This window comes from Delphinapterus leucas, chromosome 20 (genome assembly GCF_059928025.1).
Source record: "Delphinapterus leucas isolate spDelLeu-1000000601 "Yukka" chromosome 20, BTC_Dleu_Yukka2, whole genome shotgun sequence".
In the NCBI taxonomy this organism is placed as follows: Eukaryota; Metazoa; Chordata; class Mammalia; order Artiodactyla; family Monodontidae; genus Delphinapterus; species Delphinapterus leucas.
In genome coordinates, this window is record NC_143148.1 from 26,053,300 (window position 1) to 26,197,478 (window position 144,179).

Sequence of the window (144,179 nt, forward strand, 5' to 3'; positions counted from 1 at the left end):
ATAGGGGGGAAGGATGTTTCTGATTAACCTGCAGGGTCCTCTGCTGTGTTGAGCCCACCTTTGCCTGCCTGCCCTGGGTGATTTCTGATTTTGTTGAAAAATTAGTCAAAAACAAGAACCACAGTATTAGTGGATAAAAAGTAGTTAAAATTAGAATTGCGATAAAGTGAACTTTCCTCTCCCTCCCCACCCATTTCCTCCCCTAGTTTTAGTTGGACTTTAGGGGGTTTACTATTTGTGCGTGAGGATGGGAGCAAGAGAGCTATTTGCTTCTGCCTCACTTTTACAAAAGGGCCTCAAAATTAGACTTTTGATGTGGTCTACTGATAAATGGAGTCTGCGGTAAATTCGTATAATAGCGTGAATTGCAGAAAGGCCTCTCTTTCACAAGACACTTTACTGCCAGCTGCCAAAAGGTGGTCAAGAAAACCGTGCAAATCTATTGTACAATAATGTTGACTTAAAAAAATCTATATGCACAACGTGAGAGTTACAAGTTAAGTTTTATTTGGGGCAAAATGAGGACTGCAGCCCAGGAGACAGCGTTGCAGAAGATAACTCTGCGAAACTGCTCCCAGGAGGCAAGGGGAGGAGCCAGGATATATAGGAGTTTTGCAATAAACAGCAGGTTATTGGGAACGTCAAAAGATTATTGTTAAATAAAGAAAACCAGGTATGTCAAGTTAAGGAATTTAACGCTTTTCTCTGTATGGGAAGGTGCGGGAGTCTGGGCTCACTGAACTCATTCCTTTGATATATATGCACCTCAGCTATCCGGGCCCTGCGTTTTCACACCCTGAGTTTCCTCAGGGCTCACCACAGGGAGTGGCTGCAGTCTGATGGCTGCTAGATGGCAGGTATTCTTTTCAGCCCTGAGGATACTCAGGGCTGACCAGCTCGTGGTGGAGGGCTGCAATCACTGGTGACTGTAACATCCTTTGTTCATTGATAAGGCAGGAAATATTCCATTTATCAATATTCCATTTATCAATAACTTTGAGGAGAACCGTGCCCTTGGAGGCCTTGCTTACAGTCAGAGAGCACGTCCCTTTCTTTAGTGGCAACGCATGTGCCATTAACGGAGCACACAGCTTGCAGTGCTCTATGAATTAATGTTTTCAGTGAACTGCATTTATTTTGTGATTAGCACCACTACACTGTATTAATCTCTTCGTGTGAAAACACTTGCTTGTTAAAAGTATACATTAAGAATATCTCATCATTTTTATAACCGTCTTTTGGCATTTATTCATTTAGTTCAATTATACCAGCATTCTCATAAAATAGGTTTAACGTCTTCTGACTCTCAGGGGCCCTTGGGAGCCATTCCTGATTTTTGGGAAGCCCAGCATCCATCTCCCTTCAGTATTTCCTTTGGAGATCACCTTTTCCCAACTGTCAGCTCAGGAAGTTCTAGTTGGAGTGCGTCTGGACCTAGTTGGCCAATCAGAACACTGGATTTCCCTTGAGATGGGCATGTGACCACATTTCCCATTGAGTTTGAATTTCAGAACTTTGTTTTAGACTGCTGTGGAAGACTCTGCTGTGTGCTTTTCTGCTGGGGCTGCCAAGGCCTTGGGTTCCTGGCAGCCATTTTGCCACCATGAGGTGAAGACAGGCTGAAAGTGGATCCAACATAGAAGACTGAGAGAAGGAGAGGGAGAAGTATCAGTCATTCACACCCTGCTGTTGATTTAAACCAGGGGGAATTGTCCTTCTAGCCTGAATGAGAGTGCTGGGAGGGGTTTTAGAGGTCAAAGTCTAATAGTCTCATTTCACAGGAGGGGAAACCAAGGCCTAGAGACCTGGAAGACCGAAAGAGCCAGAGCCAGCCTGAGTATACAGTACTCCCTGTTCTCTTGTCTGCAGGAAGTCTGATGGCCATGGTGGAGAAAAAGGGACCTATGAAAAGCAGGTCCTGCGATAAAACAACCGAAATCCAGACTTTTAATTAAATTAAACTCATTAGACATTCTTTGGAGCAGCTCCTATTTTCATACAGATATATGATAAATATCTGTCAAAGGCCAGCTATGTGTACTGTGTCAGGCACTGTGCGGGCACCGTGGGTACAGTGGTATGCCAAAGCAGACTTGGGGTAAGAGCTCACGGGCTGCTGAAAAGGGGCTGTGTGCCTCATATACTGCCCAACCCAAGGAGGATCAATGGCCGTACTCTCTCACTGTGCAGTGCACAGCAATATGGCAGCTCTCGGGGCTCAGGAAACAGTTATTCCTGGATGTTGTCAGCCCCGTGGATGGGAATGCAGAAGCAAATGACACGGTGCCCCCGCCCTGTAGGAGTTTTGCTCTGTCACATGGGACATCCCTTCATAAGGTCTAATTCCCTGACTTTAAAAACAATGAGAAGAGTGCCAGGGGCACACGAGGAGAAGCTACCTCATGCCCTGCTGAATGCCAAGCTTTCTTAATAAGTTTCAGTGATTGGGAAGAGGGGGATGGTGAGTGGGGAAGCCAGAGGGGAACTGATGGAAGAGAAATGCTGTGGCCAATTAGCTGAAATGTTACAGTCAGTGCATTCCAGCCTGACGGGCTCATTAAGCCACAGAGCTCCTTGACAGTTTTTGGTTGTAGCTAAGAGCTGACGTGGACCCTCCACTTTGCATATGTGTGCCGTCGCGTGCTTCTGCGTGTGCCCTGCTGCCTGTGCCTCTCAGCTCCCCTGGTGCTCTCCCCTGCTGCCCACCTCCAGGGTCTGTGCTGGCCGTTCCACCCTGAAGTCTTTCCCAAATACCAAATGAATTCCCTACATGTGCAGATTATGTTTTCCCCTTGAAAGTTTAATCTGAATGCTCAATGTTAGGTTGCCAAAGGCTGTGAACTAATTTCTCCTGTCATTGCCACTTGGTGAAAATGTCATCATTAGTGAGGCAGGAGATGCTAAAGAAAGGCTGGAAGGGGAGAAGAGGATGGGGAAGAGGGTCCCAGACCCTCCTGGAGACTCCTAAATGCCATAGCAATTAGAGACCCAGGGCCAGGTGAGGGAACCGCGCAGGTGGGTGTCCAGGTGCATTCAGGGGGCTGACCGCTTGGCCGTGTTCCCTGGGAGGAGGGGAGCTCACTTGACCAGTGTGCCCTGGGGACAGGCAGCCGTAGTCCCTGGTGGCCTCTTAATGAGAAACATTCCTAGACGAGAGATCTGCCTTTTGCAAAATCACTGTTCCCTCTGTGACCTGGTGTGGCTTATGTAAGGGTCCTTGCAAGAGTGACTCCTTGCAACTGGGCTGGGGAGCCTTTATGAGCAAATTTGCCTGCTGCCTGTGACTGGTCTCTGAGAACTCAGCCAGCTGCCAGGGTCAACGCAAAGCTAAGTTCCACCCTCAGAAATGCTTCCTGTCCTGCCACGTCTGGTTATCTTCATTTTCCTGGTCCCTGTCAATTGTTTTCGCATCCTTGTCTTACATTTTATGTGATTTTCTTTTGCTTAAAAATGTATTTTTGAAATTAGCAAATAATTTCATTAAAAAGCACTGAAAACATAACCGATACCCATTGACTCTTCCTACCTCCATCCCTGATCACACACAGTTGTGATTTCTTTGTGCTAAATTTCATAGGTCACCTCATATTCAGTTTGGGAGTGAACAATTTACAAACCGAACAGGAACAAATATTGATTGGGTACCTACAGTGTGCAGCAAGAAATGTGCCACATTCTTTCATCATTATTCTTCCCATTTCATCCTCACAAACAGCCCGATGAGATAAGCACTATGGTCCCATTTTCCCGACGAGGGTCAGAAATGGCCAATGATTTGCCCCAGAGTTTGCAGCGCAGTAAATGGCTGAGCTGGGATTTGATTCTGAGACTAACTGACTTCTAGCACTTCTTAAATTATTTATATCACATTCCTGTTAGTGGGTTGTAATCAAAGCTGGATTAATTACAACTCTTGGGGCATGGATTGTTGCAGTTAACTCCTTCTGTCTCTAGGCCTCAGTCCCCTCATCTGTGCAATGGGTATAATGTTCTGGGCCCTGGCTCCCTCACCAGGGTATTGTGGGGACTAAATTGGTTAACACATGGGCAAAGTGGTAGCAAAGCAGTGTTAGTCAGTGTGAGGAACATGAATGAGTCATATAGAGTCTTCCCAACATCTTCCTAGTAGCCTCGGGCCTGCAGCTTATCATAACAATCGTGACCTAGAATAAGCCTCTGCTGGGATCTGGAAGTCCAAGTCCAGGGCTGAGGAAGGGAAGGTGGGTGGTTGGAAGCTTCCTCATCTAGAACCTGTATCCTCTCACCCACTGCTTAAAAATTGGTGATCTCATTTTCAAAACTTGACTCGTTTCCCTCCTGCTCCCAGGAAAGCAATTACATTTCCACAGCAAAGTCTGCTTTCAGACCCTCCTGTTGCCACCCTTCCAAGCAGATGGGCTTGTGTCCCATCTCGGACCCATCATGGAGGATGGGCGTGAGACCGTTGGTACTTGGTTGGCAAGCACTGCTCAGACGTTCCCCGACACCTGGGTCTTATCATGGGCCGGTGGACAGGTGGGCTTCTCAGGGGCTGGCTCAACTGACCAGGGTGGCGGTCAACTCTGGTTGGACAAGTAGAGGGGACTGGGATCCTGGGACCAGGGGCTGGTTTCAAGGCTGGCCTGGAAAGACATCAGGAATGTATTTTGAACAATTACTTTGGCCTTTGTATGCATCTGCTGCTCTGAGCAGCTTCCGAGATGCCCAGCCAAGGGCCCCATCAGGCTGGGATTTTTTCATCAGGCAATGAAGTCCCTTTCCCTCCTGGCCTGCATCCAGAAGCCTAGGGAACCATCTTCCCATGCTGAATGCAGAGTTCAGGGCTGCCAAGCTTATCTCTAAGCCCAGGGGCCCACACTGCCTTCCTCCAGCACCTTTAGTGTTTCTTTGGTTCTAGAGCACTTACCCCAAATACTCACCCTCCAAAAATAGAGCAAAAGGAAGCAAATGGAAATGGCCATTCATTGGAAATTCTGTAAAATGTCAGTATCTTTTAACTAGACACAGACCAGACCCTGAGATGCCCGAGGGCTTTGGGGTCAAGGCCTAAATCACAGCCCTGGGGGCCCTGGGTTACAACAAGCCCCACTGAGCACCTTCTGTGCGGGGAGGCCTCGGCTTGTTGCTGGGAGACAAGAATCCTTGCCTTTAAGGAACCCCCAGTTTCATAGCTTCCTGGGGGTGAGGGCAGGCAGGAGTGAGGGCCTGCTCTCAGGAGCTGACTCTGTAAAGGAGGAAAGGTTGAGAGTCAGGAAGGTAAGATGGCATCCTCTTTCTTTTTCTTTCAGGTCAACTTTACAAAGGATTTTTTCCCCCCTCATTACCTTATTTATCCCTCTCAATAACTCTGAGAGTAATCAGGGAAGGAATTTATCCCCACTTGGGGGCACTGAGGGTCAGAGGGGCCAAGAGATCTTTCCAAGGTCACTCACCCACTGTGAGAATTGAAGCCAAGACTCATATGTATTTGTCTAACTCCAAGTTCAACCAGTGCCTGCCTCCAAGGATCAGTGCTTCACCTGGGTACTTTGTGAATGATGCAAGTTGTTGGAGGTGTTTGGGGGGCAGAGAGAGAGCCTTAGGACAGGGATAGCCCAGGAAGGCTTCTTGAAGGAGGTGGGTCTGGACTGGCCAAGGAGAGAATCTGGACAGGTAGAGGGTGAACGACCTCTCAAGGTTGCTCTCTGCCCAAAATCTCTCTGATTTTGCAGGATCCAGATGCCATCCTTGCCTCTCTCTCCACCTGTCTCATCAGGGACCAAAAGGCTCGAAATTAAAAAGTTGTCATTTGCTGGAACAAGGCAGCTTCGGGCCCTGGGGCCTGTCCGATGAGGGCCATGCTTGACGGTGCCTGTTCACAGCCTGCCTGGGCTAAGGGGATCGGAAAGTCATTACCATCTGGCTGCTGAGCCACACTGGTCAAAGAAAGGACACAATGGCTTGGTTGGGGTCACCGTCACCCAAGCTCAGGTTGGAAGCTACATCTGGGACTGTGTTGTACCTTGACCTCCCTTCCTGCCACTTCCCTCCAGCTGCTCCCTGACCCATATCCCAGTCTTGACCTGGGCCTCGGGAGAGTTACTGAGAAAGTCTGTAAACTTAGATACTTTCATTTCTATGAGAGAAATTTCCATAGCTTTTGCTTTGACCTTCACGTGGTGATGGTTCCTGGAGTGTCTGCTCCGGGCCAGGTGCACTGTCTGTGTTGGGGGTGCAGAGAGAGGTCAGGCACTCTTTTCCTTTGTCAGAAACTGTGTCTGGTGTGGGATTATATGACAGGGACTTGACTTCACTTGTTTCTTGCTTGTGGCTCATATGCTCCACAACAAAAGAAGGGCCTGGGTTTCAGATCTGGGAAGCAGAAGAGCAACTGTGGGCAGGGCAAGAGGCAACAACTCCAATGCTTAGAGATCCAGGCAGTGAGGTGGGCCAGGTGGGGAATGTGGGGACCCGGTGACTGCAAATCTCATCCAAAAGGGGTGTCACTCAGCTCTGGTCACCTGCCTCTGGACGAAAGTGGGCCCAGGTTGCCACATTTCTGGACTTTCCAAGAGAAGCTGGAGATCTGGAATTTTAAGCATATGAATCTCTGAAATAGTTGACAAAAATTCACATAATTCTTTAAAAACATGTACACATGTGTGCGTGTCAGTTTTGGGCCACGAGTCATGACCACGTCTCTGTATTAGAAAGAGAATGTCAGCGGGAGGTCCCTGGTGGCCTAGTGGTTAGGATTCTGGGCTTTCACTGCCGTGGCCCAGGTCCAGTCCCTGGCTGGGGGACTGAGATCCCACAAGCTGCGTGGCACGGCCCCCCACCTCCATAAAAAAAAGTCTGGAGAGTAAAGGAGGAAAGAGTTGGGAGGATATAATCAGAGATGCTAAGTTGATCTATAAAATAAAGGGCTAGGAATGAGAAAGTAAGAGAAAGAAACACCCTGCATGTTGGGGTGTGGGGGAAGATTTGGGGTTTTGCCTGAGAGACATTTGAGGGAAGTAGTCAGGTGTGAGAGATATTTGAAGTGGAGGAAAGGATTTTGATCAAGATTGTTTTGGGGTTATGAATTAGATCACTTTTAATGTACTCCAGTCAAAATTGATATTACTTTACAGAATTTTCACTTGGCTGTTGGCTGAGGTTTTTTTTTTTTTTTTTTTTTTTAACATAAACTCTTACAAGCCTGGATTACATGGAACCACAGCTTATATTTAGGTTATAAGTATTATGTAGGAGATTCAATTTCTTGACTTATCTGGAGTAATTTTGATGAATTCATTATAATGTGCTTGGTGGGACAGAGAAGAAAAGAGTTAGTGAAGGTGATTCTGCCAGGCTTTCCATCCTGTAGTCCCAAAGGAAGCAGGAATTGAATCTCCATGCCCCCCGTCAGTCTCAGCTCTCACACACTTCTCATGGTGTGAGCTTTCTGTACTGAATATGGTTTGAGTTAGGATGTGTATGTGTGTGTGTGTGTGTGTGTGTGTGTGTATTTTTTGTTCAACATGGATCCTAACCATAAGCCAACCATTTCAGTTACTACCTAAATCAAGAAACAAAGATTTGTTCCAAATCTGGAGAAGACAGGATTATTGACTGGTTGATAAATATTCTATGACTGCATCCTTCTGAAGGATTTTCAAGGGTGATTTTGAACCTGTGTGATTTTTGTCTTGTGTGCTGCCTTTATAACCTACTCTTCACGTGAATGTAATGTGTTGGTTATAAAATCATAAAGAAAGTACTGTGACTGTTCAGGGAAAGTGCTGACTATCTTTAAAGATGTGGCGGGGTATGATGGATAAAGGGAAGGAAGGGTTGAGGAAGGCTTTACCGAGGATGGATAGGGCCTAAATCGATGTTTGTCAGACTTGAAGATGTAGGAGTGATAATACAGGAGAGAGACATCTGAGGCAGAGGGAATGGTGTGTGCAAAGCAATGAGAGGAAAAAATATTGACCGATCTGGGAAATGGCATGGCATTTGCTGTGGTTGGTGGTGATAATTATGGTGGACAACTCAGGCCATGGCTAGATTATTCAGTTTAGTACGCCATGACAAGAAGCTTGGTGTGTTAGCCCAAAGATCATATTTTGAAGCAGTGGGGGTGGTGGGTAATACCATTTTCCAAACTGACCTTCCAAGTCCAGTTCAAGAAGGTAGGAATGTGGACAAGATGACTTTGAAGGTTCCATCCACCTCTGTGATTCTGAGTTTATTTCCTATGTCTTCTCTCTTCCAAGGAGGCTTCTCAATTGTCCATCCCAGCAGGCAGTTTCCTTGTTTATGTGATTATAGCATTTCCTGTATGACCCTCTCAACATAGTACCTATCATATACTTTGTTTATTTAATCATTCATTCCTTCAGCACATATTTGTCTGTGCTTTCTCCATTATAGGTATAATGTTAGATTTTGTGTATAAAAATAGATGAACAAGATGGACATAACCCCTACTTCCATGGAGCTTATGGTACAGCAGGGAGGCAACATTACACAAATAACGATGTAAATTCCAGAGATTTATAGGCATTTTAAGATGTCATGAGATGACTTGATTGCTTCTGAGGGGTAGAAGACCAAAGATGACTTCCCCAAGAAGTGTGTTTTTTTTCAACTGAAAATAAAAGAGAGGTAGAAATTAGGAGTAGAGGGTAGCAAGAGTACTTCAAGTGGAAACAGCAGTGTGGACCAAGGCCTTGGGGTGGGAAGGGCTTGTATGTGAGGAACTGAAGAAAGAGCAGCATGGCTGAGGTGTGGAGGGGGATGAGGGAGAGGCTGAGACTGTAGAAGCAGTTCCGGCGGACTACTGGAAGTGTTGTAAAGTCTTCCTTTGGGGTAACAGGAAGTCACTGAAAAATTTTGACATGATACTATTTGCATTTTACAAAGATTACTCTGCAGTGGGGAGACTGGCTAGGAGGGCCAGACAAGATAGAGTTTAGGGGGCCTTTACAAGGATGAAGGCTGGATTAGGTGTGGTAGTGGAGACAGAAGTGGACGGATTTTACTAATACTTGTTTGATTAGCTACAGGAGATGAGGGAGATGGGGTTTGTTGAGGGCTTTGGGCTTTTGTGTATATACCACAGCCCACCAAGTGGTCAATAACTTCAGTGGTTCCTCCACCTGTAGAATAATTGATTTTTTATATTATAGGTACTTAATAGATTTTAAAAAACATAACAGCTTTACTGAGATATAATTTGTATACCATACAATTCACTTATTTAAAGTGTACAATTCAGTGTTTTTTTACTACACTCACAGGGTTGTGCACCCATCCCCACAATCAATTTTAGAACATTTTCAACATCTTCCCAAAGAAATCCCACACCCATTAACAGTCACTCCCCATTTCCCCCTACTTCCCACAGCCCTAGGCAACTGCTAATCTATTTTCTATCTCTATGGATTTGCCTAATCTAGATATTTCATAGAAATGGAATCATAAAATATAAGGCCTTTTCTGTCTGGCTTCTTTTACTTAGCATATTGTTTTCAAATTTTATTCACATTGTAACATGTGCTAATATTTCATTCCTTTTAATTGCCAAAGGATTTCCCATTGTATGGATAGACCACATTTTATTTATCCACTCATTAATGGATGGACATTTGGGTTGTTTTTACTTTTTGGCTATTAAAAATAATGCTGCTCTGCGTTATTTACAATAGCCAAGACATGGAAGCAACCCAAGTGTCCATCAACAGATGAATGGATAAAGAAGATGTGGTACATATATACGATAGAATATTACTCAGCCATTACAAAGAGTGAAATAATGCCATTTGCAGCAACATGGATGGACATGGGGATTATCATACTAAGTGAAGTAAGTCAGAGAAGGACAAATATAATGTGATATCACTTATATATAGAATCTAAAAAATGATACAAATGAACTTACAAAACAGAAACAGACTCCCAGATATAGAAAACAAACTTATGGTTACTAAAGGGGAAGGGCTCGGCGCAGGGAGGGATAAATTAGCAGTTTGAGAGTAACATATACACACTACTATATATAAAATAGATAATCAACAGGGACCTATTGTATAGCACGGGAACTATACTCAATATTTTGTGACAAACTATTTGGGAAAAGAATCTGAAAAAGAATATATATATATATATATATATATATATCACTTCGCTGTACACCAGAAACAAACACAACATTGTAAATCAACTATACTTCAATAAAAAAATTATCCTTCAAAAAAAAATAATGCTGCTATGTGTAAGGCCGGATCTTAACAAACGGCACCGCGAAACAGAGGAAAGCTTCAAGTGAGCTTTATTAGGGAGTGCTCCCGGGCGAGGTTCACTGGTCCGAGAGAAAGGGGCCAGAGAAGTGGCACCCGGGCGAGGGTTGGGCAAGATGTTATAGGGGAAGAAGGGAAAGGGGTGTGGTGAATCTGGGAGGGCGCAGGGTATTCCTTATTTGGTGGTCTTTTCGGGTATCCTGGGGGACCGTTGGGGCGGGAAGGCTGGGCTGGGTTCAAAGTCCCCAGGTCAGTTCCTGGAACTGGGTGGTCCGGAATGTCTCCAGGGAAGTTTCTGGAACTGGGTGGTCCGGAGAATTTCGGTCTGATGCAACCTGTGAATCTGATTGTGTTCCCCTGCCTCGGGCCAGTCGGCCTTACATCCCGACATCTTTGGTGTAATGGGGCGGCGTTCTGATCTCTGGCTACTTCATGCTGAATGGGGGCGTCGAAAGGGGAGTCGGGCGACCAGAGGTCCGAGGCTTAGGGGAGACCAGTGGGGGGTTCTGTAGGAAGCAAGGTGTAAGGACCGAGGAGCATTTGGTTTGTGGCCACCTGAGAGACTTCCTCCATGCGCCTGCGAAGGAACCTCCTTTGTCGGCCATCAGGAGATCCAGGGCTCGTTGATTTTGGAGGGCAACTCGGGCTACTGAGGTGATCTGGCGCTAGAGAGAGGTGATGGAGGCGGCAGAAGCCTCGATGGCTAGCTGGAGTTTCTGTTCTAGGTCACGGGATGTTGAGACACTGTGTGTTAGGGCTCCTTCCCCGATGCCCGCAGCAACGAGAGAGGAGGCGAGGGACATGCCTGCGACCATAGGGAGAAAGATGGCCCTTTGGCCCTTAGAGAGGTCGAGGGCCCGCGTGAGTGCTATCAGTTCAGCCCTTTGAGAGGTTGTCCCTTCTGGGAGGCTGTTAGCCTCGATAATAGTTGAGATAGTTACCACCACATAGGCTGCCTGTCGGCGTCCGTCAGGACCGAGTATTGAGCTGCCATCTACGAAGAGAGTGCGGTCCGGGTTTGAAAGAGGGGTGTCAAAGAGTTCCTCTCTCGGCGGGCTGAGGGCCTCTACGACTTGGAGGCAGGAGTGGGAAGGGGAGGTCCCGGTATCGGAGATAGGCAAGAGGGAGGCCGGGTTCAGGCGAGGGGAGAGATCAAGAGAAATAGCTGGGTTTTCAATGAATAGTAGGTGGAACTCCTGGATGCGGGAGGGGCCCAGGAGGGAGAGAGACTTGTGGCCTAGGAGGTCGACCAGCCGGTGGGAGGAAAACACGGTTAGTGGGTAGGCCACAGTCAGTTTGAGTGTTTGTTTGGTCAGTTTGGCTGCCACTGCTAGGGCCCGAAGGCATGGTTGCCATCCCCGAGAATGGTTGGGTCTAGCTGTTTGGAGAGGTAAGCCACGGGGCGGTAGGAAGGCCCTACAGGCTGGGCAAGGAGTCCAGTGGCTATTCCGGCCCGTTCATCCACAAAAAGGTGAAAAGGTCGGTTTGGGTTGGGCAGAGAAAGGGGAGGAGAAGATATCAGAGCGTTACGGAGGGTGAGAAAGGCCTGTCGAGCGGCGGAAGGAGAGGTGAGGGGTGCTTGAGGGGTTTCTTTAGCGGCTAGATATAAGGGTTTAGCGAGGAGAGCAAAGTTAGGGATCCAGTGTCGGAAAAATCCTATAAGGCCCAAAAAGGAGAGAATTTGTTCCACTGTTTCCGGAGGCTGGAGTTCACGGATAATCCGGGTGCGGTCGGCTGTTAGACCTTTTGTGGTAGGGGTAAGGTGGAGCCCCAGGTAGGTTACAGAAGATACAGATAACTGAGCCTTGGCTGGGGAGACCCGATAACCTCGAGAGCCAAGGTAATTGAGGAGATCTGCAGTATGTTGTCTTGAGAGGCTGAGAGACGGGCTACAAAGGAGGAGGTCATCTACATATTGAAGGAGTGTGCTGGGGGTAAGGGAGCAGGAAGTGAGGTCCCGTGCCAGCGCCTGACCAAAGAGGTGAGGACTGTCACGGAAGCCCTGGGGAAGAACTGTCCAGGTGAGCTGACTGGAAGTATGAGTATCCGGGTCCGTCCAGGTAAAGGTGAAGAGGAAATAGGAGTCGGGATGTAGGGGGATAGTGAAAAAGGCATCTTTGAGATCCAGAACCGTAAAGTGGGCTGTGGATGGGGGGATATGGGAGAGCAAGGTGTATGGGTTTGGTACTACTGGGTGGAGAGGAATTATGGCCTCATTGATTATTCGGAGGTCCTGGACCAGGCGATAATCCCCAGAGGCCTTGCGGACAGGCAGGATGGGGGTGTTGCAGGGAGAGTCAGTGGCGATAAGGAGTCCCTGGTTTAGGATTCTGGTGATAATAGGTTGTAGGCCCCTAAGGTGAGTCTCAGAGATGGGAAATTGGGCCTTGATGGAAATTTGGAGGGGTCCTTTAGGCGGATGAGAACGGGGGAATGGTGTGTTGCTATTATGGGCTTAGAAGTATCCCAGACTTGGGGATTGATTGGGTTCAGTGTGATTGGAAGAGGGGGATAGGAGGGGGAGGGTTCTAGAGACAGGCCGAGAAGAGGAAGCAGGAGTTGGGAGGAGGGGACCTTAGGGTCAAGTCTAACCAGCTGGAGGGAGGCCCCTAAGTGGAAAAGGACGTCTTGGCCTAGCAAGGGAACTGGGCAGGATGGTATGACTAAGAAGGACTGAGTAAAAGGGAGTCCTTCGATATGACATGGGAGTGGACCGGTCTGGAGTGGGAAGGATGGTTTGCCATCAATACCCATGACCGAGATCTGGGAAGGAGAAACTGGCCCGGAATAAGTAGGCAGGACCGAATAGGTAGCCCCCGTGTCCACCAGAAATGAGATGGACTTACCCGCTACCTGTAGCGTTACCCTGGGCTCGGCGAGAGTGATGGGGGTCTTCGAGCCCGGGCGCCGTCAGTCGTCAGCCAATCCCAGCAGTTCGAGTGGTAATGCCGTTGTGTCGGCCTGCCCCCCCGCGTGGAGACGCTGAGGGCGGGCCAGTCGTAGGGCAGTCACTCTTCCAGTGGCCCGTTAGCCCGTGCTGGGACAGGGCTTAGAAGGAGGTCGGGGATTGGGACATTGGCGAGCCCAGTGGCCTTCTTTTCCGCATTTGAAGCAGGCCCCCGTTGGGGTTGCCTTTTGCGGACCCCGTGGATGCTGTGATCTGGGAGATGGTCGGCCTTAGGGCGGCTACAAGAGCTTGGGTTTGGAGGGCCACCTTCTGGTGCATCCGAGCCTGTCGGATGGATTCTGCCAAATCCTCACAGCCATTGTAGACTTTAAAGGCCACCTTTACCAGATCTCGAATAAGGGTTTGAGGGCCGTCTTCTGCCCGTCTTAATTTTTTCGGATGTCCGGGGCTGATTGGGTGATAAAATGGGTGGCTAGGACCGCTGCCCCTGCTGGGGTGTCGGGGTCCAGCCGGGTGTAGAGAGGTAAGGCCTCTGTAAGGCGATTGAGAAAGATAGGTGGATTTTCGTTAGGTTCTTGGGTTATCTCTTTTAGTTTTTCAAAATTGACCACCTTATGAGCGGCGGCCTGCATGCCAGCCAGGAGGCATTGGATCATGAGGTCGCGTTTACGGCGGCCATCTTGGCCATCCTGATAAGTCCAGCCTGGGTCGGTGCCAGGTACGGCAGTCGCTCCGACAGGCGTGGAGTTGTCAGTAAGGTGAACCTGATCTGCATGGTTTCGGGCAGCAGTTTGAATTCTTTCCCGCTCGTCAGGGGTCAGAGTAGAAGATAGGATCACAAAGATATCGTGCCAGGTTAGATCGTAAGCTTGAGAGAGAGAGCGAAATTCTTTGATGTAGTGGGAAGAGTCGGCAGAAAAGGAGCCTAATCGCTTTTCTATTTGAGAGAGATCTTGGAGGGAAAAGGGAACATGAACTCTAACTAATCCTTCCGCTCCTGCTACCTCCCTCAGAGGGCAGAGGAGATTAGGATCTTGGGAGTCGTGAGAGCGTGTAAGCAAGGGGCGTGGGAGGAGAAACCGTTGGTTGGAGGGGCCAGAGCGGGTTCGGGAGGAGGAGGGACCGCTTCAGGGTAGGGTGGAGGTTGGAGAGGAGTTCTGAAGGGGGGAGTGGTAAGAGATTCGGGAAGGTTGGTTAGTGGGGAGGAATCCAAGGGGATTGAGGTTTTGGATGGAGGAGATGTTTGTTTGGCAAGGAGGATTTGAGAGGTAGAACAATTGACACAAAGGGAGGGGCGGGAGCGCAAAAACCAAAAAACCTGGACATAGGGGACCTCAGACCATTTGCCCGTCCTGCGGCAGTAATTATCTAGATCACGGAGGATGTTAAAATCGAAAGTCCCTTCAGGATTGATTGTCTAGAGGATATTGTGGCCAGGCCACAGTGGAATAGAAAATAAGCCGTCGGCGACGGAGATCTTGGGAGAAACCGAGGGCTGTAAAATTGGCTAGGAGACACCCCAGGGGCGTCTTAGGATCTGGTTTCGATTGTGAGGTTCCCATGACCCCCAGTCTGTCCCTGAGTGAATGGAGAGGGAGAGAGGCGTCCCTGGTCTCAGTCTCCAATTCACGGCAGGTTGGAGGGCGGTCCGGCGATTGGGACGTCTCCACAATCACCCGAGGCCCGGCGGGTCGGAGAGCGGTCAGGCAATTGGGACGTCTCCACAGTTGCCCGAGGCCCGGAGAGAGGACGGAAGGATCCCTGACGTGGCCGCGATTAAGGACAGGGAGTCCGGTGGGCAGGGACTCTGAGGGTCGGAGGGAACGAGGGGGACTTACCCCGTTTTCTGCCGGATCGGGTGGATGAGTAGAGGTTCCCTGGTTGTCTCCTGGGGGAGGGGAGGAGCGGCCCGCGCGGTAACCCGTGGGGCTTGGTACCCCTCCCGGGTTTCGGCACCAAATGTAAGGTCGGATCTTAACAAACGGCACCGCGAAACAGAGGAAAGCTTCAAGTGAGCTTTATTAGGGAGCGCTCCTGGGCGAGGTTCACTGGTCCGAGAGAAAGGGGCCAGAGAAGTCGCACCCGGGCGTGGGTTGGGCAAAATTTTATAGGGGAAGAAGGGAAAGGGGTGTGGTGAATCTGGGAGGGCGCAGGGTATTCCTTATTTAGTGGTCTTTTCGGGTATCCTGGGGGACCGTTGGTCCCGCCCCTCGAAAGGCGGGAAGGCTGGGCTGGGTTCAAAGTCCCCAGGTCAGTTCCTGGAACTGGGTGGTCCGGAATGTCTCCAGGGAAGTTTCTGGAACTGGGTGGTCCGGAGAATTTCGGTCTGATGCAACCTGTGCCTCTGATTGTGTTCCCCTGCCTCGGGCCAGTTGGCCTTACACTATGAACACTTGTGTACAAGTTTTTTTTGTGTGGACATATGTTTCCACTTCTCTTGGGTATATATCAAGGAGTGGAATTGCTGGATCATATGGTAACTCTGTTTAAACTTTTGAGGAATTGCAAAACTACTTTCCAAAGTGGCTGCACCATTTTACATTCCTACCAGCGGTGTATGAGGGTTCCGGTTTCTCTGCATCTTCACCAACACTTGTTATTTTCTGTCTTTTTTATTATAGCCATTCTTGTGGGTGTGAAGTAGTATCTCGCATTAGTTTTGACTTGGAGTTCTCTGATGGCTAATGATGTTAAGCAGCTTTTCATGTGCTTATTGGCCATTTACACATTTTCTTTGGAAAGATGTCTATTCAGATTCTTTGTCCATTTTGAATTCAGTTCTTCATTTTTTTATTATTAAGTTGTAGCTGTACTTTATATAGTCTAGATACAAGTTCCTTAACAGATATATGATTTTTGCACATTTTTTCTCATTCTTTGTGTTCTTTCCACTTTCTTCATTGTGTCCTTTTAATTTTGAAGAAGTCCATTTAATCTAGTTTTTCTTTTGTTGCTTATGCAATGGCCTAATCCAAGGTCACTAATTTTTACACCTATGCTTTCTTTTAAGAGTTTTATAGTTTTAGCTCTTACACTTAGGCCTTGATTCATTTTGAGTTAATTTTTGGATGTGGTGATGTAGGGGTATAACCTCATTCTTTTGCATGTGAATAACTGGTTGTTCCAGTACCATCTGTTGGAGAGACTATTGTTTCCTCATTGAATGGTCTTGGCACCCCTGTGAAAAATCAAATGGCCATAGGTGTATGAGCTTATATCTGGACTCTCAATTCTTTTCCATTGTTCTATATGTCGATTCTTATGTTAGTACTACACTGTTTTAAGTACTGTAACTTTGTAGTAAGTGTTGAAATCAGGAAGTGTGAGTCCTTCAATTTTGTTCTTCTTTTTCAGGATTATTTTGGCTTATTTTTTCAAGATTATATTGGTCCCTTGTAATTTCATATGAATTTGAGAATCAGCTTTCCTTTTCTACAAAAAAGGCCCTTGGAATTTTGATAGGGATTGTATTGGATCTATAGATTGCTTTAGGTAGTATTGATATCTTAATATTGTCTTCAGGTTCATGAGCATAGGATGTTTTTATGTTTATTAAGGTCTTTTAAAATTTCTTTCAACAATGTTTTGTAATTTTTAGAGTATAATTTTTACACATCGATTAAATTTATTGAGAGGTATTTTACTTTTTAATGCTACTGTAAGTGAAATTGTTTTCTTAATTTCATTTTCAGATTGTTCATTGCAAGGGTAGAGAAATACAATTGACTTTATATATTGATCTTGTATCCTGCAATCTTGCTGAACTCATCAATTCTAATAGCTTTTTAGTGGATGTCTTTTTCTTTTTTGCGGTATGTGGGCCTCTCACTGCTGTGGCCTCTTCCGGATGCGCAGGCTCAGCGACCATGGCTCACGAGCATAGCCGGTCCGCGGCATGTGGGATCTTCCCAGACCGGGGCACGAACCCGTGTTCCCTGCATCGGCAGGCAGACTCTCAACCACTGCGCCACCAGGGAAGCCCTAGTGGATTTCTTAAGATTTTCTGTACACAAGATCATGTCATCTGGAAGTAGAGATAGTCTTACTTCCTTTCCAGTTGGATGCATTTTATCCCATTTTCTAGTCTAATTTCCCTGGCTAGAATCTTCAGCATGATGTTGAATAGAAGTGCTAAGAGTGGGCATCTTTACCTTGTTCCTGGTAATAAATTTTATTTTAATGAAATTGAATTTAGATGACAAGTTTCTTGAAAACCTCTTAAATGAAAAACAAACAAATAAACAAAAACTCTCGGTAAAACAAAAAACCAAACATGATACTTTGTAGCTATGCACATTCTACTCTGGAAGGCTTATCTGTCCTGAGATCTCTCCATTATGGTGCCTCAGCGTTCAGTGATGGCAGAGAGTGTATTCTTCTGAAACAATGGAAACTGTGATGCATGACTTGGCCCAGAAGCCCCCCTCAAGGAAGAACTTGTTGCCTAGCTGCTGGGGATGCGGGTCAGCAGATGGCCTCCAGCTATCAGCCCATTCAGGGATTATCTGAGCTGTCTTGCCCAAGGTCACACCTCTTCCTGGATGGTTTAAAGGCATGATCATCTTGCCCCAACTCAGGACAATTGTGAAGATGATTCTAACTCTAGAGCTCCCAGTGGGCTTGGCTAAGGCTATTGCCAGGGCTACACTGCACCTCAACTTCTCCGTTCCTTCCTCTTCTGCTTCCTTCTTCTCCTTCCATTATTGTCAATCCCAAGGGCCTTCCTTCATAAACATCTAGCATGCTAAACTACATATCAGAGTCTACTTCCTGAGGAATCCCACCTACAGCACTCATGCCTGCCTGTTTCCATGTTGATGGGACCCAGAACGCAAGTACCTAAATAGGGAGATGTGTCATAAGGATAACATCTTTTGGGGAGATATTTTTTTTTTGGCTGTGCCACGTGGCATGTGGGATCCTAGCTCCCCAACCAGGGATTGAATGCGTGCCCCATGCAGTGGAAGTGAAGAGTCTTAACCACTGCACAGCCAGGGAAGTCCCTGGGGAGATTAAAATGACGGTTTTTCCCCATGTGTGGGCCCTGAGTCATTTCTTTTTTGGGAACCAGTAATAATATTTTATGCATTCCTGGAGCGAGTTTTTACATTTTGTATATTCCTGTGGTGATTTTCCAACCAGCTGTTGGGAGCTGGATGTATGATCTTTCCCAGTATGCTAACTAAGGAGTGATTATCCTAGGATCGTTGATCCTAGCCCATGTTGAGTTTCATTGATTTAATTTTGTGCAGGTCAACATTTTTTTTTAATTGACCCTGGGTATAGTAGGCTGAAAAACGGCCACCCAGAGATATCAGGACCCAGTCCTGGAACCTACAAACATTATCCTCTAAGAAACAAGTCTTTGCAGATGTGATTAAATTAAGGGTCTTGGCCTGGGGAGATTATCCAGGATTATCTAGGAGGATCCCAAATCCAATCACAAGTATTATATAAGAGAAAGGAAGAGGGAGATTTGACACAGAAGAGAAGGCAATGTGACTATGGAGGCAGAGATTAGAGTGATGTGGTCACAAGTCAGGGAATGCTAGCAGCCACCAGAAGCTGGAAGATGTAAGGAACAGATTCTTCCCTAGAGACTCGGGATGGGGTGTGGGCCTGCCATCACTTTAATTGTGTCCCAGTGAGAGTGATTTTCCACTTCTGACCTCCAGAACTATGAAAGAATAAATTGTTGCTGTTTTAAGCCATCAAGTTTGTGGCAATTTTTTACAGCGGCTTCAGGAAATGAATATACTGGACTTTACCTGTGCTTTCCCCCCCCCGAAATGTCTCTATACTCCTGAGCCAGTATTGAAGACAGGGAGAGCTCTATAAGTAACATCTCCACAAGCTTACAGAGAGGAGACGGCCCCCACCTTTTCCTGGTACAAGGTCCTGCTAGGCAACTATGCTGAAGGGCAGAAGATGTGGAGAGACAACTTCTAGATATTGGTACAGGTTGCAGCTAAAACCAAGGACAAAACAACGGGTCTGGGGGCTCTGCAGGATCCAGGCTCATTTTGGATCTTTTACAAATAACTTATATGTTTCTCCTTATGACTAGGAGTTGAATTCACCAAGACCAAGCGAACTAGACCATGTACAGAGTCATCCTAATTCTTTCCTTTATTTGCATGCAGTTTGTCTCATTGTTACAGCATTATCATAAACTGGGGACCCTGTTTCCAGGAAAATTGAGTGAAGTAAGAATGACTTAGATTTATATACTCTTAACTTTCCTTGGTGAAATCCAACGGTGATCTTTGCTCCCCTCATTATGGGCGCACAAATGCAAATGTTAGGCATTTCCTCTTCTTTTCTGTTTATCTTTTCACCCAAGGTTTTGGTGTTCTGTACACTTTTCCCTCAGTTTACTATCTTAACTAATTTCATTTCTATTAGTCCTGATAACTTCCTTCGCTCTGATACAAAAGATTCCCCATGAATCAGTACTGTTAATGCTTTTCATTGAAGAGAGTGAAGGTTTGCTTAACAAATCCACAGATGATACAAACCTGCAAGGCAGAGAGAGCTTTCCAATTCAAGCATGGGGTGACAGAATCAGGATTTAGAAAGATTTTTCATTGTTTGGAAAGAGATATCCAAACCACCATATTGAAACAAAACAGAAAGAACTATAATAAAATCATATGTTTAGTTTCAGAATGATCAATTGTACATGTGCAGGAAGGGTGAGATTTTTTATTTTCCAAATGAGAGCCATTTATATGAAAAAGATCTGGATGACTTAGCTGAGCCCAGGCTCAATATAAGCCAACTGTGTGATGTGCCTGCTAAAAAGTTTGCACAATTGTAGGCTGCATCAATAGGAGTATAGCGACTAGATTGAGGGAGGCGATTGTGTTCTGGACTGGCCAGGTTGCGCATGCTCTTTTCTGGTGTAGGGTGGGTGGGTTATTTAAGGGGAAAGTTCAGAGGAGGAAGATGATAGAGGGTTTGAAACACAAAGAGTGACTGAGGGATCTGAGATGGCTGTTCTGGAGAAGAACAGACCAAGCGCAGGCAAATCACTATTTCAAATTCTTGTGGGACCAGCTGTGTGAAGGAGACGCAGCTCAGGGCAGTCCTGCCCTGTGACCAGGGCTGGGCAGATCTCAGCTCACATTAAGAAGCAAAATCGGAGCCGTCCAGCAAAAGGAGGAGCATTTCTGAGCTCTCTGGAGTCTTCGTCTTTGTGCGGAGGGAGAATGAACATCTGTCAGAAAAGTTCTGGAAGGGTTTCCTGTATTTGGAAGGAAATTGGACCAGATGAGCTCTTTCCAGCTCTGACAGTCCTTGGTTCTTTGACGTTCATTCAGGCCTCACGTGGGCCGTGTAAGGGAAGCAGAGTGGTGATATGATGTCTGTTCCGGAGATGAGACTTGAAGTAACTTGTCTAAGAATTGCAGAGGTGTGACTGAGCTAGGATCGAAACTCAGGCTGAGGGACTCCCAGCCCACAGCTATTTCCACAACGCTGGGGTTTGCCCTGGAAGAACCATATGGAAAACTGATTGTTATTTCCGCCTGGTTTCCTGAAAGTCTCAGGAACCCGGACCCTCTGCTGGGCCGGGCCTGGGGAAAGGAGGAAGGGGAGGGAGGAAGCTGCCACTTGCTCCGACTTTCTGAAATTCGGGTTTGCTCCGCCCACCGTCCGCCTCCACTTTCCTGGCTGTACACACCTGGATGAACAGTAAGAACAGTGATCAATTTCATGCCATCCCTCTGAGGAATGTGACACCCCAGAGGAGCCAGACCAAATGGATCAGACACTTCCTTTCTGCCCAAATCGAGGGGCGTCTCCCAGGCTTCTGTATGCTTTTCTGGCCTGGTGGGGCAGCGGATCTGACTCAGGTGCACTTTTTTGTTTTTTCACCTGGTGGGCTCCCGGCAGGAATCATCTGGTTGCCTGGTTGCAGATATCTTGGCAACCTGGGAATGATAGGTTGCAGACCGGAGACACTAGAGGTAGGGAGACGGTTAGGAGGACTTGGGGATGGCTGCTGGGGGGTAGGGTGAGGAGAAAGAAGTGGATCTGAGAAATATTAAAGGTGTGTTGCCTGGCTGCTTGCAGGTAAACTTCCTAGTAACTGGAAGGACTGAGTATTTAAGCGTTTCCAAGGGAGGGATGTTGGACCCCGCTGGTCCACCTGATGGTGGCTGCATCCCTGACTCGGCAGCCCTTGGTGTCTCTGCCTCTGTGTCCCTTCGGTTTCTCTTGCAGGTGGGTGTCCTTCATGGGACAGGGCCTCTGTGGCCTTTGCTGCCCAACAATCAGCTGGCTGAGAGCTGACCTTCCTGTTGAGAGCATGCGCATTAACCCAGGTCTTAGCCCTAAGCTCCGCAACACGCAGAGGCCATGAGGGCGTGTCCTCGGCACCCATTCTCCTCCTCTGCTCCTTTATCCCCAAGCGTGTATTTCGCATTTGACTCCCAGCCCAGGCAGAGCCCATACACCTCTTCCACAAGACGGCTACGGCTTGTCAGTAGGCTGCAGACGAGCAGCTTCGACTGCTCAGTAAAAGATATTACAATTTTATCTCCTTGTACTGTTCAATAAAACATTAGTATCTCAGCATTTTTATTTAACAATAGGCAACCTTAGGCCAGTAATCATGCAACAATTATAATCATAAAAACTGTCCCCTGCTGCTCACCTAGAAACACGAATACATTAAACCAAGACTAACCATCTAAAAGGCAAGCAGCAAAGCCCCCTCATTTTTAATGTCCCTGCAGTGCACCATGGGAAGCTAATAATTCACCCTCTAATTAGTATCCCTTCTGCTGCTGCTGGCGCAAGGACAGACAAAGAGGCAGCGGCTTCGTTACAAACCCGCCTGGGTAATCTTTAAACGTCGGGACGCTCTGCGGGTTGGCTGAGCAGAGCGGGCCCAAATGGGGTGTGTGGTTAGAGGCGGGCAGCAGCGCACCTCGTCCTGACAGGGTGTTCCTGCCCTAACGAGCTCCAGGCAAGCACCCCGCCGGCCCATCCCCAGACCCCTTCGCTTTTGAGCCATGCCGCATTTCTTCTTACTTGTCCTTTATTAAATGTGACTGTAGGAAGGGACTGGGGTGGCAGTGCTTGTAGAGAGAGTGGACTGTGAAGGCGTGACAGCCCCTCTCAGTGTTCCCAGGCCGGGGCTATTGACGGCGAGGGCTGCCCTAAATGAAGGGTGAGGGAGCCGGTGGGCAGTGATGGGGGACTCTGAGGATGCCATCTGCCCCGGAGAGGAGGGCATGTGTGTCTCCCTAAGTACCTGGTTTACTTCACTGGCCCTGATCCCCTGACCCCAGCCCACAGCCCTTCCTGCATGCAGCCCTCTGAGGGGTCATGGGATCAGGTAGGGTTCCTTGGGGACCACAGAGTCCCTCCTGGCTAACCCTGTCATTGTGCAGGTGAAAACAACCAAAGCCTAGGTCAGGAAACAGTCACCAGGAGTGACAAACACAAATGTTTTCAAGGCCCCCAGTGTCAAGGGTAGCAGGGAGTGGTGGGGACTGCGGTGAATTGAAGCTTACACACTCCAGTCACAGAGGCAGCTCCTACTTAATTCTAGCTGGTTAGCAACATGCTTAGAACTTGGGCCTAGTGTGGTTAGATCTTTGGATTTTGTCAGAGAAACCAGAAATCTATAGAATTTTTTAGGTGAAATCTTCTGAAGTAAATATTTTTTAACACTTCAGAATTACACAATTGTGCAATTGTTTCTTGTTTTGGTTTGGTTTTTTATGCAGCGTGCTTCGCCAAGCCAGACCTAGCCTGCATGCTTTCAGTGTGGGACTTCTGGGTCGTGGACCAGCATCTGTGGGCCACCTAGCCAAATGACATGGATTTCTCTGTGTTTAGTTTTGGATCCAATTTGACCAGTAATTGGCCTTCTCTGCACCTTGCCTGTGTGGCCAGCCAGTTAGGCTCTCTCACTGGACAGTTGCAACCAGGGTGAGAGAGAGTCGTGGAATAGTTGGATACAATTAGGCAGCCAGAATTAAGCCTAGGTTTAAGAAAATGAGGCATTTTTCTCTCCATCACCAGCTCATTAAGTTTCCCACTTTGACAGCTGAAGCATTCCCAAGGCTGGCTGAAGCCAGATTTCTTTCCTCCAGAGCCAATTGAGAGCGAGAGTACTGAAGATTTGGTAGCGAGGTTCTCTGTGATCTGAGATGAGAGGGCAGCAGAGGGCTGTCATGAACTCCTGGGGTATTTGGGCTGATTCTCTCAGAGCACCACCCTCCATCCAGAGACCGGGTCTTGCCAGGGGAGATGGATGGCAGAGAACTGAGCCGAGAGGTCAGGACTGCTTAGCTTGAAAAGGGGAAAAGTCCCCAGGTTTTCATTGGAGCAGCCATTGCTGCCAAGGTCTTCTTGGTATGAGCCTTTACCACATCACTGCTTTTGACGGCTGCCCCAGCCGTTACCAACAGGAGTGTCTGGATTATCATCGAGGGTGGGACAATCCAGCAAGAGTGTCAGCAGGAACCTCAGTAAGTTAGGTCAAAGTTGAGGAGACATCAGAGGGCCTTTCTTGAGCCCCAGGGGACCAGAGATTTGGAATATCTTTTTTTTTCTTTTTGCGATACGCGGGCCCCTCACTGCCGTGGCCTCTCCTGTTGCGGAGCACAGGCTCCGGACGCGCAGGCTCAGCGGCCATGGCTCACGGGCCCAGCCGCTCCGCGGCACGTGGGATCCTCCCGGACCGGGGCACGAACCCACGCCCCCTGCATCGGCAGGTGGACTCCCATCCACTGCGCCACCAGGGAAGCCCTGGAATATCTTTAATGCAATGATCTCAGCTACAACGGACTCACTGAGTGTCTTTTCCTGGGGACTCCCTACCAGAAGGAGAATGCATTTTATTTGACCCTTTTGTTTTTCTCAAATAGGAAAAATGAAAACAGGATTGGAGCTCTCCTCCTGGCCTGGGGAGGAGACCGTGTCCTGAAAGATGGTTGGAGCAGCAGGCGAAGCTGCTGCAGTAATTGGGAGAACCTCCCGGGCACTCTGTGGCTGATCTTTTGGCAGGAAAAGCTGAGGGCTCTGTTCTTGGGGAGGAGGTTGTTTTATGTAGGTTGTATTCCTTTTTGAGCAGTAAATTTTAAAAAATTTACAATAGGTTTTGATCCAGGAGAACAACATCTATTGGTAACACAATAGATAGATATTTCTATCACATCCTTGAGTTCTTGTTTCAAATATCTACTATCCAAGGAAATGGAGGAACACTAACATTTTTTTACTCTGTTATTAGGGTTTAAGTCAAATTTTCTCATGTAGTTTCTCAGTTACATTTTCTCACTCAGTTTCTTATTTCTTACATTTTCTCATGATGTAGATATTATTTTCCCCATTTGCAGATGAGGAAACTCAGGCTCAGAGAGGTTAAGTAATTTGACCCAGGTCACACAGCTGGTAAGAGGATGGAATAAGTTTCAAATATACATAGAGACGACTGTAACCCATGTCCTCCCACCATCTTGGGTGGTATCCCCTCTTTTCATCCTGCAAGTTAGAGGTTTTCAACTTGGAACATGTTTCTGAATCAGATTCCTGTCTTTCATCCCAGAATTACTGAATCATAGACATACCAGGGCCCAGGTATTTATTTATTTATGGGTAAGGTTTCACAGGCACTCCTGATGCACACTTCTGAATGAGCACCGCTGGTTTAGAAAGAAGGACAGAAGATCTGGAATCAGGAGTCTTGGGTGTGAGTCCTTTAAAATGCCCCTTCTCACCTCTCAACCTCAGCTTGTCATCTTAAAGTGAGTTCAAAGATGCATTACCATGAAAGTTTGTCCTAGGAGTCAAATGAGATTCTGTCCATGTAGGTACTTTGTAAACTCTAGAGTTGCTATGCAAATATTTGTCATCATTCTTGCAGACACACCAAGATTCAGGCCCAGTCTTTCCCTCCAGAATTATACAAGTTCAGGGTCACACTGGCACTCTTAGTCAAGAACCCTTATTTGAAAATCCGACAACCTGGCTTCTTCTTCCTGCACAGTTGTTTCTTGATGATTAAATTATTGTAAATTAGTTCTATGTGTAGCGTAATAAAAGTCATTAGCATATGACTAATCACACACCTGATTATCCAACCCACTCCTTCTCCCCCAATGTATTTCCTGCATCTCACACCCAACACATCCAGCGTTGATGTAGAGCCCTTGTTAGGGCTGATGGATGGTGCGTGGGGATGTTTCCTGGGTGTGCGCTCAAATTCCGCCCATGACCGGAAAGACTTTTTGAGAGTGGCCACACACCAGGGCAGAGATGCTCAGGCCCAAGGTACCAGGTGCGCCCCTGCTTCTTTGGCTTAGCTTCCAGGCATTATTGTTAGTGCTGTTGTCGTTGTTGTTATTTAGTTCCTACTACTACCACCATTTGTTGAATTCATGTATCAGGCACTGTGTTAAACCCCTTTATGTTCATTATTTTATTCATGGAGGTATTGTTTTATTTATTCCTTACAGAAAACTTAAGTGTGAGTATTACTATAATTATTCCCATTTTAAAGCAAAGAGCACTGAGAGAGAAATTAAGTAACTTGCCCACATCATCCACTAGGAAGTGGCAGAGCCGTTTGGTGCATAAGTCTGGCTGGCTCAAAAGCCCATGCTCACAACACTGTCCCACACTGTCTCCCTGTGCAGAAAGGAATTGAGCAAGACCTGCTCTGCTCGTGGATTTGGGTAATTTAGGGGCTTGATGAGTGGTGGAGATGGGTGAGCCAAAGTTACGGGGAGCTGACCGGTGTGTTCTCCTGGTTGCTAGGGAGGGGGAGTGGGTAGTGACGTGGTGATGTTGTTGGCAGTGGTCACCTGTCCACGGTGGCTGGGGGTGGATAAGAAGGTGCAGTTTTTGTCCTGTGCAAAAAGGACAGGATCTTAACGAGAAGACCCATGTCCTGGTCCTGGCTCTTCCTCCTACTTTCCGCTTGCCCTTAGGCTTATCGCCTAACCTGACTGGCCCTAAGTTTTCTTATCACAGGGCTGTTTTGAGGATCCAATGAAATTAAGGTTGTGAGAGCAATCTGTAAGCTGTGAAGTGATTTCCATATGCAATGAATTATTTTTAACCTTCCCTGCTGAATGAGGGCAGACAGAACTGAAGACCTACAGCTCCGAGTCTTACAAAAGTGGAGATTCCCCTTCCAGCTAAGCTGGCAGTGGAGGTGGGGAAGGCAAGGCAGGTGGTCCACACTGGTGCAAGGATGCCAATTCTGGAGAGGACCCTCACCCCATGAGCCCTTCCTGTGACCTTGTTAATGAGAATGTTCTGTGCTTCTCAGAAAAGAAGCATTTTTGAGAGTAAATTTCTGTAACGGTAGTAGAAAAGAGCCCCCAATTTGAACGTGCAACAATCAGAGTTGTTTTTACTGCTTAGCACTAAACCTTCCAGTCTAAAGACAACTCAGCCAGGTCTTATGTGTGGAATGAGTGACACTAGGTGAAAAACTGTCCAGTAGCTAGGCATTGTCCACCGTCCCAGAACAGCAGCACAGGTCTCTGTCCTACAGGTTGCCTCTGTGTTTTCACAACTTAAAGGAACAGCTAGTTTTGGGCTGAAGGGTAGAGCAGAGGGCAGGAGATAAAGGAAGAGCTGTCCATGGTAGCAAGAGATCTTCAGAGCTCTATTGGTCTGGCAGGGTGAACCCCTCTAAACAGGGAGCGTGAGAGACTCGCTGCTGAAGGATCCTTGGAGAGGATCCAGACTAGTCATGGCAAATGTGGGGCCAGCGCGCTGCTCCTCTGTCTCACCTCCCTTGTCCTCCTTTTCTTTGATCATGACAGACATCACTAATCGATAATAGCATTCTTTCCTGTTAAGCCTCAAAACTCTTCAACTCTGCACATTGAGCAGCCATCCCCAAGAAACTGGAGTTGCCATGAGTAAAGAAAGTAAAGCAGCAGAATTTGCTGCTTTAGAGCAAGCCACTCATTTCTAAGAAGGGGGTCTCAAGTCCCAGAGAGGGAAGGAGATTTGTGCAAGATTACTGGCAGAGTTATAACCAGAAGAACTCTCTTCACTTTACATCCTGGAAACTCGAGTCTCTTCTTAACCTGTCCATACCAAATAGAGTCATTTACGTACTAATTTGTAATAGGCTCCTTAGGAGAAGAAAATACCTATGACGTAGTGAAAGGAAAGGTAAAAAGATATGTTAATTATCTACCACTGAATAGCAAACCAACCCAAAACATCTTAAAACAAGGACCATTTATTATTTCTCATGAGTCTGTAGGGTCACTGGCAGTTCTTCTGAGCTGGGCTTGGCTGGACTGATCTCAGCTGGGCTTGCTTATGCATCTGTGGTCAACTGGTGGGTCAGTTGGGGACTGGCTGGTCCAGGATGACTTCAGTGGGGCAGCATGTCTCTCCTCCACACAGCCTCTCATCCTCTAGCCGGCTAGTCCAGGCTTGCTATTGTGGTGATGGCAGGTTCCAAGTTGAGGCTAAGGCTCAGAACTGGCATCATGTCACTTCTGCCACACTCTATTGGCCAAAGCAAGTCTCCAGCAGGACTAGGACTAGGGTGAGGGGAGCAAGGCACCTAGGGCACAAATTTTAAGGAGGCACTCACTCTCTGTTGTTGACCTTACACAAGCTTGACCCCGAGAGTGAGAGCCTCCTTAAAATTTGAGCCCTAGACACCTTGGTTGCCATACCCTAGACCTAGCCTTGGTCACAAGGCCAGCCCAGATTTAAGGGGTGAAGAAACAGACCTCACCTCTTAATGGGAAGGGCTGTAAAGCTATGTTGCAAAGGTTATCAATACATGGAGGGGGAAGAAGCATGGCCCTCAATCCAATCAATCAACAGAAGGGAATTGCAGACCCTCAATAGTTGGGGATGAACCAAGAGCTTCACAGAGAATGGTCAACTGAAGTTTGTAAACCTTAACTTCATGATTTTCTCTCATCAACCCGATGGCCAGTTATCTCAAAGTTATTTCAAAGCGGCCTTCATCCCATCTCCATTTGCGACTCCTAAGCACTTCCCCCAGCGCCGCACTATTTAGTCAGTTGCAACACCGCCGGCCCGTGGCACCCCTGAGTGCGGTCGAAAGTCAAGCGTAATGGAGTCAATGTGGTGACCGGTGACCAGGACTGCTACATATACAATAATAGGCATAGCTACCAATTATGTAAAAATTGATTGCCAACGACACTTTTCCACAGAGTCAAAGGGTTTTGTTTTTTTTTTTTACAGTATGTATAGCTTTAACATATTTGCAAAATCTATACTATGTTCTTTCTCCAGTAGTATTCTAGGAATTTACAGAATTCATGGGTGTTCAATTGAAGAGATTTCTAAAGGATCCAGGTGTCAGAGTGCATGTTTCTATCTAGACTGAAAAATGTGGATCCTTTGGGGCCAGAGATATTGTGGATAGAATCAGCACCTGGATTCACGGCTGCAGCAGATAGAAGCTGTTTTCTGCATGATGATGGAAATCAAGTCACTCGATACGTTGTTAACACAGCTGATTTTAAAACCACTCTTAAGCCAAGAGCACCATGCTGGATCAATAGGAGTGAAATCGGTCAGGCTACTTGCCTGAGTAATGGCATCAGCTATGGTATGATGTCCAGCATCTGGGTCCTGCATCCAACTCTGGTCCATTTGTCAAGGAGGTCTGGACTTGGCCTTTAAATATTTTGTCTTCCTTTGCCACCCGACCCTCACCTCCTGACCTCTAAGGTGGGCCTGAGAGAAGCCTGTCCAAAACTGAGCTCTACTCACGTCATGTTCAATGGCTCTTAATTGTCTCCATGTGCCTGGTCCTGGTCCTTCTCTCTGACCATATTTCCTTATGCTTCCATCATACAGAACATTCTCCAGTCAAACTGAGCCTGCCTTTCACATGTGCCCATGGCCTCCCCTTGCCATGCCATTACTCACTCTGTCCCCTTTCCTTGGAATGCCCCTCTCCATCTCTGTAAGTCCAGATTCTATCAATTTGTTAAGACATAGATTAGGTTCCACGTCTTACATGAAGTTCTCCTTGACCTCTTTCTAGAAGTGATTACTTCTTCTCTGAGCTCCCCCTGATATTTTGGGGCTAATAAGAATATGGTTAAGGATGGAGTCTTTGGAAATGGCTTAGAATCAAATGCTAATTCTGTCATTTATTGGCTGTGTGAACTTGAGCAATATTCTTAACTTCTCTGTGCCTTAGCTGGAAAAATCGGATTAATAATATAATCAGTTTATAGGTTGTGGTAAGAATTGAACACTTTATTACATGCATAGTAAGTGATGTGTCAATGAATAAAATATGGCTAATAGCAAAATCAGTCACCAATTCAGGCTGGAGCTTTCCCTAAACCCATGCACACATGGTCACCTAATTTATGACAAAGAGGCAAGAACATACAATGGAGAAAAGACAGCCTCTTTAATAAATGTTGCTGGGAAAACTGGACAGTACATGTAAAAGAATGAAATTAGAACGCTACTTAACACCATATACAGAAACAAACTCAAAATGGATTAAAGACCTAAATATAAGACCAGACACTATAAAACTCTTAGAGGAAAATATAGGAAAAACACTCTGACATAAACCACAGCAAGATCTTTTTTGACTTACCTCCTAGAGTAATGAAAATAAAAACAAAAATAAACAAATGGGACTTAATGAAACTTAAAAGCTTTTGCACAACAAAGGAAACCATAAACAAGATGAAAAGACAACCCTCAGAATGGGAGAAAATATTTGCAAACAAAGCAATGGACAAAGGATTAATCTCCAAAATATACAAACAGCTCATGGAGCTCAATATCAAAAAAACAAACAACCCAATTAAAAAATGGGTGGAAGACCTAAATAGACATTTCTCCAAAGAAGACATACAGATGGCCGAGAGGCACCTGAAAAGCTGCTCAACATCACTAATTATTAGAGAAATGCAAATCAAAACTACAATGAGGTATCACCTCATACCAGTCAGAATGGCTGTCATCAAAAAAATCTATAAACAGTAAATGCTGGAGAGGGTGTGGAGAAAAGGGAACCCTCTTGCACTTTTGGTGGGAATGTAACTTGATACAGCCGCTTTGGAGAGCAGTATGGAGGTTCCTTAAAAAACTAAAAATAGAACTACCATATGACCCAGCAATCCCACTACTGGGCACATACCCTGAGAAAACCATAATTCAAAAAGAGTCATGTACCACAATGTTCACTGCAGCTCTATTTACAATAGCCAGGACATGGAAACAACCTAAAGGTCCAAGAACAGACGAATGCGTAAAGAAGATGTGGTACATATATACAATGGAATATAACTCAGCCATAGAAAGGAACGAAATTGGGTCATTTGTAGAGATGTGGATAGACCTAGAGTCTGTCATACAGAGTGAAGTAGCCAGAAAGAGAAAAACAAATATATTAACGCATATTTGTGGAATCTAGAAAAATGGTACAGATGAACCTATTTGCAGGGCAGGAATAGAGACATAGTTGTAGAGAATGGACATATGGACACAGGAGGGAAGGGGAGGGTGGGACGAACTGGGAGATTAGGTTTGACATAAATACACTACCACGTGTAAAATGGATAGCTGGTGGGAACCTGCTGTATAGCACAGGGAGCTCAGCTCAATGCTCTGTGACAACCTAGATGAGTGGGATGAGTGGGGGTGGGAGGAAGGTCCAAGAGGGAGGAGATATAGGTATATATATAGCTGATTCACTTCATTGTACAGCAGAAACTAACATAACATTGTAAAGCAATTATACCCCAATTTTAAAAATCCTCTAAAAAAAAGTTGTTGGGCATGGACTCTGGATCACATTGGAAAGATCTTGAATATGACACTTTGCCTGGAATCCTGGGCCAAGGACAAGACCTGGCATGAGCAGCTGGTTAGAAGTAGGGACCAAGGGCAGGAGTCCTTCCCGACGGTGTTTTGGGGCAGACTGCCCTCAATTCTCCTTTCCACCATGAAATAAATCTATTGTTTCTAAATTCTAAAATATGTAGAGCTGATGCAATAGGAAACATATTAGCTTGGGATTCAGAACATCTGGATCTCAGTACAGGCTCTGTTGTCAAGCATCTGTGTGACACTGGACAAACCTCTCCCCCTTTCTGAGCCTCAGTTTCCTCATTGGAAAAATGAGGTGGTTGGTTTAGATCAGTGGTTTTCTAACTCATCCTCTTTTTTCTCTATTCTTTTATTTGTTCCCTTCTTTCTCCTCTTATTCCTATTGTAACCTAAGCCATTTTTTTTTACCATAAATTCATATTCAGAGAGGTTCTGTTTGAAATGAGACTGGAAATCCTGGGGCTTCTGACATTCAACTCTCTTTCCCTTCATTACTTCCTATATTGGTCCAAGAAGCACTTTTAAAGATCCCCGGGGTTCCAGCAAACCCTAGATTGGGAAAACCCTGGCCTCTTAGTTCTTAGGGCCCTTATGCTTCAGCATTCTGTGACTCAGGGCAACAGAACCCAAATGCCTTTAATTAAAATCATGTCAGCTTATCCCCATTAACTATGATTGATGCACCAACCAGAGAATAAGTGCATTAATGCTATAATTATCTGTTGAGGATGTTTTATTGATTCTGCAATGATATTTTAGTCAGTTTGTATTATTTAGTTTCTGACTTAAGTCAGGAAGAAATGGCTATTGGTGAAGAAATTAATCATCTAAATCAAATTGTCATTGATGCTTTTAGAAATAAAAGTCTAGCGTAGGACTACGTCTCTTAGAGGCCGATGTTCATTGTTATGATGACTGATGATTTGGGCTGAGGAGAAGGCTTTGGTCTGCCCCTCGAAGGCTGCAGGTGAAAGGCCCCCTTGGGCTTTTGTAAAAGTCTTTTCTCCAGCTCAGCCTTCGGGAATCCATTCTGCTCCAGTAGACAACTCCAAGGCGGGGCGATCTTAAGGATTTGTAAGTTTCCAGGTCTTCAGGAGCTTCTCTGTCTGAGCAATGGCACCTCTGCTCCTTTGTCACTTGAGGGGACAATGGGGAAGGTCTGAGAGAATAAGGACCTCAAATTTGGAATCTGTTTCAGTGAGAAGTCTTTCAGTTGCAAGTGACAGAAAACTCAATGCAAACATACCTGCGCAAAGAGAAAGCTGGCTCTCCTGAGCAAAATGTCCAGGGGAGGATCAGCTTTCAACGGGGTCTGGTCCAAGCTCAGGTGATGTCCCAAGGCCTGGCTTCTCTGTGCCTCAGACTGGTTCTCCTACACATCCAGGTCTTATTTTCTAACTTTGTGATGGCAAGAAAGGGGCAGCAGCTCCATCTCCCCACTTCCAGCTGCATGCCCTCTAGGGAACATTGCCTCTGTCTCTCCTAGAGAAGACGCACCGTACTTCGCTGGCTCTGCTAAGTATTTCCCTCTAGTGTTAAATGTCGGTGGCCATGGGTCGGCCATAGTTTCTACGGCCCTGCTGGGTTCTGCTGGGCTCCCCACCATGTGCCTTCTCATTCAGGCTGCAGGAACAGCTCCTACGTGCAGAAGAGCAGGAAACTGAGCTGACCCACACAATCAATTTGAAGCTTCTACTTAGACATGGTGTGTCATGCATGACCACCTATATTCTATTGGCCAAAGATATTCACACGGCTAAGACAGTGTCCTAGGGGCTGGGAGGTATGCTTTTCCCATGGAGAGAGAAGTGAGTGAGCATTTGCAAGCAGTAATACGATCTACCATAGCTCTCAATCTATATAGGCTGAGAGGGGAAAAGGGGCTTTCCCAAAGAAAACCAGTGTGCAATTCTCTGGAAGAATGGTAAAGATCAGCCATCTTCCTTTGATATATTTTAATCCCCCCATCCAATAACTCAAATTTCTCTGCTGCGTGAGGTACCACCCACCCTCTCTCCCCCAGTGAAGGGAGTTGTAACCTGCAGAAGAAAACTATTTTATATTTTGATTGCTCTGCCAACCCTGCAAGAAAAAAACAGTGAAAAGTCTTTCTTTAGCTCAAGCTACTGCTATGGGCTTATACAAGAGGAAGGTGGGGAAAAAGATGAAAAAGACCTTGTATCTCATTTTGGGAGCCTCACTGCATGGAAGAAGAAAGGAAGAAGCAGGATATGCAAGGCAAAAGCAAGATAGAAAACCATTCTCTCAAGAGCTTTTTATTCTAACCTGTGAGGAGCAATGAAAATGCTTGCTACCCATACGTTGTTTAGACAAGAGTGATGGATTGGTGAGCAAAGGCAAGAATCCTGGTCGGGGCAGAGGGTGAGTCCTTGATCAATGGGAACATGACTTCCTTCTCTTTGATGTGTCTTTGGATGAACTATTTACTTGCACTTGCTTTTAATTTACCGGCCAACAATTAGAGCTGGCTAACGGGACAAAAAGCTGGCATAATGTACCCAATTATCTCCAGAAAATGTATTTCTGTGATTAGAACTTTAATTGCAGCTTAAATCAAATGCTCATGAACCCAGTCACCATCGAGGGAATGAGACCAGCTAATGAAATAATGAGAGCTCTGACTCCAATTCAGAGGTAGAGGGACACAGGGAAAGGAAATTGTTCCTTTTAAAAATTCCCTTCCCTTTTTTAAAAAATTGCTTTTGAAGACATGGAATTCATAAATCCCACCACAAGGTAGCGACGTTACAAAATGGGCAGCGTGTTCCAATCAGACCACAAACGGAACACGAGTCTGTTTTGTTTCCTGGGATTCACTCTCACGTTTGCCTGTGTGGGTTTGTGTTGTCACCAAGGTTCGCACTCCCATTACTCTAGATCAAACAGCTACGACTTTAGATTTCAAACTTGCCAAACGGGGGTTTCCCTGGTGGCGCAGTGGTTGAGAGTCCGCCTGCCGATGCAGGGGACACGGGTTCGTGCCCCGGTCCGGGAGGATCCCACATGCCGCAGAGCAGCTGGGCCCGTGAGCCATGGCCGCTGAACCTGTGCGTCCGGAGCCTGTGCTCCACAACGGGAGAGGGCACAGCAGTGAGAGGCCCGCGTACCGCAAAAAAAAAAAAAAAAAAAAAAAAAATTGGCCAAACGGGCTCCCCTCTCTGAATGCCTTTATCTGCCGATCTAGATGTGGAGCCGTGCTGCAGGTCACGTGGGGAAGGGGCCCGTGTTCCTGGGACTGATTCATTTATGCAGATGTGGCATATGCCCAGAGCCCAGAGCTCCAGGCACCTCTCCCTGCTAACTCACGGTGCTTAATTCAGATTACTTCCCTCTTATGAAGAGCCAATTTGCCAATTATCCTTGAAATTGTTGATTAGGTGCCTTTTACCTAAGATCCTGTGCCATGGGCTATGGATTTCTGAGGTTCATTTAGTTTCCTCTGAAAGATGAGAGGGGCTTGCCTGAGAATAACAAGCACTCCACTATTTTCCAATACAAGCAAGTGTTTTTTTCTTAGAGGTCTCCTTTGGCTTTGCATCTGGACAATGTGGATTATACACAGCAACAGCAACAACCATAATAGCTACCATTTATTTAGTGAAGTGGCTGTCTTTCTAGCTGCAAATTAGAATCACCTAGGGAGTCCTAAATAGTACTGATGCCCATGTTCCCACCCTCCGGAGGTTTCAGTTTCATGGGTCTGAGCTGGAGACTGGACATCAGTGTTTTTAAAGGCTCGCTGGGTGATTCCAATGAGCGCCCAGGATGGAGACACATCAATTTCATGTTTCCACTGGGCCAGGGATTCTGTAAAGAGATAGGCACAGAGTCACAGGAGCTTGAATGAGGTGAGTATTTTTATCCCCATTTTATAGACAGGGAAACGAAGCCCAGAAAACTTTAGAAACTCATCCAAGATCACTCAGCTAATAGGGGGTGATGGCAGGTTATTAGGATTAGGTTCTCCAAAGAGGAGAGATGTAGGCACAGGCTGTTTGAATTGTTTGAGGCTTAAAAACCAGGGGAGTTGAGACAGCATGAAAACTGATGGGAGAAACAGGTGAGTGGCAGTGTTTTCCTTTCCCAGAGACAGGTGTGAAGTCCTCTGTGAGACGGCACAGCCCTAGTGCAATGAGCATACACATCATGCCTTTAGTGCAATGCAAAGCAGGGGATTGTACCCGGTTTCCATGAAGATGTATCTGAGAGATGCCTGAAGAGAAAGCCCAGCATCCTCAGTCTCTCTGATATTTGTCAGATAGATATTACTCTCCTTCCTCTGCCCAATAGAGGAAGAAGCTCTCCTTTTCTTGCCATCAAAATCCAAAAGAGAGCTGGGAGAGACATCCGATGACAACATGAAGAAGATACATGTTGGGAGAGGGAAGGCTGGTGGGTTGCCTGGGAGGTGGATTGGAACTGAAAGTGAACAAGGATAAAACAAGGGGATGCTTCAGGCTGACATTATATGCGAGGAGGGATGGGGGGTGGGGGGCTTTGAATCTGAATTGCTCTGAAAAAGAGACTAGCTGCCAAATCTGACCACAGAGGAGATTGGCCACTGTGACTTCCTACCCTCTGTTGTCAAAGGGAACAGCCCTGGTACTGGCTAAGACTTTGCTTTCTGTCATATTGTATTTGTGTTCAGCGCTTCTCACTATTATTTCTTCCCCACTTGTCTCCCTGTTATGATATGCTGGCTGAAAGAATGCCCATATGTTTTAGAAACATCTTGCCCATGGATGTAGGGGCTGAGCAGAAAACAGATAGGAGTTATTGTTTTGCCGGTCTCTCTGTGTTCTTCTTGTACCACATGCCAAGAATCACCTCTTGGGAGTAGGTCAGCAGTTCTAGAATCAGTTCTGTTTAATGATATATCTCCGGTACAGTGCCTGGCACATAGTGGGTGCTCAGAAATACATTTGAATGAATGGATATATAATGAAGTGCAAGGAAAATGGGAAAGTCACAGAATCACCAACCCAGGGCTAAGAATACCAGAAACCATTAGAGGCAAATTCTCCTAAGACTTCTCCACTGGTACAATGGCATCAAGTTGAGGTGGGATACAGGACTGTCATGAAATGTCCCAGATTTTATCCTCCATCATTTCCCACAGCTACTTACAAGTGAGGTGGATTAGTGCTGTAGATCATTGTGATTCAATATCTTTGCATGTAGCAAGAAAATAATACCTTTCTTAAAGAGTTTTGGGAGGATTAAAAGAAGTAACACATATAAATCGCCTACTATAATGCTCAGCGAATGCATTGGGCATAATAAGTGCTCAATGAATGGTAGTTAATAATTATTATCCAGAAGGTGTGACATGCCTCCTTGACACTGCATACTAGGGATGATTAATCTGTGAGCTTTGGTTAGCTAGTTGTATTCTTCTAAGCCCTTTACTCCCATTTACCATTCATTTTCTTATTCCACTACCTATACTGAGTACCTACTTAGCCAGATTCTAAGCTAGATTCTGGGGATGGAATAATAAAGAAGGCAGAGTGCTCCCTGCTGCAATACCCTTGATGCTTCCTGTGGAGATGACAGCCCTCATCCCAGGAGCCTCCCTTGTAGATCCACCCACTTCTTTCTGGTCAGGGGAAGACCTGGCCTTCTGTCACACAATCTATAATGTCAATCACTTTACTTAGCTTGATTTGTGGCATCCACAATAGGGGAGATGGAGAGCCACTGCTCCCTCTATTGGAATGATTTTCCCCTAGAACCTTGTTTGACTCACCCCCCTTCACTCAGAACTCCACACAAATGGTGTTTCCCAGGGAAGAATTTCTGCATTCCCAATCCGCTCTACCCCATCAGTCCACGTTACACCACCTGTTCTATTATCCTCAGAGCACTTACCAATGTCCAATGTTATTTGAGTCATATAATCCTTTATTTGTTTATAGTCTGTCTCCCCTTCTAGAATATAATCTCATGAGGTCAGGGACAATATATGCCTTTTTAATAGTTGGTACCATTGCACTTAGAATGGGGACTGGCATATCATCGTTATTTGATACATGTCTGTCTCCAAACTCCCAAAGGCTCCTTTGGGCATCTCCCAGAGATTCTGGAAGGTAGAATTTTCTATTGCAGGTTGATAAGGGATTCATCTGACAATAGAGTCAAAGAAATCAGCCATAACCAGTGGAGTTGACAGTGTCCTTTTAAGAGCTGGCATGGAACATTTGATAAAAATACAGTGAGAGATCAGAGCACAATGAATCATATTTAGGAGAAAATCTCTTTTGAAAAGCCCAGGGTAGGTCATGTTTTTTTCATGCTTGTCAACTTGGCTGAATAATTTGCTTAAAATAAGTGGACGAGAATGGTAAGTTGCTATGTAAGGGAAATGAAACAGACTCCTGGCTTCGTGTGCAACACTTTTCAGCTTCTGAAGGGTCTGGCTTGGGTGGTGGTGAGCTTTGTGGGTGGGGAGGTGGCTCATGCATTTAGACAGGTTTAATGTCTTCTTGGCTTCAGCACAAGATTTCTGGGGCATCAGCACATTAGCCAATTTCCAGTGCAAACAGATTTGATCCATCACTTATGTTGAAAAAAAACCCTACCTCTCAGATCTGTCAGGTTCTCAAACATGAGGCAAATGAGTTAATATCTTCTCATTGTTTTCTTTATTAAGCCTTTGTTAAGCCAATCTTGAATAATGATGTGTCTCTGTCGGCGGTCTTTTAATAAAGTGAGAGTTCCTTTATATAACTTCTCCAGGGAGAATGCTGTGGCTTTAAAAACACAGGGAACCACAATGTCCAAGATGTAAGCAACAAGGCTAATCTCCACAGTGTTGGGCCTGGGATTTTAGCAGCAGACCAGGGAACAGCTCAGTATTTGTGGCACAGGCTTCGGGGGCGATATACACAGGAAGCTAGAGTTGGATGTCTTTTAGGCTGTAGAGGGAGAGGTTGGATGCTTTGGTGACTGGGACAATGCAGACTTAGTGCCAGTCTTAGCAATGGGGGAGGTTCAGTTTATGACTTAGTGCCAAAGCCATGGCACAGGGACAAATGGAGAAAAACCACATGGAATGGCCTAGTTCTCCTTGCTTCCACCTGTCTACAAATAGGGATGCAAGTCTCTGGGAAACCCATATTTGGCTTACTGGCAGTTCCCAGCTTTCTCACCAGGCCCAACCTGGACAGAACCCAGTTTCCAAAATTGTCCCTCCTTCCTCCTTTTGTCAAAATCCCCCTGCTGTCACCCAACCACTTTGCTGTAAAGAGCTGGTAACCGAATTCATATTAATGACTTGTGTTGTAGGTCACTCATAAGATGGCCCCCGTGATCTTTGCCCCCTGGTATTCACAGCCTGTACAAACCTGTCCCCTTCTAGCCAGTAGAATACTTCGGCACTGAGGGAATGCTGCTTCCGTGATTCGATTAGAAAAGATTACCGTGCATCTTACTAGCAGACTCTGTATTGCTTTCTCAGCTTGCATGCTCCTGGTGAACAAGAAGTCAGGTTGGAGAGGCCCATGTGGCAGGGAACCGAGGTCGGCCTCTGGGTAATGGCCAGTAGGAAACAGGAGCTCTCAGTCCAATAACCCACAAAGAACTGAATCCTGCCAACAACGGTGTGAGTTTGGAAGTAAATCTTTCCCAGGGGAGCTTTCAGATGAGATCTCAGCCCTGGCTGATATGTAGATCACAGCCTTGTGAGACACTGGATGTAGAGGACCCAGCTAAGTTGTGCTCAGATTTCTGACCCACAAAAACTGTGAGATGATAAATGTGTGTCCTTTTAAACCACAGAGTTTGTGTTAATTTGTCGTACAATAATAGAGAACTTGCACGACTGACAAAGGCTTAGTGGGCTACATGTTCTGGGGAGGGTACATGTCAACACGCTACAGCTCGGTGACCAAAGAAGCACATCTCTGATGCTGAAGCTTTGTGGTGGGCAGGATGGACAATTTGTGGAGTATTAACAGGGAGAGATTGGGGGTGGTTTCTGGAGCTTGTTTCTGAGGTTTGTCAAAAGACTGTCACTTTACTCAATTGCAAGGAGCCACAGAATCTCTGTTCCTTAGGTTTTCCCTTCTAAAGAAAACCTCTCAAGGCCTAGCCATCCTGTCCCAGAGGCAGGCGTGATCTGCCATCTTGGGTTTTCATGCTGACAAGGGTTTAAATGACTTCCCACCCATTTGCTTGGCAAGTACTAATCCATGACCTCTCTTGTTCTTTTATCAATCAACTAATGCCCTGCTTCCTTTACAATTATGTGACTTGCTGGCCCCCAAGGGCATTTGAGTTTGCTACCCCTGGCATTGGAATCCTCTAGGAGCATTTTTGGCTTTGTCATGCTAGAATTCTACTAAAGCAAGAGGGAAAATAAATGGAGTGAAAGAGAAGAAAAGGGGCAGAGGGAGAGGGGAGGAGAGAGAAGAAACAGGAGAAGGTGGGGGAGGGGGAGAACAGTGAGGTGGAGAAAGAGATCAGATAGGAAGGAAGGCTCTGTTCAAGATTCACCGTAACCTGTCCCTTTGGTCAAAAGAAAACCCATGGCTACCTTTGAAGAAAATGGCACCAAAAGAAGGAAGCAAACTCTGGTCTGGGACAGACCCCCATTTCTGGACACTGCCCAGGAGACCTTACCACAGGCTGGGTCTGGGGATTGACCCATCTCTGTTCCGTAAGTACTCCTTCTCCTTCGAGGATCAGAAAACCCCTCGGACTTGACTAACCTTGAGAAATGGCACAGACCTTGCCTCTGGGGCTCCTCACGGCCATGGGGGTCCAGGCTGTCTCTAGGGCCAAACCCAGGAGGAGCCCAAGGCTGGGAGGGGCAGGGCCCAGAGGTTCTGCAGCCCTGGCCGTGGTCCTGAATTATTAATGTTCATTTCAGTTATCCTTTGGTTCAGCAGAAATATGACAAAGCAATCTCAGATAATGAAATCACCCATATTTTCTGCTGTTCATAGCAGGCTTTCAGGGGCAAATTCTGCTCCCACCTTCACAGTGCTATTGAGTTACACATTTCTGGGTGGGGGTGTGACTCTCCCTGTGTTGTCGATCAGTGTGTAGAACATAGATTAGAGTGACCTGAGGACTTTCCTTTTAGCAGGTCAGTGACTGTTCATGGTTAGCCAGTAGAAGAGGAACCTTTGCAGAACATGCAGCTTTCATTTTAAAGAGGGTCTCTGGGGGGCGTCGGGAGGCCAGGCCGCCCTAGTCTAGCCTGGAAAGCTGTCATTGCTCTCTCTGATTCTCCCTCTCAATCACTGGACCTTCACACTTTGAATTGTGCCCTTTTATGGCATCTCGGAACTCATCTAAGATTCATCTAAGTACTTTTACAGAAGAAGGGACTTGCCTAGGATTATGCCGATTTCTTTTCATTCCTTCCCTTCGCTTCCCTCTACTATCTCCCCATGACCCTTTGATGTCAATTTAAAAAAGAACGTAGAATCCAAAACACCAGAAAATGAAATTACCGTCACTCACGCAGGAACGCCAGGATCCCAAATCAGGTATAGCAGACATTTGTCAATGGGCAGACTGCCACTCAGTCACGGTTTATTTCTTCATGGTGATCAAATCACCTCCTTGCTGATTGAAAACATCAGTTTGGGGAATCACATAAAACTCTAGAGGTCTGAATTCTTCTGAAATATCGGAAGACCTGGCCGTTCAAGCCCACAGGGCATCAATTGTCTGAAGATGAAACTGGAGAGTATTTTATCTTTCTCCAGTTGCTTGAACATGGGCAATGTATGCAACCTTCTAAGACTGGTTAACTGGCATATACCGACCCCCAAAGTCAAAAAGCAGTTAGAAGAAGATTTTGGTGGGTTTTGCCTTAAATATAAGTGGGATTTATATGATGCTGGCCTTGACGTGGTTGTCTTCCGAGTGTTATTTCCTTTTGAAATATTAATAACTAGTTAACCATGGTTCGCAGATCTAATTTTAAACTTTTATAGGAGATAAGAGTACCCTTATCCAAAGAATAAAAATATTTTCCAGGCTGCGGTAGGTCAATATCACCCTAGGAGGGGGATGGAGAGTGTTAGTGTTCTCCAGAGAAATGAAACTAATAGGATACACACACACACAACACACACATACAGATTTATTATTAGAAATTGGCCCGTGTGGTTATGGAAGTCCAAAAGTCCCCTGATCTGCCATCTGCAAGCTGGAGGCCCAGGAAAGCTGGTGGTACAGTTTCAGCCTGAGCTCAGAGGCCTGAGAACCAGGGGTGCCAACAGTGTAAGTCCCACTTCACGTGCAGGAGGGGATCAAAGCTCAAGTAACCAGGTAGAGGGTGAATTTTTTTTTTTTTTTTCCTGTACGCGGGCCTCTCACTGTTGTGGCCTCTCCCGCTGCGGAGCACAGGCTCTGGACGTGCAGGCTCAGCGGCCATGGCTCAGGGGCCCAGCCGCTCCGCGGCATGTGGGATCCTCCCGGACCGGGGCACGAACCCGCGTCCCCTGCATCGGCAGGCGGACTCCCAACCACTGCGCCACCAGGGAAGCCCAGGGGGTGAATTTTTTTCTAGTCAGGCCCTCAGTGGATTTGATGGGGAGAGCCATCTGCTTTACTTATTCTACCAATTCAAATGCTAATCTCACCTGGAAATGCTGTCACAGACACATCTAGAATAATGTCTAGCCAAATATCTGGGCATCTCAAGTCCTGGTCAAATTGACACATAAATTAACCATCATAGACGGTAAAATTAAATTGAGGATAAATGTGGTGTGGAACAGACATATATGCTCAGATAAAGCTGCTCTGGGCCAGTCTGATGGTGCTTTGGCCCTGCTGGAGACATTGGGTAATACTTGGTAATTGTTAGCTATTGGGTAGAGCTATTGGGTGACACTTGGTAATTGCTTGCTGCGCCATTCACATTGAGTTTGGGATGTTCTCAATTCCCCTTTGTAGCTACTTAACAAATCCTGTCCGCCTAGTCCTGGGACTCCCTCTTCCCCACTTGCGCCACTTGGGGACGCCTTTGTGGAGCTGATTTGAGCTCCATCATGTCTCTGGCTGGGGTCAGGGCTGAGCAAATGGCTTGCACTGAGGCCAGGCTTATGGGTTGCAGTGTCTGCCCCTACCTTGTGGAAAGTGAAGATAGAACGGCAACAAATACACAGAACATCACCCTTTTGAAATCTCTGGACTGGATCTCTGGCTCCCCGACATTTAGTTCTCAAAAACAGCTCTGGCAAACAATCAAACATTCACACAGAAGACAAGAAAAGACAACATCCACAAAAAATTGGGAGATAACTCACAGCTTTCCTGGAAGAATCTCTTTGGAGGTCATCTTGTCCAGCCCTGTGCCTCCAGGCAGACTGACTGTGGCTCCACCTCAGAATGATGGAAACCTTCCCTCTTCTCTAGGTCTTAGACCCCGTGACCCCATGCAGGTCATGGGCAGGATAACCCATTATTCTGACAGCAGAGCCCTGTGGTTTGCTTTGGGGCTGTGAGCCTCAGCACCAGGCCCTCGGAAGCCCCTCACTTGCCGCTCCCTGGCAAATGTCTCCTTATCAGTTGCCAATGATTAGCTTCTCAGAGCACCTCTGGCTTTTATTTTCTCCCCAAGGACATTATTTGTCCAATTCATCCCAAAATAGCCCAGCCCAGCCATCCCATAATACCCCATCCGGTGTCACTCAAAACAGGGGCCCGGCAGGAGCTCTGAGCTCTTCTTCCCGTCCTTTCTCTTCTTTAATAAGCAAACCCCGGGCTTCAGTCAATGCCTTTCCTCCAGATTCATGAGTTGGCTGCTTCTGCACCAGCCCCAGATCCTGGCAGATAAATCTACCCCCGAGCTGTCAACACAGACAGAGGGGAACGGCTCAGCCGGGTCCTCAGAGAGGCGACTGTGGAGACACCAGATTTATCAGCCACCCTGTCCCTTAGGGTGTCTCCTCCTTGACCTTCAGGATGAAGCAGGGCCAGTGTATGGCTTTTGCTGCCAGGGACCAAGATGCCAAAGGTACTGCCTCCAAAGATGCCCTCCCCGCTTGTCCTTGGTGACCAGTGGAGAGCCTGGTCAAGGAAGATGGGAGGTGAGGGGCCCTTTAGCTCCCCAAGGAAGGAGTGACTGAGTTGCTGGCCTTGCTGGGGACTCGCCGCCACTGGAGGGAAACGTACTGATTTCCAGCCCCACTCTCCAGGGTCACTCTGGGTTAATTTTAGCTGCTTCCCTGCCCCTGGACGGGCCACACATTTTTCCTCCTTAGCCATGTCCAAGGCTCTCTTCTCACGCAGCCCCAGCGCCTGCCCAAGCAAAATTGAGACATGTGCTTATGACAGTGTGTTTCCATGAAGACAGATTGCTCTCTCTCCAAGGTCAAAGCTCCCGCTGGCCAGGCTCTTTGGCAAACGATTCGTCAAACAGGTCTCTGCGAGCAGCAGACCGTCAGTTCTCGGGCCCCTGGCCGGCTGAAACCTTTCAGAGGATTATCGTGCCCTGTAGAACTTTTCTCCTTCCACTGTCTGTCTGTGCCTCCCCTGATGACCCCCAACACAGAGGGATGAGTTGGCACAATATTGGAAATTATGACAGGGAACCAGAAGGCAAAACAAATCCTTCTGAAGAAATTGGGAAATGTCTCAGTCATTTTGCAAAGCAAGAGCTGTGGTCCCTTGTGAGGTTTAAAAACCAGAACAGTGAAGACATGGCCTGCTGTGCCTGTCCATTTCCCTGTCTGGCTCACAGTACCTGCGAGCAGGTCCACGTCTTGTCCTCCACCAGCCCACAGCACAGTGCTGGCTTTTGTTAATTTGTGTTTTTACTATTTTATTAAACACCTAATATTAGCCTGGCACCGGGCACATACGTCCTCGTGGCGCTTACTGCCTTGTTGATGGTGTCACACTGTACAGAGGTGAAAGAAATAAATGGGAAATAATGGATTGAGAAACTGTTACAGAGGTTACTTTGGGAGGCAGCCTCGAAACGGCGCCTAATGATCCCGTGTGCTAACAGTCAAGTCTTCTTGCAATGCTGTCCCCTGCAGGGTGGCCTGGGCCCAGTGACACTTCTGAGGAATTGAAGGTGGCAAAAGTGATGGATGTCACTCTGAACATGATTTAAGAAGTGACTTCTGTCGTGCTTGCTGCCAATCTCTCTCTCTCTCTCCCAACAAAGTCTGATGGCAGCCAGCTGCCCTGTGTGTAGCCCTACCGGGGGCCCACGTGGCAGCGAACCATGGCCGCAGCTAACAGCCAGCAAGTTCCCGAGTCCTGTCAACAGCCTCGTGAGTGAGGCTGGAGGTGGCTCCTTCTCAGGTTGACCCTTGAAGTGACTGCCGCCTCAGTCAACACCTTGATTCTAGCCTCTGAGGGACGCTGAGCCAGAGACCAGCTAAGCACAGTCGGATCCCTGCCCCACAGAAGCGGTGCGACATTGGACGTTGGTTGTGTTAAGCTGCTAAGTTTTTTAGTTTTGCACAGCAATACTATCCGAGGAGTTTTAGAATAGAGGTTTCCAGAGGAAGCCCTACAGAAGCGGGGTGGCAGGGGAAGGCCCCTCTGAGGACATTGCGTTTAAGGTGAAGATTGAAGGCTGTGTAGGACTAGATGTACAGAAAGCTGGAAGAACAGCATTGCAGGCAAAAGGGAACAGCATGTGCAAAGGCTCTTAGGCAGGAAAGGGCTTGGATTATTTTAAGAGCTGTGACTGAAACGTTATGTCTAGATGCTAGGCTCATCCCTCTATTTCCACTGTATTTATTTCCCAACTCAACTTTGGAAAGTGGGCATTATTATCCCATTGCTGGGGGAAACTGAGGCAGAGAGCGATTCTGTGACCAGGCTAAGGTCACACAACTAGAAAGGGAGAAGGGTTTGGAGTCAAGCCTAAGTTTTTCTAAATATTGAACCTGTGTACTTGCTCATACCTCTTAATACCACCTGACTTCTTCCAACCATTTCTCAGACAACCCCCTTTCTCCTGCTGTGTCCCAGGAACACGTGGTTCCTGTCTTGATGTAGCTCACAACTTGGAGGGAGAGATAGACAAGGACAGCAAACTTTTTCCAGGGCTTTACCCTTGGCCCCTCATATAAACCCTGCAAGTCAGCTGGGGTTGGGGCAGGCATCATCCTTGTATCCATTTACAGACAGGGAAAGGGAAGCTCAGAGGGGATAATGGCCGGCACAGGACATCTTGTTAGCGAGGGCAAAATGAGGTCTGGACCCCAGGGCCTCTTACTCCGATTCTCATACTCTTTCCTCCATCCGCATGGTCCTGATTGACACAGGAGCCTCTGAGAAAGGTGCTGAGTGCCTTCTAAAGTCAAGAGACTCTCTTTATAACCAGCGCTGGTATCAGACTAGATTTGTATGCACCACAGCTGCTCAGACTGTGGTCCATGCATATATGACAGTTCTCACAAAGCAGCTGAATATGGAAAACTTATGTATGTTACAAAAAACTCTTTAACTGAAAGTCTTTCACAATTGGCTTCATTTATAATAACTAGACTTTCTGGTTCATTAATCTTAAGAACTCGAGGAAAAACCCAAACTCACAGAGTTATGTGTATCTCCCCAAGTGGACAATTTACCTCTTTGCACCTACCTAACTCTCACCACGCTTGGGTCTTAATTTAAATGTGACTCCCTCAGAAAGGCCTGGCTTGAGCCCCAACCCCAGTTAGAGCTGTGCTCCCTCACAGTGCCCTGCCCGTCTCCTTCTTAGCTCTTACCGCATGCTCAATAGACATTAACTTGGGGTCCATTTATCCAACGTGTGTCTCTCTCACTCAACATGAGACTCACCCAGGCAGGCTAGTGTGTTCAGAGTTTACCATTGAATCTCAGACTAGGATGGTGCCATTGACTCATCACAAACACTCTGTGGGGCAAGTTGCTGAGTTATGGGCACAGGAAGTGGGGAGGAATACCTTTAGGGTAGGGGTGATGCTGCACATGAGCAACCAGAACATAATAACAAAAATTATAATAGTAGCTAATGTTTTTGAGAGCTTTACGGAGCACATGTAAGTGTTTCAAGGGTACCACATGTTAAGTGGTTTCAAGGAATAACTTAGAGACAGTTATTTTGCACACAAACATTCTCACATGCAAGTGATAAGGTGACCAAGTTGTCCTCGTTTGTCTGGGAATATCTCATTTCTAAAACTGTAAGTCCAGCATCCTAGGGACCCCCTCTGGCTCAGGCAAAATGAGATGGATGGTCATCTTAGCAGGGGGGAAAATAGTCAGTGGACTTTTGCCAAAAAAAAAAAAAAAAAGGATTTACAAGAGAGGAGAGAGAGGAGGGAGAGCAAAAATCTGCAGTGAGTCTGGAAACAGTGAAACTTGTTTGCATTTGTCAGGTGTGTGTGTGTGTGCGTGTGTGTGTGTGTGCGTGTGCATGTGCGTGTGTGTGTGTGTGGAGAGGAGGTGGTAAACTGATTAGTTAGCAGCTAGAAAAGAGGCCGGGTTGTGCATCCTGTCCTTGAGCAGGATGGAGAAGGATATTAAAGAAAACAGTTTTAATTCTGTACGTTTCTGCAGAAAACCTGTGCAGGCGATGCAGCGGGCCGCTCTGTGTCGTGTCAGCTGGGTCCTTCCCACAGATCTCCCCTAAGCTAGGCCAGCTCTGCACCACTTCCCTTAGCAGCACTTCTTAGGAGCCTGTGCTAAGTACACAGCACCAGGTTTTGGGGACCCAGAGCTAGGGAGACCTCAGTTCCAAGATGGGGGAAAGAAGTTGTCACCGGGGGAGGCAGAGTGTTCATTTTCTCTGTGTTTCAAGTGAAAAGCTTCAGTCCTCAGTTACCTGTCCCAAATAAATGTCGCTTTGCATCATCAAAGCGTTCGTGGAGACACTTAGTGCTTGTTTCTGGAACTTGCGGTCCCTTGGGGAAGTTCTGCTCATGCTATGGCACTGGCAGGTGAGGGCTGCATGGCTCTGGGTGCAAATTCTAGGTGCTTGTAACCCTTGACAGTGAAGCGTGAAAATGAATTTCTCAATGACTTGAAAACACATCCTGGGTTCTTAAGGATGAGGGGGATTCCCAGATGTAACACAAATGATCCCATTTCTGTGTGACTCTTAGGAGCACTCACAAGACGAGAAAGAATGCTTTGTGCAGAAGGCAGGGTGTAAGCAGGAAGGCTGGGCTCTCCATTCTTGACTGGGACAAGTCCCTCGTGGATTTGTTTGCTTATTAAAATCCATTCCTTTCTTCATTCTTTCATGCATTCTTTCATTTCTGTCCATTCATTGGTTTACTCATTAATTCCTTTATTCTTATGTATTCATGGGTTCATTTATTCCTTTATTTGTGCTCATTCCCCTCTCTCAACCCCATTCTATTTTTTTTTTTTTTTGCGGTACGCGGGCCTCTCACTGTTGTGGCCTCTCCCGTTGTGGAGCACAGGCTCCGGACACGCAGGCTCGTTGGCCATGGCTCACGGGCCCAGCCGCTCCGCGGCATGTGGGATCTTCCCGGACCGGGGCATGAACCCGTGTCCCCTGCATCGGCAGGCGGACTCTCAACCACTGCGCCACCAGGGAAGCCCAACCCCATTCTTTTAATCAGTTTTTACTGAACATCTACTGTGTTGTCAGAGGTGTACTGAGTGTTCTGAGCTAGAAGAGGTGCCTGGGGAACTCTCCTTCCCACTGGGGTGACAGATCTTTCCCCCATAACCCTAATCCAAGGCGTCTTGGGCTGAGTTCTGGTGGCAGGCCTTGGATGATGTCTGTTTGGGAACACTGGTCACTGCAGCTTTGTGAAGAACTCCTGGGTCCTTGGAGTCACTGGGAGGCTCAGTACAGAGTCCATGGGCCTTTTGGTCATGGCTCTGGGCACTAGACCCCTGTGGGCGACCAGTAAGATAGTTCTGGCCTCCAAGTAGATTTTCTCTTGGCTGAGACAATGGAAGGCCAGATCCCCCTTTCTTGGTTTCGTTGGCCATGTTTACAAGGTAATGACAGAGCCAGATGGGATCAGATTATATGGGCAGCCCAGATGTCCTTTGCCTGTCTACACAGCCCGAAGAACCTAGAGGTTCCAGAGAGAGGATTTTGCTTCTGTATTTCTCAAAATACCCACAGGAAACCAAGCCAAGTGGGAGTTCAGGGATCAGGCAACAAAATTCCAAGGAAGGCTGCCCAAGGCCATGTGTCCCATCTACCTGAGCCCTGCTGAGCAGGAACCCAAGAGGGAAGAAACGACTTAGTCTCTGCTTTTGAAAGATGCAAGAAAATAACCTGAAACACAAAAATAACCAACACGTATACCATTTACAAACAGTTTTTACATTGCTCTTCTCATCTGTGCCTCACCCGGGCTGTGTGAGGAAGTGGGATACTATTACTATCATTTTACCTGTGAAGAGAGCACTGGAATTGTCCATAGCCACACAGCTAACATACAGGAGTCAAGATTTGAACCCAGGTCTATTTGATTCCAAATCACATGTCTGTGCCATGAGTCTGCACCACAGCATGTAAACTGTGAGGGCTGGCAGTGGCCTCCTTAGGTGGGGAGAGTTTGGAGAATGGGAGTGGTCACTGTTGCTAGCTGTGGTCAGAGGAGGCTTCTCGGAGGATTTTGAATTCCCTTTGTATTGAGGAGTCAGGACCAGTCATGAATTTACCCGTTTTTTTACCTTCCATCCTCCTTAATATAACAGGGAATGGGTTTCACCCGCTAGCTCTCACCTCTGCCTGGGGAATGGGAAACATATCTTTTATTCCTCAGCAATATCGAGACTTGGGCATGAGACCTGAATGGCTCAGAGAATCTAATCATTCAACAAGCAGCTTTGCCTAGGAGCAGAAATAAGAACTGACGCGGAGTCTTCTCTATGGGTAAATATAATTAGCCTGGCTGTTATGTCCAAATCCTCCGTAAGCCCCTACGCTCAGGTGGCAAAGCGAACCTGCTGGCTTTTGGTGACTCTCGAAACCAAGAACCTTTGCTGGGGCTGCAGTAATCTGATTTATCTCAGAAACAAGCCGAGCCATTACAAGTCTGGGTTTGCAATTTCAATATGCAGAGATTAATTTATATGCAGAGCTAATTAAGCAACTGAAACACCCACTCATTGATTATTACATGAAAAAGAACACATCAATTTGGAGAAATACACTCTATAAGGGTGTACAATAGTTGCAAACTTAATTGCCAAGTGGAAATTCCTCTTCTAGTGGCTAATAAATTTAACCAATTAACCTTTGCTGGGATGGTCTTTAATTCCTGGAGTCCAGGCAAGCTTTGGTCTCTGCCTTTTCAGACTCAGTCGGAAAAGATGGCGGCTCTGGGCTGCTTTCTGCCCTTGTCTCAGGTCTGGTTCATAGTAAGAGCTCACAGTAAATGCTGTGAGTAAAGGTCCAAAGAGTCTAGGGCAGTTATTTTCCATTTATTTTTTATTATGAGAATTGTTGCAGATCACGCTCCTGGAAGGCATATTACTATTCTCCCCCTGCCCCAACCCTTTTAAAAAAGCTACATGGCATTCACAGAAGCCTAGTAACTAATCCAGCCACAGATCTAGCAGGGGGTGGATTTTGGCCTTGAACTCAGGTCTTCTGACCCCAGGAAGTGGGGTTCAGTGCTTTTTCTCCATTTCAGGCTCTTTCTTGTGTCCCAGTGACTAAGACTGACTGTCCGCAGGGCTGGAATAGTCACCCAAAGGGCATGACGAAATGGATCCCGAAGGCCTCCAGCTTTGAAGCATCACTCCCACTGGTTTGACACCAGGCTGGATCCCATCCCAGAGAGTGATTCCTCCGATTGAAGGAGGGGCTGGGTCTTTAAGTCCTGTGTCAAAGTGCAAAGACCTCTTAAAGGAGTCACCATCAACCTCTCCCAGTCATTATTACCCTAGCGAATGTGCCTGTGTCAGGCAGATTCACTTTTTAGATGGAGTCACAGACAGCCAGGATCCCAGGGTATGGGACAGATACGTCTTGACAGGTCAGACAGATGGCATAATTGTCTGGGTCTGTGGGCCAGGAAGGAATTGTCCTGATCGAGTGGGGGTCCTGAGTTGCTAGAATCAGCCCAAGGGCACTGGTACATGCAAGATTTTTGAAGCAAAAAGGGTAAAGATTATGGGCAAGGGAAAGGTGTACTGCTACCCCTCATGTGTGGTGTTGAGAAAGCTGTGCAATGCCTGCAGGTCTCCGTTTCCTCATCTACAAAATGGGAGTCAGGCACGTGTGAGGCTTCAATGAGCCAACATCAGAAGGCTCTTAGCACAGTGCCAGGCACTCAGGAACCGGCCGGCACCTGGGGCTCTTCCTGCAACTGTTCTGGGCAGCTTATTCCCCCCAGTGCTGGACAGAGACTCAGAAGGCCTGTGTTCCAGTCCCAGGTCATCTGCAAACTCACCGAGGGCCCTTTGTCAATGCTCTCCTTCTTCAGCCCTCACTTTCTCTTCTATGAAATGAGGCAGTAAAACTGGATGACTTCTAAGGGGCCCCTATACCCAATTAATTTATTGATTTGCCCAGTGACTATGTCTTAAGAGCCTACTGTGTGCCAGGCACAGTGCTAGGCAGTGGGGATACAGCTTGGAGAGACAAGGCCTCTGCTTTAAGGGAGCTGATGTTCTAGTGAAGGAAGTAGACAAAAAACGAGTATGTGGGATACTTTCAGATAGTGATCAGTTATGTAAAGGAAAGCAAGAGAATCTGTGTTCATCAAACTTTTCTTTTTCCTCCCCAAGGTATATGAGCCAGTGCTGACAATTTTAAGGAAAAAAAGAAAAAAAAAGGCAGGGGCAGGTGTTTTATTGGCAGGATTAGATATTCTCACAAAGTTTGAGGAAGATCTGAATACCAAGCCCCAGGAAATCCAAGAACCAGACCAGCTCTGGGACCCCACAGCCAGCTTCCGTGGAGCCTCCTTTCTGGAAAGCTCCTAACAACTTACCCCCATTAACTGTTTCTTTGATCTGCCCTGTACATTGGCTTCCACCTTCTCTGTTCCTGTGGATTCCATTTCCCACACTATGTAGTGAAAGATATGGTCAAAGGTCACGTGCTGCAGCCCTCCAGAGACTCTGTTCTTTCTTTCTCAATCAATTCCCAGAGGAGGGCCTCTAATTGACTCACCTTGGGTCAGGTGTCTACTGTGGACCAATCAGCTGTGGGTTTCTCCCTTGTGAAAACATGGCTGCTGTAACCATACAGGGAGAAGGCAGGAGAAACAGTTTCCAGAAAGTTGGGAGCTGCCAATCCAACATACAGATTAACCAGACTGTGATGCATGGAGAGGTTCCCACATCCAATTTACTTTGGAGTTTGAAGTCACTCCCCAGATAAAAGGTAGTGATGAAGCATGCTGGAAGTTTGTCCTGGATGTGGACTCCGAAGACCTGGATTCTCCCAAGTCTCCACTGACCTGATGCATGACCTTAGACAAGCCATTTACTGTCTCTGAACCTTCAGTGGAAAAGTGGGATAATAATATTAGAGTTATTGTGAAGTCCAGAGAAAAGTAAGGATAAAAAGCGACTTCCATAATTCCGCAGTAAGGCACAATATTGGAGGCTGTCAGAGAAGGGTGGGTGCTGCAGAGATGAAAGGAAGGGAACTTACTGGAGAACTCTGCAGGAATCCTTCCCCAGAGTAGTGAGGTTTTTCTTGATTCCTTCCCCAAAAGCTTCACATTTGGGGCTCTTTGTCTGATTCACTATCAGGACATATGCATCCGTGTTTACAACCAGCATAGGTCATTCCCAGAATGCAGGCTATTGGCATGTTTATAATTCTACCAACTCAACCTAGCAGATAGACACGTCTCCCCCCATGGAGTGAGACATAAATTTTCCTGAGTAAATGGAGCCAAGCTGTTTGGTGCTATCAACTGCACAGGGCTTCACAGGCAGCAGGGGAGGGAGGCTGGTCCACTCCCACCCTGACCCAACCCTACTGCCCTTCACAGTGCAATTCCAGCTTCCTCTCTTCGTGGGAACTTGGGGCCTTGATGAGGAGTCATCCTAGGCTCCTTTCCTCAACCCCAAGTTCTGCTGATTCTTCTCCAGAGTATCTCTCCCCTACACTTTATCCTTATTGCCATCACACTGTCTCTTGTCTACATTAGTGCATCACTCTCCTAAATGTCTTCCATGTCTTTAATGTTCCCCCAAGATTTGATCATGCCACTTCCTTGCCTAAAATACACTGGGTAAATCACTACACACCCATTAGAACGGCTGACATAGTAAACACATTCAAGTGCCGTTGATGACGTGGAGCAACTGGAACTCTCATACATTCATTGTTGGTGAGAATGCAAAATGGTACAACTATTCTGGAAAATAGTTTGGAAGTTTCGTGAGAAGTTAAATGTATGCTTTAACATATGACACAGCAATCCCACTCATAGGTATTTTCCCTAGAGAAAAATTTATGTTTATACAAAGACCTGTACATAAAGGTATATAGCAGAATCCTGGTAGATTCCAGCCCTGGCCGTCCATGGCAGCACTTGTAACAACACACCATTTTAATGGCTTTTCCTCCTTTGCTGTGCCACTTTCTCTATTTCTTCCTCCTGCTTCCTGAGATCACCTCCCAAGTTAAACACCCGCACCCACATCCTTGTCTTGGACTTCACTTTTGAGGGAAATCAATCTAACACACCTTGTTTTCTATTGCGGGGGTGGAGGGGAGGATGGGTCTGGAGTGATTTGCATGAGGAAATTTCCCAACAGGGCTCCATTCTGAGTCAGGGGACCATGGCTCTGTCCCTATCTACTTAGGAGACCTCAGAAAAGTCTGCCCCTGTCTGAGCCTCTTTTAGCTCTGTGTTGCAGCTTACGCTTTCTAGAAACTGAGTTTGGGGTACAAAATATTTATTAGAAACCAATCTCTGGGAAATGAGGGGGGAGAAAGTAGGAGAAGAGGAAGAAGTGAAACTGCACTGAAGACCTGACCAAGCATTGGCCAGCCCCACCCAAGAGGCACATTCTGCCTGGGAGACTTGCCTGGCAGGGTCTTTATGTCCTCCACCTCACTCAGCCACCAGATGTGACACTGGCAGCCCTGGGCAGGGTGTGACCACCGGTGAGACAGCTCTCTGCAGCTGAGGCAGACCCTGAAGGAGAGACAGGGTGAGGCTGTCTGCTGACCCCACTCTCTGTAGTTGAGCCTCAAGCCCTTCCTGGCAGGGCCATCTGGGCAGCATGTCTCATCTCCATATCTACACCAAGGCGCAAAGGAAAATGCCTTTGGGCTCCAGGCAGGTAATGCCAACGCGTGAGGTGCGCTGCATGTGACGCAATGTGGAGTACTGGGGACAGTGGTGACCTGGGGTATAGCCAGTGCTCAATTCTAGTTGACTTGTGCAAGCAGGCACATTGTTGCCAAACTCAAGAGGCTCTGGACATTTCAAGTTTTATATAAAATTTCTTGGGAATTCCCTGGAGGTCCAGTGGTTAAGACTCCATGCTTCCGCTTCAGGGGGCGCGGGTTCCACCTCTGGTTGGGGAACTAAGATCCCAGATGCCACGCTCCATGGTCAAAAAGAAAAAAAATTCTTGTTCTTGAACCACCACATCGTTAGCTAACTCATAACACCTCTGAATGCCTCTGGGTTAACCTCTGATCTAGAGGGCTAGCATTCATCTTGGGTGGTCCTGGGGGCAGGAGAAAGCCTGAGGTGTTTCTGGATGGGTCCAGAGCCATCTCGCAGAGCTGGGGAGCTCTTAGGGGGAAAAGGCTGGGTAGGGCCTGGAAGGGGCACAAGGTTTCCCTGCGTGGACATCCTGCAGGCACTTGTCACTCAATACAAGCAACCTTGGGTGCTTGCGTTAGAAGTGAACTCGTCTCAGAAATGGGAAACAGTCCCTGTTGGGCCCCCAGATGCCTGGCTTCAAAGGCTCTGAGATCCGTGGCCTGTGCAAAATGAGGCCACATCTGTTTCTGTGCACCTTAATTACACCTTCCCTGGGGCTGGTGGAGCCAGGACTGTGTGTGTTTAAGGTAGTATCTTCGGTCCTGTCCACTCACCCTTGCTAACGTGGCAGGCCAGGTTTTTAATTCCATGCGGTCGGAATGCTGGAGTATGGTTTCCTTAGTGAGTACCACCAGGCAGATCTCTGCTGGGAGGGAGGGAGCAGCAGGACCTGGGAGACTGAGGGAGAAATGCACAGCAGGTCTCAACACAACCCAGCAGTGCCCTCTGGGTGGGGGCTTCAGAAGTCACAGGGGACACTGAGTGAGCTCTGGAGCATACTGGCCAGGGCTCATGCTGCTGCAGCTGCCTGCTCCAGCCTCTTTCACTCCCTCTTGGAAAAGACTATGGATTCTCTGGCCAGGGGCTCCTATGAGAGTCCAGGTGAACTCTCCCTCCCTCATTCCTGTGCACGGGCAGGCAGAGCGAGTGCTGAAACAACACTGTTTATTTTCTAAAGGTCGGCTTGGGTAATGGGTGTGGTTTCTGGGAAACAATTTGCATCAGCTGCCATAATGACTTATGGGTTGGGGACTCACAAGGAGGAATACGGGCGTTGTCAAATCCTCTGGACTCCTAGGTCTGAATACTGCTGAGAAGAAGAGAGGGATATTGTTTCTGGGAATCTACTTTGTGCAGGATGGAAGGGACCAAAGTGTTACGTGCTATAACAGTTGTCTATGGCTGCATAAGAAACTACTTTAAAACTTAGTGGCTAAGGACCATAGTCATTTATTTGCTCATGGTTCTACAGGTTACCGATTTGATAAGGGTCTCCCCTGTGGCCACAGTCATGTAGCGGCTTGGCTGGGGCTGGGGGGTCTAAGATAGCTTCACCACGTATCTGATGATTGGTGCTGGCTGTCAGCTGAGTCACATTTTCCCAACAAGTTATTGTGGACGCTTTAACACGGTGGCTATGTCCCAAAAGTAGCAAGAAAGAAAACAAGCCCCCTTGTACAAGATTATGCTTGGGTCATTCTTGCTAATGTCCCATTGACCAAGGCAAGCCACGTGGCCAAGCCCAGATTCAATGTGGGAGGGGCCGATACAAGGTTGAGGATATAGAAAGTTATGTTTCATAGGGACCATTACTATAATAATCTATCACAATATGTTCAGGAAGACGTTGGGTGTAATTCCTACTTCATTCATTCATTCATTTTAAATAAGTATTTATTGAGTATTAACCAGATGGCAGATACTCATGGGCACAGGGGATTTCACAGGGAGCCAGACAAACATCCCTGCTCTCATGGACTTTTATCATCTAGTTGGGGAGTCAGACAATAAGCAAAATACAGTCAGATGGTATGTCTATGGACAAAAATAAGGTAGAGGAGGATAGCGAGTCCAGGGCATCCTGGCTCTGGGACTTGTGGACAAAGACCCTGGCAGAGTAGGAAGTCTGCAGAAGGGAAAGAACCCTGGGGTGCCCTGGTAAATGCTGGGCCAAGCAATGGAATGTCTGGCACAGAGAAGGCTGGTTCTACTGACAGGCCCAGAGGGAGGGTCGCAGCTTCTTTGAGGGAGCTCCTCCATCGTCCAGAGGCCGAGGTGAAGCTGAACCTGGCTCTGTGAACATGGAATTCACAGCTTCAGATAGAACTGGCCCGACCAGGGCCCCTCCCCAACATCCATATATCAGCAGACCTGGGAGGGAGAAAATACCTACTGTCATCTTTCTTCCTTGTCCCCCAAACTAGAAGAGTTAGAAAAAGAAAGAAGAGGGCAAAGCTCAGCTCCGAACTTTGTACTTCTTCCTCCTCTCTAAGCAGCTTGAGGCTGGCTGGGGGAGTGATGAAGAGGAGCTTTGAATCAAAGCTAGAGATTAAAGGGGAAGAAATTACAGGAGTGAGTCTACACTCACATTATTTAAATAACCGGGAGTGGCTGAAGAGTCATGGAGGTGGACCAGGGTATCATGGGTGGCTCTCTGCATTTGGAATGTGAAAGACCTGATGTCTAATACTCTGCCTTCCCACCTGTCACCACAGAAGAATCATCTGGGCCCCAGTATGAAATCAGTCCCTCCAGTTGTACACTAGGTCCCACCAATTCTTGCCTCTCAGGGACATCACTCCAGCAATCCATTCCTCTACCTCCTACTGCATCAAAAATCTCCTCTCTACTGGGGCTTTCTCTAAAACATACAAGCAGTGCTGTTATTTCTCCCCACTTAAAATGATACCTTGACCCCTTTCGACGGTATCGGCTACAACTACATTTCTCTTCTCACCTCTGCAGCACAACCTGTGGTAGAGTTGTTTGTGTTTGCTGTCTCCAGTTCTTTCCCTCCCCTGTTCTCTTAAACCAAGCTCAGTCTGACTTTTGCCCCTATCACTACACCAAAATTGCCATCTGCAGGACCATCAGTGACTTCCATGTTGCCAAACCCAATGGTCAATTCTGAGCTCTCATCTTGGTTGAACTCTGTTACTTTTCCTCCTTCACACTTTTTACTCCTTCTTAGCTGTTTTCTGCCTCCTCCTCCTCCTTTTCTCACCACCTCTGCATGTTGGAGGTCCCAAGACTCAGTTCTTGGCCCTCTTTCCTTGTATGTCTTCCTTTCGTTTCACCCAGTCTTAAGGCTTCAAATGCCATCCATATGTCAGTGGATTCCCAATTTATTTCTCCAGCCTGGACTGGAGAAATGCCTGTCTTTCACTCAAGAGAAGTATACCCCACTGCCTACATGACATTCCCACTAGGATGCTGTATCAACCAGGAGAGACTCGGTTATGCTTTGCTAACGATGACCTCGAGTCTCAGTGGCGTTTCACAAAAAAGTTTATTTTTCACTCATGCTACATATCCCCCACGATCTGCACTGTGTCATCTTCACTCCAGGATTCAGGCTGATGGAGCAGCTCCCATCTGGAACATTGCTGATCACAGTGTACGGGAGAATAGAAAACACAGCAAACCATAAACTGGTTCTTGAAACTTCTGATCATATTTCATTGGCCAAATCAAGTCCTATAGTCAATCTTGACCTCAGTGAAGTGGGAAAATGCAGCAAACACTTGTGGCAATTGCACGGTTTATCAGATATGCCCAATAGGCATCTTCAACCCCTTTAATCCCAAACTGAACTCCTTCCCCCACAAACCTGCTCCCCTCAGTCTTATCCATCTCAGTCAATGTCGATTCCATACTTCTGGTTACTTGGGTCAAAAATCTTGGTGTCATTCTTGAATTTTCTGTTTCACATCCCATATTCAGTCCTTCAAGCTGCATCTTCACAATATATCCAGAATCTAACCTCTTGGCATCGACCACTCTATCCACCGATCGACTTCTCACTATTGGAATATTTTGATAGGCATCCCTGCTTTTAATAATAGGCCTCCCTGCTTTTATCCTTGACCTTCTCCCAACCCTCAATCCCCAATAGCCTATTCTGAACAGCGCAGCTACAGTGATTGTTTTAAAATGTAAGATCATTTCTTGCTTCTGCTTGAAATCCCTCAATGACTCCCAATTTCCCACAAAATAAAACCCAAATTCTTCCACTGGCCCACAAGGTCCATACAGTCTGGTCCCTGCCACTTCTCTCACCACTTTTCCTGCTATTCTCAACATCACATACACTGCCACCCTTGCTGCTCCTTCAGCAAGGGCCTTGGCAACGGCTGGTCCCCAGCCTAGAATCCTCTTCTCCCAGATGCCAGGTGGCCCCTCTCTCCCTTTCTTCCCAGTTCACCTTCTCCATGAGGCCTTCCCTGACCATCTAGTTGAAGTTTTCATTCTCTCTTTCAGAATCTCCTAATCCCACAGCAGTTTTTACTTTCTCACTTACTATATAATTTCCTTATTGAATATGTTTATTATTTGTCTAGTTTTATCATTAAAATGGAAGCTCCAAGAAGGCAGAAATGTTTTGGTCTGTTTTACTCACTGTTGTATGTCAAGCGTTTAGAACAGTGCTTGATATTTATCTATGGAATGAATTGAACGGATGAATTAATTAATAACAATACAGTGTGATGAATTTTTGTTAGGGAAGATCGTCTTAGTTCCAAAAAGATCTCGGGCCTTGAAAGTCATCATGAGGTGAGTTCAGATTAGTCCAGGATTAATTTTAAGTCTCACTGAGTCTCAATGGGTGATGGGAACTACTGTAAGTGTGCAAGATTTTAGGTGACACATGGAGGAATGAGTTTTATTTTAAGACTTATGTGCTCATTTAAATTAATTAAAAGTGATCCAGTTTTTCATCAATGGCAATTGTGTTGCAAAGTTTCCTTTTGTAAATAAATAAAATAAGCCAAATTGAAGGAAAAAGTTTCTTTGATGGGGCTAATGGCGGACTTGGGAGGGCTCACGCCAAGGAATACTTCCCAGAACTTCTGCTGCCAGTGTCCTTGTCCCTGTGGTGAGCCACAGCCACCCCCTGCCTCTGCAGGAGACCTTTCAACACTAGCAGCTGTGCGGCTGACGGGGTCTTGGTGCTCCAGCCGGGTGTCAGGCCAGTGCCTCTGAGGTCGGAGAGCCGAGTTCAGGACATTGGTCCAACAGAGACCTCCCAGCTCCATGTAATATCAAACAGGAAAAGCTCTCCCAGAGATCTCCATCTCAACACTAAGACCCAGATCCACTCAATAACCAGCAAGCTACAGTGATGGACACCCTAGGCCAAAAAAATAGCAAGACAGGAACCCAACCCTACCCATTAGCAGAGAGGCAGCCTAAAATCGTAATAAGGTCACAGACACACCAAAACACACCACAAGACGTGGTCCTGCCCACCAGAAAGACAAGATCTAGCCTCATCCACCAGAACACAGGCACTAGTGCCCTCCACCAGAAACCCTACACAACCCATTGAACCAACATTAGCCACTGGGGCAGACACCAAAAACAACAGGAACTACGAACATGCAGACTGCAAAAAGGAGACCTGAAGCATCGTAAGTTAAGCAAAATGAGAAGATAGAGAAACACACAGCAGATGAAGGAGCAAGGTAAAAAGCCACCAGACCAAACAAATGAAGAGGAAATAGGCAGTCTACCTGAAAAAGAATTTGGAGTAATGATACTAAAGATGATCCAAAATCTTGAAAGTAGAATGGAGAAAATACAGGAAACATTTAACAAGGACCTAGAAGAACTAAAGAGTAAACGAAAAATGATGAACAACAAAATAAATGATATTAAAACTTCTCTTGAAGGAATCGATAGCAGAATAACTGAGGCAGAAGAACGGTTAAGTGACTCGGAAGGTAAAATAGTAGAAATAACTACCACAGAGCTGAAAAAGAAAAAAGAATGAAAACAATTGAGGACAGCCTCAGAGACTTGTGGGAAAACATTAAATGCACCAACGTTAGAATTATAGGGGTCCCAGAAGAAGGAGAGGAAAAGAAAGAGACTGAGAAAATATTTGAAGTGATTATAGTTGAAAACTTCCCTAATATGGAGAAGGAAATAGTCAATCAAGTCCAGGAAAAACAGAGAGTTCCATACAGGAAAAATCCAAGGAGAAGCAGGCCAAGACACATGTTAATCAAACTATCAAAAAATAAATACAAAGAAAAAATATTAAAAGCAGCAAGGGAAAACCAACAAAAAACATACAAAGGAATCCCCATAAGGTTAACAGCTGATCTTTCAGCAGAAACTCTGCAAGCCAGAAGGGACTGGCAGGACATATTTAAAGTGATGAAATGGAAAAACCTGCAACCAACATTAGTCTACCCAGCAAGGATCTCATTCAGATTCAATGGAGAAATTAAAACCTTTACAGACAAGCAAAAGCTAAGAGAATTCAGCACCACCAAATGAGCTTTACAACAAATGCTAAAGGAACTTCTTTAGGCAGGAAACACAAGAGGAGGAAAAGACTTACAATAACAAACCCAAAACAATGAAGAAAATGGTAATAGGAACATACATATCGAAAATTACCTTAAATGCAAATGGATTAAATGCTCCAACCAAAAGACACAGACTAGCTGAATGGATACAAAAACAAGACCTGTAAATATGCTGTCTGCAAGAGACCCACTTCAGACTTAGGGACACATACAGACTGAAAGTGAGGGGCTGGAAAAAGTTATTCCATGCAAATGCAAATCAAAAGAAATCTGGAGTAGCAATTCTCATATCAGACAAAATAGACTTTAAAATAAAGACTATTACAAAAGACAAAGAAGGATACTACCTAATGATCAAGGGATCAATCCAAGAAGAAGATATAACAATTGTAAATATTTATGCACCCAACATAGGAGCACCTCAATACATAAGGCAAATGCTAACAGCCATAAAAGGGGAAATTGACAGTAACACAATCATAGTTGGGGACTTTAACACCCCACTTTCACCAATGGACAGATCATCCAAAATGAAAATAAATAAGGAAACACAAGCTTTAAATGATACATTAAACAAGATGGACTTAATTGATATTTATAGGGCATTCCATCCAAAAACAACAGAATACACTTTCTTCTCAAGTGCTCCTGGAACATTCTCCAGTATAGACCATGTCTTGGGTCACAAATCAAGCCTTGGTAAATTTAAGAAAATTGAAATCGTATCAAGTATCTTTTCCGACCACAACGCTATGAGACTAGATATCAATTACAGGAAAAAATCTGTAAAAAATTCAAACACATGGAGGCTAAACAATATACTACTCAATAACCAAGAGATAACTGAAGAAATCAAAGAGAAACTCAAAAAATACCTGGAAACAAATGACAATGAAAACACGATGACCCAGAACCTATGGGATACAGCAAAAGCAATTCTAAGAGGGAAATTTATAGCAATACAATCTTACCTCAAGAAAAAAGAAACATCTCAAATAACAAACTAACCTTACACCTAAAGCAATTAGAGAAAGAAGAACAAAAACACCCCAAAGTTAGCAGAAGGAAAGAAATCATAAAGATCAGATCAGAAACAAATGAAAAAGAAATGAGGGAAACAACAGCAAAGATGAATAAAACTAAAAGCTGGTTCTTGGAGAGGATAAACAAAATTGATAAACGATTAGCCAGACTCATCAAGAAAAAAAGGAGAAGACTCAAATCAATAGAATTAGAAGTGAAAAAGGAGAAGTAGCAACTGACACTGCAGAAATACAAAGGATCATGAGAGATTACTACAAGCAACTATATGCCAAAAAAATGAACAACCTGGAAGAAATGGATGAACTCTTAGAAAAGCACAACGTTCTGAGACTGAACCAGGGAGAAATAGAAAACATAAACAGACTAATCACAAGCACTGAAAGTGAGACTGTTTAAAAATCTTCCAACAAAGAAAAGCCTAGGACCAGATGGCTTCACAGGCAAATTCTATCAAACATTTAGAGAAGAGCTAACACTTACCCTTCTCAAACTCTTCCAAAATATAGTGTTTAGGACCTCCAAAATATAGTGTTTAGGAACACTCCCAAACTCATTCTACAAGGCCACTATCACTCTGATACCAAAACCAGACAGATGCCACAAAGAAAGAAAACTACAGGCCAATATCACTAATGAACATAGTTGCAAAATTCTCAACAAAATACTAGCAAACAGAATGCAACAGCACATTAAAAGGTTCATACACCATGATCAAGTGAGGTTTATCCCAGGAATTCAAGGATTCTTCAATATATGCAAATCAATCAATGTGATAAACCATATTAACAAGTTGAAGGATAAAAACCATATGATCACCTCAATAGATGCAGAAAAACATTCAACAAAATTCAACACCCATTTATGATTAAAAACCCTCCAGAAAGTAGGCATAGAGGGAACTTACCTCAAGATAATAAAGACCATCTATGACAAACCCACAGCCAACATTGTTCTCAATGGTGAAAAACTAAAACCATTTCCACTAAGATCAGGAACAAGACAAGGTTGCCCACTCTCGTAACTATTATTCAACATAGTTTTGGAAGTTTTAGCCACAGCAATCAGAGATGAAAAAGAAATAAAAGGAATCCAAATCAGAAAAGAAGAAGTAAAACTGCCACAGTTTGCAGATGACATGATACTATACATAGAGAATCCTAAAGATGCTATCAGAAAACTACTAGAGCTAATCAATGAATTTGGTAAAGTAGCAGGATACAAAATTAATGCACAGAAATCTCTTGCATTCCTATACACTAATGATGAAAAATCTGAAAGAGAAATTAAGGAAACACTCCCATTTACCATTGCAACAAGAAGAATAAAATATATAGGAATAAACCTACCTAAGGAAACAAAAGAACTGTATGCAGAAAACTATAAGACAATGATGAAAGAAATTAAAGATGATACAAACCAATGGAAAGATATACCACGTTTTTGATTGGAAGAATCAACAATGTGAAAATGACTATACTACCCAAAGCAATCTACAGATTCAATGCAATCCCTATGAAACTACCAATGGCATTTTTCACAGAACTAGAACAAAATTTCACAATTTGTATGGGAACACAAAAGACCCCAAATAGCCAAAGTAATCTTGAGAAAGACAAATGGAGCTGGAGGAATCAGGCTCCCAGACCTCAGACTACACTACAAAACTACAGTAATTAAGACAGTATGGTACTGGCACAAAAACGGAAATATAGATGAATGGAACAGGATAGAAATCCCAGAGATAAACCCACGTGCATATGGTCATCTTATTTTTGATAAAGGTGGCAAGAATATACAATGGAAAAAAGACAGTCTCTTCAGTAAGTGGTGCTGGGTAAACTGGACAGCTACAGGTAAAAGAATGAAATTAGAACACTCCCTAACATCATACACAAAAATAAACTCAAAATGGATTAAAGACCTAAATGTAAGGCCAGACACTATATAATTCTTAGAGGAAAACATAGGCAGAACACTCTATGACATAAATCACAGCAAGATCCTTTTTGACCCACCTCCTAGAGAAATGGAAATAAAAACAAAAATAAACAAATGGGACCTAATGAAACTTAAAAGCTTTTGTACAGCAAAGGAAACCATAAACAAGATGAAAAGACAACCCTCAGAATGGGAGGAAATATTTGCAAATGAAGCAACTGACAAAGGATTAATCTCCAAAATTTACAAGTAGCTCATGCAGCTCAGTATCAAAAACACAAACAACCCAATCCAAAAATGAGCAGAAGACCTAAACAGACATTTCTCCAAAGAAGATATACAGATTGCCAACAAACAGATGAAAGGATGCTCAACATCACTAATCATTAGAGAAATGCAAATCAAACTACAATGAGGTATCACCTCACACTGGTCAGACTGGCCATCATCAAAAAAGCTACAAACAATAAATGCTGGAGAGGGTGTGGAGAAAAGGGAACCCTCTTGCACTGTTGGTGGGAATGTAAACTGATACAGCTACTATGGAGAACAGTAGGGAGGGCCCTCAAAAAACTAAAAATTGAACTACCATATGACCCAGCAATCCCACTACTGGGCATATACCCTGAGAAAACCATAATTCAAAAAGAGTCATGTACCACAATGTTCACTGCAGCTCTATTTACAATATCCAGGACATGGAAGCAATCTAAGTGTCCATTGACAGATGAATGGATAAAGAAGATGTGGCACATATATACAATGGAATATTACTCAGCCATAAAAAGAAATGAAATTGAGTCATTTGTAGTGAGGTGGATGGGCCTAGAGTCTGTTATACAGAGTGAAGTAAGTCAGAAAGAGAAAAACAAATACCATATACTAACACCTATATATGGAATCTAAAACAAAAGGTTTTGAAAAACCTAGGGTCAGGACAGGAATAAAGATGCAGACATAGAGAATGGACTTGTGGACATGGGGAGGGGGAAGTGTAAGCTGGGACGAAGTGAGAGAGTGGCATGGACTTATATATACTACCAAAGGTAAAGTAGATAGCTAGTGGGAAGCAGCCACATAGCACAGGGAGATCAACTCAGTGCTTTTTGTCCACCCAGAGGGGTGGGATTGGGAGGGTAGGAGGGAGATGCAAGAGGGAGGAGATATGGGGATGTATGTATAGGTATAGCTGATTCACTTTGTTATAAAGCAGAAACTAACACACCATTGTAAAGCAATTATATTCTAATAAAGACATTAAAATAATTGTAGGAAAAATAATTTTTAAAGAAGAAGGTACAGATGATAGGTGGATACGGCAAAACCTGTTAGGATGCCGTGTAAGTGAGTGACATTTGGGAAACCCCAGGCCATACAAAGGAGCTAGTGAAGAGCTGTGGGGAGGGAAGGGGCAGTGCTCATGGACATGGTGGAGCCAGTATGGGCTCTGGGCAGTGCCTGGGTCCCTGGGAGTGACTGGGAACCCCTTCCCTCAAGGCTGCCCAGGTGCTGCCTGAGTCTGGGCCTCTGTGGACTGCTGGCTCCTGGAGAAGGGAAGCCCAGGAAGCAACACTGCAGCAGCGGCAATGGCACTTCCAATCTGTTACCATCAAGTTATAGTAGCCATTTTCCGGAAGTGTGGTTTGCCTCATTAGGCTTGAAATAAACAGCTTATATTTTTTGTCACAATTTCCATTCTGGCTTTGTTTCTGCTGACCTCATTTTCTCCTTGTGCTTCATCTTCTCCTGCTTTGCAGAATGAGGTGGGCCAGTGAGAAATAGACTATGCTGTCACCAAGGTGCCTGATATTTATATGGAGCCCTCAACTCAGAAGTCCATCCTAGGGAGATGCCAGGCCCAGCCCAATGAGAGACAGTGGGGGAGACAGAGACAGAGAGACAGAAAGACATAGTGAGATATGCCATTATAATACAGATGTCTCCACACCTCTCAAAGCCATTTGAAATTTTCAGTGTCCAACATTCTTCCCCAGCCCTCACCCCAGGAAAAGGAGAGGAACCTAAGTTCCTAGTTCCTACTCTGTTTTTACAATCCTTTACTCTTGCTGTCAAAGGCTCCATCTCAGTCAGTCCTGTGCCCTTTTCATATACAAAAGACAACATGAGGAAGAGAGATGACCTGCGTCAGCCTCTTGGCCTAAGTAAGGCATCTCTCCAGCTTCTCCTAGTCAGTCTTAAGCCAACTTCCCTTCAATTTTTCTAACCTTAGGAAGCCACCCTAAAACATTTGAGGTGACTGGGTTCCATCCAACCATCCATCCATCCATCCATCCATCCATTCAAAGTATTTGGTAGTAGTTACTGAGGTCTTTGCTATATGTGGTGGATTAGTGTAGAGGAAGGGTTGGAGAAGTTATATGGGGTTAATACTCACAGCTTCACAGCCAGCCTGTGAGGAAGGTAGGATAAAGGTTGTTTTCCCCTTGTACATGTAGAAAAAGTGAGGTTGAGGAAGGCTAAGGATGTGTCAGGGTCACAAAGCAAGTGTGTGCAGGAGCTCAGAACCCAGGTCTGCAGTATTCCACATCCTCCATCTGGGTGGGTGAGCTTAGGCTGGGGAAGAGGCTGGGGCAGGCAGTTGGCCCGCTTATTCCAGAGGAAGCTATGGTACATTTCCCCTGCCCTAAAATTGTTGTGCCTTTTGCTATATTTTAATAACACCCAATTCAGCGAACTTTGAGAAAAACTGACTAACCACACATAGATGCATTTTAAGCCCCTTCTATTCCCATGGGGGGAAAAACTCTGTTCTGATGTAGGACTTTGAAATTACAGGTAAAACCCCAGTGAGCTCTAAATTATCCTCATATGACCCAGAGAGCAGAAGGGGGACCTCGTCTGAATCTCCAGACCTGCTGTGTACATTTCCTGGGCTTGCTTCTATCCCAGGTATGTCAGAGACACTAGGAATTTAAAGCACATGTGACAGACACAGGCCTGATCGTGAGCTTTGACCCAGGGCCAGCAGAGATTCTATTTTTTTCATTCTGTCCCTTGCTCTGATGGACAGAGTCTCATCTATTGGGCTGACACAGAGGATCAGACTAAGCAGAGACAGTGGCTAAAAGCTGACTGTGAAACAGAAGGTGTTAAGAGGGTTTTTCTGATTGCAGGGAAGGCAAAAATAGGAGAATGACATGCAAACACCTTATTTAGAGTAGCCGTTCATCTCCCTACCACTCCCTGCTGCGTCACTCTCATTTCTATTGTCTTCACAGCATTGGTCCTGCTCTGAAATTTCTTATTCTTTGTTTTCTTACTTGTTTTGTCTGTTTCCTCACTAAATTGTAAGCTCCAGGAGAGCAGGGATCTGGTCTACCTTGACCAGTTCTTCTAGAACAGCGTCTGGCACAGAGGTGCCTGATACCTAGTCACTGAAATCACAAACAAGGAAGTGATTACCTTAAAGGGGTATTGAGAGAGGTCACCTGGGAAGCAGGACAGATAATGGACATGGCTGTGGATACGGCTAAACTTACCAAGAACCAAAGAAACTCAGAGAATCGCATAGGGTGGTGCCTCAGTTTATGGGCTTTGGATTTAGACCTGGTATCAAGTCCCAACACCTCATCCCAATTTCCTCATCTGTAAATGGGTTAAGAATATTTCTTGAGTACCTTCTCAGTGCCAGGCTCCATGCTAGGTTCTGGTGACCTGGAGAAATCCACCACTCCTGTGGACTGAATTCAGGCAGATGTCCACTCCTGCAAGTAAACAAATGAGTACATCCTCTGTGAGAACTGAAAAGGAAGAATAACAAGGGTTACTCATCTGGATGGTCAGAGAAGAGCTGAAGGATAGAGCTGAAGCCTGCCTGAAGGTGTGTGCAGAGGGGTGTCAGATAAGGGGAAGGGCATGCACCAAAGAAGGAACAGTAACTAGATGTCACAGCATATACAAGATGTAGTGGGGCCAGAGGCAAGAGATGAGTGTGGAGAGATAGGCATAGGCCAGATATGTCTCCATTCATTCATTCGCTCATTCAGTTATCCAACACATTTATTGAGTGCCTTCCATAGGTCAGAAATTATTCTCAGCACTGCGGATACAGTGGCAGAAAAACAGCAAATTCCCTGCCCTTAAGATCATCTGTGCTACTAAGGATGTAACGTACACCATGATGACTACAGTTACCATTGCTGTATGATATATATGAAAGCTGTTAAGAGAGTACATCCTAAGAGTTCTCATTATAAGGTGAAATTTTGTTCTCTTTATTTTTTCCATTTCTTTTTTTTGCGGTACGCGGGCCTCTAGCTGTTGTGGCCTCTCCCATTGCAGAGCACAGGCTCCGGACGCGCAGGCTCAGCGGCCATGGCTCACGGGCCCAGCCGCTCCGCGGCATGTGGGATCTTCCAGGACCAGGGCACGAACCTGCGTCCCCTGCATCGGCAGGTGGACTCCCAACCACTGTGCCACCAGCGAAGCCCCTCCATTTCTTTTTATTGTATCTATATGAGATAATGGATGTTTGCTAAACCGATTGTGGTAATCATTTCACAATATATATGTCAAATCTTTATGCTGTACACCCCAAACTCATACAGTGATATATGTCAATTATGTCTCAGTAAAACTGGGGAAAAAAAAGAGCATCTATTCTAGATGGGTAAGACAGATGATAAAACAATAACCAGAATAAGTAAATTATTGAGTATGTTAGAAAATGATAAAAGCTGTGGAGAAAAATAAAACAAAGGAGGGGGCATAGAGAATGCCGTGGGGAGGAGTGTTGCAGTCTTATGTAGTGTGGTCAGGGCATGCCTCAACGAGACTTGAAAGGAGGCAATTCCCATAAAGATATAGAGGTTTCAGCAAAGGGCTGGTACACAGTAGGGACTCCAGAAGCCAATTAGCCATGATGATGAGGGTGATAATGATGGTGATGGGGATGATGGAGATGGTGATGGAGAAGATGAAGGAGAGGGACAAAGAGAACGGGGAGGGCTTCCCTGGTGGCGCAGTGGTTGAGAGTCCGCCTGCCGATGCAGGGGACATGGGTTCGTGCCCCGGTCCGGGAGGATCCCACGTGCCACAGAGCAGCTGGGCCGGTGAGCCGTGGCCACTGCGCCTGCGCGTCCGGAGCCTGGGCTCCGCAGCGGGAGAGGCCACAGCGGTGAGAGGTCCGCGTACTGCAAAAAAAAAAAAAAGAGAGAACGGGGAGGAGTCAGTAATGGGAAGTCCTTTGCAAGAACTGTTTCCTGAGCAGCCTGTCACCAGGCAGTTCCGTTCTCTCTGTTTGCTCTCTGTTTCCTCCAGCCCTTGGGCCTGGCAGCGTCTCATGCGGCCGTTTCCGGCACCAGAAAAGGTGCACAAATAGTGGCCAATTCCTTCAGAAATTCATCTTTCAAAAATTGCTTTCCATCCATTTTGCTCCAATTCCGTTTTATTTATTACCTAGCGGTGAGCAAGCAGATGGAGCCATTGTTTTCTCGGAGCTGCTTGAAAGAGACGCATTGCAATTGTGCAGCAGGCTCGGGCGCTGATTTATGGGCTCTGTGCCCCAGGAGCCAGGGCCGATGCCCCTTCCCGCACCTACAGCTGGCAGAACGTAACACTGTCTGGCCTGACTCTTCGTGGGCTGCCATTTGGGGAGGTGCCACAGGTGCCGACATGTTACCTGGTCAAAGACACCTTACCCGCTCCCATCCTGTGCCCGCGTTGAAGTCCCTCCCTCCAGGCCTCTAACCCTGGTCTCACCTCAGTGAGCAGGCTGGAGAAAAAATGTTTCTCAAGACAAAGGCAATTCCTCCTGACAAAGGAAACGCCAGACCACATCTTTAATCATCTGAGCTTTCAGAGAGCTTCTCGGTTGGGCCATTTAGAAGTTATTATAGAAGCTAATCTCTTCTTTGACATTTTCTATTGAATTTTCAGTTCCCTCATTCAAACTTGAAAAGATTATGACCCCATAATGTGGCCTATAAACCCACATTATAACTACCAATTGGACCAAATCTTTTTCTTTCCTGCTTACTTGGTGTGTGACTGGGTAAGCTGTCTGACTTCTCCAGGCCTTAGTTCCCACATCTGTAAAATGGGGTGGCTCTTGGTGGCGAGGAGTCAGCGAGGTAATGCACGTGGACTGCTTAGCTCTACATCAGGTGCGTGATGAACGTTCAAGAGATGTTACCTAGTATCGTTTAAAAATATGATGATTGTCTTTCCTGTCAGAGCTAAATTTCCTCTGTTAATTTGGAATCTGCAAGCCAGCTGAGTTTCTACCCACGTGACTTAGGACGGCTATTTTATTCAAACTGACCCTCATATTTTATAACTATGAAATGAGGAGAGCAACCTCCCCCCTAGGGCTCTGGAAAGAAAAGAAACACTATATGTAGAAGTACATTAAAAAGTACATCGTAAAAGTACAAATCCCTGAATAAAGGCTGGGTACTGCCATCTTTTTATAAATAAGGTCTGCATTTATTTTCAAGGTAGATCTATTGCCCAACAGAGACACACACGGGCCTCCTGCAGCCCTCTGCCTAACTTCACACAGGGTCTTGTGTCCTCTCCTCCAATGCCTGGCAGCCTTGGGTGACAGGGACAGAGTGAGCCCCCTCCCCTCCCTGAAGGCTTCCCCTAAAAATATTCTGCAGGAGGTGAGTCTGGGGTTCTCCTTGGTTCAGATGACTTCAGCATATTTGGGGGACTCATAGGAAACCCCCACTTAGCAATCAGAGTCTGGAGTCTTGGCTGCTACAAGATTAGGAAGCGGTTGGCTTCCTATTTTATTTCCCTTATGTGATCTCCTGGCTTTTCTCCCAGCTTTTCTCCTATTTTGTTATTTGCTTGCTAACTGAATGATGCTGGGCCCAGGGAGAGACCTAAAGAGCCAGAAGGCTAGGAACTTCTGAATCTACAGTGTTTTGGAGGACGCAGACGATGGTACTGTGACGCGAGCTCCCAGGACGGGAGGCAAATGTTGCAGTCGGGGAGGAGTATGGTGGAAAGCTCGTCCATATTGGTCCTTCTGGCGGTGTTGCCTTCCTGTGTCTCTTCCTCCTGCCATCTTCCCATCAAAACGTGTCACACTGAGAGGGAGCTAGATTGGGAATGTCAGCTTAAAACATCTGTGTGAGAGCTCCTCTCCCTGAATCGGTCCTGACCTATGATGTAAGGTAATTCCTAACACATGGAAGACTTTCGGGATCGATATAATCTCCAAAGATTCTTCCAGGCCAATTGTGCCCTATGTCTCTGTCTCAGAAACCTAAGCTCCCTTGCGGTTACAGCCTTAAGAGGTTGTGTCCCGTCTAATGAGCCCCTTTTTCTTCATATGTTCTAGATCAGCAGAGCCCAATAAAACTTTCTGCAATGATGGAACTGTTTTATATCTGTGCTGTGCAATATGGTAGCCACTGGCCACAAGTGGTTATTGAGCACATGTGGCTCATGTGGCTGAGGGACTGAATTTTTAATTTAATTTAATTCATTTAAATAGCCACATTGACCATATGATATCACTTATATGTGATAAGTGTATCACATTTGTGTATCACATTTGTATCACAACACAAATGAACATATCTATAAAACAAACATACTCACAGACACAAAGAACAGACTTGTGGTTGCCAAGGAGCTGGGGGTAGAGGGATGGAGTGCGAGTTTTGGGATTAACAGATGCAAACTCTTATATATAGAATGGATAAACAACAAGGTCCTACTGTATAGCACAGGGAACTATAGTCAATATCCTGTGATAAAACACAATGGAAAAGAATATGAAAAAGAGTATATATCATTTTCCTGTACAGCAGAAATTAACACATTATAAATCAACTATACTTCAATAAAATTTAAAAAAAAATAGCCATACTGTGGCTAGGGCTACTGTATTGAACAACACAGCTTTCAACAGTCTCTCCTTTGTTTCACGGAGTCACTGTTTGGCCAAAAGGAATTGCTTGAGGGACTCCAAGGTGCCAGCCCCCATGCCAGGCTCTGCAGGGGACAGATGAGAAGAGAAGGCTTAGTGCCTCCTCCATGCATCGGAAAGGTTTCACTTCTCACCTGGGAGGAAAGGTGGAGAAGGAGCAATTGAAGGCGGAAGCAAGTGCTGGGGGAAGAAGCTGAGGATGCTGTTAGTCTTGTCTGCCAAACAGAGAATGAGTTCCTGGACGGCAAGGGTCAGCTCAGCCCAGGCCGAGTGCACAGTGGTTGCCTAATAAGGACAGAAGTGCTAAGAGGGACACACAGTCTTTAGTCAGGGACCCACTCAGCCATCTGGGCATCTTGGCATGGCAGGGAGTGATGGAAGGTAGGAACTCCTTGGAGCTGATACCTGGTCCTGTCTCAGGAGAGAACCAGGACACAAATACCGTCTCATCCCCAGAAAAACCCCAGGGCACCACCCCCCAGCCCACTTAGCAGCACCGGTTCCCAGTGCTCATAAGAAATGACCAATGACATCCAAACTTAGTTCCTTTCCATGACTCTTTCCGGAAGGGTGATCTGGCTGAACTCTCTGTCAGATACCAGGGGCACATTGCAGCCTCCTTCCCTGATGGCTTTAATCACCGAGAAATCATTGAGGTCTGCTGGCTTGCTGGCCTCTCTGCGCAGGGCAGGTGGGTTCTGTCCCTCTATCCAGGAGGAGCGGTTTCCCTGAGTCACAATCAGCTCTGACTCTCCCTGGGAGCTGAGCCTCCCTCCGCTTTTGCCCAGAATAGACAGTCTCTGCTTTCAGGACAACAACTCTTGCTCCATGAATGTCAGAGTAGATTTTTTTTTTTTTTTGGCAACAATTATTGTGAAAAATTTCTCCAACTTGTGCAGGAAGCAAATGACTATACCATTTATTTAATAAATACTCATAGTGTTTTCTATGTGCCAAGACTGTTCTATGTGCTTTACAAATATGAATGTGGCTCCGAATTATAACAATGCCAGGAGGCAGCTCTGTTCTGAAGATTGAGGAAGCCGAGGCACTAGTAACTGAATTAACTGGTGGGTGAACCTGCAGGGTGACCATCCATCCCAATTTGCCTGGGACTGAGGGGTTGCCTGGGACATGGGACTTTTGGTGCTAAAACCAGAACACTTCCGGGTAAACCAGGATGAGTATTTGGTCATCCTATATCCTGGAGAAGTTTGGCTCTAGAGTTCCTGCTTTTAATCTCCATGCTCTGTCTTCTCAGTGTGGGCACTGAGGGTACCTGGCAGAAGGTCAGTGAATCAGAGTTAGCTTTGTCCTAAAGACAGATATATATCTGTATCTATCTATCTATCTATATCTATATCTATATCTATGTATATATAGCTGTATATATATGTATATAGCTTTGTCATATGTTTGGCCCATATATATAGCTTTGTCCTATAGTCTTATTCTATAGATGAGAAAGCTGAGGCATGGCTGATACTCACCCAGACCTCAAGCAAGTCAGAAGCAGAAATGGCACTGCACCTTGATCTACCAAGTCCCAGCCCGGGGATCAGTTCATAGGTTTCTGGAATTTCTTTATTCATTTAAACCCCATATCTATGGAAAAGGGATTCACGTCCTATAGGAAAGGACGTGAGAACAAGTTGCCAAAATACAGGCAGCAAAAGAAAATCATGACCAGAGTTTAATGCGAATACACCAGCTTTAGTAGGTAATTTGGCCTTGAGCTTACTGGCACCCACAGTATAAAAGGAACGCCGTCAGAGTTTCCTCTGAGGAGCCAGAGTGTTATTATTGTTTATAGCTGAATTATACTCCACTCAAGATTCTTCGATAGAAACTATTTACTAGGAGAAGGTGCTTAGTGCTAGTTTCCTGCAAAGGCAGAAGCATATTTCCATGGTCGCCCATACCATCCCTTTCTAAAAGCCAGGGCATCTGCTTAAGGTACAAGTCAGGAAAGTGACCCAGAAAGTGGCTAAGCTAGGGTGGTCCAGGTTTGAAGACCTCTGAGGGCTCAAATATAATCCCAAAATCTCTGATGCAGGGGTGCGCCTTATACAATAGTTACAACGAATGGTTTAGGGGCCTGGAGGTCTGCCTGCTCCTCTCAGCTGCCACCACAGCCTGAGGCTTTCCCAAGAGCCACAAAGACTCTGGAGTGAATTCTCTGCTCTGGGTCCTGCCTGAGGACAGAACCAGGCCTTTGGAAGCCTGACTGGCAATTCCCTGGCCTTGAGGGCACCCTGAGCTTTAGGGTGGGTGCCCACCAGCATTGCCTCATCCTACCCTGTATTCCAGAGGCCAGGTCTCAGCTGGGCAAAAGCGGGCATTCCCTGGTACCCTTGCCTGAGGCTGGGGGATGGTTGACTGCTCAGCCAGAAACGATCTGATTCATCCTTGTTAGTTTCTCATCACGTTTTTTTGTTTGTTCGTTTTTTTTTTTTTTTTTTTTGCGGTACGCGGGCCTCTCACTGTTGTGGCCTCTCCTGTTGCGGAGCACAGACTCCGGACACGCTGGCTCAGTGGCCATGGCTCACGGGCCCAGCCGCTCCGCGGCATGTGGGATCTTCCCAGACCGGGGCACGAACCCGTGTCCCCTGCATCGGCAGGCGGACTCTCAACCACTGTGCCACCAGGGAAGCCCTCATCACGTTTTTTGTTGGCTTTTCTTTTAAACAATTTCTTGGGTTTCTTTTAAGGTCGAGGAGGAGGATGCCACTGGGGGAGGTGGGAGAGCCCCACCCTAATCAAATCTGAGAGGAGACAGGGTAAAAATTAACCTTCATTTGAATATGTAAACAAACACTGCGCTTTGTAACTTCCAGCTGTCCTTGGCTTGGGTCGCTGAGGAGCAGCCCAAGGTGATTCATCTGCCAGGTCTCTTCACGGCAGGAAAAACTTTCTTCTTCTTCTTTTTTTTTTAACACCTTTATTGGAGTATAATTGCTTTACAATGTCGTGTTAGTTTCTGCTGTATAACAAAGTGAATCAGCTATACATATACATATATCCCCATATCCCCTCCCTCTTGCATCTCCCTCCCTCCCACCCTCCCTATCCCACCCCTCTAGGTGGTCACAAAGCACTGAGCTGATCTCCCTGTGCCATGCGGCTGCTTCCCACTAGCTATCTGTTTTACAGAAAAACTTTATTCTTAAAGGCTTTTTACACTTGAATAGGTGCTAAATAATAATAATAGGGCAAGACTGAAAGAAACCCTTTCCCCTGGAAGGGTGTCACCACAGGCGGGATGAAGAACTGAAGAACTCCAGTTTGGGAAGGTGTGACAAAATCTGGGTTGATGAATGCTGACATTCTGAATACAATCACTCCATGCCTTCACCTAGGTCAAGAAACGACATTGTTTTCCTGAGCCGGGGTGACAGCGAGGTGACAGAGATTAATAGCTTGGTATTGACTGAGCAACTTCTAGTTCCTTATCTTTGTCAAGTCAAGGCTGTGTCCAAGGGCTGAAAGTGTTATTAGACTTATAATTGCAAAGACATTTAAAGGGTTTCCCCTTAAGGGACTGTGAAATCCAATAAACCTTTCACAGAACCTCCAGCACCGGAGCACGAAGCCTGTCTGGGAGAGTAGCGTGCTGCCAGCCAAGCGCCGGGAAACCTTGAAGCCGCCAGCATTGAATAATGTTTGATTTATGAAGTTGGTTTTGCATTTGTATCAGTTGTTTTATTAAAAATATATGAAAGGAAGTTTTAAATATGAGCAAGCCCTGTAAGTGCTCGTCTGCAGCCAGCCCCCGTCTGGCCCAGCCTCGTGCTGCCTCCTGGCCGTTCCCTCCGTCCAGGAGGAGCCGGGAGAGAGGAACCCGTGGCTAATTTGTGGGGTTCATTTGGTCTGCCGGGATTAAGTCTCAATTTCTCACCTGGGTTTAGGGGCTGGAGGATGGGGAGTGGGTGGGTACGGAGTCAGAGGGTTTGAGATGTTGTCTGTAAGGTGGCTCCGGGGCATCTCTCAGCTGGGCTGCATTTCCTTGTCGGTAGCAACCGCTTCTACTTCTGGAAGAGGTGTTCCCGCTTCCTTTCAGGAAGGCTGTGGCACCAGAGGATGTAGGCAGGGAGAAGATTGGTTTGTAGGAGACCTGTTTGGGATGCTGGATGTAGGGACCGGGGACTGCGGAGCAGGTTAGGACTCTGGGCCTCAGTTTTCCCATCTGTCAAATGACACGATTGAACACGATCCTCACTCCCTGCCCCTCTACTGCCCTAGCATCACCTTTGGTCCCGTTGTTCCTTGGAGCGGTGAGAGGAGCTCACTCAGCAGGGCAAGACCTTCAAGCCCAGGCCCTCAACACTTCATGAGCAGAGGAGCACTCCAGAGAGAAGAGTGCCCATGAAAAGAGCAGGGAATGAGGTCCAGTGGGTGGGGCAGGCTACTGACATCCTGGAATGAGGCGTGTTGAAGCATGTTGGTAAAAAGGGCTTCTGTCTTCAGGGCCAGCCTAGGTGGCAGCCAGCACGCAGGCCACGTGGGGGGGCTGTGGGCATTTGCAGACACGTGGGAGGGCATCCACTCCACCTAGGACTTAGGAACGTCCCTACAGGACGGTGCTTCTCAAGGAGTGAAGTGGCCTCTGCTCCTCTCGCCCACCAAGCTTTCAATGAGGCGTCCAGGCAGTCAGAGGTATGGAGGCTCTTAGGGTCTGACCTCAGTAGCCCTCTCTCCAGAGGGTGTCCCTCTGTTCTTCCTGCCCCACCGGCAGTGAGGAGGCGGCTGCCACAGCCCTACCTTTGTATCCCTCCATGTCCCCTGTGTCAGGCACAGACGTGGTACTTAATAAATATTGGTTCAACGAGAGGATAAAGGCCCTTCATCAGCTCCCATTCTCTCTTCCACACCATCAATAACAGCAAAGGTGGCCAGCCAGCATGGCAATTCTGCCAGAGGCAGAATTTTGGCATCTGCCAAAATTGGGGGGAGGGGAGCTTATTTCAGGTTTGACCTGGGAACCTCCTTAACAGGTGGGTGGTTTTGAAAGTCCTGAAGTGCTCTCTGGTGCTCTAGGGCTGTACCCCAGTCAGGAGGCTGGGGGAGGGGGAGCCATAACAGGCCTCAGGGATGGGCCCTGGGAGCCCTTTGTCGGGGTGGTCTCTCCCTCTCTCTCTACCTCCCTCTTGCAGTGAGGGGAAAGTCTGGGCATCTTGGGGGTCCCACATCCACTGTTACCTCACTGTTCCACTAGCCTCACACCACTGCCCTGTGCCTGGCTCATTGTAGATAAGTATGTGTTGAATGGATCAATGAATAAATGAAGCTATCCATCAACTCCAACAGCACCCAACCCATTAATGCCACCCCAGGTGGCCGGCCGGCCAGCACGCTGGCTCTGCTGGGGAGATGTGGGCATTGCAGGCACTGCCTGCTCTGGACCATGTTGTGGTTTTCCTCCATCTTCCTAGTTAAAAACTCCTTCTGTAGGTGTTATAACTCATCACCACAGGCCTTCTAATCCTTGGTCTCCCAGTACCTTGCACTTGTCCTCAAGACAGTTTAGCAGCCTTCTCTGAACCGCTTCCACATGCCAGGCACAGCCATGGGAGACAGCAGGGAGGGCAGCGGTTAGGTAGCCAGACAGATCCGGCTTCAAGTTGTGACTCTGCCACTTTTCAGCTTGGGCAAGTGATTTCATCTCTCTGAGCCTCAGTGTTCTCACCTGTAAGATGGAGACAAATATTGAGATCTGCCTTAGGGGGCCGTCCTGGAAAAGAAGGATGCGGAAGCATCAAATATTTACTCACCATTGGCAGCGTGCTGAGCTCTTGAGGTTCAGTGCTCTGAGGTATGGACCACTATCATCCCAGGATTCCCGCTTGACATGTGAGGACATGGAATCCAGAGAGGTTACGTTGCTTAACCAAAGTTGCGTAGCTCACAAGTGGCTGTGAAGGGTTTGGACCAGGTCTGGCAGAACTTGAGTGTGATTCCAAAGCACACAGTTATTATGAACTCGCTCCGTACTCCAGATGCCTGTCATGGATGTTTCGAGGTGGCCCGTTGATGCTGAGAAGGAGAGGGGGTACTTCTTCCTGATGCTCAGTGCTGACCACTGATTCAACACATCCTTTGTGAGCACTTCTCACCTGCAAGGCCCTCATCTCGAGGCTGGAGATGCAGGTTTGAATCAGACAGACCCATGGTCGGTAGCATGCCTGCTCCGAGGCATTCCTTCAAATCACAGAGGACTGACTTGGTGGAGGGCTGCCCTGGGTGGTGGAGGACGGAAGAGTGGGGTACGGAATGTGCAGCCAGCTGACCCCTCAGGTTTATAACCCAAGGCCAGGGCTTCCTCCCGTCATGGCCCTGTGGATCCCTGGGACTCCTTACTTTTCTTAGGCTAGTAGGCAGAAAGTGTGGTTCCCTGGGGCAAAGCCAGCCGAGGCAGCGGTCACGTTGCACCTGAGACAGGGCCTAAGAGGGCCAGGTGCTGGGTCCAGGCTGAAAGCTAGTACTCTTGAGCTGGCACAGCCCTCCAGGAGGCAGGCAGGAGGAATGAGGGAGAGCAGACCTCTGGCCCTTCCTCTCTGGGCACTGGCCCTCCACCCAAGGGGGGGCCGTGTCAGTAGGCAATGCTGGTCTTCAGGGCAGATGGCAGAGGGGCCTGCTCCCCAGGCTGCTGACTTTGGGAAGCCTTTCAGAGCTCTCCGCCCCCTGCCAGGGCTGCTGCTTTCCCAAAACAGATGGCCCCAGCCCTCCTCCGTCTCATCCTTCTTCCTGTTCCCTGCTCCCCTCACTGTGCACTTACTTGCTCTGGGCGGGCCAGGTGCTCTCCTATGTCCTCCACGCCCCTGCATAGCTCCTGGCCCTGAAGTTCTCGTTAATTCTCCTGCATGCTCAGGCTTACCTTGTCTCTTCCTGCACCAGCTAAGCCCTGGGGCCCTCACACCTTGAGAGGAAATAGTCCTGGGAGGTGTCACTGGAGACCATGTCACCTCTTAGCACATAGGACCCTGGTAACCTTTGTGCTGCCAGCCTTGTAACACCCACCTTCCGGCCCTGCCTCCTGGCTGGCAGGTTCGAGCCCTATAATTCTCGAAACCCTTTGTTCTTCCCTGCCTGCTAGTAGTTCAGGCTGACTCAGTCTTTTGCAGGGTTGAGCTCTTGTGACATTGAATCTGTGGGACTGTGGGCTGTTTGGAAGTTGGTCTTGAAGGTTGGTCTTCAACAGTCTGTCATGCTTTGTGTTTTTCACCTGCTTTTGATCAAACTTGAGCAGAGGTTTTCAGTGCTGTGGGGTTTTAGAAACTGGAGACACCAAGGATTGGGAGGAACAGAGAGGAACTCAGGAAGGACAGACAGAGAGGGATCTAGAGACAGTCCCCCTTGAAGGGGTTCTTACATCACCCAGCGGCTCCCACGCTGGCTGCAGACTCAGATCACTTGGCCTCCTCTGCCCCAGGTCCAAAGCGCTCTGGCCATCAGGCCATCTGGAGGGCAAATCAACCTGCTTCCCGGAGGTTTCACTGTCTTGTGTGTCTCTCCATGGGATTTCCCAGGGCTCAGTCAGCTAACCTGTTGAACTAGCCCATGCAGATGTGTCACTGGGGAGGTTGACACGGTCTCTTTCTCCTTCGAGAACTGGGCTACCCTTTAATTGGACTGAGGCAGTCAGGATTCTTTTGGAGCAAATGACAGAGACCCAAGCCAGGTTGATTTGATCCAAAAGGAGAATGGACTGGCCCCCACAACTGAAAAGCAACTGTGGGTTCAGGCAGCAGAATTCAAGGCTCAAATGCCTATTTTGGAACTTGGTTTCTCTCCGTCTCTCAGTGTTCTTTTCTTCTGGGTCACTCTTCTCAAGCAAGCTGGTCCCAAGTGGTGCCACCAGCAGCCCCGGATTTACACCCTTTTCTTCGCTGCTCTGGTGGACTTCTGTAGACTGAGTCTCCCTGGACCAACCTAGGCTACATGCCCGTCTCTGAGCCAATCACGAGAGGGGCAACGAGTTGATTGGTCAAAAGCGGGGCATGTGCCCAACCTGGAGTTGGGCCAATGCCAAGTAGACCACATGGATTCAGAGTGGGGTCCAGGCAGGGGAGGAAATCTAACACCCAGTAAAGGGTCACTGCAGACATTCAAATTTTCCAGCTGTCCTACCTTTGCTGATGCTGTTTCTTCTGTCTGGAGCTGTTGTCCCTCCTCCCTGCTTTGCTTCCCTACCCTTCACCTCCCACCTCCTCATGTTGAGTTAGTTGTCAATTTGATGTCAGTATGTTACTTGGAGAGATCTTTCCTCTTTCGGTGTCTCAGTGTATACAAAAAAAGAGGGTTAGAATAAACCCCGTGGCTTCTTCCAGCTCCTAAATATTAAGCTTTTCAGGGCTCAATTGAAGTGCTGCCTCCACCAAGCAGGCCTCCGGTATGTCCTCCATCTGCACAGCCTGATTTTGCCTTGAGTCTTGGCTGTTATGTTATACATTTTGTCTCCTTCTTATCCCACAAGCTCCTCCAGGGTGGGATCATGTGTGATTCATCTCCGATTCCTTGACAGAATCTCGCACACAGTAGGTGCTCATAAGACCCTCAGGAGTTAGACCTGGGTAGCTTCTGTATTTGATTCTTCCCCCATGTTAAAAAGTGAAGCAATGCCAAAACAGGGCAACAAACATTTAAAAATAATTTTTTTTAATGTTTTCTTTGAACAAATTAGTGCTTTAACACTAAAGCAAATATAACACAACAGTTTACTACTCTGTGCCCATAAAATACATGTCTGAGTAATTTTGATTAATGCAAAACTGTCCGAATATTTATGGCAAAATAATGGCACTTCAGAACTTTTGATTCAACACACAGGGTTATACCAATTATGTTGTAAATGATAGCTATGTGTCACTCATAATCCCCCAACTTAGTTCTGCTTTCAGTGCTCTACCACAGGTGACAATGTCCTACAATGTAATTTGCTATTCACAAGATAATTATGGGATTTATTTTTAAGAATTTAATTCACAGTGCATGCCAGGTGGTGGGGTCGGGGGAGGAGACCCATGTTTGAAGTTGGAGGATGAGTGTCTTATTTCAGTCCTCTTGTGTATCACTGTGACTTTAGGTATCATGTCCTTTGGTGAAAACATGGAGTCTGAATTTGAGGCCTTCTGTGAATCTGCAGCTGCCTCCCGTTTCTCCTGATCTCCTGATCAGCAGTACGCTCACTGGGCTTGTGAAATCACCTTTACTGCTGCTAATTCAGAGGTCTGACAGTGCAGTGGAGATGTGGGGGCTGACAGGCAGGGAGGGTGGTGCTGGGACCGGCTGGCATGGGCACATTTGGTGACTGCGATCACGCTGCGGGTGGCTGGACAGCCTTCTTGGCCCATGCATATGCATGGACCTGCCCTGGGGAGCTGGGGAGTTGGCCGGTCTCCGGGAAGGACACCATATGGAAAGTGTGTGTGTGTGTGTGTATTTTTTTTTTAGACTACCAAAACAAAAGAAGTAAGAAAGGAAAAAGGAGAAAGGAAAAGAAAACTTAGAGATAGGATCGTACAAGGTTAATGATTAAAAGAATCATAAATATCAATGAACTGCTCCAGCCCTCACATGGCCCAGATGCAGAAACTGATGGGGAGTTGAGGGGGCCACGCCCAAGGCCAAAGGCAGAAGGAGAAGCCAGGGGGTCCAGCACAGCCCCCTAGAGAAGCATGACCTTTGGTTCCTGAGTCTCCTCCTGGCCCTCTTGGGATTTCCTAACAGGACAGTGTGGTGATCTGTGGCTTTGCATTTCCAGATTCTTCTAACAATCAAATAATTTCCTGGCAGTTGGTGTTTTACATGATTGGTTCTCCCAACCTATTACCCAAGATGATTCTTTTTAACTATATAAGTCTTTAAATTCCCCTGTTGGCTTAAATCAAAAAAATAAGCTTAACAAAATTTACTAAGCTTCATCATTTGGGGTGACGATGTAGTTTTTATTGACAAGGGAATATTTGCACAATATACTCTTTTTTAAAAATTGTGGCAATAAAACATGACATAAAATTTACACACTCAACAATTTCCAAGTATACAGTATAATATTGTTAACCGCTGGCATTGCTGTATAACAGATCCCCAGAACATTCTCCCATGCTACATGACTGAAATTCTACACCCACCGAAGAACACCACCCATCTTTCTCTCCCCCAGACCCTGGCAACCACCAATCTACCTTCTGCGCTATGAATTTGACTATTTTAGGTACCTCATCTAAATGGAAGCACGCAGTCTTTGTCGTTTTATGACTGACACTTCACTTAACGTAATATCCTTAAGTTTCATTCATGTTGTAGCATATGACAGAATTTCCTTCTTTTTTTAAGGCTGAATAATATTCCATTGTAGATATACCATATTGTCTTTATTCATTCATCCATCAGTCAACATTTAAGTCGCTGTCACTTCTTGGCTTTTGTAAATAGTGCTTCAGTGAACACAAGGATGCAAATATCTCTTTGAGATCCTGTTTTCAATTCTTCTGGATACATACCCAGAAGTGGGATGGCGGGATCACATGGTAGTTCTATTTTTAATTTTTTGGAGGAGGCTTCAGACTGCTTTCCACAGCGGTTATACCATTTTACATTCCTGCCAACAGTGAATAAGTGTTCCAGTTTCTCTACCTCCTTGCCCCATCTTAACCATTTTTAAGTGTACGTTTCAGTAGAGTTAAGTATATTCACATGGTTGTACACCCCGTCTCTGGAACTCTTTCATCTTGCCAACAGCCTAAAACCATTTGGATTGGTTACTATGACTTGCAGTGAAAGAGCCCTAATTTATACACCACCAGTAAAATGCATCCCAGTTCCCTGATGCATCAACATGTCAGTACATTCTTAGTTTGTAGCAGTGGGTGGATTTGGGGATTACAGGAGAGAGCAGTGCCCCAGGATTTCTGAGCTGGAGTGATAACGCTCTTGAGAGGTTGGAGAAGAGACTTCTTAGGAGGAGGGGGTTGATAACCCAGGGTACTTTGATGTGTGGGATCACGTACTAGACCTCTGCTCCCTCGCTCTCCTGGACAGCTGTTTTTGCCGAACAAAAACAAATGTTCATCCTCTTAGTCCAGTGGCTCCAAATTTAGCATCCCCTGGGGTACTTGCTAAAAGCATCAACGCCAGGGCCTTGCCTCTTCCCTCAGGATGGGGGATTCTTCAGGAGGACATGCCTCAGGTCCAGATAATTCCTAAATTCGGAGGTTGAAGCAACTGTTTGCTTTGGGGACAGGAACTGCCAGCACCCCTCATGGACTTCCCAGGGCAGCAGAAGGGCTGCTTTTGAGAGCACCTGGTGCGCTATTCCTATTGCATTTTCTCATCTTTTCCTTCTAGAAGGGCTGTTGAAGGTCACCTGGCAAACCGGATGTGTGTGTCGTAACAACAGAGAGTTCTTCCCTGATAAAACAAGTAGTTTGGGGGAACAAGCGCTTGGCTTGGTGATTTTAGAAGCCCTGATTTGTCAAAGCCAAGAATAGCCTTGTAATAATAAAGGGAAAAAATTGCTTGCGATTCCAAAGGGAGTCGTGATTTAGCGATAGTCCCGAAGGAAAATTAGGGTGTGTGTGTGACGGTTCCTCTCCTTCCTGCTGCCTCTTGAGAGACGATTACTCATTTGTAATTTATTAGCTAATTACGCACGGGCAAAGGAGTATGAATCACTTCAATTAGATGATAGCAATTAGTGAGGGCTTGTTTCACTCCTTTCTGCTGGGGGTTCTGAGTGTGTTTAGACAACACAGGTGCTGCCGAGGCCAGGACGCTTCTGGGGATGAGATCCTCCATTTACTCTGCCCCTGCCCAGCGAGCACGTCATTCCCGTCCCAACTTCTCCCCTCACCTCCTCTGACTGTACCACTTTCTGATTTGTCTGCCTTTCCTCTCTTACACGCTCTACAAATTTGGGCAAATCACCTTACTTCTCTGGACCCCATCTGCAAAATGGAATCATCTACTCTCCTGGCTCACATGCAGGAGGCTGGAAGGATGATGGAAACTTTAGACCATGAATTTGGAATCACTGGATGTTTGGTTTGCTCCTAGCACGCCCAGAAGGTTGGGGAAACGCCAGCCCTTAGAACCCAGTGACTCTACTGCTCCACACTTACTGCAGAGATGCACCGTACATGTGCACAGGGATCCCGGCTCCAGGGTGCTCTTTGCACCATGGCATTTACTAGCAAAGTACAGCAGACAACCCCGGTGTCCAAGAATAATATTCCATTGTAGGAATTATTAAAATAGGAGAACAGCTAAATAAAATGTGCTATATTCAAATGATGGAATACTACAAATCAGTTATAAGGACTGACCTAGATCTCTGTATGTCAACATGGATAGTGACAAATACTGTGTAATATACACAGTAGGATCTCATTTATGCCAAGAAATTGATATAAAATGTTACACATTTTCTATGAAGTGTCTCTATCAATCAATCAGTTGATCAGTCCTCTATTTATATGTGTATTCTGGTGAAGGATAAAGCAGGTCCATGACAACACATCAAATTAATGGTTTAAAATCATCAGAATATCATGATAAAGTCCCTTTGGCTATTGTGCTCTCCAGTCCCAAATCCTCGATCACTTCCATGGAGAGTGGGAGCTGGATTTGGGAGGATGACAAAGAAGACTAACTTTATCTGAATGTTCTAACTTTGAAAATCTTAACTAGGCAATTATAAACACCTGAGGCCTCAACTTGCTTCAAGTTTCCTGCTCAGCACCCCGGAAGCTCCTCCCAGCCCAGTGCCACCCTTGCCTCAGCCTTCCAGCCCCCAGCTCCACTCCTTTCTTTATACTAAAACAGATTTTAATAAAGCATGTGGAAGAGGATTACTGCTTCATCTGATTTCCGCTATTTGAAGTCCTGGGGGAAGGAAAGCCTTGTTTAACTCAATTCATAACACTATTAATCCAACCATAAACCTTCCGATGACTTGAAAGGAAAGAGGAGAATTCATTACAGCCCATCTCTAAGAGGCAAATCCTTCCTTTCACGGGCCGGCAGGTGAGGCTCTGGGGGCCGTCGGCACATTGTCTCTCTGAAGGTCTCTGAACAGAGCCCTGGCACAGAGCCAACTGAAAGGAGATGGTGTCAGAGCTCTCACCCTTTCCTTCTCCTTCCACACTTTCCACATGGGGTAACTGGGGCCCAGAGAGGTTGGGTAAGTTGTCCAAAGTCACAGAGCTAAAAAGCAAGAGACCGAACTAGCTCAAACTCTCCCGATCTGATGTCATCCATTGTGAAAACAGTTTCAAACGTGCTTTTATAGGTTTGCGCACAATCATTCTACTTCTGGACATCTAGTCTGAGGAAGTCATTCTAAATATGGAAAAAGCTATATCCCTATTATGTTCATCACACTATAGTTCATAATGTTAAATCCTGAATCAGACTAATGTGTACCATTAGGAAAATACTCTGCTAACAACCCAACTCAATGGGTTATTATGCTATAAAAAAGTGTTTCAAAAGACTCAGATAACATGGATAATACTCATACTGAACAAAAAAAAATGGCAGGATGAAAATGGCATATATAAAGTTGTTTGATTAAAATTTTATAAAAAGTACACATATAGGAAAAAGACTGGAAGAAACAGAGCACATTGCCACATAAGGGCTTGTCACTGCCTTCCCGCATATTTAATAATAAGCGATCAAATTGCTTTAAGTTATTATAGTGTGACAGTGATCTATATTTCTCTTTTCTAATTCTGTTCCTCCCAAATATTTTGTAATGTGCTAATATTGTTTTTTAATCAATACATTTTAATTTTGGAAAAGTGGTTTCACCTATCGTCTCAGGTCAGTTTCTCTGTACAACAGACTTCGAGAGAGAAATCTGCATGCAGAAGTTTGCTGGGAAAGGCCCTCAGGACAAAGATCTCTGAGGGATGAGGGCCACAAAAGCACACAGAGGGAGAGGTTGGGCTGCAAGGCAGTGGCAACAAAGTTCTCAGCTGATCCCATGGGGATGTCTGCAGCTGGGATGGGCTTCAGGGTGCCCTGAATTGGGATAAGGGGACCAGCCTCTGTGCCCTCACAAGGACAGGAAATGGATGGGGGCTGCCCCCAGGGAGAGGACATAACCTTGGGAAAGGCAGCTCCCATCAGCTGAAGGCAGCTCCTGGGGAAGGACTCAGCTCTGAGCCATTAGTAGCCAACGCGCCGCAGCTGAGAGAAGGTGTTTCTTGGTCACGAAAGAGGGATCTGGGAAGTGTACCACAGCATCTGGTAAACCTATCATAATACACATGTGCCTGGCAGCAAAGCTATGAGTTAGAGCAAGTTGAATAGGACTCATTTTATAGATGGGGAAACTGAGGCATGGAGCACCTATGTGATTTTTCCAGGCCACAAAGCCAGAGAATGCATTTACTTAAAAATCATGAGAGCAAGGCCAGGACAAGAAGCCAGGCACCCTGACTCCCAGGCTGTCCATTGTACCATCCTGCCTGAGGCATAGCCCTAAGAACTCTGGCCAGAAGGGTCAGGGTTTAGGGCCAAGGAGGACCTGGGATGCTGAGCTATGCCCTGGGAGGTCTGAGCCAAAGAGCAGGGCTTCCTCGGGGTGAGACACAGGTGTCTGCTGGCCTCTGGTGGGCTAGCTGTAAGGGACCAGGGGATGGAGCCCATCATTTCACAGGACCCAAGAAGCACAAGTTCTGGTCCTCCCAGGCCTGGACACCTAGAGCAGGCTGCCTGCCATCCCTGCAGGAGCGTCCTCGAGAACCTGGGGCCAGAGCGAGGAGGTCAATGAGCCACTTGATCCATGATTTACTGGCCAGTGTTTCATGCAGAACTGGGGACGCTGCAGTGAATGTGGCAAATGGGGGGGTCCCTCCCTGTGTAGGGGCTAGAGTTCTGTAGGGCATCCTGAAGAGGCAGTGAATTGTATGGCTTCAGAGTCCAGGCTTCGGGGGCAGACAGCCCAGGTTTGAATCCTAGCTCCCCCCTGACAAGCTGTGAGAACTGGGGTGCATTTCTCTCACCCTGCCTCATTTTCCTTTTCTGTGAAAAGGGGATGATGGTAGCAGTATCTTCTGTATCCTTTCTAATCCACATTTATGCACATGGCCTCATCCAGTCCTTAAAATACCCATGCAAGGTAGGCAGTCGGAAATGTACCCCTCCTGGAGGTGCTTGTGGTGATGAGGCCTATGATGAACCCATGCCAACCTCAGGGGCTGCTGCTCGCCCCACCAGTGCCAGATGTTCCACCAGCCAGTACTTCTTTCAACCCTCAGCAGAGCTGCTCACGCATCGCCACACCACCATGGCTCAGTGGCTCAGACAAAGACCCCCTTACGTACTCACACATGGCCTCTGGCTGCCCCTCATCACTGGGGGCCTCCCTGGCACCCCAGGGTAAAGTCAGCCTCAGCAGAGCCCAAGGGTCTTCCCTGGGCCAGGCATACACCCTTTCCCCATCCTGGGAAGATGCTTACAAGTTCCTGTTCCCTCCTCCTACACTGGGAATGTAAATTGGTGCAGCCACTATGGAAAACAGTATGCAGTTTCCTTAAAAACTAGAAACAGAGTTACCGTATGATCCAGCAATGCCACCCCTGGGTATATATCCAGAGAAAACTCTAATTCAAAAAGGTACATGCACCCCAATGTTCACTGCAGCACTATTCACAACAGCCAAGATATGGAAGCAACTTAAATGTCCATCGACAGACGAATGGATAAAGAAGATGTGGTCCATATATACAATGGAATACTATTCAGCCATAACAAAGAATGAAATAATGCCATTTGCAGCAACATGGATGGACCTAGAGATTATCATGCTAAGTGAAGTCAGACAGAGAAAGATAAATATCACATGGTGTCACTTATATGTGGAATCTAAAATAGGATACAAATGAACTTATTTACAAAACAGAAACAAATTCACAGACATAGAAAACAAATTTATGGTTACCAAAGGGGAAAGGCGGGGGGCGGGTAAATTAGGAATATGGGATTAGTAGATACAAGCTACTGTATATAAAATAGATAAATAAGGTTCTACTGTATAGCACAGAGAACTATATTCAGTATCTTGTAGTAAACTATAATGGAAAAGAATATGAAAAAGAATATATATATGTATAACTGAATCACTTTGCTGTACTGCAGCAATTAACACAATATTGTAAATCAACTACCCTTCAATTAAAAAAAAGAAGAGTTCCAGTTCCCTGACTCCAATAAATATTACCTACACTCTCCAGAGATGTTAACTCCTGCTCCTGTGTGGCCAAATAATTATCACTCCTTAAAATGTTTAAATAAATTCTAAATATAAATGTACCTCAGACATGATAAAAATGTAGATGACACAAGAAGGTAAATCATGAAAACTACACACCTCTCTTCTCTCATCTTCCCTAACCACACAGTCCCACCCTTTCAGAATTTTGTTCCCCATGGAAATTAATAATTTTGTATGGTCTCTACCAGCCTACATATGTATACATTCTTAAAATGTATACAAACGGGGTTATAGTATAGGTACGGCTCTACATCTTGCCCTTTCACTTAATAATATTTCATAGAGTCTACATATTAGTACATATAAAACTATTTGATCTATTGTAATGGACATACTAACAATGCTAATTCTTTTAAAGACTACCACTTATTTCTAATTCTCTTACATTTTTCAAAATGTAAATGGACTTTTTAAAAAATGGATTCAGCACGCCATATTTAACCACATAGCACTTGATGACTGTTCCAGTCTTTTGGGGCACAAACAATGAGTAATTTGAACATGTGTTTTGGAGAGCATACCCTTAGGATAAATCCTAGAGCTATTTTGAAGTTACACATGGGGATTTTTAAAAATAAATTTTCCTTATTGCATGCTTCTATGTTTACCCTCAAGATGAGGAAGTGTTTTGCCGGAGACAATGAAAATGTTACTGTTGGTGGGGGATAGGATGGGGAGTTGGGGGAAGGTACACCATGAGTTTTGATTGTATCTGCACTGAGAGCAAATGCTTGCTGAGTCCCATCCCCATGTTGCCGTGGGGGGGCCAGAAGCAGACACGGTGTGGACAACCCAAAGAATTGCCCGTTTTTAGGTAGCAAGTCGATCTCTGCTTCTTTAAATTTGGAAGGATTTAAGGGCTAGTGATGGCTAATGACAAACCTAGCCCATGGTTTGTAATCAAGTCACTAATTGGTCTCTGCACCTCTTGCTGCTGTCTGGCAGTAAGATGTGACCTGGACATGCTTTTTCTAGTTCTCTGGTAGGCAGGTCACTCAGCAATGCAAGTATCTTCTCAGGTAGGGTGAGACCCAGGGGTAAGGCACCTGGCACGTATGAATAGCTATAGGTAACATTTATTCAATATTTACTACATGCTGGACACGGTTTTAAAGTGCTTTATGTGAATTAACACATTTAATTCTTAGGGCAAACCTGTAGTGTAGGTACAGTTATTATCCACATTTACATAGGAGGGAAATGTGGTCATTATTGGTGCTGTTCAGCAGATCGTTTTCTGGGTTTTCTTCTAAAGTATATGATGAGTTTGCATACTCCCGCCCACTTGGAAGTTAGGGATAGCCACGTGAGTGGCTTTGGTTAAAAAAATGTGAGCATAAGTGTCATGCATCTCTTCCAGGTGGAAGCTTTAAGAGCCAGTGGGTGACTGGTTCCTTTCCCTCTGTCACAGAGACTGGCAATGCTCAGTATATCAGGTACTCTGTCAATAGGGTCCCAAAGTGAGGGTGATGTGTAGCAGAACCCCCAGACAACCCATGATGGACATGGAGTGTGAGTGCAAAATACATTTTATTATTTTTTAATCACTGCCGTTCTGAGATTGTTATCATAAGGTAACCTACCCTACCCTAACTGACACAGGAACTGAAATCAGAGAGATTAAGTAAGTTTCTCAAGGTCACACAGCTAATAAGTGGAAGAACCAGATATGAACCTAGATACTCTGGCTCCAGAGTTTGCCTGCCTCTCCCACCCTGGCATATGGCATACCTACTTAATGGCTCCAAGTTGGAACTTAAAGGGCAGAATCAACAGCTCTTTCTAAAATTCTGAGTGTCTTTGGGAGTGGGGCTCCAGAATGTCAGATTCACAGGTCCTCATCATCTGGGCTTTTCAAGTAGAAAGTGTCAGAAAGTCAACTTAAACTGGTGTTTTACATGTATATGTCTAAATAGTCAATGAATAGAATTGGCTTAAGAACCAGGGCTTCAGACAATTCCTCAGGACACTGCCTTCCTCGTCACTTTATTCTGCTTTCATCTGTGTCGGCTTCAATCTTAGGTAGCCTCCCACCTTAGGGGAGCAAAAATGCCATCCTCCAGCTTAGTGCCCCAATGCGGATGCATTTTTGTCCTGCCCACCTCACAGGGAATTTTTAGATACTGGATGAGATAACGCGCGTGAATGTGATTGTGAAGGAAAGAGAAGCGTAAGCATTGGTGTTTAGCTGGTCAGTGTTAGCTGATGAGAGTTTAAGTGCTTCCCCTGTCATTGGAGAGGTGAAGAAGGAGAGTTTAAGTGCTACCGCTGTCATACGGAGGGTAGGCCCTGCTGCAGAGATCAGAGCTGAGGTTCCAGCACACAACACGCAAGGGACTATTACCTTCCAGCCACAGAGGCAGGAACCAGCACCCATACAGCAAGGTTATGGCAGAAGGCATGGCAGTGGGGAGTGGCAGTAGCTGTGAGTTTGAGCCATGGCTCCTGGGTACAGCAAACACCAGCTGGGGGGACTCCTCAGATTAAGATCTTCCTTCTCTAGGATGGGTGCTCCATCCCCAAGGGGGAGCCACCAAAGGGCATGTCTGTATGACAGGACCCTAACTGGTCTGGGGAGGGGGATATGTGACCAAGTTGAGCCCATCAGGTTCTCACCACTGGGAATACAACACTTGGGGCAGAGACTCAGAAGCTTGGGCATGATCATTCTTTTATTTGTAAAACTTTTTGAGCACTTACTACATGCTGATATTGTCCTAGGTACTGGGGATTCAGATCACTTTTTCTATGTCAACATAGATTTTAAAAGATAGATTTATAAGGACACAAATAAATATAAAGATAGTTTCAGATGACAACTGCTAAAAAGGAAATGAAACAGAGGATTGTGACAAAGAATAACCAGGTAATCAGGGAAAGCTTCTCTGAAAAGGGTCACTTTTTTTTTTTTAATCAACTACCAGATGTAAGAAATATACAATTTTCTGTATTTTTTTAACGTCTTTATTGGAGTATAATTGCTTTACAATGGTGTGTTAGTTTCTGCTGTATAACAAAGTGAATCAGCTATACATATACATACATCCCCATATCTCCTCCCTCTTGCATCTCCCTCCCTCCCACCCTCCCGATCCCACCCCTGTAGGTGGTCACAAAGCACCGAGCTGGTCTCCCTGTGCTATGTGGCTGCTTCCCACTAGCTATCTATTTTACATTTGGTAGTGCATATATGTCCATGCCACTCTCTTACTTCATCCCAGCTTACCCTTCCCTCTCCCCGTGTCCTCAATTCTATTCTCTATGTCTGCGTCTCTATTCCTGTCCTGCCCCTAGGTTCTTCAGAACTTTTTTTTTTAGATTCCATATATGTGTTAACATACAGTATTTGTTTTCCACTTTCTGACTTACTTCACTCTGTATGACAGACACTAGGTCCATCCACCTCACTACAAATAACTCAATTTCGTTTCTTTTTATGGCTGAGTAATGTTCAATTATATATATGTGCCACATCTTCTTTATCTATTCATCTGTCGATGGACACTTAGGTTGCTTCCACATACTGGTTATTGTAAATAGAGCTGCAATGAACATTGTGGTACATGACTCTTTGTGAATTATGGTTTTCTCAGGGTATATGCCCAGTAGTGGGATTGCTGGGTCATATGGTAGTTCTATTTGTAGTTTTCTGAGGAACCTCCATACTGTTCTCCATAGTGGCTGTACCAATCTACATTCCCACCAACAGTGCAAGAGGGTTCCCTTTTCTCCACACCCTCTCCAGCATTTACTGTTTGTACATTTTTTTGAAGATGATATGGCCATTCTGACCGGTATGAGGTGATACCTCATTGCAGTTTTGATTTGCATTTCTCTAATGATTAGTGATGTTGAGCATCCTTTCATCTGTTTGTTGGCAATCTGTATATCTTCTTTGGAGAATTGTCTATTTAGGTCTTGTGCCCATTTTTGCATTGGGTTGTTTGTTTTTTTGATATTGAGCTGCATGAGCTGCTTATATATTTTGGAGATTAATCCTTTGTCAGTTGCTTCATTTGCAAATATTTCCTCCCATTCTGAGGGTTGTCTTTTTGTCTTGTTTATGGTTTCCTTTGCTGTGCAAAACCTTTGAAGTTTCATTAGGTTCCTTTTGTTTATTTTTGTTTTTATTTCCATTTCTCTAGGAGGTGGGTCAAAAAGGATCTTGCTGTGATTTATGTCATGGAGAGTTCTGCCTATGTTTTCCTCTAAGAGTTTTATAGTGTCTGGTCTTACGTTTAAGTCTTTAATCCATTTTGAGTTTATTTTTGTGTATGGTGTTAGGGAGTGTTCTAATTTCATTCTTTTACATGTAGCTGTCCAGTTTTCTCAGCAACACTTATTGAAGAGGCTGTCTTTTCTCCATTGTATATTCTTGCCTCCTTTATCAAAGATAAGGTGACCATATGTGCATGGATTTATCTCTGGGCTTTCTATCCTGTTCTACTGATCTATATTTCTGTCTTTGTGCCAGTACCATACTGTCTTGATTACTGAGCTTTATACTATAGTCTGAAGCTGGAGCCTGATTCCTCCAGCTCTGTTTTTCTTGGTCAAGGTTGCTTTGCCCATTTGGGGTCTTTTGTGTTTCCAACAAATTGTAAAAATTTTTGTTCTAGTTCTGTGAAAAAATGCCATGGGTAGTTGGATAGGGATTGCATTGAATCTGTAGATTGCTTTGGGTAGTATAGTCATTTTCAACAATGTTGGTTCTTCCAATCCAAGAACATGGTATATCTCTCCATCTGTTTGTATCATCTTTAATTTCTTTCAACAGTGTCTTATAGTTTTCTGCATACAGGTCTTTTGTCTCCTTAGGTAGGTTTATTCCTAGGAATTTTATTCTTTTTGTTGCAATGGTAAATGGGAGTGTTTCCTTAATTTCAGATTTTTCATCATTAGTGTATAGGAATGCAAGAGATTTCTCTGCATTAATTTTGTACCCTGCTACTTTACCAAATTCATTGATTAGCTCTAGTAGTTTTCTGATAACATCTTTTTTTATATAGGTATATCTTTTTTTAGTTTATTTATTTTTTATTTACTTTATTTTTGGCTGCGTTGGGTTTTCGTTGCCGTGCGCTGGCTTCCTGTAATTGCAGTGAGCGGGAGCTACTCTTCATTGAGGTGAGTGGGTTTCTCATTGCGGTGGCTTCTCTTGTTGCAGAGCACGGGCTCTAGGGGCACGGGCTTCAGTAGTTGCAGCATGCAGGCTCAGTAGTTGTGGTTTACAGGCTTAGTTGCTCTGCTGCATGTGGGATCTTCCCGGACCAGGAATCGAACTTGTGTCCCCTGCATTGGCAGGTGGATCCTTAACCACTGCTCCACCGGGAAAGCCCCTGGTAGCATCTTTAGGATTCTCTATGTATAGGGCCATGTCATCTGCAAACAGTGACAGTTTTACTTCTTTTCCAATTTGGATTCCTTTTATTTCTTTTTCTTCTCTGATTGCTGTGGCTAAAACTTCCAAAACTATGTTGAATAATAGTGGTGAGAGTGGACAACCATGTCTCATTCCTGATCTTAGAGGAAATGGTTTCAGTTTTTCACCATTGAGAATGATGTTGGCTGTGGGTTTGTCATATATGGCCTTTATTATGTTAAGGTAAGTTCCCTCCATGCCTACTTTCTGAAGAGTTTTTGTGATAAGCTGGTGTTGAATTTTGTTGAAAGCTTTTTCTGCATCTATTGAGATAATCATATGGTTTTTCTCCTTCAGTTTGTTAATACGTTTTATCACATTGATTGATTTGCGTATATTGAAGAATCCTTGCATCCCTGGGATAAATCCCACTCGATCATGCTGTATGATCCTTTTAATGTGCTGTTGGATTCTGTTTGCTAGTATTTTGTTGAGGAATTTTGCATCTATGTTCATCAGTGATATTAGCCTGTAATTTTCTTTTTTTGTGACATCTTTGTCTGGTTTTGGTATCAGGGTGATTGTGGCCTCATAGAATGAGTTTGGGAGTGTTCCTACCTCTGCTGTATTTTGGAAGAGTTTGAGAAGGATAGGTGTGAGCTCTTCTCTAAATGTTTGATAGAATTCGCCTGTGAAGCCATCTGGTTCTGAGCTTTTGTTTGTTGGAAGATTTTTAATCACAGTCTCAATTTCAGTGCTTGTGATTGGTCTCTTTATATTGTCGATTTCGTCCTGGTTCAGTCTCGGAATGTTGTGCTTATCTAAGAATGTGTCCTTTTCTTCCAGGTTGTCCATTTTACTGGCATATAGTTGCTTGTAGTAATCTCTCATGATCCTTTGTATTTCTGCAGTACCAGTTGTTACTTCTCCTTTTTCATTTCTAATTCTATTGCTTTGAGTCTTCTCCCATTTTTTCTTGATGAGTCTGGCTAATGGTTTATCAATTTTGTTTATCTTCTCAAAGAACCAGCTTTTAGATAGATTTATTGATCTTTGCTATTGTTTCCTTCATTTTCTTTTTCATTTATTTCTGATCTGATCTTTATGATTTCTTTCCTTCTGCTGACTTTGGGTTTTTTTGTTCTTCCTTCTCTAATTGCTTTAGTTGTAAGGTTAGATTGTTTATTTGAGGTGTTTCTTGTTTCTTGAGGTAGGATTGTATTGCTATATACTTACCTCTTAGAACTGCTTTTTTGCATCCCATAGGTTTTGGGTCGTCATGTTTTCATTGTCATTCATTTCTAGGTATTTTTTTTATTTCCTCTTTGATTTCTTCAGTGATCTCTTGGTTATTTAGTAGTGTATTTTTTAGCCTCCATGTGTTTGTGGTTTTTTTACAGATTTTTTCCTGTAATTAATATCTAGTCTAGTCTAATTAATATCATTGTGGTCAGAAAAGGTACTTGATATGATTTTAATTTTCTTAAATCTACCAAGGCTTGATTTGTGACCCAAGATATGATCTATCCTGGAGAATGTTCCATGAGCACTTGAGAAGAAAGTGTAATCTGCTATTTTTGGATGGAATGTCCTATAAATATCAATTAAGTCTATCTTGTTTAATGTATCATTTAAAGCTTGTGTTTCCTTATTTATTTTCATTTGGATGATCTGTCCATTGGTGAAAATGGGGTGTTAAAGTCCCCTAGTATGACTGTGTTACTGTCAATTTTCCCTTTTATGGCTGTGAGCATTTGCCTTATGTATTGAGGTGCTCCTATGTTGGATGCATAAATATTTACCATTGTTATATCTTCTTCTTGGATTGATCCCTTGATCATTAGGTAGTGTCCTTCTTTGTCTCTTGTAGTAGTCTTTATTTTAAAGTCTACTTTGTCTGATATAAGAATTGCTACTCCAACTTTCTTTTGATTTCCATTTGCATGGAATATCTTTTTCCATTCTCTCACTTTCAGTCTGTATGTGTCCCTAGGTCTGAAGTGGGTCTCTGGCAGACAGCATATATATGGGTCTTGTTTTTGTATCCATTCAGCCAGTCTATACCTCTTGGTTGGAGCATTTAATCTATTTACATTTAAGGTAGTTATCGATATGTATGTTCCTATTCACATTTTCTTAATTGTTTTGGGTTTGTTATTGTAGGTCTTTTCCTTCTCTTGTGTTTCCTGCATAGAGAAGTTCCTTTAGCATTTGTTGTAAAGCTGGTTTGGTGGTGCTGAATTCTCTTAACCTTGCTTATCTGTAAAGGTTTTAATTTCTCTGTCAAATCTGAATGAGATCCTTGCTGGGTAGAGTAAACTTGGTTGTAGGCTTTTCCTTTTCATCACTTTAAATATGTCCTGCCAGTCCCTTCTGGCTTGCAGAGTTTCTGTTGAAAATCAGCTGTTAACCTTATGGGGATTCTCTTGTATGTTAATTGTTGCTTTTCCCTTGCTGCTTTTAATATTTTTTCTTTGTATTTAATTTTTGATAGTTTGATTAATATGTGTCTTGACCTGTTTCTTCTTGGATTTATCCAGTATGGGACTCATTGTGCTTCCTGGACTTGATTGACTATTTCCTTCTCCATATTAGGGAAGTTTTCAACTATAATCCCTTCAAATATTTTTTCAGTCCCTTTTTTTTCTCTTCTTCTTGTGGGACCTGTATAATTTGAATGTTGGTGTGTTTAATGTTGTCCCAGAGGTCTCTGAGATTGTCCTCAATGCTTTTCATTCTTTTTTCTTTAATCTGCTGTGCAGTAGTTATTGCCACTATTTTATCTTCCTGGTCACTTATCTGTTCTTCTGCCTAAGTTATTCTGCTATTGATTCCTTTTAGAGAATTTTTAATTTCATTTATTGTGTTGTTCATCATCGTTTGTTTGCTCTTTAGTTCTTCTAGTTCGTTGTTAAACGTTTCTTTTATTTTCTCCATTCTGTTTCCAAGATTTTGGATCATCTTTACTATCATTACTCTGAATTCTTTTTCAGGTAGACTGCCTATTTCCTCTTCATTTGTTTGGTCTGGTGGCTTCTTACCTTGCTCCTTCATCTGCTGTGTATTTCTCTGTCTTGTCATTTTGCTTAACTTACTGTGTTTGTGGTCTCCATTTCACATGCTGCATGTTTGTAGTTCCCATTGCTTTTGGTGTCTGCTCCCAGTGTGTAAGGTTGGTTCAGTGGGTTGTGTAGGCTTCCTGGTGCAAGGGACTGGTGCCTGTGTTCTGGTGGATGAGCCTGGATCTTGTCTTTCTGGTGGGCAGGACCACACCCGGTGGTGTGTTTTGGGGTGTCTGTGGACTTATTATGATTTTAGGCAGCCTCTCTGCTAATGGGTGGGGTTGTGTTCCTGTCTTGCTAGTTGTTTGGCATAGGGTGTCCAGCACTGTAGCTTTCTGGTCATTGAGTGGAGCTGGGTCTTAGCGTTAAGATGGAGATCTCTGGGAGAGCTTTTGTCATTTGATATTATGTGGATCCGGAGGTGTCTGGTGGACCAATGTCCTGAACTCAGCTCTCCCACATCAGAGGCTGAGGCCTGACACCCGGCCAGAGCACCAAGACCCTGTCAGCCACACAACTCAGAACAAAAGGAGGGAAAAAAAAAGGAAAGAAAAGAGAAAAAAATAAATAAATAAAATAAAGTTATTAAAATAGAAAAAAAATTAAAAAGTAATAAAAAAAGAGAGAAAGAAAGAGGAGAGCAACCAACAAAAAAAGAAATCCACCAGTGATAACAAGCACTAAAAACTATACCAAAACCCCCCAAAAAACCGCAAAAAAACAGACAGTCAGAACCCTATGGCAAATGGCAAAAGCAAAGCTATACAGACAAAATCACACAAAGAAGCATACACATACACACTCAGGAAAAGAGTAAAAAGAAAAAATATATAAATATGTATAAAAAATATAAAAAGGAAGAGAGCAACCAAATCAATAAGCAAATCTATCAGTGATGATAAACTCTAAATACTAAACTAAGATAAACATAAAACCAGAAACAAATTAGATGCAGAAAGCAAACCCCAAGTTTACAGTTGCTCCCAAAGTCCACCACCTCAATTTTGGGATGATTTCATTGTCTATTCATGTATTCCACAGGTGCTGGGTACATCAAGCTGATTGTGGAGATTTAATCCGCTGCTCTTGAGGCTGCTGGGAGAGGGTTCCCTTTCTCTTCTTTGTTTGCAAAGCTCCTGGGGCTCAGCTTTGGATCGGGCCCCGCCTCTGGATGTAGGTCGCCTGAGGGTGTCTGTTCCCCACCCAGACAGGACGGGGTTAAAGGAGCAGCAGATTCGGGGGCTCTGGCTCGCTCAGGCCGGGGGGAAGGAGGGGTACAGAATGCAGGGTGAGCCTGAAGTGGCAGAGGCTGGAGTGATATTGCACCAGCCTGAGGCATGCCGTGTGTTCTCCTGAGGAACTTGTCCCTGGATCGTGGGACCCTGGCAGTGGCAGGCTGCACAGGCTCCCGGGAGGGGAACCTTGCACACAGGCTCCCTGGTAGCTGCAGCAGCAGCAGACTCAGCTTTTCATGCCTGCCTCTGGGGTCCGGGCTGATAGCCGCGGCTCGCGCCCATCTCTGGAGCTCGTTTAGGTGGTGCTCTGAATCCCCTCTCCTCGTGCACCTCGAAACAATGGTCTCTTGCCTCTTTAGCAGTTCCAGACTTTTTCTCAGACTCCTTCTGGCTATCGGTGGTGCACTAGCCCCCTTCAGGCTGTGTTCACGCAGCCAACCCCAGTCCTCTCCCTGGGATCTGACCTCTGAAGCCCAAGCCTCAGCTCCTAGACCCCGCCCGCCCCAGCAGGTGAGAGACAAGTCTCTCGGCCTGGTGAGTGCTGGTCGGCACTGATCCTCTGTGCGGGGATCTCTCCACTTTGCCCTCCGCACCCCTGTTGCTGTGCTGTCCTCTGTAGTTCTGAAGCTTCCCCCCGCTACACCCCGTCTCCGCCAGTGAAGGGGCTTCCTAGTGTGTGGAAACTTTTCCTCCATCACAGCTCCCTCCCTGAGTTGCAGGTCCCGTCCCTATCTGAGAAGGGTCATTGAAGCTAAGTCCTGAATGAGAACTTATTCATGGGAAGAGGTGTGGAAGGGGTTTTCTGAAAGGAGGGACAGGAAGTACACTAAGGTGGAAAAACTTGACATTATGTATGGTCAGAAGGAAAGTTGCTGTGGCTGGAGGATGGTGAGCAAGGGGGAGAGTGATAATAAGTGAGTCTGGAGAGCTCGGCAGGGGCTGGATCACGCGAAGCCTTGATGGCCATAGCAAAGGGCTTGGCTTTCATCTCACATGCTCTAGACTGCTGGAGTTGAGTCCTGTTAAGGCCAGAGCCCTGTGGAAAAGGGCTGTCACAACTGCTTAGATCCCTGGAGCTGTCCAGAGTCCTGCCCTCCCAGAGCTTTGGCTCTTCAGCAATGCTTAACAGAGTGAACCAGGCCCCCTGCCTCTCAACATCCTCTGTAACACGATCTTCATTTAGGGAAAATGTCAGCCAGGGCTAGCTTCTGCAGGAGCTGGCCTATCTTGCCTTCTGTGGAAAGCATCTTGTTTAATGCACAAAGGTATCTTTGATCAGCTTCCAACCAGAGCCTGGGATGGGAATTTTGTGCAAGTGATCTATTCAGGGAGTATGTTCAGAAGAAACTTGTGATGGAGTGAGGAGGGCAGGATAGGGTAGGGGAAGAAGCAAAGATGTGGTTTCAGCTGACATCTAGCCTCAGCCTGATCCCTCTGAAGGCCCTGGAGCATGAATAGCCCCCCAGAGTTGCATCTTCTTGAGGCAAAGTGACGAGGTTTTATATCCCTGTGCCAGTCACTGCCTGAAGACCCACAGGCTTCTCTGGGTGAGGTGATTCCCATCAGTCAAGGGCAATTCTCTGGAGGAAGATGAAGCTGTGAGCCCTTAGCAGTCCAAACATGCAGTGTACATGGTTTGTAACTGGCCCAGGGATGGGGATTTGGGTGGGGCACCAACAGCACCCCACATAAAGGGCATGGTGTATTTCCTTGGAGGGAAGCTTGCGGCTGGGCCAAAGACCCCGGTAGACATGGAGGAGATGCTCCAGACCCTGCCTGCAGATGCTAGTTAATCCCTGGACTCTATCTGTTGGTGAGCTGTGGGTGATACAGGACTTTCTGCCCTGGTTAGGACTGGAATGAAGAGAGCACACATCTGAAAATGCCCTTCCTAGACCATAACCTGTGCTAAAGGCTCTGTAAATGACTTCCTCTGTGCTGCTGGCCGGCCTGCTATGGCGTGAGGCTCACTCTCCCCACTTTCCAGATGGGGTCATGGAGGCTCAAAGAAGTTATGTAGCTGTCCTCAAGTTACAGTTAGTTAGTTGGTGGCGTTTAACTGGCTCTGGACCTGGACTATGACGGCGTCCACAAGAGTGGGGCTGGGGCTGGGAAATGTGGGTAGTAAGAGTAACCTCACTTGGTGAGGTTCTCTGGGGCCAGCCTCATATTAGGGCATCTCCATCCCACCTGGTAAGCATTCCAGGCTGTGGTTTCTCACTTACTGTGTTCTTATCTATCTTTCTCTCAGGCTGAGGAACCCAAATTACTTTTCTTTCCAGCTCCCAGAGATGCTACATTTCTCTCCTCAGCCCATTGCTCATCCTCTTCCCTCCCTCCAGCGACTACAGAGCCCAGTATCAGCATATAAGGGGCACAGTAACAGCTACGATGGGGGGTCTGACTCACCACTCATTTCCGCCAGGTCCTGCAAGACCTTAGCGGTGACCATAAAGCCATTTGCAGGGAAGATTTTGGCTGGTGGGTGGTGTGGGTAGCTCAGGGTTTTCTGTTAGTAGACCAGCTCCACAATTTTTGTCATATCTTCGTAAAGTTTGGGGTGTCCTTTACTTACTTAAAAAATTTGACTCATATTTATTACCAAAAGACATTTATTTTATAAAGAAACTTTATGACCACTACCATCAATAGAAAACGCACTTACTTGCCGTAACTACATAACTTTAAAAAACATTAAAACGTCTAACAATTAAAATCATTTTGTGGATCAACTGTGGTATATGTTTGACATTTTAGGAAACACTGGCATAGTTGGAAGAATACAGGATTAGCTGTCCGGAAATTGGATTCTGGTTCAAGGTCGTCTATCAACATAACAACCACAACAGTAGCAAAAATAAGAATAATGCTCAACATTTATGGCGCATATATTAGGAGTCAAGTATTGTGTTAAATACTTTCTACAGACAGTTTCATTTAATCCTCACATTCTTAGTTTGGGGTCCCAAGGAGCAGTCCCTAAGACGAGGAATCATGTGCAATGATATTTTAAGGAACTGCTCTTGGGAGAGGTAGTAAAGGAGTGGCAAACTCTGGGGTATGCTTTGGTTTTAGGGAACCAGTGGGGAAAGTATTATAGGCAGGGAATATTCTCTGTGCTCTTCTGGTTATAGTAAAAAGGCTTCCCTGGTGGCGCAGTGGTTGAGAGTCCGCCTGCCGATGCAGGGGACACGGGTTCGTGCCCCGGTCCGGGAAGATCCCACATGCCGCGGAGCGGCTGGGCCCGTGAGCCATGGCCGCTGAGCCTGCGCTCCGCAACAGGAGAGGCCACAACAGTGAGAGGCCCACGTACCGCAAAAAAAAAAAAAAAAAAAAAAAGTCTTCCCCTCTAGTCAGGTATCTTGTGATTTTGTCAGAGACTGAAGTCAATATGACTTAATGCAAAGGAATTATGGCCTCAGTTTAACTAAAAATTCCAAGAGTTTCAGGCAAGGCTGAATGTCCTCAGAGGGGGTCTGCAGCTCTGATCTCAGCTGTTGTTAATAATGTTGGATCCTCCCACCATGAAGGCTCTCCCAGCATGCTGGATCCAGGCTTACCTCAAGCCAGATTATAACCACAGGGGCAGGAGAGAAGCTCTTTCTCAGAGTCCTCAAAAAGCCCTAGGGAAGGCTCTCATTGGCCCAGTGTAAGTCACATGAAGCAATCATTCTGACCAGGAGGTGTGCTCTGATTGGCTAGCCTTGGTCACATGCCTATCCCTGGACGCTGAGGAATGGGGAGTAGTCAGGCTCCTCTGAACCCCACGCACTGAGGTTGGGCAATAGAGACATACCTAAAAGAGAAGCCAGCCAGCAGGAAACAAATGTCCGGCTCCACCTGTCTACGCGCTGAGCCAGGTTTGCTCTGCAGGTCAGGGGAGAAGTGCAGAGGACAGCAATGCACCGCATAGTTTTAAATGTGCTGACGGCGTTCCGAGAGGAGGTTCCCACGGGCAGCCCAGAATGCAATCAACTTGCGGCTTTTGCCAACCCCAGCACCTGTCATATTTCATCTTCTTTTAAATAACTTCAATGATATGAAAGTCATAAAAGCAAACCCAGGTAGGGTTAGAAGTCACGGGCTCCTCTGTGCGGAGGGCCATCACTTTTTGGCTCTTCACCCCGCCGCATGTCCGCATCCCCCCATTGGAGCACAGCCCCAGTAAATATTCAAATGAGACTCATGGGTCTGAGCGGAAATAAATCACAATTGCTTGCCCGCCCCTAGGACGTACTCAAAATCAAAAAGTACAATGGCGATTACCTTCTTCATAATTGTTGTATATTTCTTTGACCTCACAGCAGCTAAAGTTGGCTTTCAAAGAAAAAAAATGTTTCTGAGCAGCAGAGGAACATTTTAATGAACACCACAGGGTTTACTGATCACGGTTAATGAGTGAAAAAGGAGTGTCCTGCAAGAACCTTCTGTCTATCTTTAGAAAGCAGCCTTGGAGGATGGAGGCATGGAGGGGGATGAAGGTGTGTGCGAGTCTGCAAACTAGAAAACAAATGCGTCATGTTTTTAAGGCTGTCTGTAAATGGACACTTCAGGAGCCCTCAAAAGCCTTTTGCACCTTTGTGCCCTCCCCTTTCAATAGCGGCAGTTAAACCGAGATTTACTGACTTCTGTTGAGTTGCAGCAGAAATATTCAAAGACGTGAAACTCAACAGAAACATTTCGAGCTCTCTGGGGCTCTTCACCCACCATTGTGGTTTGGAGAATGCTTGATGGGAAAGGCCCATTCTTGCCAGTACACATTCTGTGTGTGCGACCATGGCCTTGGTCTCTGCACCAGAGCTGGTGAACAGTTTTGCTATTAAAAGTCACTGACCCGCACTCCTGAAATCAAATGGAAGGCCAAGGAAGTAAAAAGCAATTTAAAGTAACCAGCTTGTTTGCTTCGAGAAATGTGAACATTCTCACAGTCTATTAACTACACGTAATAAATGACACAAAGTATGCTTCAGTTTTATTTTAGAACTGAAGGGAATGAGGGTGACAGAGACAGATAGGAAAAGATACACATAGAGATGCACTTGAAATAAGCAAAGGACCACAGAGACAGGTGAGGAAGTAGTGACACAATGATTCAGTGAATGATTGTGAAGGGCACGGGCCTTTACACTGATCACCTTAGATCACCTTATTAATGTGTCCCATAACCCAGGGGCAGAGATCGAATCCCCTTGGTACAGATTAGGACAATGAGGTTCGGGAAGGTTAAAAGATCTACTCAAGACCACATTGTTGGTAAGTGGAAGGGCTGTGATGCACCCCAGGCAGCTCAGCTCCAAGGCCATTGCTCTGTACTGTGTCTGGACCACTTGTTTGTTTCGAATATTGCTGTACAAGGCATTATGTATGTATGTGTATGAGTGTGCGTGATAATTTAAAAAAGTCATACATATATTTTGTTTTGTCTTGAAAGGTTAATATATTCACATAGCACAACAATCAAAGCCGTATAACAAGATTACAATGAGAAGTCTGTGCTTTGTTACTCTGGGGAGACTACGGCACCCCCCAACTTTGCTAGGCTCTTCCCCTGTCTTGGAGGCCTTCCTGCTCTCCTCTACCTGCTGGGATGCTGTATTCCATCACACCGGATCCCTGGAGGGAAGGGAAGCGGGTCTCCTCTCATGCTTCTCTGGCCAGGACAGAGTTCCTGGATGGCAGGGCTAGGGTGGTAGTGATGGTAGTGAGCATGTCTCTAACACCTTTATAATACTTGTTACTCTCTCCTTTATAATTAAGAAGAAACAGATCTTAGGTGCAGAGGTTTCAGCCACCAATACTTACCTGGGATTTAACAACTCTGGAGTGTTTTAAAATGTGTTTTTATGATTGCTTTCTTTGTGGTGGCAATATTGGTTTTTCCATATCATTAGTGAGGCAGAGTTACCTTTTGGAGCGAATTTATTTCAAAATAAGACAATTTAAAAGAAGAACATAAGTAAACAATCATACAGGCAGAACAAGGAAATGCCAAAATTGTGAGATTGGGATGCCAGTAGATAAAGGCTGGGAAATGCCGCCTTCAGCTTTAGAGTTTAGAGCCAAGTTCAAAGGACACCTTGTTCATGGGGCCTTACTTGATCCCATTCCCTGCAGCGTTACTACCTCTCCCGTGTCTCTTAAGAGCTTTCAGCTTATGCTGTGAGTGTCCTCATTGGCCCCGTATCCTTCAGTCCGACTCTGAGTCTTTTTATCCCAATTAGGAAAGGACTCAGTTCTTTCAATCCTTATTCAAATGACGTGGTTTTGGATTCTTCTCCATTTCAATCAATCACCCTTTTCTGGGTGAAGATCACCTTGTCAAAGTTCTTCTTAAATCTGATACTTCAGTGTAGCTCCTGTGGTCACCTCTATTGATGTAACCCAAGATTGTGTGTGTGTGAAATACAAACTTTTTCCTTCAATAAAAATGGGATTATGTTATGCAAACTGTTTTGTAGCCTGCTTTTTCCCCTTTAATCACACATCACAAGAATCTTTTCAAAGAAATAAATATACATCTGCTATATCATTGTTCATGGCTATATAATAGCCCATTGAATGAATGCACCGTGATTTACTTAAACAGGGCTTTCGTTTTTTTCTAAAATGTCCCCAACTACAAACCACATTATAATGAACTCAAGCCAGAATTTCTGACAAACCATTGTCATTGTGTCCTAGAGGGGTTTCCATGGGATCCCTTTCTTCATGCAGTAGGCCAGCCTTTCCTCTGTGCCAGGCACCGTTGCAGAGGCTGGAGATGGGCACCCAGGCAGATCATTACAGTACTGGGTGCTCGAGGGTATTCACTGGGGTATGTATGAAATGTTCTGGGAGTAGGAAGGGAACACCAGGTAATTCTGCCCCAAGAAGGTTGAGGATGGTTTCACACAAATGGGGCGGGGGGCCACTCAACTCAGAGTTTGCATAAGTGGGAACCAGTTTTGAAAGAGTGAATTCAGCTGTCGGCCCTGCTGAAGCCACTCTGGACATCCCACCAGACCTAGGACCAAACTCTTGAACAACTCAGACCACCCGGAACAGCTCACCTCCTCGAGCCATGACTTTCAATAAAAGATTGATTCCCTTGGCCATCTTTATTTACTCATCCTGGAAACCATGGTTCTGACCTTTCAGTGGTCAGGGATCTTAGGGACAGATTGAAGCCCCAGGCAGTGTGGAGGTAATTAGTGAAACATCCTCACAGTGGCCCAGTGATATAGAACCGGTTTTCATTAACCCCTCCCCACTTCCAGTCTGTTCACCATGTGGGATCTCCCCCAAGCCCATCTGATTGGCTCTGCCTGTCTACCATGACTGACAGGCCACTTATTACTCCTGTCTGCCCCCGCCTGGCCCCTCTGGAGGCTTTTATTAGCCCTTTACCTGGGTGAGCTTGGGCTTGGAAAACACCTCCCCTTAAGGCAATCTCAAGATTATGTTTTCTCACCTGAAATAACTGGCACATTTATTGTTTTTGAAGGAAAGAAAAATCTCATAATTGAAGTAAAAGGGGAATATGTTTCTGGTTTTTCAAAAGTGTACCTCAAGGCAGGGGGACTGTTCACCCACCTTGGGGACTGTATTCTGAGTAAGAGTGTGGAGTCCTGCAGCTTTAACTCACTCCTGGAGGACTCTGTCACCACTGCCCCCATTTATTAAAATGTCCGCCTAATGGTTATGGAAAACGCAGTTGCAAATTGCTACCTCATTCGGTTGAAAAGCTCTTAAAATTCTGGACCGTTATCAAAAGCCCTCACTTCTCCTAAAGCAATAACACTTACCTGGAAAACACATCGTCCATGAGCCCCTTCACTACAAAGCCGAAAGTCAGGTAATGATGGTTTTCAGCAAATTGACAAACTGAACTAAACTTTATTTAATTTCAGAAAGGATGGATCTGGAAATAACATTGCTGGTTTCATGTGCTGGAAAAATCGATGCTCTGATTTTTTATCTTCTTCCTTTCTACTCCCTTGCCACGGGCTGGTATAATAAGTCATTTGGACCAGCCCAACAAATAACCAGCCCACAACCCCTGGGGCTCAACATCGCCACCCCCCAGGGCTTCAGTGATGGACAGGCCAGAGGACTCCAGCTCTTCCTTTAGCTAGTCACTCCAGTTCACATTTGGCAGGGCTTTTCCCCCCAAAGGAAATATTAATAGCATGGTGTTTGCTTCTGTGGGCCAGGTAGTGTTCAAGGGCTTTACGTGCATTATCTCGATGAACCCTCACTAATTTCTGAATTAGGTACATTGAAAAAAACTCAACTTCACAGATTTACAGGTAAGAAACTGAGGTTTAGAGGAGCAAAATCATTCATTCAGGCGACACTGCTAGCACACGAGGAGCCAGGATTTGAATCCAGGTGGGTTGATTTCAGAACTCTGCTATTAACAGGTGAGACGGGCAAGGGGAAGTGTGCGGTTGCCGCCAGGGCAGAGCTGCTCACTTACTGTACACTGTGCTGTGGGTGGGCAGAGATGGGGCTTGCCGGGGTGATCGGCCAGGCTCCAGGTGTCCTCCAACTTCGCTGAGATGAATTTATCTGACAGATGCTGTCCTTTGTGCAAGGAAAAAAGGGTAAAAAGGCCCACTACTTAGGCAAGCCCGGGGAGGCTGCAAGTACCTCTCTTCTCCCTGGAGCTCTTGGTCTCCAAGGCAACCGTCAGGCCGAGGGGAGAAGAGCCCTCCTCCTGGGAAGCCAAGTCCAGGCACACAGCTGGGAGCTAAGCACGACTAGCCGGCTGGACCCAGCTGAGGAACTGGAGCCTTTGCAGGGGCCTGGCCTCACTCCCTAGCTTTAATTTGCCACAGAGAATCCCCCAAGTGAGTGGTCTCCAAAATCCAGCCTCAGATTTGCGCTTTGCTTGGAAGCCAGCAAGAGTCAGCTCACCAAAAATCAATCTGTCAAACAAGCAACACACCAATTGGCACTTCATCCAATAACTGAAGAATCTGTCAACATTTTGTTCTCTCCTGCCTTGTCCCCAGAGACTGTAAAACCCTACAGTAACTGAGCCAGGGCAATTCTCCTTAGTCATTTTCCTACCAAAAATCAGAACGGACGTTCTTCTGCAAAGGCAGGGAAGACTGGGTGTGCTTAAGGAAAAGCCCACTTGTTTTCAGAAACACCAGGAGGACTGGGGGCAAATGATAATTTCCCAACAACAAAACCTCCATGAGCTCAGTAAATTGGCAATTTGATGAGTTGCCTTATCTGCAAGGTGGACCAAGGCTCCCGTGCTTGAGTTCTGGTCCTGAGTTCCTCTTTTTTTTTTTTTTTTTTGCCGTACGCGGGCCTCTCACTGCTGTGGCCTCTCCTGTTGCGGAGCACAGGCTCCGGACGCACAGGCTCAGCGGCCATGGCTCACGGGCCCAGCCGCTCCGCGGCACGTGGGATCTTCCCAGACTGGGGCACGAACCCGTGTCCCCTGCATCGGCAGGCGGACTCCCAAGCACTGCGCCACCAGGGAAGCCCCTGAGTTCCTCTTTTGAACCCCATGCTGCAAGGGAGCTTGACGGGGATTTGATCACACGAAGCAAGAGCCCCAAGACAATGACCTAAGTGCAAAGGGGAGCACTTTCTCAGGAGGGACTCCAGTTTCCCAGATGTGAAATTGGGGAGTCGTGGTTGGGGAGTCTGCAAACCAGGGCCTGTTTATATTCCATGATTGCAAATTCTTTGATTCCAAATCTATGATTCCAAATTCCTCCTACAGCATGTTAAACAAGAAGATCATGACAAAGTGAGACAAGTACTTTGGGAGTTAAAAACGCTGGATGAACAGGTGCTATTTTACTAGCCATGGTATAGAGGATGGCTTGGTAAACTTTTTCTGTAAAGGACCCGATTGTAAGTGTTTTAGGCTTTGTGCTGAAACCATTCAACCCTGCCGTTGTAGCAAAAGCAGCCAGAGACAACATGTAAATGATGAACACTACTCTCTTCCGATAAAACCTTGTTTACAGACACTGAAATTTAAATTTCATGTGTCATGGCAGGTTTTATTTTTGTTTTGATATTTTTCAGTCATTTAAAAATGTCAAGTCATTCTTAGTTTACCGGCTATTCAAAAACAGGCAGTGGGCAAAATTTGACCTCTGGGCCACAGTTTGCTGACCCCTGGTGTAGAGGTCTCAGAGCAGAAGATATCCTAAATTCCTAGCCCTTGGATACCTAGCCCGACCATCCACCTGGCCCCTGCTTGGCGGGCAGTGGCAAAGGGCAGTCCCCAGGTGGTGAAGCATCCATACTTGGTTTGGCCCAGCTGGTGTATTCTCTTCCCCAGTGTCACCGCCCCCCAACCCCTACCCTGGGCTGCTCGCCTTCAACATCAATGTGGAGAAAAGGGATTCCTTTGACTCTCCTCTTTCCAGTTCTGATCTTGTCCCAATTTGTAATGGACCAAAAAGGTTCAAAAAAAAAAAAAAAAAAAGAAAAGAAAAAAGAAAAAGAAGAAATGCAGGTGCCCCGGACCAAAGTATCTGTAGCCCCCAGAGTTGCTGAGTTTCAGCAATAATCAAACTGCATCCACAGTCCCCTGGGCAGGGCTCCTTCCTTATCTCTCTCTCTCTCTCTTTTTTTTAGTTATTTCTGAGATATACATTTTAAAGTAATAACTAGAATTATGACTTATAACATTATACCAGAACATATAAGGTTTTTAGAAATTTCACGTAATGTCTGAAACATTTCTTCCTTATCTCTTTGTCTTCAGCATCTCCGGTGACAGTGAACTCACTACCCAAATTGTTGGGGGCTCTGAAAGCACTTCCCCAAGTCTGCTGATATCCATCCCCCAGCACCTTATACACATCATGGAATTTTGCCTTTAGAGGACATGGAGCTTCTCACACCTGAGAAGTGACCTGAGGGTCCAGTATGAAGCAGCATAAACATAATTAATTTTCATGCAAGTAACACCTTGCATGGTTAAAAATAATCCAATTGGGCTGAATAATCAGCTGGGCTGATGGTGAGAAAACAATGATACCCTGTCTCTCCCCTCATTTCTTATACTCCTGTTCCCCAGAGGCAGCCGCTTTTAGTGAGGAAATTTTAGTTGAAATGTACCCTACAAGTAGAAAAATTGTAGACATCATAAGTATGTGGCTGATTATTTTTACAAAGATACTCTTGTAACTAGCACCCAGATCAAGAAATGGAGCACGACCAGCCCTCAGAAGTCCCTATCCACTCCCCACTCAAGGCCACTCACTCTCTTGACCATAGGATTAAATTGAAGTAACCACTTTAATGGTTTCTGGTTTTAGTTCTGACAGTTGCTTCTATATGTCTAAATGATATAATTACACAGTTGTTTTTTGATTGATCAACTCTGGACACTGTCTTTCGACTTCCTCTTGTGATAAGAGATCTAGCTTCCTTATACCAGCCTTCACTTTGTATCTCCTCTCCTCCAAAGACAATTAAATCACTATTTCTTCTTACTGATCACCGAGGCAAATTCAGTCACATTCTAAGACTTCCATTTCTTATTTCATTGATCACAGACCATATCATCTACTTTTTAATTCCCTCCCAATCCCCTCCACCCATTCAGGTACGCTGTATTTTTACTTTTATGTTGTTAAGTTGGATAACATTTATATTTTGCTCTGTAACCATAGTTTAGCCCGTGTGGTTTGTAGGTTGATGTAAAATTTGAAACTCAGTAGTGTTTAGGTGATCTTTATAGTATTGTTTACTGCAGAACCAAACAGTGTCCTAGCATTACAATCCACAGGTTCAATGTCATGCCTCCTGAACCACTCCAAGAAGAATATTCCTGGAGTCTGCAGCCCCATTTTATTTGTTTTCACATTTATTCTATGGTCAGTGGAAGAAAGAGGGCATGATATTAAGGCCCATGAATGTCAGGAAGGCAGCCTGAAGCCTTCGGGTTTTAGTGATACCAGGATAAAACACATGCGGTCTTGCTTGGCGGTGGTCTTGCATTCTGTTGTTATTAAAATCAACTCCATTCAGAGTGTTGGCTTTTACTCAGAGGTCTCTGAAGGGCTGGTGTTCCAAATGAGAGGCAGCATTTATCTTTAAGATGAGGGTGGTGTCCAAAGCCTATGTGTTCTTAAAAGCAGGTAGTCATAAAATCAGTAGTTAATTGATTTATGTGAGCACTCAGTTTTAGGAGAAGGGTGGCTCTGAGTGAAAAATACAATATGTGGAAGGGTTTAATTTTTTTTGGATTACCCTTTACCAGGTAGCATGTAATTGCATTAGTAATCGGAGTCCTTCAAGCAGAATCTCAAACAAAGGATTAGTGGGAAGGAAGATGGAAGAATGCTGACTTCACAATAACTCACTGCCTTCCTAACGTGATTATATAAATAAATTCAAGCAATATTTTCCAAGATGCTGGAGCCTGATCGTAAAGGCGTGAGGGGGCCCAGGGCCTCTGCATGGCCCCTGGTTGGCGGCCAGTAACTGATTGCTGTGGTAGGCAAGGGCAGTCCCCAGGTGGTGAAATATCCAATATCTCTGAATTATCTGTCAGCACTCAGAAATTATTGAAGCCGGGCTGACTTCTCCAGTGGGGAGCAGGAATATCTTGGCTTCATTTGGCTAAACAATGGGGTTAAAATGGAAACGCCCCGCTGTGACCTCCCAGCAGCCCATGTGGGCCCTTCAGCTAGCTGTCAGCAATGGGAGCCATGCAGGGCTGGCTCTGGACACTGCTAACTTCTTGACCCCCAGAGTCAAGGAATCCTCAGAGCTGAATTTCAGGCTCCCATCTCGCCGCCAGCAGGGGATTAGCTAATCCATCCTGTTTTGTGCTTCTGTGCCTACCCACAAAGGCAGTAGGCACAAAGGACAGAGATCTGGATGACACATCAGAGAGCAGTGACATGCTGTCTGCATTCTTTGCCAGAGAGTCTTTGAATTACTGTTTTCACTTAAGCCCAGGCACTGCGTTGGAGGCCTTAGTTATTCCATTTGCTGAGCTGAGCAAGAAACCAGGGTAACAGAACAAGCCCCTTTCCTCTTGGTCCTCCCAGACCTCTGTCCAGTTGTGTAAGAGAAAGACTGTGATCAAAAATGCTTTGCAGCCACTCTCAACAAAGAGTCTTTGAATTCTGATCACAAGAGACTCTGGTCCCATAAATGCTCCATGGGAGGTGTAAAGTCATTCTAGGTGTAGGGCACCTGGGCGGTGGATGTCACCACTAAGCCTTGAGGGTGGGAACTGCCAAAGTCGCTAAACAAGTCTTCAAACCCAGCTTTACTAGTTGTGTGCTTTGAGCAAGCCACTTGATTTCTAAACCTCAGTGTCGTCATCGATAAAATGGGAGGAATTATAATTCCTTTGTTGTAGGGATCAAAAGAAACGATGGATGGAAAAATTCTTCTCAGGCTTTATGCAAAGGTGGGGTTGCTGCTGCCTTTCTAGCTGTTCTCATTGGCTTATAGGCTGAGTTTCAGTCAGAGGAGTTTCTTTGGAGCCCCGATGAACTTGACGTTCCTTTGGCTGTCTTCATCCAGTTCTCTGCCTGGAATGTTCTGGTCCCTTCACTGCCTGTCTGACTTCAATCCACCCGTCATGGTTGCCCATCACATGTCGTTGGTCTTTGAGAACATCCTTTTCTCCCACAGCCTGGTCCACGTGGGGGTCCACAGCAGAGTACCAGACGATGGGGCTGGCGCCAGCGAGGGGCCCAAAGGAAGCTGGTAGGTGTGGCTCTGTCAGTCTTCAATGATGAGTATAAACCATCACAAGTCTGAGAACTCCTTGAGGACAGAGATGGAGACTTATAACTGAACTGTTGGGCCATCCATTAATTTAAATTAGATGTCATTAATGGAGGAGCCCACCCTGCATTTGCACGAAGCTGAGTTCTCCTTACATTTGCGCCCTTGGCACTTCACTTTTCTTCCCCCAGTCCCGGCTCTGCTCTTAGGTGCCAGGCCTAGTGGGGAATTCAGAGACAAATAGTAAGGCATGACTGTTGCTATCTATCTATTAAGAAGGACAAAGCAAGAATATAAACATCAATAAAAAGAAATATTCATTTAGTCATTTGTGCAGCAAATATTTACTGACTTATTCTGTGCACCTTCCTAGACACCGTGGATTGAGGATGGGACAAGATCACTGGCATGCCCTTGCTGAGCTCACAGCCCAATGGAGGACACATCTGTGGACAGTCGAGTGTGATAGGGACTATGGTAGGACGTGCAAGGCTGTGGAAAACACCGAAGAGACAGGCAGTGCATAATGGAAGGTTGGGAAAGCTTCTCAGAGGAGGCATATCCAGCTGAGACCTGAGAGGTGAGGAGGAACTGGCCAGATAAGAGGGGGTAGAGAACAATCCAGGCAGAGGCAGCAGGATATGCAGAGCACGTGTGGGAAACTGAAAATAGTTTGGTATCGTTGCAGCTCAGAGTAGGATGGGCAGTGGGGATGGAAAGGTTGATGGGTCATCTAATTGAACCCCTGGAATTACCCTATAAGATAGATACTGTTGTCATCTTTATCCATATTACAGATGAGGAAAATGAGATCAGAGAGGCTGGGTAGCTTGTCCAAGTCACAGAGCTAGTAAGGGCTAGAACTGAAAATTTGATCCTGATTTGTCTGTTTCCAAAGCCCTTGACTTTAACCAGGGGAGCTATGGGAAGGGTTCTCTGTGAGGGGTGGTATAGCATGGTGGGGAAGAGTGGGGGCTAGACTGCCTGTTTCCATCCCTGAGGAGCTGTGTGACTTTGGGTGAGTTACTTAACTCCTCTGTGCTTCAGATTCCTCAGCCAAAAAATGGGGATACTAATAATATCTACCCCATAGGGCTGGGTTTTCTGAGAATCAAATGAGTTAATATTTGTAAAGTTATCTTCTGGACAGTTAATATATGATAAATGCTCAATATATGTTAGCAACTATTATTAGGCTGGATTGGAAAGGAGAGAGACTAAAACAAAGATCACATCTCTGTTTGGAGGCCACTGCAACTGTGGGGCTGAGAGGTGTGGCCACGGGGTGAGGGAGAGGGACAGCATGCAGGTGAAATGCCATATTCCCTTTAGGCTGTCAGTCTAGGGGCTGGGGCTTAGCCACCTTCTGGGCTGGGTTTCTTTGTCCCTTTAAGCTGCCCACACACGGGAGGGGACATGTGCTGCCTGCAGAAAAGTTGGTTGCTCCTGAGAACAATATAGATTTGTGAGCTTCAGGAAACCACATCCCAGTGAGTGCTGCAGTATTGACTCGACCTGTTGGGACGTGTTGTTGCCAAGGGCAATGCAATCAGCTTCTTGGCCCATTCCTTCTTCCTGTGGCTTCCAGTGACTCTGTTTCCAACTGAGTGGTTTAGGGCCCTGTCACTTCCAGGACATTCTGTATTCCTTCCCTGGAGATGGGGAACCAGTGTTAGGATCTGGTCAGAGGTGGGGTGCCTGGAGGGGCCAGCCAGCAACGCCCTGATCTGGGATGAGGAGGCAGCTTGTCCAGTGCCCCGGGCTTTCCACGAGGCCAAGAAGCTCCAGATTCAGTGGGGGAGACTTATGCAGTGCTGTGAAAGAACATCACTTCAATCATCCCCTGGTCCCTCCTCTTCTAGGCCATGGCATCTTCACTCCTCGTTGGCCATTCCTTTCGGTGACTTGTCCAACTTTGGTCTGTTCATGTGCTAGGACTTGTGGCAAAAGGAATTCAGAAAAGAGAGGAGGGCTGGTGATGGTCGAGGCATCAGAGGATTTGGGGAAGATGGGGCATCTGGATGGGAGGCGGGGAGGATAGGGCTGGTGTCTGGGTGGAGAATGCATTGAATTGAGTCTGAGGACTCTGACAGCAGACTCTCCATCTGGTTTACTCACCACAGTAGTTCTAGATCCTGGGAGTGGCTCAGAGCAGGAGCTCACCAAATCGATGTAAAATGATGGATCAGACCCAAGATTGGGAGACTTTGGTTCTTGTCGTGGCTCTAACATTACCTTGTTTTGTGACCTCAACAAGTTACATCCACTCCTAGAACTTGGGGTACGGTCAGTGCCACCCAAACCACAAGACCTGAGATGAGGATGGGAGTTGGTTCCCAAAGAAAAAAACTTAGAGAGCGACTACGGGGAGCCAGAGAATGGATGATGGGAAGGCCAACCCACACACATATGCGTGCAAGCACACACAAACACACACACACACACACACACACACAGTTATTTCAGTGGCTCATTGCTCCTCTGATTATTTTCCCAAACCCTTCACAAAAACCAAGTTGCTCATAATAATAACCATGGATCATTGTGCCTTAGTAGGTTCTGAGTAGAACCCAGAACTCAAGCTTCTCAGCTCACTGGTGGATCTTCTTGCTTACATACACAGGTAGAGATCCTCAAAGTTCCTCAGAAGCCTGGCAGTGATTCCCAGGATCAGATAATATTCCAGAGGAGAAGTAAGGGCAGAATAAATAAATAAATAAATCATGTATTTATTCATTGTCAAGCATTCACAGAACATCTTCTCCATGTCAGGCTCTGGGATTGGCGGAGCATATGAGTCAGGATAGGCTAAATTTGCTGGCATAACAAACACTCCCCACATCTCCGTGACTTAAACAATGAAGGTTTATTTCTTGCTCATGCTGGATTGTCATCGTAGGTTGGCTGGGGGTTTATTGTCCATCCTTCATATGGAGTCAAACAGATGGAGCAGCTGTTCTCTGGAACACAGCTTTCCTTGTGGCGGGGGGTATGGTGCTGGTGAGACACGCACAGGGTTTTAGAATTAGAGGCGAGTGGGGTGAGGAGTGAAACATCTAGAAAAATGGGTAGTGGTGATGGCCCTTGAGCACCATGATAAGGAGTTTTTACTTCATCTTGTAGCCCTTCCTCAGAATTGGCCTCACCTCTGGAGATGAATCTGAACTTTCCTTCTTGGTTTCCAGGATCTGAACAAGTATTTGCTCATGACAGTCCCAGGGACCTAGGAATCTTCTGGTCAGCAATTGTCCAGACCATCATATCCTGCCTTGGTGTGGTCTGAACTGGAAAATCTGTGTGGCTGAAGAGAAGCCATTTATGTAGAAGAGATAACTGGAGTGCACTCTGTTTAGATTTAAGCTCTCACCATCTCACTATAATTAAGTGCCAAGTGGTTATTAAACAATACATTTACAGAATTCTGACAACTGTGTAAGAACCTTTCCTCTCCTACAGTGAATATTCCCCAGTAAATATGCTTGTAATATTTCACTGGCTTTTAATTAACCCGACTCGCCTATAAAACCATTTATCTTTTAAAAAGACTGTTGTTCCATGTGCAATACGTGTCAATAGATAATTAAAATATTTTTCTTAGAGAATGAACAGGGAGATGTGATCTATGCATTTCAGAACGTTATTATTAAAACTGTTATTTATTGAGGTTTAAGCACTTGTTACTTGGTAACTATAGAGCAACCGTGTCTCTTTAATACCAAAATTAAACAGGCACTGCAGACAAAATGTGCAAGGTTAGAAAACCTCTTGGGTCATAATTAAATAGTACAAGTAATAAAAGTTCAGTTCTTGTTTAGGAAACAAATGCCCCAATCTGGCTTCTTTTCTATCAGGAATTGGGAAGGTGTGTCTTTGTTTTTCCAGAAGCAGCCTGGCTGTGTCGCTGTTTCAAACATGGACACTTTTTTCAGAGCATCAGAAGTTTCTTCTAGAAATAACAGCTACGAAGTGTTTGGGAAACCTTAAAATAAAAGACAGTGTGAAACTGCTTTGGTGAATGTAGACTTTTCTAGAACTAGTGGCTGACCAGAGCCCTACGCCTGGGAGTAGACCTGTGTCTGGGGATGGCAGCCCTCAGAGAGAGGCCATCCCATCCCCTGGTAGCAGGCAGCCTGGCAAGGGTCCCTTTCCCACTTCTCCTGGCTGCCCCAAGCTGCCCACCCTGGAGGAGCATCATGCTCGCCTCTCGGGCTAAGGGCCCTAGCTTGTTGTCTCGTTTACCATGAGCCCCTTATTGTGGGTTCAGCTGTGTCCCCAGAAAGATGCTCAAGTTCTAACCTCCAGTACCTGTGAATATGACTGTATTAGTTTGCTAGAGCTGACATAACAAAGTACCACAGCCTGGATGTTTAAACAACAGAAATTGACCCTCACAGTCCCGGAGGCTGGAAGTCCAAGATCGAGGTGTTGGCAGAACTGGTCTTTCCCGAGGCTTCTCTCCTTGGCTTGTAGATGACGCCTTCTCCCTGTGTCCTCACCTGGCCTTTTCTCTGTGCACACATATTGCTGACCTCTCTTCCTCTTCTTATAAAGGCACCAATACTATTGGATCAGGCCCATGCTTATGACTTCCTTTAACCTTAATTCCTCTTTAAAGGCCCAATCTCCAAATACAGTCACACTGGGGATCAGGGTTTCAACATATGAAATTTGGGGGGGACACAATGGTGTCTGAAACAGTGACCTTATCTGGAAATAGGATGTCGAGTTACGATCATTAAGATCAGGATTCCTATTAGGATGGGTCCTCATGCAATATAACTGTATCTTTACAAAATAGGGAAATTTGGACAAAGAGACAGACATGTACACAGAGAGAATGCCACATTAGGATGAAGGCGGAGCTCTGGGGGATGCACCTACAAGCCAGGAAGGCCAAAGATGGCCAGCAGACCGCCAGAAGCCAGGGGAAAGGATGGGACAAGGTCTCCTTCACAGCCCGCAAAGAGTACCAACCCTGCTGACACCTTGATCTCAGACTTCTAGCCCCCAGAACTGGAGACCACACATTTCTGTTGTTTAGGCCCCCCAGTCTGTGGTACTTTGCTACAGCAGCCCCAGGAAATGAATACACCCTCTGGCAAAGAAATTCTGTCACAATCTGATGCTCCAGCCAATCCTCACTGGGTTCTAACCCACAGACCTGGGGGACAGATCCAGGTCCTCAGTCATTTAAAGGGACCGAGTAGACTAACATGAGATGCACGCGACAGTCTATTAGGGTGATGGAAACAGATATAACATATTATCATTTCATCTTAAATCGCATCTTTGTGTATATTTTATCATGTACAATATTAATACAGTAGTAGATGTATATGCTTTATGAGTAAACGTGCACTTATATCAGGGTAGGGAGGAGTCCATGTTCAAAATGTTTTGACTGATAGAGCTGTGTGATCACACAACTTGGAGACCACTGTTCCAAGGTGGGGAGTCAGTGATAAAAATTTTGTTGTTGTTGTTTTTGTTCCACAATTCATTTACTGAATTGGGGCAGGCGATTTAACAACAGATTGCGAGATAAGGCTGGGAGAAAAGAGTTCTTGCTTTCTCTCCCAGGAGCCAGTTGTGTCATGGATGCTTGTAGATTTTCCAAAATAGCCATCTGTTGTTGGGCAAGCTGGGTCTGAAGCTGGAGACTGGCACACATACATTCTAGGAGTCCTAGGCATTCCTTGGGCTTGTGCTCAATTCCTGAGGGCAGCTTTGTTGCCAGGATTTTCAGGAAAGTGGCTGGTGGGGAACTTGCTTGAAGTTTAATAAAGCTGGGGGAGGGTTTGGCTCGACAAAGAGGCACAGCATTACCTTCCTCTTTGGCTCTTCTGTTAGTAGGATGACTAGAACGCTGCTCCAACTAAACACCAATGGGTGTGGTGCCGCCCAGCCCAGTCCGATTGGACTACAACTCCCATTTCACCCCTCATCAAACCGGCCAGGTCTTCCCTCAACAGATGGTTTCAGTGCTGAAAAAATTAGACCAGAGAGCTCCTGTTCAGGAGGATTTCATGTAAGAGTCAGAGGAAAAGATTTTAGAGTTCTAAAGAGAATTCTTAAAGTTGTAAAAGAATATTCAACAAACAAAAGATTGGAGACAAATAGTAGGTTTTCCCACTGCCCTGGAGCGCCACACTTGGATTACTCATGACGTCGTCATACGTCTCACAATTTGTAATATTTTGACCTCCTTCAAGCCGAGGTGTCATTTGTCTCACCCTGAGGTCCTCTGAGCCCGACATCATGCATGTCCACAGTGTGGTCCCAGGGGGTGATTAACAGTGCTCTAAGTGGAGAGGAGATGGCAGGGCCCGAGCCGGCACCAGCACACGGGGGATCTTTCTCTTTAAGCCCATCCATCCTGAGAGTGACAGGTGAACTGTGGGTCAGGAGGAGGAGAGAGAGGAGAGTGAGACACAGAGAAGCAGGAAGGCAAGCCTCAGAGGAAGAGGTAGGTAAACAGAGAAAAATACAGGAGGAGGGCATCTGAGAAGCAGAGATAGAGATGGTCAGAGGGCTGAGGGCGGAGGCAGAAGTTTGGAGGCAGAAAGGAGGGATGAAACCACGAGAAAATTCAACGCTTGCTAAAGTTGTTCAAACACGTGGTAAGTTTTCGTACGTCATAATTTCAGTATGTTTAGGGCTTTACTTAGACATTATCCCAATCTGTGTTATTGCACTCACTTGAATAAACATGCTTTACATCTGGAATTTTGGGCATTCTGTTCCAGGTTCTAGAGTGCGCTGCGCCCTTGGGCTGGGAAAGGGCATATTTTTGGTGGGCACCAGACTTCAGGTTATGGAATCCGAAGGCCTGGATGTCAGCCATTAAGCCGCCCATCGGTGTCCTCGTCCCCTCCCCCTGGAAACTGAGAACAGATGTTCTCTCTGCCCTAGTAGCTGCCTTGATTCCAGGAGAAAGGAGAGAGAGAGAGAGGAAGGGCTCTGGATGTGGATGCGTCCTTTCTTCTCCTCCCTGTGTTACCATAGTATCTCGTTTCCTTGGTTACCGGTGGCCAAGGAAAGGACACTGGGCAAGTGCAGGATTTTGATGGAGCTCTCTAAAGAGAGATGTCAGCACAGACCTTATCTCTTTTAAAAGAACACTTGTTCTGAGAGGTTGCTCAAGAATGGGGGTGGGGAAGAAATGGGTAGTTCTCATGAAGTTGGAATTTAGAAATTTCATTTCATTGGATAGAAATGAAGCACTTAAAAGATAACCTTGAGGAATCAAAGCCAGGGAGGCCTTACCCAGCTTTGCACATTGCTGGAAATCTGGAATTGGCAGGAAGGCTGTGATGCTAATTAAGAAATGATTTCTGCAAATGTTTACTTTAACTGCACCCAGCTTGGGCTAGCTCAGTAGCTGGCCTGCTCTTTTCCCTGGATAGCTAAGCACCCTTGGGGAATATGGGAATGTACCACTTCCACTGGGAGCATCTGGCATCAGCCTTTAACAGTCCCAAGAGGCCACATAGACCTGTGAAGTCTCTCCTGAGAGCCTCTAGATTTTTTTTGACAGTTAAATGATGTGGAGGACAGTGGCCCTCAATTCTACTCAACTTTTGAGAGTCAGTCAAGATACCTGTCCTTCCAATACGTTTGTCTTGACTTCTCCACCTAAGTTAGGTGCCCTTCTTCAAGAACCCCAGGAACTACATTTTATCATTGAAAATTTTATCATTGCATTTACTACATTGTTCACTAATTGTACGATTATTAGTCTTTCTCCTCTGCCTGGTTTTGAGTTCTCTCATTTTTATTTCTTTTTTTAAAAATTTTTTATTTTGGGAGGGAGAGTAGGTAACACATAAAGGTGGTTAGACAATTAGATCAGTACAAAATGGTCTATGATGAAAAGCCTCCTCTGGCTGGAGCCCCCATTCTTGCCCCACACCCTCTGGGCAGCCATCGTTTCCACTTCTTGTGTGTTCTTCTAGAGAGTGGATGCAGAAATGAGCATCTTCGTCTGCCTCCCTCTCTATTCCTCCTTCATCCTTTATCTTCCTCCCTGTCTCTCTTTTACCCAAATGATACAATCCACACTATTCTGCTTATTACAGTTTTTTAAATTAATCATCTATCTTGAAGATCTTTTTGATATAAGTATGTATAGAACTTTTAAAAAATTGCAGTGTAGCATTCCACTGTATGAGCCTGCCTCTTTTCTCACTCATCTCGGATTTCCAAAGGCTCCTAGTACAGATCCAGCCCATAGTAGATGGTCGATGGGCATTCGTCAAATAAACGAATGAATGAAAACTCTCTATGTTGAGAGATCTTAATTAGAGCCTCAGGAATATGAAAAGTTCAACTACATGGAAACATTTTTTTCCCCCAGAGTAAGACATATGGGGGCGGGGAGTGGGGTAGTGCCAGTGGACCTTCTGTGGGAAGAGGAAAGGAAAAAGAGACCAAAGGTATTCCAAGTGGAATTAGACATAAGAGCCCAGCTTGCTGGGACTTTTATTTATTTGATGCACAGGTGGTCTCTCGGCTGGTGTTCTGTGGATCCTGTTCATTTTGGGGCTGGTATTTTTGATATGGGTCTGGATTTGTTCCCTCTGTTTTTGTTTGTTTTCTTCATGGGCAGGGACAGTGTGAAAGCTCTCTTTGACTGTCATCTGTGGCTGACTGCTGGCCCTGTGCAGCCCGGTTTATAGCTCAGCGCCACCATGGTCAACTGCAGGCTGTCTGGGTGATGATGTGGGACATGCCAGCTGGCCTCACACGCAGGGGCACCTTTAGGTTTTCCAGGAGGATGGAGACTCCTGGAAATGGGGACTCCTTCCCCCACTTTCTTTCTGTGCTAAAGCTAATAGTTTAGGGGAAGCCGTGTGCACTATGGTTTCCTCCTTAGAGCCTATTGGCCTGAGTTTTGTCCTCCACCCACACCTGTCCCCACTTTGAAACAGACAGGTATCCAGGCAGCTTGAAGGAGGCTGTGCTTTCTGGAAGAGGTGACAGAAGGGTGTGGCATAAGAACTAAAATTAAGACTCAATATTACGTGTTGCGTTGGCATCTGGTAAAATTGGGAGGGCCTCCAATGGTTTAACTGCAAATTCTTCTTCTAAGACTGTTTCCAAGGACAAGGTCCCCAGCTCAACAACCCTCCTTTTCAAGGGACTAGGCACAGTTAGTTCCTGCTTAACACTGGGTAGTGGGTTTCAGTTCCCTCCCAGTCCATGGAATTATTCAAACAAAAACCACATCCTCCCATGGAAACAAGGAACACCTCTTGATACTAGAAAGCCTGCCTCTCACAGCCCCTGGTTTTTCACTCTTCCTGTGTGGCCCTGCCTGGTATTCAGTGTCCTCCTTCCCTGGGCTATGAGTATAACAATCAGCCGTGTTGATCTTATGCGTCCTGGGTCAGGTGTCATGTGTTCATCCATCCCCATAACCCTAGGGTGTGAATCCCTGCCTCAGCAAAAGGGTGAATGGGGCTTAGAATAAAGGGTGCCTGATTCTGAACTCTTAAGTGCATCAGCATCACCCGAAACACTTGTTAAAAATGTGCTTTACACACAAGAGATTCAGAAGGTCTGGGGTGGTGCCTAGGAATCTGCATTTTAACAGGCCCAGGTGATTCTCACTTGGGTGATATGGAGCCATGATTTCCAAAGCCTCTCCCTGCAGTCTTAATGTTGATAGGGAGGCCTGTTCAACCTGGGAATCCAGGGAAGGGTAGGAAATACGATGTTCCACTGCCCTTGCATGATCTCTTTTGTCTTCCTGCACCTATAATGTGGGTCAGGGCTCACCAGTTCCATCAGCACTTGGTTCTAAAGGTCCGGGCCAAGAGCACTGGAACGTTCACAAGCTTGTTCTCCATTTGATAAACTCTGGAAGGTTAAGTCACAGAGTCCCACTGAGCAGGAACCTCGGAGGAGCCTCATGGGAGGATGAGGGTGGAGTGGGGAAGTGTGAGAGATGACTCAGCTTGGGGTCTGCACTTTCTCTTGAAGTTCAAAAGTTACCTTGCCTGGCAGGGCCAAGTGAGGAACAGGAGACCTCTCTTTCAAGATCTCTATTAATAGTTAAGTCTAAGTTTATAGGAAGTCACAGAAGAATTTGATATAGCTCAGCCACTGGGTTCATATATGCATCTGTTCATTCACTTTATGTTTATTGATATCTTATTATGCTCCAGGGAAGCATTGTGTCAGGTGCTGGGTAAACAGTAATGAATTAAATAGACATGGACCTTGTCCAGATGGAGCTCACAAACTGGTGGAGAAAAACATTAAAGAAGGAACCAGATAAATACATAATACTGATTGGTTAAGTGCTATAATGGAAAAGATGCTATGAGGGTCTTATTAGGATTCTTTCATTTGCAACAGCAGAAACCCGACTCAAAATGGTCCAAGCAGAAAGATGAACTGGCTCAGGTAACTGGGCCTTTATCTCACTGCCTTTCCTCCGTTAGCCTTCTTCTCTTGGGCTTTCCCCCCCCTGCTAAATGTCTTGCTTGCCAGCAGCCCTGTGGATATGTTTGCACAGCTTGTAATCCAAGAAGAAACAGAACTTAGCTCTCAGTGCCCTTTGTAAAACTCCTGAGAGAGGACTTTGATTGGCCGTTCAGCAATCACTTGCTCAGTTCTGTAACTATGGGGACCACCTGAACCCCAGGGAATGGGGAAAGAACAATTCCCCAAAGGTATAGAGGTTAAAGGTGGGAAGAAAGAAATTACACAGACAATGTCCACTACACAGAGGAACCTCACGGGGTTTGTGGAGTTGGGAAGGGCCTTTCTTAGGAACTGCTGTTTGGATGGAGATGTTCTTTCCCTGTTTCTGAAAAGGTGTAGATGCATTAGAGATACAAACAGGAGAGGGGACAGCACATCTGGACTGTTCTTTACATCTGCAAATCATTTAGGGATGGGAAGGCATGGGGAGGCTTCCTAAATAACTACAAGTCAAGTCAACAACTGTTGAGCTACCCCAGGGGAAATTGTTCTGAGCGGAGCAGGTTGCCTTCTTCCCCAGAGAGGCAAGTGTTGGCTGAGACTACATCTGATGATGGCAACTTCAGCAGTTCAGCGGGGCCTGGGACTGGTGGCCCCTGTCTGGGTTAATGCTTGGCTTGCTTCTTTAAAGAATTTTTAAAAATAATTTTATTTCTCCCTTTCATTAAAAAATTAAAGGGTATGCACAGTATACAATGTTTATCTCAGAAATAAATTAAGAAAAATCAGCTTAGCAAAAAACAAAACAAAAAATCACTCTAAATCTCACTTTCCACTTGGGAACATTGTGATGTATAACTTTCTGTTTCCTTCTTCTCTCCTCTTCCCTTACTCCCCTTCTCTCTCTTTCCACATACGCACAGGTATATGTGTGTGTCTACATATGTGTGTCTATGTATCAATATTTATATATACATACATAAAAATGGACTCAATTATAAAATGTTCTGAAATCTGAATGACCTATCATATAAATAAGTATAACATTATATCATCCTTTTCAGTGTCTCCCTCAGTTTATTAGGAATATTGTTCTATAGTTTTCTTTTTTTTTCCCCAGGTTTATTGAGATGAAATTGACATAGAACATAGTATAAGTTTAAGCTGTACACCACAGTGATTTTATATATGTATATATAGCAAAATGATCACCACAACAATGTTAGTTACCACCTCCAGCGCCTCACATAGCTACAATTTCTGGGTGTGTGGTGAGAGCTTTTAAAACCTACTCTGTTAGCAACTTCCAAGTTTCTAATACAATACTGGTAGCTATAATCACCGTGCACTACATCGCCTCTTCAGAACTTATTCATCTTATAACTAGAAGTTTGTATCCTCTGACCACCTTCACCTGCTTGCATTTTGCCTATGGCGGCTTTGCATTACAAGGACAGAACTGGGTAGTTGCAACAGATGTTCTATAGTTTTCTTTTCTTGTAATATAGTTGTCAAGTTTTGCTTTTAGAGTTAAACCAGCCTCACAGAATGAATTGGGAGGTAGTATCTCCTCCTCTTTCTTCTGAAAATTTTTGTAGAATTGGTATAATTTCTTCCTTAAAAGTTTGATAAAATTCACAAGCAAAGCTTTCTGGGCCTGGAGTTTTCTCTGGGGGAAAGTTTTAAATCAAACATTCAATTTCTTTAATAGATATAAGGCTATTCAGATTTTTCTATTTGATAATTTTTGTCTTTCAAAAAATTTGCCCATTTCATCTGTGCTTTTCAATTTATTGGCATAAAATTGTTCATAATATTCTCTCATTTCCTTTTAATTTCTATGGGATCTATAGTGATGTTTCTTCTGTCATTTCTAATATTGGTAATCTCTCTCTCTATATCTTTCTTTCTTTCCCCTACCCTTTCTTTCTATCAGTATGGCTAGAGATTTCTCAATTTTATTTATATTTTCAAAGAACTGGCTGTTGGTTTCATTGATTTTAAACCTTTCATTTTATTTCGAACATAAGCATTTAAAGGCATAAATTTCCTTCTAAGCACTACTTTAGCTGCATCACACAAATTTCAATAGGTTGTATTTTCAACATAATTCATTTAAAATATATTTTCTGTTTTCTCTTGTGGTTTTTTATTTGACTCATAGGCTCTTTAGAAATGTGTTATTTAGTTTCCAAATATTTTTTCATTTTCCAATTGTTTATTTGTTGTTAATGTTTTTAAATTTGATTTCGTTTGATCAATTTGATCAGACTACAGACGCAACGTGATTTCAATCCATTTAAATTTACTGAAGCTTTTTAGTTTGTTTTTTATGGCCCAGCATATGGTCTATCTTGGTAACTGTTTTAAAAAATATAATGTGTATTCTACTGATTTTAGCTACTGCATTCTATAAATACCCGCAAGTTGAGCTGCTTGAGACTGTTCTTCAAGTGTTTTGTATCTTTACAGATTTTCTGTCTACTTATTCTATCAATTACTGAAAAAGGTGTGCTAAAACTTCCAACAATAACTGTGAATTTGTCTTTTTCTCCTTTTATTTCTGTCAGTTTTTACACATGTATTTTGAAGTTTTGTTATTAGGTGCATTCACATTTAGGATGGCTTTGTATTCTTCATGAATTGACCCTTTTATCTTTATGAAATGGCCCTCTACATGTCTTTCAATACAGAAGAATCACGAACACTTTCCAATTCAGTTAACGAGGCTGGCATTACCTCGATACTAAAACCAGATCAAAACGTTACAAGATAAAACTATAGAACAATATCCCTCATGCACACAGACAAGAGCATCCCCAAGAAACACTGACAAGTTGAACCCAGCAATATGTAGAAAGCACAACACGTTATGTCAGTTTGAGTCCAGGAAGCAGATGCTGAGATAGAGCCAGGACTGCAAGAAATTTATTTGGGGGTAACACCTGTGAAGGATAAGGGGTGAGAGCACAATTATTCAAGGAAAGCTCTCAAGCTATGATGTAGCTCTGACACCTGTGAAAGGAAAGGGAGGAAGTAGGATTGGGCAGGAAGAACCTCAGACTATGGTGCAGCCCTAACAAAGCCTTGACTACCCATTGGGAGCTCTGTAGAAAAGATTGCTCATTAGAGAACTCCTGTATTTGCCAGAACTGGTCAGGTCCCAGGACCAATACTATGCTCTTTCATTGTCCAGGAGCTGTCTGGGAAGAGTAAGATCTTGGTTCAAGTGCTATGGCTGATCCCATAGGTGCTGCAGCTAAAGGCTGTCAGCTAAATATATTTCTCATATCCGAATCGCAACTCCTTTCTTAAAGGAATATCTAAGAACCACAATTTCATGGCACAGACCAAATGGGGTTTATTCCAGGCATGCATGATTAATTTAACATTTGAAAATCAATCAATGCAATTCACCATATTAACAGAATAAAAGAGAAAACTGTATGATCACCTCAATATATGCAAAAAAAATTTTCAACGTTCATTTACCATAGTTTTTCAGCAAATCAAAAATAGAAGGGAACATCCTCAACCTCATAAACCTAAAACCTAGCGTTAACATCATACATAATGGTGAAAGATGGAACTCTTGGCAAGAATGTCATATCAATACTCCTGTACAACAAGTCAATAACATAAAAAATGAAAAGAAATAAAAGGCATGCAGATTGGAAAGGAAGGAGTAAAACTTCTTTGTTTACAGATGACATCATCAATATAGAAAAATCCCAAGAAAATCCTAAAAATTGTTATTGGAAAAAAAATAAGTGAATCTTAGTACAGGATAGAAAGTCAAAAAACAAAAACCAATTGTTTTTCTATTTACTAGCAGTGAAAAATTGAAATAAAAATAAATACCATTTACAATAATATAAAAAACAAAATACTTGGGTATAAATCTAATAAAATATGTGCACAATCTGTATACTAAAAATATTCCTGAGAGAAACTAAAGAACATCAGAGTAAATGGGATAACCACATTTATAGATCAGAGGCTTGTTAAGATGTCAGTTCTCCCCAAAGCAATCTATAGATTCATTGCAATCCCAATATAAATCTTAGCAGGATTTTTTTAATTTGACAAGCTGATTCTAAAATATGTATGAAAATGCAAAGAATTTAGAATAGCCAAAATAATTTTGAAAAATAAGAAGGACATTGGAGGACATATACTACCTGATTTCAAGACTTACTATAAAGCTGCATTTATCAAGGCAGTATGGCGTTGCATAAGAAATCAACATATAGATCAGAGGAACAGAAGGGAGATTACAGAAATAAACTTGCACATATAAGGCCAACTGATTCTTGACAAAAGCGCCAAAGTAATTCAGTGAGGAAATGCTAGTCTTTTCAACAAAATTGTAAGCCTGATGTGATAAATGATGTAGAAAAATTGGATATAAGTGTTGAAAAAATAAACCTCTACCATTACACATAAAATATAAAACATAAAACTAGAAATTATCATAGACAAACATAGAAATGAAAACTATGATGTTTCTAGAAGAAAATATAGGAGAAAACTCTTTGCACCTTTGTTAGGCAATACTGTATCAGACAGGATATAAAAAGCACAAACGATAAAAATTGGATAAGTCAGACTTCATAAAAATCCAAAAGGTACTCTTTTGAAAAACACTCTTTAGAAAAGGAAAGGTAAGGCAAAACTGGGAACTAATTCACAATACCTCCATCCAGCAAGGGACTTGTATATGAAATCTTTAAAGCGCTCTAACAATATGATATTAAAAAGACAGATATTCTAATTTTCAAATAGACAAAATATAGACATTTCTCCAAAGAAGACATACAGATGACCAACAAGCACATGAAAAGACGTTCAACATCACTAATTATTAAAGAAATGGAAATCAAAACTACAATGAGGTATCACCTCACACCAGTTAGAATGGCCATTATCCAAAAGTCTACAAGCAATCAATGCTGGAGAGGGTTCAGAGAAAAGGGAACCCTCCTACACTGTTGGTGGGAATGTAAATTGGTATAGCCACTATGGAGAACGGTATGGAGGTTCCTGAAAAAACTAAAAATAGAGTTACCATATGATCCAGGAACCCCATTCCTGGGCATATATCCAGAGAAAACTCTAATTCGAAAAGATACATGCACCCCGATGTTCATAGCAGCACTATTTACAATAGCCAAGACATGGAAGCAACCTAAATGTCCATCGACAGATGAATGGATAAAGGTGTGATATATATGTACAATGGAATATTACTCAGCCATAAAAAGAATGAAATAATGCTATTTGCAGCAACAACATGGATGGACCTAGAGATTATCATACTAAGTGAAGTAAGTCAGAGAAAGACAAATATTATATGATATCACTTATTTGTGGAATCTAAAAAATAATACAAGTGAACTTATTTACAAAACAGAAACAGACTCATAGACATAGAAAACAAACTTATGGTTACCAAAAGGGAAAGAGGGGGAGGGATAAATTAGGCATATGAGATTAACAGATACTTGCCAATATATAGAAAATAGAAAAATAACAAGAATTTACTGTATAGTACAGGTAACTATATTCAATATCTTATAATGACCTATAATGGAAAGAACCTGAAAAAGAAATATATATACATATATAAAAACCACAGTGAGATACAACTACACACCCATTAGAGTGGCCAAAATGACAAAAGAATGACAATACCAAGAGTTGACAAAGTTGTGGGACACCTGGAACTCCCATGCATTGTTAGTAGGGATGTAAAATGGTACATTTGGAAAACATTTAAGCAGTTTTTAAAATAATTTAACATACACTTGCCACACGACCCAACCATTTCACTGCTAAGTATTTACCTAAGGTAATTAAAACATATGTCCACAAAAAAACCTAAAAAGGAATATTTATAGAAGTCTTACTCGGGATAGTCCCAACTTGAAATGACCCAAATGTGCAGTAACAGTTATACAGTATTCGTACGATGGAATACTGCTCAACAATAAACAATGTACTACTAATACAGACAACAACATGGATGAATCGCTAAAACATTATGCTTAGCTAAAGCAACAAAACACAGAAGACTACATAGTATATGACTCAATTTAGATAAAATTCTGCACTCCTATATTCATTGCAGAATTATTCATAGGACCCAAGACATGGAAGCAACTTAAACGTCTACTGACTGATGAATGGCTAAAGAAAATGTGGAATATACATACAATGGAACTTTATTCAGCCTTGAAAAAGAAAGAAGTCCTGCCACCTGCAGCAGCATGGATGAATCTGGAGGACATTATGCTAAGTGAAATAAACCAGACACAGAAGAACAAACACTGCATGATACCATTTATATGAGGAATCTAAAATAGCCAAACTCATAGAAGGGGAGAGTAGAATGGTGGCTGCTAGAGCCTGGAGGGCAGGAACAGAATATGGGAAGGTATTAGTCAAAGGGCACAAAGTTTTAGTTATGGAAGATGGAAAAATCCTAGAGATTTACTGTACAGCACAGAGCCTATAGTTAACAATGCTGTAGTGCACACCTAAATACAATTAAGAGGGTGGCTCTTATATGTTCTTATTACAAAAAGTAATAATAAATAAAGAAGGTAGGATGAAACTTTTGGAGGTGAGGGATAGGTTTCTGGCATAGATTGCGGTGATGCTTTCACAGATGTATAATTATCTCCAAACTCATCAAGTAGTATATATTAAATACGTATAGTCTTTTGGTAGGTCAATCATACCTCAAAGAAGAAATTCTATAACAGACAACATTAATCTACAGTGACAGAGAATGGATTACTGGTTGCCTGGAACTGAGAGGTTTGGGGGAGACTGTCAAGATCAGGAAGGAACTTCTTGAGTTGATGGCAATGTTATGTGTCTTGACTGACGTGAAGGTCTCATGGGTATATTCATTTGCCAACTCATAGAATCAATGGGTATGTTTTATTGCATGTAAATGAAACCTTAACAAAGTTACCTTGATGAAAAGGCGGCTCCTAAGTGTTTAATTATATGGACTTATGGAGTCACGTATTTAATAAATTTTCTACTCTTGGATATTTAGGCTATTTCTGATTTTTCATATTTAAAAAATACCCTTATGCACATATGTGCACATACATCTTTGAATATATATTCAATGATTTCTTTAGGTTAAATTTCTAAAATTGGAATTTCTATGTTAAGCAGTGTGCATCATTTGATACATACTGATAACATGACCTCTATAGATGTTGAATCAAATTTCAATCCCACCAGTCACCAGTGAAACACGGAAGGGACTGAGGGGAGGATGGAGATGGCTCAACCTAAGCCCATCCCAAAGAGAAAATGATGAACCTTCAGAGACTCAGCTGTAGGGTCACCTCTCTCTTGCTTGTGAGAAAATCTGCGCCTTTGCTTTTATGCAGTTCAATAACCACAGGGGTTGTGGTTATTCTGACAATATGACAACGTCAAGCACTGATTCACTCTGGGAGGAGAGGGTTGGAGGTTGAGAGGGATTCTCAGGAATTAAGACCCTTGCTTTCATAGAATTAATTTTTTTAATTGTGGTAAAATATATATATAACATTAAAATTTCCATTTTAACCAATGTTTTTAAAGTAGACTTTTTAAAAAAGAGGAGTTTTAGGTTCACAGCAAAACTGGGCAGAAAATACAGAGTTTCCATATAGTCCCTTTCCCTACATATGCATAAACTCCCCAGTATCAACACCCCCGACCAGAGTGGGACATCTGTTACAATGGACAGAACCTACATTGATACATCATTGTTACTCAACAGTTTATATTAAGGTTCATTCATGGTGTTGTCCGTTCTATGGGTTTAGACAAATGTATGGTGACATGTCTCCACCATCGCAGTATCACATAAAATAGTTTCACACCTTAAAAATCCTCTGTACACTGCCAGTTCACCAGTTTCCCCACACTCCTAACCCCTGCCAACCACTGATCACAGGATTATTTTTAAACATGGGCAGAAAAACCCAAACATTAAACAAATAATTACAATAAAGATAAACAAATAGAAAACCAATGTGATAAGAGCTACCTCAGAAGACCAGGAGAGGCCGCACAGGATATACTTGTTGAACGGAGGGCCGATGCCGCAGGCTTGGGCTCTGGACTGGGCAGTGCAGGCTGTAGGCCCAGCTCTGGCCTTTACTGGAGGACATGTGTCACAGAAGCTGGGCCTAACCTGGGGAGCGGGGACCTCCCTGAGGAGGTGGAGAGTGGGCTGGGCAGGAGGAAGCAGACCACGTGTGCCCACATGGGAAAGGCCTGAGGGGAGAAACTGAGTCCTGACCGTCCTTAGGATGGACGCCTGAAGAAAGGGAAGGATGCCTGAGATGTGCCATTAGCGCCAGCCCCTGTCTGCACCCAGATCTGGCGGTAGGGGTTGCAGACTGTGGAAGGCCTTCCAGCTCCACTGTCTGACTGCTCGTGTTCCCAGCACGCTCCATCATAGTCAGTGTCAAGGTTAAGAGCATAGACTCTGGAGTCAGACTGTGCATTCAAAGCCCTGTCCACTTCTTACTGGTCATGGGACTGTGAGCTGTAGATGCTGCCTCTCTGCGCCTCAGTTTCCTCATCTGTAAAAGGGAGATAATAGTAGTGCCTACCTCTTGGTTTGCTGTGGGGATTAAACGAGTACATCCACGTAAAGCTCTTAAAGGCCTCAGTAAAGCTTAGCTGCTCTAATTATCATTCAGTGAGCATCTACAGCATGCCTGGGCTAAGCCAGGATCACCTCTCGGTGCTGGGGACCTGGCATGAGGAAAACAAATAGATGTCTCCTGTGATTGCACCTACATGCTAGTGAGGGGAAACAGTTGAACAACGAAGGAAACAGAAATGCAGGAAAAGACCAGACATGATAAGTGCTGTAATGCGGGAGGGGGTGACTGGGGGTGGAAGGTTCTTTAGGTTTCCGTTGGGTGGTCAGCAAAGCTCTCTCTGGGGAAGTGCTACTGGAGCAAAAATATGAATGACAAGAAAAACAAGCCATACAAAGTTCTGGAGGCAGAGTCTTGCATCAACACGTGCAAAGGTCCTGGGGTGGTCTTGGTGTGACAGAGGAGCAGGAAGAAACTTGTGAGGCTGGAGTACAGTGAATGAGGTAGAGACAAAGAAAGGGTGCCCAGAAACCCCATGCACTGCAGGCCAGAGTGAGGAGTTCAGACTCTTTAGTGCTATCACAGAAATATTCTGGATGGACTTTAGGCAGGAGAGCGATATATCTGATAGACCAGATTGACTGTGATGTTCTTGTTGCTTCCTCTAATGTCCTTTTGTCACATTCTTAACAATTGGTCATGCCAATCCAGTACCCTAAATTTGTTCAGAATGCATCAGTATATTTCTATGAGACTGGCTATAACCTCGTGTGTCCATGTTCGTATTGCATGGAATAAGTATTCAAACCATGGAGATTTTGTTGTTGTTGTTGAACCTAGTTGTTATTCTTTACTCACAAGTGTTATACATACATACTGGTATGGTTTTTAAACTGTGACCACACAGACATGCAACTGGTTCTTGCGGCAGAAAACATGACTTTGTGATAAAAGTCAAAAAGTTCCAAAATGTATTCAATATTCTGTGATAACCTATATGAGAAAAGAATCTGAAAAAGAATGAATATGTGTATATGTATAACGGAATCACCTTGCTGTAAACCTGAAACTAACGCAACGCAATAAATCAAGTATACTCCAATAAACTTTTTTTTAAAAGTTTCCCCAAAAAATGCACCACTCATGAAGAGCGCTCCTGGGAGCAGCCTCTTTCCTGAGCCCCCTCCTTCCTTCCCCACCCCATGCCACTGCCCAGAGGCAGGACTATGGGGCCACGACCAGGACTGTGTCTCATGAGCTGCCCTGAGGATGTAGGAATCCCACTCGCTCCTCGGTCATCAGCTGTCTTTCTGAGCATCTCTCTTGTGTCTGGCACTGAGCTGGAGGCTGTGGGCACCAGGAGTGGATGCTGAGGTCTCTGTCCACCTCCTGGAGGGAGCTTTGTCTAGTTAAGGAGTTAAGACTTGCCTGAAATAATTAGTAAGTGGTTTAAGGCATGATCAAAATTCACTGTTAGATTGGATGGCTTATCATCAGCTGAGGACTATAGGAGTTCAGAGAGCCAGCAATGGAGCTGCTATATTTCAGAGCTCCCGCAGACCATGGCGGTAGCCAGCACCCCTGATAGAAGATTCCCACATCAACTGCAGTCCTGTCAAACCTGCTGAGAGAAAACAGACACTCTGGGGTAAACTCGAGAGAGACTGTGATAGCAGCTACCTCCGTGGGAGCTGGGCCACCCCTACACACACACACACACACACACACACACACACACACACACGCCTCTTTAATACTTGTGATCCTGGTAGAAGTGAAAAGTTCACAGCTGAACATTACCACCCTGACCTTTAAATGTCTTCAGGTAAATAGCAGAGATCTGGGTGTGGGAGTGGGAAGCTTCTGCTGGAATATCCAAGTTCTGAGGACTGGCCCTGCAGGTTGTGCTACTGACCTGATTTCCGCATGTTCAGAAAACCTTCCTCTGTACCAGCCAACCAGCCAGCATTTAAAAATTTTTTATATATACATTTTTTAATAATTTTTTTCCAGTTTTCTTGAGGTGTGATTGACATACATCACTGTATAAGTTTAAGATACCGGTTTGACTTACATATATTGTGAAATAATTACCATAATAAGCTTAGTTAGCATCCATCACCATCATATCATATAGACACAGTAAGGAGAAAAAGCAAAAAAAGAAAAAAAACTTTTCCTTGTCATGAGAACTTTTAGGACTTATTCTCTTAACAACTTTCCTATATATCCTTCAGCAGTGGAAACTCTAGTCATCATGTTGGACATTACATCCCCAGTACTTAACTTATCTTGTAACTGGAAGTTTGGATCTTTTGACGTCCTTCATCCAACTCCCGCTCCCCCCATCCCCTCCCTCTGAATATGATCTATTTTTCTTTCTATTGGTTTGTTTTATGCTCTTTTAAAATTTTTTTGTTTGTTTTTTAGAGTCCGCATATAAATGTGATTACGTAGTATTTGTCTTTCTCTGTCTGATTTATTTCACTTAGCAAAATGCCCTCATAATTCCTCCATGTTTTCGCAAATGGCAAGGTTTCTCAAGGCTAAATAATATTCTATTATATATATGTATATACATATATACATATACCACATCTTTTTTATCCATTCCTCTGTCAATGGACACTTACCAACTGTACTTATTGAACACCTACTGTCTGCCTGGTGACACAGGCCTGGTATGTATCTTCAAAGAACTTACAGTCAACTAGGAAAGATGCCATGTACATCCAATAACCACCAAGTGACAGTGAGGTGATTGACAGCTTGGCTCCAGACCAGAAAGCCCTAAACCAGAATCCCAACCCCCATCCCCACTCACCTGTGAGCCGCGGAAACTACACCAAGAGGTTCCACCTCCCAATCAAGAAAACAAGCCTAACAAGAAAATCTTTTTTTCAGGTTGATGTGAGGAAAAAGCACAAGTCCCGGCAAATAGTATACACTCAACAAATGTTAGGTCTTTTGAAAGTATTGCTCAGTACCTGCTATCCATATTGCCATATTACATATTTACTAGTAATAATAACTGTGTGTGTTAGCTTGGGCTCCTGAAAGCAGACTGAGTTGGGGACTGTGTGTGGAAGGTGTGGTGGGAAGTGCTCTTAGGAAATACACCTGTGAGGTGGCAAGGGCGGCAGGAGTGGTCAGGGAGTGAAGCCGGTCCTACAGGGAGCTCTGGAGCTGTGTGGCTCATCAGAGCTGTTGCACATAGGGACAGGGGGTGGCCTTTGTATCCCTGCATCAGCCAGCCTTTGGCCATGGGAAAGGGCCAAAACCTGGGTGAGGCAGCTCTCTGCAGCTGAGGGTGATTGCCAGCAGCCAGGGGTCAATGGGATCTGGGCAGGGCATCCAGAGCTCACTATGGTGTGTTACAGCACGTGGAACTCTGGAGCTCATGGATTTGGACTTTTGTTCTCGGCTGACAAGGGGCCTGCCATGTGACCATGAACAAGCCATGTTCCTTTTGGGGACCACAGCTTCCCCCAGATAAGACAAAATTGTTGGTCTGAAATTACTTCCAAGTCCAGCACTCCATGGGCTGCAGCAGTCAGAGAAGGCTTCATGGAGGAGGAGTGACCTGAGCTGGGTCTAAAGGATGGCCAGCGTTGGGCTAAGCAGAGCAAAGAGGGGAAGGTGAGGAAGCAGCCGGTGTTCTGTGTAGGGCACACCTGCAAAGGCAACCTTGGGCCTTTCCAGCCTCAACACTGGCCCCAACCCTCTCTGGGCCTCCAGGTTTTAAGATCCTTGAAGTCGGGGTCCATGTTCTGTTTGTGCTGGCCTCCTGAAGGTCCAGCACAGACCTGAGCACCAGTTGATGCTGAATTAAAAAGCAGCAGGGGACTTCCCCAGTGGTCCAGTGGCTAAGATTCCATGCTTCCAATGCAGTGGGCCTGGGTTCAATCCCTGGTCAGGGAACTAGATCCCGCATGCTGCAGCTAAAGATCTCGCATGCCGCAACAAAGACCTGGCCAGCCAAATAAATAAATTTAAAAAAAAAGGAAAAACAAAGCAGCAGTGCTCTGCTTCCCATCACCTCCCCTTGAGTCCTTATAGAAAACATGTAACAATGAGGACAATCCCTCCACCACGGAGAGTCTGTGATGAGCTGGTGGGCGGGTGGGAGAGCCTTGGCTGGATGCTGCAGAGTCTGCTGGGAGCTGAATCCTGGGATTGTGGAGGAGGGTCCATGTTGTGCCCCACTCCCTAGTAAAGAAGGGCTGCTAAGGAAGACCAGTTCTTCCCTACCCCTCCCCACATCCTCTGGGATGGAAAGGGAGCTGATGGAAGGATGCTCACCACCCAGCCCGTACAGGACCCAGACCTCCCTTGCCTTTGCAGGGACCACTGCGGACGCTCTGAGGTCTCCCCCAGACTGGATCCCTCCTTTCTCTTTTGATTTAGCACCTCCCACAGCTCCAAAGGCAGCTTCCAGGGGTGGCCTTTCAGGGGTTAACACAGCCCATCTGCACTCTCTCCAAGCCCTCAGTCATCACCCCGGGTACCTTTCTTCCTGGGGTTCTGAGATGGAATTGATGCTCCCCACAGGCTGGGCTGAGCAGTTACTCCACACCCTGAGAGACTGAGCCTCCCTTCCACATCTGGAGGAGCTCCCCTAGCCGTCTCCTGCACTGGCAGGTGTTCAGCACCCCTTTAGCAACACTTGGAGTTACTTCCAACCACAGGTTACACCAGAAGGAGTCCTTGGATCGGACAACTCAACCACTGGCCTGTTTTAAGCTCAAGGACTCAGTCTCTCCTTTGTCTCTGCTCCTCGGATGCTCAGCCTTACAGCTCATTCAATTCCATTCCACATTTGCTGAAGCCCTATGATGTGCTGTAATCTCTGCTGGGTGCAGGGCACGTGGAAACAAATCAGACACAGCCTCTGCCCACAGGTCTAGTGTGCAGAGTGCAGGAGGGGGCTCCAGCTTGCTATATCTACTCAGTCCTCTTGTAGGTGAAGTTCCAGTCCTCAGGATGGTGCCTAGGATGACCTCAGGAAATTTTTTTTTTTTTTTTGCGGTACGCGGGCCTCTCACTGTTGTGGCCTCTCCCGTTGCGGAGCGCAGGCTCCGGACATGCAGGCTCAGCGGCCACGGCTCATGGGACCAGCTGCTCCGCGGCATGTGGGATCTTCCCAGACCGGGGCACGAACCCGTGTGCCCTGCATCAGCAGGCGGACTCTCAACCACTGCGCCACCAGGGAAGCCCTCAGGAAGTATTTTTGAATGAAGGAATGAATAAAAGTACAGCTATGTGAAGTGCTCTAACAGGAACAGAGAACACAGACTTTGAAGAGCTAGGACTTAAAGATATAGGACTTGAACTCCGAAGACTTAGTTCAAGTCTAGGACTTTTACTAGTAAGTAAAAGTAAGCTAGTAAGCTGTGTGGTCTTGAGCTCCTGTCTTGATGTCTCTGATGGAAATGGGGATATAGTATTTATCTATTTACTAGATTACTGTAAAACTCAAGTGAGGTAAGATGAAATAATTGATGTAAAATGCTTGATATCAGTGTTCTTAGGAGGGCTCAGATAAGTCCACCTTTCTGGTTGGAGGAGTCAAGAAAGGTTTTCAGAGGCGGCATTCGAGGTGGGTCTTGAAAGGAAGACTTTGAGAAGCAGAGATTATTTTTAGGCAGAGAACAGAGTGAGCAAAGGGACAGGGATACTTGGGAAAAGAGAATAGAAATTTTATGAAGATCCTGGAAATTATTATTTATTATGGTGTCAGAGAGGCAGTTTCGGTGGCAAGTTTTCAGAGCCCTGTGATCTCCCAGAAACCAGCTCTGTGCTCAGAGCTCCAGAGCTTCACAAAGGCCACTGGCTGCTAATTGCAGCTCTGTCAGCTGTGATGGGCTTTGTGAATGAGGAAGGGGGTGCCTTGGTGCTTCCTGGTTGCCGTGGTGTTGCTTTCACAGGATCTGACAGTCCCCTCTTAAATACTCAACCTCCTGTCTGTCTAGATTTAATTGGTCAGTAGCTGTGAGCTGGACAAGCATATTTTTATTGCGTGTGCCGGCAAGACTTACACCAAATTAGCATTTGAAAATATTATTAAGACAGCAAGCAGCATCACAAAAGAATGTGAGGCTGTGTATGTGTATCTGACTCTCCTCTGAGGCTGTCTTCTCATTCTGTTTCCCCTGGTAAACAAGGTTCTCTCGCCCATAACTATGCTTTTTAAAGATGGGTGGAGAGCTGGAGGTGCCTTATCTCCCTGCCTGCTCTTCCTCTCTTTGGGGTTCCTACAAGAGGGAGCAGTGCACGTCAGGAACAGTCGTAGAGGTGAAGGTGTGTCTTGCTTCATTATTGACTAGGCTAGGGTCTGCGCGGAGCCTTCTGAGACTCCTGTGTGACTGCCGAGAACTGCTGACAGTAACAGGCGCCAGGATTACAGTTCTTAAGCAATGTGGGAGCTTCTCCCTCCCGTGCAGGAAGCCTGGACGTGGGCAGTCTAGAGCTGGTGTGGCAGCTACACCATCATCAGGGTCCCAGGCTCCTTTATTCCTGCTCCACCATGCTGTGCCATGTGGCATTCATCATCAAGTCCTTGGTTCTGAAGGGCCTCTAGAGTTCCTGTGGTCACAGCCCCACACCAGCCAGGAAGCAGGAGGGAAGGGGCGGCCAAAGGGCACGTGTCAGCTGCCATCTGCTCGAGGGTGGGCCTCTACCTCCTACCTGACCTGTCTATGTTCGACCCCCTGGCCATACCGTGCTGCAAACAGGGCTAGGAAATGCAGCCTCCTGGCTGGACACATTGAGTCCAGAATAAAATCGGAGTTTGTTACTAAGGAAGAAGGGAGGATAGATACCTCTCGGGCAACCAGCTGTCTCTGCCACAACCCAGGCCTGCCCCACCCAGATCAGCCAACCACGTGGAGGTGGGAGAATGGCTGGACCTGCCCAGGGCTGGGCACGCTGGGGCACAAGGTGCAAGCAGGAGCTTCACCACAGTGACTTGTGTTTGCACATGTGTCCCATGCACTGGACCTCGCAGGACGCAGCCCTGTCCATAACTGTGATGAACTAGAAAGAATAGCTGCGTCCGTGTCCCAGCTGGAGAACACGATGCGGGAGTTAATGACGAGGAACTGATCTGTGGACCAAGGTGGTGCAGAAGGCCCCCAGCGCCAGGCCGCCTCTGTCCCCTTTATTGTGCATTCCCCCAGCTGCCCTGATTTAGGGATTCGTTGGGGTAGGGTTGGGGGAGCTGCTTGAAGAGGGAGTGAGGGGCTTCATTCTGGGAGGGCCTGGGAAAGGAGAGGAAATGTGGGCCTGGCCCACTCTAACGACTACCACCCAGGGAAGGAGACATTTAGGTGCAGCAGGACTGAGGAACGCTCAAGATATGCAGAAGCCAGGCAGGAAACTGTGAGCAAATACAGGGCCCAGGCGCACTCTTCCCCTTGGGAATTAAAACTAGGGGTGTGTTTCCCTAAGAATGCTTTCCCCAGGGCCCCAATTTCTGGGAAGTCCACCTGGGGTTATTCGGCACAAATTCAAGTTTTCAGTCAACCTCAATGTTAACTGATTTTTTTTTTAAGTAACCTTTTTTATTTCTGAGCGTAAAAGTTTATTATAGTCAACAGGGCTTACCTGGACAGAAGGATCATGGCTGCTTTTGTTTCTGTCTGTATTTTTTTTTGTATTAGGCTAAATGGATCAATTATATATTTTTATAAAGAATGATTATCCAAAAATTTCTCAAGAAATAAACTTTCATTAAGTTACAAAGCAGAACAAAGGTCATTGGCCATTCATCCTGAAAAATTTCCTCGCAGAAAATTTGGAACATACAGAAAAGTGGAAAGAAAAAGAAAAAATAATCACCCATAGTGCCACAGCCCAGAGACAGGCATTGCTGAAAGTATGGTAAGTTGGGTTTTTTTTGTCTTCACTGTGGTTTATTTGCATGCTTTGTAAAAATGAGTGTTTTTCAGAAATGGTTCTGAAGAACTTAGGGGCAGGACAGGAATAAAGGTGCAGACATAGAGAATGGACTTGAGGACACGGGGAGGGGGAAGGGTAAGCTGGGACAAAGAGAGAGAGTGGCATGGACATATATACACTACTAAATGTAAAATAGATAGCTAGTGGGAAGCAGCCGCATAGCACAGGGAGATCAGCTCAGTGCTTTGTGACCACCTAGAGGGGTGGGATAGGGAGGGTGGGAGGGAGACGCAAAAGGGAGGGGATATGGGGATATATGTTTATGTATAGCTGATTCACTTTGTTATACAGCAGAAACTAACCCAACATTGTAAAGCAATTATACTCCAATAAAGACATTAAAAAAATGAGTGCTTTTCAATATCTCCTCCATATGCAAGCCAAATTCACTTTCTTATTAAGATACGTTAAGAAGTAAGATTTAAAAAAAATAAGATTGCTTTCTAGTGAAAACATGAGCCATGTTCAGGGATACTAGTCATTCAACAGATACTTTATAAGCCACAACTTTTTGTCAGGCATCTGTGTTAAACATGAATAAGGCATTTTTCCTATCCTCCTGGAGTTTACAGTTTTGAGGGTTTGGTTTTTTGTGTGTGTTGTTTTGTGTTTTTTGTCAACAGTGGACAGATATATAACAATAAAGTCTGCTACAAAGTAAACAATGATAGAATTATGACGGTCATGAAGAGGCCGAGCTGTAGAAAAGGAAAAGGGGTGAAAAAGGGAAATTATTATCAAAGAATGCATTCTTTCAGGGAATGTCACCCTTCAAAGGGGAACAGACTATCCTCACCAGTGCTGACTAGATAATTCCAGGTTGATGGGTTAAAGTATTTTCCTGGCAGGGGAGGGAGGGTGAGACTGCAGTTAGGTTAGGTATAAAGTCTTGGTTTGCTGATGTGGGGTTTAGACCAAGTGACTCCATTTGGAGCCTGCTGTGATCTTTTTAACAAGACTTAAGTTTTCAAAGTAAATATTAATTGGCACCAAGCTCTGCTGTGGCAAACAGGTTTCACTGTGTGTTTGTGGTATCAGAAAAAATCAGGTATCAGAATCAATGCTGTATAGCACAGGGAGCTCATCTAGGTGCTCCATGGTGACCCAGATGGGCGGGAAGGAGGGGCGGGAGAGGGAGATCCAAGAGGGAAGGGACACATGCACACAGACAGCTGACTCACCCCGCTGCACAGCAGAAACCTACACAGCATTATAAAGCAAGTATACCCCAACAAAAAAATGAAAAGAAAAAGAAAGAAATGAAAAAAAAGAGTCAATGGATGGGATCATTTCTTTGTACAAGTGGTAGTTATAGACCTAATGGAACACAGGGGACATGTGTTAGCCGTCTGGTCAGAATTTAAAAGTTGGGCATCTTTGCAATATCTCTTGAACACACTCCCACATCCTGGTAGCTTCACAAACTCATATTTTCCATCTGTGTCATATTTCTTTTTTGAAAGGGTAAAGTCAAAAAGACAAAATAGTCTCGTGTTTCATGACGCCACTATAAGGCATCATTAGAAGTTATTTATTCTGAGCTTAAACGTAATAAACCGAGGAAAGAATTAAAGCAAAGATCTAGGTTTACAAACTTTTTCTGTAAAGCACCAGCTAGGGAATATTTTAGTATATGCATATAAAACTGTGGTATGTTTTAATTTAATCTTTAATATGCACATATATATTTGCTTTTTAAATAACCATCCCTATAATGCACTATTATATACTCTTAAGCACAGTTTACGCCATTTTGTGAGAATTTCCCTATGTCCGTAGGTATCCCTCGTCACACAGCGTGCAATGCTGCATGTAGAATATTTCTTATTTGGATGAACCAAAATTGCTCGACCTAACGCCCCTCTCCCTGGACAATTATGATGAGTCTAATTCTTTTCTATTGTAAACTATGCTGCCTTGAATGTCCTCAAACACAAATCCTGGGGGACAGCATGGATTATCGCTGCCGGTGCATTTCTAGAAGAGGAATCATAGTTAAAGGCAGGCATGTTTCCAAGGCTTTTGACATGTGTGGCTAAATCACCGAATTCTCCTTCAGGAAGTGTGGGCCACTGCTCATTCCCACCGTCAGTGTATGGACTGCCGAGCTCCCCTAAGGCTGTGCTGAGCTGTAGAAATGATCATCCTGGGATTCAACGGGATCGGCGGATTCACTTCAGCCAAGGGTCAGGTAGGGAGTGAGGAGGCAGACCTGCAGGGGTGGGTGGGAACACCGGCTGTGGGTCCGTCATCTACAACCGTAGACCAGCCACCTACGGGACTCCGAAGACATGCCTGGCATAGGTCCTTCCCTCTAGGAGCTCATGGTGGATGGGAGGCTGACTGTGCTCCAAGAATTGAAGCACAAGGCTTAAGTCATTCGGGTATGTGACTTAGGTGAGCTCAGGGACCCACCAGGGGGTCAGGAAGTGGGGCTTCGGATGACACTTGGTCACGTCTTTAGTGCAGGCTGCTGTAATAAAACACACAGACTGGATGGCTTAAACCACAAACATCTCTCTCACAGTCAGGAGGCTGGAAGTCTGAGATCAGGGCCCCAACATGGCCAGGTTCTTGGAGAAGACCCTCTTCCTGGTTTGCAGATCTGTCTTCTTCTCGTGTCCTCACATGACAGAGAGAGAGAGGGAGGGAGAGAGAGAGAGAGGGAGAGAGAGGAGAGAGGGAGAGAGATCTCATGTGTCTTCTTGTAAGGGCACTAATCTCATCACAATGGCTCCACCTTCATGACCCAATTCCCTCCTAAAGGCCTCATCTCCAAAATCCATCACATTGGACCTGAGAGTTTCAACATATGAATTTCAGGGAGTCACAAACATTCAGCCCATAGTAGGCCATTAGGGTGCAGCGAGGGCCAGGTGAAATTTGTGTGCACGTGTGTGAGCGAGTGAGGTCCCAGCAAGAGGGAGCAGCTGGTGCAAGGCTCGGGCATAAAAGGGAGGCCTGTAGAGTGCCATGCTGCCAGGCCTGGGAAGACATCATTATCCCTGAGTGCCATGACCTGACCATGTTCCTTATTAGCTATTAATTTGCATCTCTCTGGGCCTCTCTTTATCCATCTGCAAAATGGACATAGATGATGCTCGCAGGCTTACTTTGACTTCACTTTGGGAAGGAGATTGGCATCCTAGGCTCAGATACACCTGCATTCCAGCCCCAACCTTACATTTCAGTACTGTGTCCGTGCACCAGCCACTTAGGCACTTCCAGCCTGTTTGCTTTCCTGTGAACTGAGATAACAATAGTAGCAACTGTAAGCTCTCTTGTGTGGTGGAGCTATTGTGCATGAAAGTGGCAGATAAGTGGCTATGTCTATTAGCTAGATTGTGGTGACGGTATCATGGATGTTTGCGTATGTCCAAACTCATTAAATTGTACACATTAAATGTGCAGTTCTTAGTATATCAATTATACCTCAATAATGCTGTTTTAGGGCTTCCCTGGTGGTGCAGTGGTTAAGAATCCGCCTGCCAATGCAGGGGACACGGTTTTGATCCCTGCCCCGGGAAGATCCCACATGCCACAGAGCAACTAAGCCTGTGTGCCACAGCTACTGAACCCGTGTGCCACAACTACTGAAGCCCACGCGCCTAGAGCCCATGCTCCGCAACAAGAGAAGACACGGCAATGAGAAGCCCGCGCACCGCAATGAAGAGTAGCCCTGGCTCGCCGCAACCAGAGAAAAGCCCGTGTGCAGCAACAAAGACCCAACGCAGCCAAAAATAAAATAAAATAAATAAATTTATAAAAAAAATAATGCTGTTTTAAAAAGTAGCCTCAATAGAGACATTCTCCCTGTCTCATGTTTGAGAGAATTCTCAGAGTTCAAGGAACTCTGAGCGGTCACTATCATTGTTCCTGTTTACCCCTCACACTGTTCCATGTGAACCATCCTAAGAAGAGAATCGGCAATCTTTTTTCATATCAGGAGAGGCTTCTCCTTCTCCCTTGAGTGTTAGGAATTCACAATCCTGAAACTCTGGAAGACGCTTCAGCAGCTAAGCTAACGCCAAGTGTAAGTTAAGCTTAGAGGGACAGGCCCGCCCTGTTCTCCATCCACAGACAGCATGGAGCCCAGAACAAAAGGACACATGGCTTGGGCTAGCAGGGCACCCATGTCACTTGGATAATCTGAGGGGTTTGCTCAGGCCTTGCTTTTACCTGAGCCAGGGACCAACCTTCTTCCAGTTACTGATCCAATTAGTCACCTGCTGCAGACAGAAGGGCAGGAGAGGCCACGTGCCTTGCTTGGAGGTCCAGCTGCTTCCTCTGGGGCCCTGGCTGTGGGCTCTTGGGTTAATCTTTCCTTTCTGTTTCCTTCAGTTGTCAGAAGAGACTCCTGGCCTGCATAGAGGGAGTGGGATGTGGCTCAGATATGCACTTCAATCCATCAAAGTGAAAACAGTGAATGTCTTCAGGACCTGGGTCTGAGCTGAATGAGCACACGTCAAAGGGTGATGAATCGCTGATGAATTGGAATTGTGTGGCTGTGTTGCCCAGGAAACCAGTGGAGATCACTTTTGTAAAGTTGCCTGTGGCCCAGGCTTGGGTGAAGAGGTACTGTTACTCTCGGCTTCGTTGGCAATGGGCAGAGCTCTGAGCACCTACTATGTGTCAGGCACTGGTTAAGTAGAATGAAATAGGTACTCTTACTGCCAGGTGGGCTGAGTCATTTGTCTCAAGAGATGGACAACTGGAGATGCAGAATTGGAACTCAGATCTGTGTATATTCAAAGTCCATGGTTACCAAAGGGGAAAGGGGTGGCAAAGAGATAAATTAGGAGGTAGGAATTAACATATACACCCTACTGTATATAAAATAGATAACCAACAAGGACCCACTGTATAGTACAGAGAACTATGCTCAGTATTCTGTAATAACCTATAAGGGAAAAGAATCTGAAAAAAATATATATATTATATAAAGAATATATATATATATATATATATATATATATATATATATATAAAATTGAGCTGTACACCTGAAACTAACATAACATTGTAAATCAACTACACGTCAATAAAACACACACACACATAAAACCAAAGTCCATGCTCTTAAGTCTGCCCCACAGGAGAAGTCAGTCCTGGCTGAGAGTCCCTTATTCTGTGAATTAGAAGGAAACACGAGGAAGATTTTTTTTATCGTTATGACAGTTTCTTTGAGAAGCAGCATGGCACCTTCTGTGGGGTCTGGAGACAAGCTGCTCGTGTGGAAATCCTGGCCCTGCTAGTGGAGCACGCTTGGGTCTGAGCATGGTAGCTCAGAGCCCAAAAGGGGCTGGCATGCCGGAAGCATGGGGCTGACAGGTTTCTCCAGTGTGGTGGTTCAGAGTATGAGTTTGGGGTCAAGCAGAACTGCCTTGCATGTGCCGGCTGAGTGACTGGGGGCTGTGTCTCCAAGCTCAGTCCCCTCATCTGTAAAAATAGGGACAAGGACAGAACACCTGACGTGTAGGGCCCTGGGAAAATTAAACCAGTTCATTCATATCACGTACTCAGAACAAAGTCTGGTGTATAAACCTTACTTAACATTATTTATCCTACGGAAATGTATGATTTCCCTGGCTTTCCAATCCGTGGACAGTCTGAAAGGTCTTTCTTATGTTTAGCGGAAATCTCCAGCTTGATTGTAGAAGGGCTGTCTTGTTCGGAGAGGCCGGGAACATGGAGAGACGGGAGACTACAAACGGAAGCCTCACTGCCGTGTGGTCAACTCACACAGGAGACAGGGCTTCTGGAATGTGCCCTCAAGCTCCCCCAGTAATGCCTGAGGCTGAGGAGGATGCAGTGGGGTTCTAACTCCCCAAAGCTGTAGCAGGACCCTGTGACATTTCCCGGATACTATCAAGGTGCCTTGCTACTCCCTCCAGAGGCCCCTGGAGACTCAGGAAGCCTTTCTATGATGATCTAAACTTCGGGACCTATGAGGAGCTGGGTGTCTGGCTTCAGCCCCTACTTTGCTCTCACCTTCACTGTTCTTATTAGGAATTTACTCTGTTACTGATGACAATAATAATTTTTAAAATAATAATTCAATGATGATAGCAACTAGCCTGTATTGAAAATACACTGTGAGTTGGGCATTGTGCTATGCAGTCTATGTGTCCCTTCTCATTTAATGATCGAAGAAACACTCTGGGTATTGAAATCCTTATTTTCCAGATGAGGAAATGGGCTCAGAGAGGGAACTTTTCCCAGATCACACATGGGATTCCAACCCAAGTCGCTCTGATCCCACTAGCAGCTCTCAGACACTAGACTTACCTGTTTGGGGTTAGGAATCTGGGGACACTCCAGTGGTGGAGAATGAAGGGCTGGGTCAGGATGTGCTGGGGAGAAGTCGAGTACATGTTACTTGTTCTTAATTTAAGGATGCTTTTGTGGACACCAGGAACTGGGGCGCCAGGGCAGATCCAGCAGTGTCCTCTCACTAATAACACGCTGACGGCTGAAAACACCAGGATCAAGTTGAGCCCCAGCCACCTTCCAGCACATCAGCCAGACATCCGGGCTGTGGTGCCTGGGATAAGAGATGGGACAGACAGCCCAGGGCCTGGGGCTGGGAGGCCAACGCCTGTACCATCCCATCAAGGAAAAGACCCTGGAATCCAGATGGGCAGCATCCTCCATATATGCAAACCTACCCCTACCCAAATTCTATAGGAAGGGAATTTAGTCCAAGAAAATGAAGGAACTTAGCATGACCCCAATGCTAAGAGAGAGAGCTGAGGCCACCATTTATCGAGTGCTTCCTGTGCACAAGACCTACTTCAGAGCTCCACCTACTTCACCTATTTACCCCCTGCCACAAGCACTAGAAGGTTCC

General features: G+C 45.4%; 1 long non-coding RNA gene across 9 annotated transcripts; it reads right to left on the reverse strand.

Moving 5' to 3' along the window:
- Positions 1 to 20,767: 20,767 nt before the first annotated feature.
- LOC149744632 (uncharacterized) lies at positions 20,768 to 78,290 on the reverse strand. 9 transcript variants are annotated; one of them, XR_016390958.1, is made up of 5 exons: positions 76,430 to 78,177; positions 74,557 to 76,344; positions 70,328 to 70,476; positions 68,751 to 68,906; positions 67,279 to 67,905 (listed from the first exon to the last, which is right to left on the reverse strand). It is a non-coding gene; the product is annotated as an uncharacterized LOC149744632 (long non-coding RNA). The 9 variants fall into 9 exon arrangements; XR_016390961.1 differs by lacking the exons at positions 67,279 to 67,905; positions 68,751 to 68,906; positions 70,328 to 70,476 and adding exons at positions 20,768 to 20,857; positions 66,391 to 66,513 and having other exon boundaries at positions 76,430 to 78,176; XR_016390960.1 differs by lacking the exons at positions 67,279 to 67,905; positions 68,751 to 68,906; positions 70,328 to 70,476 and adding exons at positions 43,398 to 43,900; positions 66,391 to 66,513 and having other exon boundaries at positions 76,430 to 78,176.
- Positions 78,291 to 144,179: the final 65,889 nt, after the last annotated feature.